Source organism: Gavia stellata, chromosome 4 (genome assembly GCF_030936135.1).
Source record: "Gavia stellata isolate bGavSte3 chromosome 4, bGavSte3.hap2, whole genome shotgun sequence".
NCBI classification, from domain to species: Eukaryota; Metazoa; Chordata; class Aves; order Gaviiformes; family Gaviidae; genus Gavia; species Gavia stellata.
In genome coordinates this window covers 55681034-55803309 of record NC_082597.1, presented here as the reverse complement: position 1 = coordinate 55803309, position 122276 = coordinate 55681034, and the positions used below count along the sequence as shown (strand labels likewise).

Below are 122276 nucleotides of genomic sequence, written 5' to 3'. Positions count from 1 at the left end.
CGGCTGTGCTCCCTGCTCGGGATTTCCCAGTGCTCTCTGCTTGCCCCGGCGTGACCCTGCCCGCTGAGGAGCATCCTGTCTGTGGCCAAGGCTGTCTCTGCAGTGCTGCCCAGCACCCCTGTTAGAAAATATTTCTCCCCATCCAGGAGAAATTACACTAAAGAGCATTCACTTCCTTTGGGATATTAAACAAAACAAACCATGGGAGAGGAAAAAGAAATAAACCAAGCATGCACCCTCTTCCCCTGCGGTGGGAGGGTGAGTGCTGGCAACTACGTGACAACTTTACGCCTAAACTGCAAATTTTTCACAGCAATACCATTTTAAGGCCAAAAAAAATAGGCTTCTGGAGCTTTATTGTTTCAATTTCTTGAGACCCCTGAGGTGTAGTACAGATGCGTATAACCCTATTAGATATGTCAAAACTTTGTGAGGTATTACTGTGTTCATCTTACAAGGACTCAGCAAATCACACAGGGGGAAAATAGACGATAGTTTTCAAAAACAGTAAAAGGTGAAAGGAAAAAACAGAAAAGCGTGTCACAGAGAGCACAGTGACATGCTTGAGGGCATCATTGTTCCTTTTGTCTATGCGGCAGGAGGTCAAGGACTGCCCTGTGCTGCTCACAGCCAGCCTGGCAACGGACAAAATTGACCCATTGCACCTCAAAACTGGACAAACTGGATGAGTTTACAGCGCTTCTGTGGAAACATGTTTAAGAAAGGGCAGTGAATGCTGAAAAAGGAGAGATGAGGCCAGGGCAGGAGGAGGCACAAGAGATGTGGCAGGGCAGGGGCAGGAGGGGCAGCAGAGCAGGAAGGGGATACGGAAGGAAAAGAGCTGCCTGAGCAGGGACAGAGGGAAGACACAGGTGCACCCGAAGGGACAGTGACCGGAGGAGTCAATACCGGAGCAGTTGAGTAGGACAGAAGGAGCAGTGAGAGCAGAGGGACCTCCACACGTGACCCCCAACTCCTGCACCACCCATGGTCTCACCAAAGGGCCTGGATGTAACCTGTGGCACAGGAGTGGGGGATCAGGGTGGGGGTAAGAGACGTGTCTAAGTGTTGGTTGGTTTGTTACTTGGCAATAAATTGATTGAAATTTCCCAACTCAAAATGGGTATTTTTTGGCTCATGACAGGATGTTTGAAAATATATTGAGAGAATGAGCGCCTTCGTAATACAATGTCTGAGACAAGATTGGGAATAGCAGAGGAGACATCCCCTACAGAAGCTGAGGTTTGCTTGTGAACTGCTGCAAACATTAACCAAAGGGGAGGGAAACAAAGAATGAACAAGGGAGATGAAAAGTAAAAGACTAAGAAAGCTAAGATGGAAGATGCATCCTTGAGCAATGTACATTGCTACCATAGCTCAGGCCAGAGCTCTGGGCTCACCACTGTGCTCCAGCTTATCCCACCGAGAAACGTCCACAGGAAGTCAGGGTGCACCGGGATCCACAAGGAGAACATGACACTTACAGAGAGGAGGAAAAGTTGCAAGCGAGTAATTGTACACATTCACATCCCAAAGAAAACACAGCTCTACCTCCATGCTCCAGACCTGCCTGAGCCCCTTTTCCCTTTAGCGGTTAAAATTGGTGCTGCTCTTTCTTCAGGAGCTCGCTCCCTCCCAGGCCACACATGACAAGCACCCACCACACGTTCTGCTCTCGGCCAAAAACTTGGTGCTTTCCCCACTGAGCTCCTCCCAGGCAGTTTTGGCTCCCAAGGCCTGGGAACCACCAACTCCTGCAGTGCTGTCCTCGCTCCTTCCTCTGCGTCCCTGTGCCGGCCACTGGGCTTGGCTGACTGGCATTTCCCTGGTTTATGTTTGCCTTCAAAGGGGCAGCGGTCCAGGCAGTACACTGTGTGTGCCCCCCTTGGGCCTCTCCTGAAATCTGGGACATTTTTCTGAGGATTTTGAGATGAGAAAGCAGAAGGCTGTGCCGCTTTCTATCAGAACACTCTGTTTGCTGTGGTGAAAAGGGAGAGGGAGGGAAGAGGGGGTTAGTTTTGATGAAGTCATTTGAGGCACCTCTTGGCAGTGGTGGGACACAACCCCACCAAGACTGATCGATCTCTGTGAGGTTGGAACCACCCCTTTCCTTCTGCCCCAGGGTATCGGGCTGGTTTTGGTCACTGGGCCACACATTTCTCCCTTGCACCTGTTCCTTCCCTCTTCTAAACCATCCCAAACAATACGAGGTTTTGTTTGTGCTCAGAGTCCAGCAGCAGCCGCAGTTCCTCAAGCCCCTTAGCCCTTTTTTTGTGTGTGTGTCCTGGACTTAACGAGAACATTCCTGCCAGAGGTTAAGCCCAGGCACTGCTTGCATAATCGAAGATTTTTTTTGCCTCCGGTTCCAAGTGACCGTGACAATAACAGGCCCGTACGCGCTGTCCGCAGCTCTGCACTGGCCCTTCTCCTGCCCCTTATCTCTTTCTCCCTCCCAGGCAGGTAGGGCTTAGGGATAGGACAGAAATCCCATCTGCAAGCCAGGAGGATTAGGGTAGCAAAATGCCTGTGCTTGCAGCCTGGATGTCCTGCACCCATTTATCTCCTGCGTTAAAAAGACACGGCTTGCCAGGGCACTGTGGCCATGGACGCTTTGCTCGTGCTGCCATCACTGTCCCCTCAATGGAGTCATTCTGGGCTCACAGGGCATGTGCAGGACAACCAAGGGATCAGGCCCAGCCAGCACGGGTTCATGAAGGGCAGGTCCTGCTTGACCAACCTGATCTCCTTCTATGACCAGGTGACCCGCCTAGTGGATGAGGGGAAGGCTGTCAGTGTTGTCTACCTGGACATTAGTAAAGCCTTCGACACCATTTCCCACAGTATTCTGCTGGAGAAACTGGAAGCTCGTGGCTTAGACAGGTGCACTCTTCACTGGGTAAAAAACTGCACAGAGAGTTGTGGTGAATGGAGCGAAATCCAGTTGGCGGCTGATCACAAGTGGAGTCCCCCAGGGCTCAGTTTTGGGGCTGGTCGTGTTTAATGTCTTTATCAGTGATCTGGATGAGGGGATTGAGCGCTCCCTCAGCAAGTTTGCAGATGACACCAAGTTGGGCGGGTGTGTTGATCTGCTCGAGGGTTGGAAGGCTCTGCAGAGGGATCTGGACAGGCTGCATCGATGGGCCCAGGCCAATTGTATGAGGTTCAACAAGGCCAAGTGCCGGGTCCTGGACTTGGGTCACAACAACCCCATGCAATGCTACAGGCTTGGGGACGAGTGGCTGGAAAGCTCCCCCGCAGAAAAGGACCTGGGGGTGTTGATTGACAGCCGGCGGAATATGAGCCAGCAGTGTGCCCAGGTGGCCAAGAAGGCCAATGGCATCCTGGCCTGTATCAGAAATAGTGTGGGCAGCAGGAGTAGGGAGGTGATGGTGCCCCTGTACTCGGCGCTGGTGAGGCCGCACCTCGAATCCTGTGTTCAGTTTTGGGCCCTTCACTACAAGAAGGACATTGAGGTGCTGGAGCGTGTCCAGAGAAGGGCAATGAAGCTGGTGAGGGGTCTGGAGCACAAGTCTTATGAGGAGCGGCTGAGGGAAGTGGGGTTGTTCAGTCTGGAGAAGGGGAGGCTGAGGAGAGACTTCATCGCTCTCCACAATTACGTGAAAGGAGGTTGCAGTGAGGTGGGTGTTGGTCTCTTCTCCCAAGTGACTAGCGACAGGACAAGAGGAAATGGCCTCAAGTTGTGCCAGGGGAGGTTTAGACTGGATATTAGGAAAAATTTCTTTACTGAGAGAGTGGTGAGACACTGGAACAAGCTACCCAGAGAGGTGGTGGAGTCACCATCCCTGGAGGTGTTCAAGGAACGTGTGGACGTGGCATTGCGGGACATGGTTTAATGGGCATGGTGGTATTGGGTTGATGGTTGGACTTGATGATCTTAGAGGTCTTTTCCAACCTTAATGATTCTGTGATTCTTTGGTGATGCCTCCCACCCACCTGCTACCGAGGCCAGGAGCAGTGCAGGGTGAGCCCCTGCTGAACCAGAGGGCTGTGCAGAAAGCAGTGACCGTGGCATGAAAGCAGGACTGCAGAGAGTTGCCAGAGCTGGAAACGGGATCTTTGGACTGAAGGAGCAAGAAGTGCTGGGAAGAGGGGATAGCCGGGCACCATGGTGCCCCCAGCACAGCAGCGCTCTTGGGAGCAAACCAGAAAAATTACTGCTTGGGCAGGGATCACTCTTGGGAAAGAGAAGCCAAGCACTGGCCTTGGCAGGGGTGAGAAGGGAGGAGAACTGATCTTTTTCTTCCCTACTGAAAACTCCCTTTTTTCCCTTCTCTCCTCGGACAGCAAGGTATTTGCTCTGGCATCTGATGCCATGGCAAGAGTGCTAGTCCTCCCTCCTCATGTGGTTGGTTTCTTTCCTGATTAAAAGTGATTAGGCAGCCCTAAAGCCTGCAGAAATGTGACTGAGGAGAACGGAGACAAAGAGTCCATTCAAGACCTTTTAAATCCCCAGGGCAGTATTTAGAGAGCCCCGAGGAGAGAACTGGAGCAGAACCACCCCTCCAGGACCTCCCTGTCCTTCTCCCTCCTGCTGTGCCCTTCGTTGCCAACGTCTCCTCCACCATGTCGTTCTCTGAAGCAGAGGTGCAAAGTGCCCGTGGTGCCTGGGAGAAGATATATGTGGATGCTGAGGACAACGGGACAACTGTACTGGTCAGGTAAGGAAAGATCCCATCCCACTGCTACCCCAGAGGCTTGAAGAAGGAATGGAAAGAAGGATGGAGTTACCACCTAGGAGCACGTCTTGATGTTTTTCATGCAGTTCTCGCTGGGAACATTTTGGTTTGCTGTGGTTTATCCCACCTCAGGGAAGATAGAGGGAAGAGGAAAGACCCAGACAAAGAAAAGTAAAAGGAGGAAGGGGGTAGGAAAGGAAGAAGAGATGAGAACAGTTTCTTCACTCCACCCATAGGTAAAGAAAAGAAGGTGTGGTATGAAAGAGAATGGGAACAAAACATGGGCCCTATTTCCCTCTTTCCCTTACCTCTAAACTCCTTCAATTATTATTTTTTTTAACTTACATGTCCTCAATATTTCTCTTCTGATACTTCTTCAGCCTTTCCAGTTCAGAGCCCCTCTGTTTCATTGTATTGTACCCTTCTTGTGGTCTTTCCTCTCTTAGTTTTCACTCTGTTTTCCTCTCTTCTTCCATAAGACAGAAGTTTCTGCTAGTCACCTTTCACCTCTCTCAGCTAGGACTTACGTCACCTCCATATGCACTGATCAGTCCAAATACTATTTCTGGTTTTCATACCTTTACCCCTCCCTCTGGCTTTCTCATGTATCACATCTTGTGCCTGGATCAGCCTCAAAAATTGTTATGTACTGCTCTTTCCTTCTGCAGTCTACACAACCTGAGTATAGTTAGGGTCAGAAATGCAGCTATAAAATGCTAGTAGCATCCAGTGGCTTGGCTCTAGAAAGTTTTGCTTTAGTGTCCTACAGCCTCAGCCCTGCCTTTAGAGAAGTTCTGGGCTCCCCAGTACAAAAGAAACATGGACATACTGGAAAGAGTACAACGAAGGGCCACAAAAATGATGAAGGGACTGGAGCATATCTCTTATGAGGAAAGGCTGAGAGAGCTGGGACTGTTCAGCCTGGAGAAGAGAAGGCTCAGGGGGATCTTATAAATGTATATAAAAACCTGAATGGAGAGTGCAAAGAAGGCAGAACCAGGCTCTTCTCAGTGGTGCCCAGGAACAGGACCAGAGGCAATGGGCACAAACTGAAAGACAGGAGGTTCCCTCTGAACATCAGGAAACACTTTTTCACTGTGAGGATGACTGAGCACTGGCACAAGTTGCCCAAAGAGCTGTAGAGTCTCCCATCCATGGAGATATTCAAAAGCCGTCTGGACATTGTCCTGGGCAACTGCCTTGACTAGGGGGGTTGGAAGAGATGACCTCCAGAGTTCCCTTCAAGCCCAACCATTCTGTGACTGTGAAATGCAATCTGGAATTTGCTATTGCTATTTCAGGTGGTTAACTGGTTTACCCAATGGAGTGAACTGCTTTTTTAAGAGCTGGACCAAGATGACTGTAATTGATGTATTATAAAAGGCAATTCCTTTACAAGTGGCATTGAATTGTGTTACTTTTGAATAAACAAAATGAACAGTACCCGGTACTCAAACAACAATCCATCACAGGCAGTAAGAAAGCTTTGGGATGGACTCTAGGAAGGGGTTCATTAACAAAACCAATAGTAGGGTTTCTCCATGAAAACACCCACTGAGAGCACAGTGGATGTATCTGCTGTACAGAACATCTTTGGGAATATCATGCTGACACGCTCACCCCGTGTGAACACACTCCCACTTCTCTGTGGATTTTATCTCCACCTAACACTGAGTCAACACTGAGGAAATGTTTACTTTAGAAGAAGTGGAATAAATGCGGGGTAGGTAGGTTTTAAGGTGGGGTGAGCAAAGGGAAGTGCCCTGGGGAGAGGCGAGGGAGGGGACAGGCTGCCCTGGGCACAGGGGGTGTGCACAGATGGGAAGGGCAAAGGAGAACCAAGAAATGCAGGGGAGAGAGGTGTCTGTTCTAATAAAGAGAAGGAAAAAGGGCAATAAACACATAAGGCAAGGCCTGGAACATGATGCCATATCTTCATCAATGCCTTGGTCTACAAATTAGGACGTCTCTCATTTCTCAACAGGATGTTTACCGAGCACCCAGACACCAAGTCCTACTTCGCACACTTCAAAGGCATGGGCTCTGCCGAAGAGATGAAACAGTCAGATCAGATCAGGGGCCATGGCAAGAAGGTTTTCACCGCCATCAACGACATGGTGCAACACCTGGACAACTCCGAGGCTTTTCTTGGGATAGTGAACCCACTTGGCAAGAAGCATGCCACCCAGCTGAAGATTGACCCCAAAAACTTTAGGGTGAGCCAGCAACTATCTTCCCAGGGGGTATAATTGTGATGGGAGGATATCTTCCACTTTGAGAGGTAGAACTGAGGGAAAACAGGCTTTATATATATAAATATATATGTGCTTCAGAGAGTGGAGACAGTGGAAGGTGAGACAGCTGATGGTGGAAGACAGCAGGAATGAGAGATCTGGCATCTGTTGGGAAGAAGGCTGTGCAGCAGATGTGATGCAGGCAGGTCTGCTCAGGTGGGAGCTGCAGAGCTGCCCACAGGTTGTAGTGGGTTTTCTCAGTGCAACAGGATTCCCACACTGGTCATTTAATAACAAGACACAGAAAAGCAGCTTAACACTGGACTTCAGCCTTTGTTTTCTATTTTTCTTTAGTAACAGGAACTGAGTTTTTCTAGGACAACTAAACCAGCTGTTATTGAGCAACAATGGCAACAGCATTGCTATCACTAAACAAACAGAGATAATAAATACAGGATCAAATGACTTGCCCAAGTCCACCTAAGGTCACTAGCAGAGTGCATTTATAACTGTTTTATCTGCCTTACACAGCACAAAATGCAAAAGGAGGCACCTTCTGGCAAAGGTCACTCAGGCACCAGGAAGGTGGTTTTCCAAAGCAGTGGGCCCAGTTTTCAGTAAGTGGGAGAATAAGTGAGAATTTCTGCCAGGAGAGATCCTGAAAAGATTTTTTCAGCGTAAAGATGGACACAAAATAATAAATGCTGCACAGAAAAGGAGTTGAGGCTTCAAAGTATAGCATTTACCTAGCAGCTCTAGGTCTAAAGACATGCAAACCCTCCTTGCTACAGAGTGCTAGATAGCTGAGCAAGAAAGATTAGGAAGAAACTTAACCCCCAAACCATGTATTCCATAGGTGTCCAACACGGGGCTCCTCATGGCCTCTAAACGTTTGGGACAGTCCACTGCCAGGAGAAGGACTGCAGTAGATGGACCAAGTGAACTGGTCCTGTACAGTAGTCTTTAAGTGACTGTGTATATGGATGCAGTCAACATTAACTAGATACAGGATAGTTAAAAAAGCCAGTAGTGACCGCATTTTTTGGTGAGTTGTATAATGTACCTAATTTTCCACAACCTATTTCCAGCTTCGCATGCTATATGCTACTGAATTGTTTTTGCACCCCCCTACCACTCTCCAAGAATCCCAACTAAAAATACATATTTTGTTCTTATGCTTCTAATGTGGAGGCAAGTTCACAGTAGTTGCTTCTTCCCTTCTCCTTGTTTAGATTATCTGTGACATTATCTTGCAACTGATGGAGGAGAAATTTGGTGGAGACTGCAAAGCTTCCTTTGAGAAGGTGACCAATGAAATCTGCACTCACCTGAACAACGTCTACAAAGAGGCAGGTTGGTGAGGATGTGCAACCTCCAGGCTCTTTGAACGTCTCACCAACACTGATTTGTTGCTTTTGGGCCTCCAGGCACAGTTGGAAGAATGAAAAAGTAAAAAAAAAAAGCAAGAAAAAGGCTTATATAATGTAGATATCAATGTCAATAATTTCCTTAGCAAACTGAGTTTCTACAGTTAAATAAAACCCGCAGATACATCAAAGCCAACCAACAAATCCTGATGTGCTTTGCAGCTTTAGTGCTCCAGATGGGTTCCTCTGGCCACCATCCTTGAAGACTACATTTTAAGATGATGACTTTAAGGTTGCTATTCCTTAGAGAAAGACTTGCTCCTTCCAGCAGCACCAGCCCAGACAGGCACCAGCAGCTCTTCATCTCAGCTGCCACCTCTCCATCCTCATGAATGTCAAGCAGGAAACCATTTTGAAGCATCTCCTGGGACTTTGTAGAGGTCATTATTTAAGAGGCACGGGTGTTGTTTCGTGTTTGGACTAAAACAATGTGGGGAGTGGTGTATGGGAAAGACAAACGTCTGAGAAAGACATGGGGAAAGTCCCGTCCTGCATGAGCCAGCGGAGTTCCCCAACCTGGGGAGAGGTTTCTCAGGGCAAGTTTCAGCCCAAGGGATGGCAGTGCTGAATGTGGTCACCAGTGGGTCCCTCTGGGCAGGGATGAACATCTCCAGCACGTGGATTTCACGGTGCTACTCCCAACAAATTGCTCTGGCCACGTACCTGGTAGTGGGCAATGGTACCAAGCTCACGAGCTCCTGTGCTACTCAAAATGCATCCGACAGGGAGGTTGCTGCCCTGCTGAGTGGGCTGCGTGGCGGGCTCAGCTCAGCGTGGGATTTCTACAGCACTGCCCTCATCCTGTCCTGTCACATGGCCTGAGCCTCCCTTCAATGGTAACCGAGTCCCGAACTCTAATTGCTTTTCCTTGTATTCCTTAGACACGGTGAAATCATCAGCTAGTAACTTCAAATAACTACATGCCGCTTTGCTTCAGTGTAATGCAATAAACACAGAGCAAGCAGACGCGTCCTCTCTTTTGCAGCACAGAAAAGGCACGTGTGGTGTGCAGGAGCAGCAGCTGGTTACAGTGCATGGTTACTGGTGGTACTGGGGGGTTTACCGAAACCAGCTCAAGCTCCCACCCAGGCGCCCATCACGCTTTCAGTAATCAGGCTCCTTGGGTGGTAGGAGGGCAAGCTCTTCACTTGACCATGAAACAATGGTTTTGTAAACAGCTAAAAATGCAGAATTTTCCTTCATTCAAGGTGTAGTTTCCTCACCCATGCCATTTGTTTGGCAAAGGATGCTGAAATCCCAAAGTCCCTAAGATGAACTCTTGCTGGAGAGGGAGGATGGGGCAGGCTGCTTTATTTGATTTGGTATTTTATTCAGCTTGGGGAGAAGGGGAAGCATATTGCACAGTCGTCAAGTATTGTAAGAATAGACCAAGACTTGTAAAAAAGTATTGATAATCTCAAATACCTTTGAGGGAGTACAAGTAATTAACACTCTGAAAAGCTTAAAACAATTTCCTCTTTTTATTTATTTGCTTTAATGCATGTTAAGAGCACTATTTGCCATGACGACGGTTAGCTGTAATGACATGCTCATCATTGCCATAGATACCCTGGGCTGATAGGGGCCTGAAAACACTGGCCAATGGTTTAAGGCTCTTGTGTTCCCTGCTCCTGTGATGAAGCACAGCAGAAGCAAAGCGTGAGAAACAAACCAAACTCAGGCTTAAGTAAAGAAGGAGTTATTTTTTAAATCCATTTACAAAGTGGGGACACATTAAATTTTAAAAATTTGTATGATGTGAGTGGTTTAGGAGTACATGGCATTTATTTTTTTGTTTATCTGAGATTTCAAAGGACAGCAGGAAGCTTTCCCAACAGAGACTAGATTGGACAGCGTCCTGAGATTGAGGATACCTGAGCTGAATTCCCAGTTTTCCAGTAGCTTCACTGCACAATCCTGTCTGACTTCCCTTGGACCTCACTGTGCCTCTGCAAAACAGCAACATTCATGTACTTGGAGGGAAACCAAACATGCTCATTACTTACTGAACCAGTAAATACGTGGTGCTATACATACTGTATGCATTCTTAGGGATAACTTTGATCCTGTGAAGAGAAACCTAAGGAAAACATCGTACCTAAAGGTAGCAGGAAGAGACTTCCCATGGAGCACCACCACTGAGTGGGGCCAAGGCCCTCACACTAAGCTTCATGGTTTTCTTAGAGCCCGTGGGAAATCAGGAAGGTCTGGGTGAGACGACAAATCTGTGATGTAGCACAGGTAGTATGACACGTGCCTGTGACAGGCTAAATCAGCTAAGTGCCGTGGAGTCATCCTTGTGTCTGACATAATCCAGAACAGTGCAAACACATGATAAATACTGAGAAAGGGGAAGAGGATTGAGAGGGAGCTCATGGAGGAAGTTTATCCCTTCAGCTAATAAAATTTAAGTGCTTTGCCAGTGATGTTGCTGGAGGAAAAAACATCCCCACAAGCAAAATTTGACCTTGCAGAGACAAGCGAACACTTTCCTGGTTCAAAGTATTACCCAAACACTATAAAAACACCTAGGTACTTAAATTCAGTTCATCGACTTCGTTGAGTGGACTTAGACCTTCCACTGGAGGCAGCTTTGGGAAAGAATAAAGAATAGAAAATAAATAAAGGATCACAGGCAAAGAGATGAGAGAAATTTAACTTGAAAAAACTTCGTTCACTGTGGTGACAAAGCATAAGCTTACCTGGAGGAAGGTGCATTTGCAAGGCATCCCTGTACAAATACAAATCAATGTTGGGATAAAATCCAAGAGTCCGGTGGTGGGCGACAGCATCATGAAATCACCGAGACAAGGACTACAAACACACGAAGGCAATTTGAAATGACAGGGAGTGTATTACAGAAGTAGTTAACTTAGCTGTCGAGGCATTTAAGCCTAATAATTTTCTTGCTAGAGAGTCTGAGCCAAGCAGCCTTCCTGCCCCTGCTTGGAGCATGGGTAGTAGGGAGGCTCAGTGAGGTGAGCAAGAGCTGGTAGGTCATCTCAGATATCCTGGGACTGCCCAGAGAGGGGACCAGAGAGCTTGCAGAGGATTTGGGGAAGCTTCTAGGAAATCCTTCTAGCAGGGTACAGAGGAAAACCTTCCCCTGCAACCACTCTTCCTGCTGGGAGGTTGTTTGCATTATTGATGATGGAAGTGAAGGGCTGCTTGATCTCCTTTGCTGTAGAGCTGTGGGCATAGGTACAACCCTCAGAGGTGTTGCTTTACACTGAAAGAGTAGGGGCTGCTTCTATTTGCCGTTTAAAACACCTAGTGATGGGTAGAAGGCAGTGAAGGTACCGCCCAGGCGGGAACAGGCTGGGAGCAGCAATGTTTCTACCCTGTGCTAGGTGCCAGGGTGGTCGCTTCTGTTGGAGCCAGAGAGGAGCAGGGGAGCCCTGTTAGACTTTCAAGTCACCTACCTGGTTAAACAGAAGGTACCACAAGGCTCATAATGGCACAATGTGTGATGAGAAAGGATTGCTGCCTAAGGAGGATCACACTGAGATAAGACAAGTGAGTTGTAATGTCTGAATTGGCACTAGGAGCCAGTGGTCCCTGGAAGAACGGAACAGCCACCGAATTCAAATGCCCGCCCATCAGGCATGGTGCTCAGGCATCTCGTAAAAGCACCGGTGTGACTCATGCTGCAAACCAAACCAAAAAAGCCCCCAGACCTATTCTAACCTTCTCAGTTTTCAACATTGTAAAATATCTCTTTTTTTTTCATTACATAATCCTGCTAGGGAAAGGCGATGTTAGAGAACATGCCTTTTTTTCTTTACCTTTGCTAAAGCTAATATAGAGTTAACGAATATCTGTAATTAAAATATCACTGAGGCTCAGTTAACTTTATATGCCATACCAGAGCGCTTCTGATTTATGCAGTGGGGTGGGTTTGGGCCACTTCAGTGCAGGGTTATACTGATCAGATTGCACATGGTCAGCATCAAACAAGCCTAAGACACACAGGAGTGATTTTTTTTTTCCTGGTGTGAGCCAGCAGCATCTTAGACTGAATTGTTTGCTTACTCAGTGGACAGTAAAAATAGCAGCCCTGTTGTACCACAAGAACATTTTGTATGCTTACTTAGAGAGCCCAGGCTTCTGCTTCTGATGTCGCTGGAAGCACTTCCTCAGGAGGAAGCACTGCTGTGGTGTCCCTCTCGCAGGCAGCAACACGGTGCTTCACCTCCCCCCTGCACAACCACATGGGAGCAGACGAATCAGGGACACAGTGCTGGTGATGACAGTGATGCTGATCTCCCTCCAGCCTCCCCAGGCTGTCTACCAAGGACACCTAGCAGCCGCTGACCACTGCCATCAGGCAGAGCAGGCTGATCCCGACATCACACCGGAACTTACCATTAGCATGGGCCACCAGCAGAGCTTTGCATGGGTGTACAAGCAGAGGCAGAATTCTAGGACAAGGAAGCCAATGGCTCTGAAACATCAGAGCTGACACCTGGATTACGGTCCCACCCTCCATCAAGTCAGCAGTTGCCCTTGCCTGTTGGAAATCAGCAGTTCTTTACTCCTGTTGCTTTGTTGCAAACCAGTTTGAGCTTAGGGAGATGGCAGCACTTTAACGGTACAGTAGTTCAACGCAAAGTCCCCAACCTAGTTATCAGCTTCTAGTGATGGATATGCAGAGGCTCGAGCAGGCCTTTGATGCTGGTGGTGCCTGAGAGCTGGTGCTATGAGAGTCTGCAGCCCCTCTGAGCCAGCACCAGGAACAATGTCTAACCTTTGTGCTCCTGAGTGTCACCATCAATACTTTGCTAGTCAGCATTCAACAGACCACTTCAGCCTGGGAAAGGGCTGTACAGCCACGGCAGTTCCTGCTATCCATCAGGCCCTTTTTGACCTTGCCAGTGGCCAGCCCTGCTTTAGTGCTAGCTAATCCCGACTCCCTGAAGGTGCCTTTCCTAGGACTCTGCTTGCCTGCGGTGCTCTGCGCAGCACTACCGAGAGCCTGGGGAAGCGGTTTGGGATTGCGGTTTCCCCAGCAACAGAAGGTGAAAAGCCAGAGCCCGGAGAGACAAGTCATGAGAGAATTTTCTAATTGCCCGCTAACTGTCCATTACGTGCCTGCAGAAGGGAAAGTGGGGATGAGGAGAGCCTGGGGTAGAAACAAACATTTCTTCCTCTCTTCCCCTGTATTTCCAGCTGCTGGAAACTCCTGCCCAGCAGTCCACTGCTTCCCAGTTTTGCAGGCTGCAGTGAAAGCCACATCTCTAGGTCTTACTGAAAAGAATTAAAGAATTGCATGAGCAGTAACAGTGCAAGAATTTATTAAGAAGCAAGTAGAAAAAAAATGACCAAAGCAAAAAACAAAGAGCAAGAACCATACAGGACTGAATGAGTATCGCATTAACACTTTTTATGAGCCACTGTATCAGGAGAAACTAACCTCTACTGTTCGCTGAACAAGGGACAACTATACTGAGCAGGGTGGGATGCAAAATGTGGAATGGAGAATAGTAAACCAGGGGGGGTTATCAGGTGCTGCAGACCTTTACACAACACACTGCACACTGCCATCACCTCTGGCACATAGCTTTTCCTGCATTTATACTTTAATGCTGACTGCAACTGCGATCTGCTTGAATCTGTAACAGACCTGGAGGAGACAGCACACATCTCAGAGTCTCTTCAGCACCACAGGAGCTTCTTGTTGTGATACCGTGTTCCTATAGCTAAACCCATTCATTCGGGTTTACCCACCCATGCCTTCAGTTGCCTTGCAACTGGTGTCTTAAGACAAGTTGCTATCATTCTCCCTTCAGCTAAATGGATAATCCCTGCCCCAAGGCTATTTAAGGTTTGCACAATCATCCATTTGCAGTGGCTTAGGGGGTTGGTTCACCTATTTTCTCCCGCTGCCCCTGGAGCAGGATGGAAGGTACCTGAAAGACGCGACCTGGTGCAAGATAGATCGGACAGACAGAGGGGCTCCAGGGCTAGGGTTTGCACTGTAGCAACAGGAGGATAAATCCCAGACCTGCTACCTGACAGAAGGCAAGAGGACAGCTTTGTTAGCAAGTCTAATGGTGGGTAATGCGATATAGCTGCACCAGGCCAAGCACCTCTTTGCGTGGCAATGTCACTGTTTTACTGTATGGTTCCTCCTGCTCCAGCGGGAAAAGCAACTCACATACACTCAGGAGGACCTAATTTCTGGTAATGTGCCATCCTCTAGCTGCTTACTACCTTAATATTCTTCTGTTTCGTGTTCCCCTGACTAATCCAGAGTGAGAGCTTTCTGAGATACAGGAATAATGCTTGCCAGCTCACCGCATTTTAAACACTTCAAATAAATTAAATAATCTACTATTTTCATTCAGTTTGTACACCTGCAGTCTGATAAAAATTGCTATGAAGCTACAACTGCATCAACAAAATTTCAAATATGAGACGCTTGGCTGCAGCACCCTTAGGTTCACTCAGGAGCTCCATTCCCTTTCCAGGCTGCAGTAAGCCTCCTTGCAGGAGAGGGAAGATATTTTCCTTTATCAGGAATGGCCTCAAAACACTCTCAGCACTCAGGGCCTCTCAAGGACCTGGAGACCTGCGAGATCTCCTAGCAAAGTCGCAGCAGTACAGATCACTACACAGATTACTGCACAGCAGCATCCCCCACGACCTCCTGTGGGTCTAGCACCCCGCCTCTGTCTCTCTCAATCTCGTAAGAATCAATAGTGGAACAAACAATTGAAGGGAGAAAAGCTGGGCAAACAGGCTTGGTGTGAGAAGTCCTAAGTACAGTGCAGACAGATGATACTTAGTGTGATGTGAACCTAGTACAATCCATGGCTGTAGGACATATTTGATCTGGGTTAGTGGGTTGAGTGGCTTGATCTTCTGAATGATCTCGTCATTGTATTTATGATCTGGTTCTAGACCAGAAGTCAGATTTAACAATTGCTGGTCCATTTACTGAAGACTGGGAAATTAAAGACAAGTAATGAAGCCCAAACTATTTGATTGGTGTCAAAGTTCTTTCCCTTATATGATGCAGCAGAGATGGACAGAGATTTATTTCCTCCAGATCCTTTTCATAATCATTTTGACCATGCAAACTAATGTCAGTCAGTACCACTCTTCAGCTGTCCAGCAGGAAATATACAGGTGATGAACACCTCAGTTTCACCCGCCTGGAAATTAAGGTAGCTTGGTTCTGATGGAAGGGTGGAAGATCCTTACTAACTCAGGCACAGCTAATAAAGCAGTCTCCCTTTCTGGTAGATGTTCCAGATCTCTTCCATCAAAAGAAGTGTGTTTCATCAATCACTTTAATTCAGTTCTCTTCCTAACTGCATTCCAGTCCTCATTTCGACATTAGGCATGTATTTCCACATGTAATTCAGATTATTTTATCAGGATAGCAGAGGCAAGACTTACCTTCTCTCTGTTTAACGTTAGTGTGGTACTTGGATACTATGAAGCTCAGCACCCCATGAAAACCTATGAATAAGGAAAGGCCCAAATCCAATCACTCTTTCATCATTAAATTCAAAAGTAGTTTGTAACATCAATGGCATATCCAGAATTTGCTAGTAAGGAGTTTAAGCAGTATTTTGTCACAGTATGCAAATCCCACCCCCCTGCCCCTTACAATACATTTCTATTTGCTGGCTGCAGGGGGAGACAGGTCCTCAGTATTTCTGGAATATTTTTATTCCAGAAAGGAATTACAAAAGAGTTAGCAATCCACTCACTGGCAGTTCTGCTACGCAAGATGCATCTAGAAATGACTGTTCACCTTTTGTCACACTACCAACTAGAATTCCATTAACAAAGGTGTGACACAGTATGCTCATGCTAGAGGGACAAACACTGGTAACTAATTGGGCCACGCAGGAAATCACAACATTCCCAGGAAGGAAACTCACACTCAGATTTCAAATAGATAAATAAAAAGTGTTAAGTAAATACCCATCATTATTACAGTATTTCTTCAGGAGTTTAAAGTGACGTGAATTCAAGGTGGAGGGTATGTGCTACGTTGGATACAAGTCCTTGCTGAGATGCTAAAGTCCTGTTCTAGCTTTCACTGCCAGCCAAAATACTGCTAAATCATCTGCCGTGTTAGAATTATCACCCATGTGTTCGGACCATACTGAAGGGGCTACAAAAGAGACATTGAGGAAAAATGCACACACTGAATTTATAGTGATATTATATACCCATGATCAGCTGGCCTACAGAGGCACCTGGACTAGTGAGGTACAGAGGAAAGTCTGCAGAACCTGCTGAAAATGCCAATAAATCATTACAAACACTGCTTTTAAGCATCACTGCTAAGTAACTCAGTGGTGCTATCTCAAGGAGGAGAGCTTGCCCATCTCTAAATTCTCCTGTGTGAGGGTAGGGCGTATCTTAATAATTTATATGCTCCAAAGTGCTTTCAATCTGACAGAATCGACAGCAACCCCTTTGTGTTAAGGCAGCTTGCACCTAAATGAAATACTGCTTTTCGAAATTGAAGTCATTAAGGTGTTAGTGGTTGTGCTATGATCATTATGATTCCACATATTTTTGCCTTTGAAGATCTTAGGACAGTCAGGATTGTAATCAGAAAGACTGCTTCTCCTAGAGCACATGTGGATGTTAAAAACTCTTAATAACCAAATGCTAGTTTTTAAACGACTGAACTGCTAAATAAGCACCTTAAGAGACCAGTATATCCTTGTTAACTTATTGGACAATGTGGTTTCCTTTTTTATTTTTTTTATTTTTTTGTTCTTATTTTTTGTTTGTCATTGCTGGTTTTTTGTTTGTATTTAATACAATTAAGGATGTGCCATTTACACCCCACAAGAAGAAGCAGAAAGAGTCCTTATGGAAAAAAAACAAATATATTGAACACATACCAATCAAATGGTACAGATATGGGACTGGCTTTGATTTCAAAATTTAAGTAGAAATAAAAAAGATGTAATGCAACAGCTGTTCAATTTCCAAGTCTAAATAGGCACTGTAAAAAGACATTTTCGCTTTCTCCAGCACACATTCCTGTCTAAATGCTCCCACTGTAATCAACTCCTAGGTTCCCAAACAAAAAAGTCACTGGGAACATAACCTCAGAGTAAAAGTTAATATCCATCCACCCACCCTCTTACAAAAAAAGCAAACAAAAAAATCCCCCAAAATACAACCTTTCAATGCTGCTGTTTTGACTGGAGCAGAATTGGAGAATTTATAAAGGTTCAAAAGCACCCAAGGCAAGTAGTACAATATAATTTGTTCACTAACTTGTATCGGAAAGGAGATTAAAAACATTGAGATCTGCATCTTGGTACATAAAACTGTTGTCCTGAATAAAGAGAAATCTTTCAGAGAAGTTTTACAACTTGGTGGAAGTCCAGGACCCAGCTTTAGGCATCATTAATTGATGGGGTTTAATTCTGACTTGGTTATAACCACTTTTATATACTGTACATCTACCCTAGTTGGATCAGTGTCAGGAACTGCTCACTGGTGTCCCTTTGAACAACTGTAAACTAAACCATAGTATGCAACTCCATAGGAAGCTAGAGATCAGGTGAATATACAGCCAATTATATCTCCCCTGCTTCACGCTCTTCTGAGCTCCTTGGGTCTTCCGATCGGCCATTAGCACTTTCATAAGAACGTTTCTTGTCTTTGAAATCTCGTGGTGACCTCTCTCTTGAGCTTCTATCTTTATCACGTGATGTTCTATCACGATCTCTTGAACGTTCTTTGTCTCTGGAAGATCTTTCTTTTGAGGATCTGCAAAGTTCAATAAATTTGAGAATTCAAGTTAGTCACAAATCTGTAGCTATCAAACAACATTTTGATTTTATATTTTTCTTCTTTTTCCAACCAACTGTAGATTTATATAAATAGAAGCATATGAGAAGACATCAGAAATTTTTCTACTTTTCTCCCTTTCCTACTTCTGAATTCAAAAGACAAATATTGACAGAGGCAGAATTTAATCTACATTTATTACAAAGCCCAGATTAAGGTCAATGGGCTTCACTCTTATTTTCAACCCCACCCTCAAGCTTGCATTAACAGAAGTTTAACTGAAATTTCTCATCTGTAGGCTAGACATTCTTTTCAAGCTAGAGACTCCCTCAGACGTATAAATTGCAAACTTAAAAAACGTGTTTAAAAATGGGAGTTTTAGTAACAGCATGGGGAAATTAACTTGTGTAATTCTAAAATAAGGCTGTTGCATGACAAATAAAAAACAAATCTGGAATCTGTGCTACAATCAGGTTTTGTTAGAAGTAGTATCTCTTGTGTGATTTTGCAATGTTGGGGTGGTGTTATTTTAAGATATTTTAGTCTGATAATAGGCATCTCCAAAACCTTTACAATGGAGCCAGAAAAGAGCTCTTCTGTTAAACAATCCACATAGTTTTAAATTAAATGAGCTGCCTGTATTGGAAAAAAAAATGGATTAGACATCCTCCTCTATACTCCCTCACAGAGTGCACCTAAGCCTGTTGTTGAAAAACATCACGTTCATTTTAAGATGTACCGCAATCGTAAAAGAATCTAATACATACTTTCACAGAAAAATCTTAACAGCATGCTATAAAGCTAGCCACTACCTTCTTAGTCAAAAAATCTGTCTGCTGGACAGTAAGACTGAACTTTCTGTAAGTGGAGAGAGTAATGTTATCACCTCAAAGCTTCAAAACTAAAGTCTGCAAAATGCTCCTGCACAGATTTCCTTTTATAAGCTCACAAATAAGTGACCTTTCATTTTAGTTCCTCAGCTGGAAAGATTACTTTTCCTAAAATGTGGTGTTTTGCAAGACTTAGTATTTGCAAACACTGAGATCCACAGGCATTACTCCTATTCCACAAACTACATGTCAAATAAGAAGAAAAGCTATGTGCCAAACAAGAAGTTAATACTGGAGTTAGTACAGCTGTTTCACAAGTATTTTGTGCTGCAAGTCCCCTGCAGAAGTAACCATGATGGTTGACTGAGGCTAAGTCTAGTAATTAATCCTAGAAGAGGCAGACAGATAGGACCTGATGCCATCCACAGCTTTGGCTTGTCATTCAATGCATTTTTGGGGGAATGCAAGATGCATTCCCCCAGCCATCCCATCTCTCTACAGGTGAGTCTCCAATCAGCTGACAAGAAGGAAGACTGGCTTTAATGAATCACAGCATAGTGATGTGGAAGTTTATACAATTGCTTTAGCAAGCAGTATTACTACCAGAAAACTTAGAACTAAAATACCATTCCTGCCTTTCTCAAGGGCAAGGTATAGCCTTTAGAATCAGAACCTCTACTAGACTTATATTATCTAGAGTGCTCCAAAAGCACTAACTGATCCTAACTTGATCCTAACTGATCAAGTGGAATCTTTCCGCAGAACCCACTCCATTCACCAGATATGTGGGCAGCACCCACACTGTCACGTTCACCAACTATGAATCGTGTTATAATATGTGATACTTGTTCCAAGACAGTATCTGTGGATGCCTGCATTGGGTCTGAGGACAAAAAAACCTAAGTAGCCTTGGACAAAAATCCTAGGGCAGCCTTGGCAATCTGGGAAAATCCCAGAGCAGCCAGTCAGATCTAGGAAAGCAGGGAAAGATGTAGCTACTGTTTCAAACCTTCCAAGGGGTAAGATGTTTGACTAAATGGGCCTGTGCTGCCCATGTCCCCACATCCCCCGCCCGCCCTGGATTTCTCATCAAAAAAGGGGGAGGGGTGTGGTGGTTTAAAAAAAAGAAAAAGAAAATGAAGTCTGTACTTCTCTACCACAGCAGAGAATATTCTGTTGTCAACCAGGATCTGAAAGATATTTAAAAAAATAAAATCGTCTAAACGCTAAGAGTAGGATCTCACCCAGCTTTAAATGTCTGCAGTTGAGACATCTAAGCTCATCAGCCAGATTTCCTTAACAGTCAGCAGAAGAAATAAGACACTTTAAGGCATGATTTGTCTCATCTTAAAATAGACACAAAATTACGTCAGATGAATCTGTCGTGAGGCTCACAAGATTTACATCTGACCTAGCCACTAAAGCCAGGTGAAATGAAGCCCCATCCTATGACTTCAGGTACTCTATTTGTCCATACAACGTCTGTATGAGAGTACATTAGCCCTTGTCACATGAATTCTTGCAAGGGGGCTCAAGCATACTGACACAATCGTCTCTCAATTTACCCACATTTATGTCTGCTGTCATGATTGATCTTATTGTTGAGTACGCATCTCAACATCTAACTTCAAATATTCACTTTCTCATTGCAAATCAAGAGGCACAAGTTACGTATTTTGTTTCTAATGAGATAAAAGATGATTCATTTTAGTTATTTGGAACTTACAGCTAACAGCGAGGAAAAGTAGGACTTTATTTACACCTGCTCTTGATAAGCCACTAATCAAAGCCTGGGTAGACCTAGGTTTCCTATTACCTTAGGAACGTTGCTGTTATTACCAGATGGGTGCTCTTTATCTTAGACGCCTTGCTACTATTGCCAGATACTTTGCGTACATTCAGTTGTGCCCACAGAGTGTGGAGGTCTCCTCCTTATAGTGATAAATTTGAAATGAGATCCCAACCATTAAGACATTTAAATCTATCCACCTGTTCATAGGGTGAACGATGATACAGATTAAAGATGACGCATTTATCAGACGAATTTATGTATTTGTAGAATTTTCTCAGATATAGCGCACAATAAACATCCCTTTACGTTCAGAATGAAGAAATACCTGAGAGGTGACAGCCTTTCATTTTGTGTGAAAGGTTCTTCGGAAAATACTTTCTGAAGAAGGGTGGACAGGAGAACCAGAAGGAACTGCATGGTCTGCTGCAAACAATAATACCCAGCACATGTTTGCCTGTAATAATGTTGTTATCCAGAACAAAATGGGAAAATGACTTCCAGGAGAAGCACATCAAGAGTTTCTCCAGTAAGGAGTCTAATTGTCTAGTATGCTCACATGTTGAAGCCATAATCGTTGTGATCAAAACTGAAAAAACCCCAGACACACAAATAGCTTTTACAGCAGGATTCAGCAGCCTACAGTAACTGTATTTCATGGTACTTTAATGAAGTCCAAAAAAAAAAAAAAATCACTGAAGGCTTTAGGTTAACATAAAATGGTGCAACTCTTCCCATGCAGCAACTCCACACTTCTCTTAAGGCCCTAGAAATAGTGGCACCACGGGCTGCCACTGCTGCAGCTTTCAGCCGTCTTTTTGTTGCTTTTGGTGTCACACTCTGCTCTTCTGCAAGAGTTTGGCAAAAGCACCATGTTCCCCAGATCTGAATTTATTTGCTTATTCAAAACCAAAAGGCTATGACTCCTTCATGAAGAAGTTAACTTGCTGGAGTGTGTCTTTTATTTTCCAGAGTATTCTTGGCCAGAATTCCTTGGACAAGTGAATGCTTTGAGCTTAAGGAAGACAGGCTTGAATAGAAGTATTTTGTATCAAGATTTTAAGAAATTTCTCAAAAAAATTTAAAAAAAACCCAGCATTTGGCAACAAATACTTCCCTGGACTAGAAAACGAGTTCTTAGGAGACAAGGAAGTATAATAAACCTGAACTTGCAGGCTCAAATGTATTTTGGATTCTGGCACCAACAGTGGTATGGTATTCAACAGAAAGACTTCTCCCACATTCATGTGAAAAGCAGCTCTAATGGTTAGAAGGGCATCTCTGAAAAGGAGGTATCCAGCCTGGCTGCAAGTTCAATAGCTATCCTGGTCCCAGAGCAGCAAGATCATAGCTCTAAGGATTCTTTAGTCTCCTGAAAACACAACATATATACTTTAAGACCAAAAGACTTTGCTTGACCTCAGAGAAATAAGAGGTATGAGCTGCTAATGACGGCACAGCAATTTTTTCCCCTCAAGTTAACAGTAAAGAAAAACTCTTATTTATACCAAGGATTCTTCCAACACAGGCGTGTCTCATTCCTTCAAGGCAGGAACTGACATCAGGAGAAATGTTTCCAGTACTGAATATTGTAAGGTTGAAATCTTGTGCCCTGAAGTATGTTGTATTTAACTCACTCACACAAAACAAAGCTGGAAGGGCTTATCCCTTGATAGCATCTTGCAAAAAGACACTGACTTCGTCTTCAAATCACCTCATGCTTTTTCAATTCACCTTTGGCAGCCGAGACCGACAGGTTTGCTGTTATATGGATAGCACCAATTATCCACACAGTTTCCTTGTTTGCACATATTTCTCTGCCAACATACAGAAGACAATGCATCATTTGCATTGTGCGTATCATATTGGAGAGTTTGAACAACTACGATGAGAATCCTGGAACAATCAATCAGTATAGTTTTCTTCAAAAGACTGAAATTGAGTCTTGCAAGGCTGGACTTCACAGTTGAAGAATTAAAGGCAATTTGAGCACATCATCTATAGATTGGTTCATCCAAGTTAACAATGTGTGGATTCAAAGGAAAATGTCTTTTTTAAAGACTGAAAAACTACAGGTTTGAAGATTTGTTAATCTGCCATTGTGAATGCCTTGAAGAGGCAGGCTCTTTAGGATAACTGTGACGACAGGCTACAATCAAGATGGAAATTGCCAAGTGTGAAATGGTGACTTGAGGACACTAAAGAACACCCTGAAGGATTCTAAATACCGGACACTACTTATTACATCAACTAGAGTGCTGGACATTTAAATTTTATCCATCTGCATCAAAAAGAAGGAAACAAAAGACTGGGACCAACCCTGTCTTCCACGCTCTCTTACAGAGCACAATGGGACTACAGTCACCTATCTACTCCAGGAAGAAAAAAAAAAATCTCATTTTTAGGGCAAAGAGCCCATGAGATACTTGAACACATTCAACAGATATTTCTCCATCCTTGGCGATTTAACTCCTAAAATAATTTGAATTATAAACCCTGCATGTGTGGCCACTTCAAAACCAGATCTTTTCTCTTCTTGCAAGTCATCAGTCTGTCAGGGTTTTAAGACTGGGCACGCCGTCCACTGTACTGCACTCAAATCTATGCCACAGTGGCTGACCTATACAGGAAAGGAATCCTGGTTATGAGCAGACCTCCCTACCAGATGCCTCGTTGTGCAATTCCAACACTCTTCTAAATTATGCTTACCTCACTCATCTAAAATAAGCCAGGAAATCCTCAGGAGCAGACAGCAATTGAGTCATTCAAAAGCAACAGTCCTAGACTGCTCTCTGCAGTAATCCTTCAATGAGGGGTTCAGCCACTTTCCTTGCAAAGCAACATCTTCAGATGCAATGCTTAGTTTATTTTCAGGCATATCTAAACTTGTTTTTATCTGGCGCAGTACACAACAGATAAGCTCCAGTGCTGGGAACAAAAGCCCAAGGGAAAAACCAAATGGATGACAGTAAGACGACTGCTGATATCCCTGGGTTCAAATGGAGATCAACTGTTTCACTTTCTACACTGCAGGAAGCTGGTAATATTACCATCTTGACACCAATACCTTATATCACCCCTCCAAAACAGAAATAATACATAGCCCTATTATTTTTATTAAAAAAAAAAAAAAAACCACTACTGCATGTCAAATTACAAATATGCTAAAGGTGTAACTGAAATCTGAGACAGTCTCAAAATGTGTTTAAATTATCAAGTGGTAAATGTAAACTTAATTTAGTGCAAAAATTCTCATCATGCATCTAGGAAAAACCATTTATTTCTAGGCCAACATTTACCTCTTTTTGGAGCTGCGTTCTCGGCTTCTCTCCCTGGAACTATGCCTGCTCCTATGATGGCTGCGACTCCGGCTGCGGCTGTTAGAGCGAGACCTGTGACGATGGCGTTTCTCACGCGATTTGGAGCGAGTTCTTCTCTTTCGTTCCCGGGAGGCTGAGCGAGACCGATGTCTGCGGCGATCTCGGGACCTAGATCTAGGAACAGAAAGGACTTAAACCAGACACTGTATTCACCTAGCTACTCTGTCAGTGTACTTCGAATATTATGCACTCTATGCATAAGCAAATCTGTATAGAGAATGGTCTGCAGTGTTCAGAGCTATTGCATTGTCCTATCACAGGCAAACAGAGAGGGGAATGCAACATTAGAAATCCTACAAACTTCTTTGTGACTAATGCAGACAATTTTACAGTTAATTCATGACTGTATGTACAGTTACAGCATAGCCAATTCAGGCTTCTGAAAGGAATTAAAAACATGGAAAAAAATCTACTTTTTGCAGCAATAGGAATCATCTGCCAGAATCTACGTATTACGATGTTCTGAGAAAACAGGACTATACCCTTCCCCATAGCTACTACAATAAAACTAGTCTGGAAGGTTCTAAACATCATACAAATTCATTGGGTTTTTTTTTCTCTTTTTCTTCTTCTTCCCCCCTTTTTTTTTTTCCCTTCAAAATCACTTTGCAATAACTCCTCAGTGGTGACCTTCAACTGTGTAGGTTAGGAAGAAAACTCATACTATTGATGGGTCGTCCATTGAGAGTTAACCTGGCGCTTACAATTTTAAAAACATGGGTTTTCACCAAAAGGTATTAACCACAAGCTTCTGTTTTGAAGAAAGAGCAATTCTCTGGGTTCTAAGCATTATTTGCAAACAAAAAGTTGCATTTTAGTAGCCACAAAATAGACACACACGTATAAACGATAAATACTGTATAAACACACAGAGAGGTGACTACGTAACAGAATGCTTTGTCTGTAAAGATGGACATCTTAAACTAATAGTGCTAGACAAACTTGTAATGTTCCAGCTTGTGAAAGGCTGGCTTCACCGATGGTATTCCTTGTCTGCAGATTTATATACCTTTTGGTATGCTTGCTGTGGGATCTGGACCTGAAACAAATAGAAAATTGTAAATAGATTTTTCTTATAGAATTGTATTATCAAATCAAGCACAATTTAGTAATAATAAACCAAACTAGTTGATCTGTTATTGTATTTCTTATTTTACTAGCAATTATTTAAAGGCCTTTTATTTGACGTTAACGTCTTTGTAACGCATTTACCAGGAAACACATCCCTCTAACAACTTTTTTGTGTTTGTTGTTTTTTTATTTATTTTTGAGACCACCATACTACCAACCCAAAAGCATATCTAATCTGCTTTTTTATTCCCACCCCTCCCAAAGAAAAAGCTTACAGTTCAAGTCAGTATTCCCTTATTTCTTGTCAGGCACGTATTATCAGACTGCAACAGATTTCAAAGTTTACATTGTTAACCTGTGAAGCTGACATGTCAAGAGAACTGCAGTTCAGATTCCATTCTACTCTAGCTCCACAAGGCCTGAAAGCAATTACTTCACAGAAGAACAGGGAATTACTTTCCTCAGTCATACATTCAACTACTTCCAAAAAGGAACATTCCTAACATCTATAAAGAAAATACCTAACATGTAACAGATGTTAGAAACTCACATGTGTGTAAGCTCTCATCTGTCAGGTCTCAAAACAAGGTACACACCTAAAAATTATCTCATTTAAAGGCCATTTGTTCAAATATTTAGAGAGACTCCTCTCTGTAGTTTTTAAAAAGGCCTTCTAGGAAAACAATTCAGGTTTTAATAGTTAGACATGAAATTCACTCTCAATCCTTGTAAGTTTCCAAGGAATGCAGACTACTGTCATTCTGCAGATTTAAAAATGTGTATGAACTACATCATAGTTTTCCCATTAAACTTAAATAGGTCATTTTGTTTATGCAATTAAAATAGATCCCTACCTCCTTAGTTTCTCCCTTTCTTCTCTTTCCCTCTCCTCTCTACGTTTCAGACGTTCCTGATTTCGTTTCTCCTGTTTATCAGCCACAATCCTCTAAAAACAAAGGAATACATTCATTAAGTTACATTTCAAAATTTTTCAGATGAAGGCGCTATAAAAATAATCTAGACAGTTAATATTTGGTTCTTTCCCTCATGTATATTCCCTTTCCCTTGTGTGTATTATTCCCTCTCTCTTCCTCAGTGTATACATATATATTTTTTTTTTCCAAGAAACAGAAGTTATTGCAGCAAATAGATGGGTGTTACACGAAGACCTGAAACATGTAGAGTTATATTACGTTTTCCACAAAGGGAAATTCAGAGCAGTAAGTCATGCCTTTAATGTGAGCGTTTCCATGCCAATCCTATAATATTTTGGCCACTGGGGAAAGGTAGAAAGGGATCAGAAGAACTGGTAGAGTTAGTTGTTTTATTAACTCCTTCAGCTATGCTGTGACAAAGAAATCCTTAATCTTAAAGGACTTGGTTGGGCTGATACCTAGTTTTGAGGCTATTTGTTTCTGTATTGTGAACATGAAACATATAATTAGAGAGGATGCTTCAGCTGATAGCCCCCAGGTTGAACTCACTACTACTGGGGACAAGGCACGCTCAGTAGAGGGCCCTCAGATGTGGAACTCACAACTGGAGATCTGGCCAAACCCAAGTCTCGCCACCTTCTGGACATGATGCAAGAAATTCAACTCTTTGTAAAGACCTTCTTCTGAGATGTGGAATTGCCCCAGCAGCATCTTGATTAGATCTCTGAGGAGAACTCTGAGGAAGGAGGGGATAGTTAATGTTTTCTTTTTTTGTTAGCGAAGTACTTAAAAAGATTATTTTATTGATGCTTTGGGAATGTGAAATAATTATCCATGCATTTTTTTCCAAATGGTGTAAATAATCAGTTATTTCAACCCTTTTTGTCAAATTATATCTATACTTCCTTGTACAATATCAGTAATTTAACTACAAGCAAGGCTTCTTGTTCAAGTGACTCTTTGCATAATTTCATGGAGGGATGAGAGGAAGCACACATGATCTATTCTAGGCATCTAAGGTTTAAGTTACAGCAGCTATATTTAGGAGCCTAAATTGCCAATATAGTCAACAGACAGAGCTGGGCTTTCCAAAGGGTTAGTTGCAGTATTCATGCAACACAGCTGGAATATTACGAAATATAAACCAAGTCAATTTACTCAAACTCAGTAGCAGCATTTTCTGCTTTTACGGATCAACTCATTTAGCTATTGTCTTTAGTGATTTCTATAGTTAAATGCTTAATTGAGCCTTGAACTCATAATTTGCATATTAAGATCATAAATGGCATCATCCTCTTGAATACCAAAAATCTAGAATATAATCCCCGTACGCCTTTCTTCCAGCACAATTTCTGGTCAAGATAGTGTTGTTTAGGATAATATTCCAACTGGATTTCAAATCTTCAAGCTATAGAGAACATGCAACCTCCCCATAAGAATTATTTTAATAGATATTCAAGATATACATCTTTTTGTATTCTGACTTTGGATAGCTACAGCCTTGAGTTGTTGGAACTCATTTATTTCATCTGTTGTCAGTTAAGCTTAAAAGCCTTCACAAATCAATTTAAAAAAGGAAATCTTCTTTAGTTGTTGGTACCTATAGAATGAAAGTCACCTCCTAATCTTTGTCCAGATAAAGTAAACAAATCTATTTTTAGTCTTTCACCATACAGCAGGCTGTTTGAGCTCCAAGCATTTCTGTAGATCTTTTTTGAAAACTTTGCCATGTGTTGTCATCCTCATTATGTATTGGTACCAAAACTGAGGATTTCAAAACCAGCCCTATTAATATTTTATCCTAATTAAATAAATAAAATATCACTCACTTAGGCCCACTACATGTTCTTGTATTTTCAAGAGTCTCATTATTACGTTTAGCCAATCAACTGCCTAAAAGTAAAGTTCATCTGGCTATCTCCTATGACTGCTAAATCTGTTTCAACATCATTGTTGTTCAGAATACAGTCCTCCATTTTACAAGTGGAATCGCACTCTTTGTTCCCAAGATGCATTACTTTGAACATGTGTTTTAAAATACTTCAGTGCAAAAGAGGTCATCTTATCAAATTATCCAGATAACTGATATTACATTAGAATGTTTAGTGTTTTGTAGACTAATGAAATCACAAATTTTAAAGTAATATGAAAAAGATTCACACACCCAGAAAGAAATATTCCATTAACGTTGCCTGGCAAATAATTAAGTAGAAGCACACACATATACACACACAAAAAAGAGAAGCATAATTTACCCTGAGTTCCTCAAGCTTCTCTCTTATTTCAATAAATCCTAAATGTAGTTTTCCTCCAAAGTGGTCAGCAAGTCGTCGGTCATTGTCATGAAGACCAAGATAAGCCGAGCACACTTCACAAACCCGTAGCTTCTGCTGCTGAAAGCTGGAGGCAGGCATAGAATTCCTGTATACTTCCTAGGAGAAAAAAAAAAAAATTATTAACTCTTACTTCTCAATGCACAAAAATATAAAGACAACACTTTAGCAAAGATATACTACAAATTGATAACTGAATTCCATGTACACCAGCACACCCTTTAGTTAATTCACACTATTCATAAATGAACCGCCTCATTAAGATACAAGGCAGGTTCCTTATTTTGAAGATTGGACACATTTAAAAGAAGGACATCAGCAACAGGTTTTGCAAATTAAACAAAGTGGGGTGACTATTATCTTTACTTAAGATCATACTACTTAGAATGATGAACAACGTTTTCATATGCAACAATGAATACACGTTAACGCTGCAATTACTATGTCAACACATTATGAAAATGTTACACCAGTTTTAATTCTGAACCCAGTTTAAAACAGTAGTAGTTTCCTGAGAAAGCTACCTGCATTTTAGACACTAATTAAACAAGTTATCTGAGCAAAGTTTATCTACACTCAGATGACAGACAAGCAAGACTGCCAGCAACCCCTCTGGTACCATTAAAACAACTGCAGGTGTTTGTTTCTATAAATTTAAGTATCTTGGTGAAATAGCATATGGAAAAGCTCTTGGTGAGTTCTGCCACCTGAACATTACAACGACGACCGTTTTGACTTGCCTGATACACAAGCCACTGACTAATTATCTTTCAATGAAGACAACGGTTCACTTCACTGAAGTTTTCGAGTACGAGCCGCATCAGCAGACCACAAGGCACAACAGGGTTGCCACCGCAAGAGCCATCAGACCCAATGAGATACGTAAGTCCAACAAACAGAGACACAGATGTAGTGTCCACAGATACAACTGGCCAATACTGCTCAACTAAGATAAATGCATCATCTGTGGAAGTGAGTGTAATTTTAATCGTATAGGAATGTATTTAAAGGTAGAAACTTTAACTGTACAGAATGCCGCAAAGCAAATTCTTTAGTTTTCTATGAAACAATTACTTATGGAAGTGACAGCAGATAAGACATCTTGCATTACACAGATGCCAACCAATTCAATATTGGACCCTGCCCTCTCCACTCCCCAAGCCTTAGAGTCAACTTACTTCTGCTTCTCTCTTCTTTACCCGAGCCTTCTCCACTTCATCCATTACTTTTTGAGATTCTTCCACATTCCCATCAGCTCCAAGCTGTTCTACTTTGGCCAGCAGTTTCCCAATTTCTTCATTCAATTCATGAACTCTTTCAGCCTTGAAAGACAAAGAAAGGCTTAACACAGGAAATGCTTTTAATTATGGAAAACAATCTGAATACTACTGAGTTAGTATATGCAAAATTGGTAAGACAGAATTAAAAGAAACATGTAGAGATAACTTCTCCAGGTAAATGTGAAACAGAAGTTGCCTCATGTAAAAACACACAGAGAAAGGCTGAGTTACCAAGTCTATGTACCAACTCCAGAGCAGGATTTTGTTTAGAAACTTCAAGTAATTCACACTGTTGTCTATACCACATAGTCTTCTAAAATTAATATTTGTACAACCATTCCTCCTAGCATGCGCGTATATGTGCAGACAAATGATAAAAGTTTTTTTCAGTTAGAAGATCTAGAGGAAAGCACATCAAATTTTGTTTACTTTATGGATAAAATTTTGATCGAAAAGTGTAAGAATTACTAAATTTATATGGCATGGTATCACAAAGAGTCAAGTTTCCTGAGCTCAAAAATATCAGAGGTCTCTTCCGTGTTCTCCCCTCTGTGCTTTAAAGGCAGTTTTGGGAAGGATAGAAAAAATGTTTTATTTTTTCCCCTCCTCGGTACAAGTTCTGAGATTGGATAGTTTGCCAAAGCCTTAAGTTGGCTCCTTAGAAAAACAAACCTTCAAGGAGACTAAGTAACTAGTTTTACATGCTTACTTTAGCTGCAACTTCAGCACTGATCTCTTCTTGGGTTTCTGCTAGTCTTTTCTTAGCCACTTCTGTTCTCCTGTCACAGTCTGCAATAAATGACTGCAGGTGGTCCATTGCCTAAAACATCAATAAGAACACTGACCAATGCTGTCAAGAACAATGATCTAGCGGTTTATGGTGACTAAACACATCTATTAATACACAACATTTTAAAAATTATAGTCTACATGTTGCCATAGTTATAAGTATTTGCAGAAATTTGGAAGTGAATCCGTCTGAAGTCTTCTCTAAGAAGAAGTGAGCATTTCTAACATGCATTAAAATTCTTCAAAGGATATTCAGGTTCACCTCACCCAGCCAATACATGCAATACTGTAACTTTTTTCACTAGGGTTTTAAGCTATTAAGCATACTAACACCATCCCTCTAAACAACAACAGAAAACCACCAAACCTTTTTGTCCTAGTGAAGACTAACTTCCTAGTTGTGAGTTCAAAACTGTATTACTCAAACTATGGTGTACTGAGACATAGTATATGATTTGTTACCCCAATACAAAATTACTTTCTTCAATAAGCATAGAATTCTAAGACTCTCTTCAAAGCATACACAGCCTTACTATCTGATAACACTCAGACAGCATCCAGGTTTATGATAATTTGTTCTGTGGAAGGCTGTTAACAGTTCTACCCAGAGATGACTACCAATACAAATTAAATACTTGCACATAATCATGAAGAGGCACATATCTTTATGTAACTATGCAAGTTTCTCTGCCTCTTTCTAGAAGATTACTTCCCAAAAGTTTTCCTTCTGTGTGTACCAAAGCTTAACTTCTGTTGCTCTGTTTATCCACCTAGGCACACAAATTATGCTTTCTCTCCACCATTAAGACAAAATACATACATCAAGCTCAAAGAAGAAATCTTGATCTTTGGATGCTATTTCATAGTCTGCCCTTAGTGCCAGGTCATGCACTTTCAGACATTCTCCAAGGTCCATTCTCTGAAAAAGAGACAGAGGGAAAGCAATATAACTTTTCAGAAGTGTTACAAGGAATGAAGTTAGCATAATTTTCTTTAAGAGTCAAATGTTCTGAAGCAAATCATCTCCCCTGCAGGAATGAAAGGACAGTTTAGTAAAGCTGTAAGACAATACCAGATCTTTAACAAACATGCACTAATCAGGAAATAATAAAAGCAGACAGAAGGAACAGCTTATTTTATCATGATGGCTGTTTGCATTACAGAGTATCATTGATGTCCTGCAAAAATGTTGTTTTACTGAAAGTTCAAAAAAGTGAAGTGGGACATCCTGTATTGAATTAAAACAGCTTAGAAGAACCAAGTTCCCTGCAAATAACTGGCAATTAAATAGTCAAATGCTTGATCTGAACTCTCCACACAGTCTATGATATATGTTCGAGTTACAGTCATCACCTGAAATAGCTACAACCACAGTGCCACTGTAAGTGCTGCTTAAAAACCATTCTTGGAAGTATTTCAAGTAAGATAGCCAAAAATCAAATCCCAGCAAAACATTTTGCAGATGAGTGAAGATGAGCTGAGTGTCGGACTATGTTCAAGAATCAAAGAAGAAAAAGTATAGATATTTTACTTGTAGTCTAAAACCATTGTAGAATGGGCAGGAAGGTAACATGAAGTAAGTAGAATGCATCACTTATCTTGCGTACAACGCCACTGAGAAGAGTGCCCAAAATCTTATTAGGTAACAAATACTGGTTTTTAAATTGAAATTTGCATACCACATAGCATAAGGAATTCTAATTCAATCTGTTCCCTGAAAGTTTGTTTGGTGATCAAGACAGAGCAATGTGCACACGACAAAAAACCAACCCCAAAACAAAGAACAAAACAAACAAACCCCCAAAGTCTATTTGTAATGGAAACAAAATTGAACAAAACCAAGGCACCCTCTCTGCAAAAGCACAGACTAATGTATATTAATTGAAAATGATTATTTTTTGCATCACTTAAAAACAGCACAGTTTCAGTTAAGTCTGCTCTTGGCACTGCTCACTTAATATTAAGAAAAATTAATCCTTTCTTAATACTGGTAGCACATAATGAAAGTTGAATTCTGATGGAAAAAGCTGTTATTGTTGTAGTTTAGTAACAGCTTTAGAACCAAAACTAAAATGATTAATAACTTGTGTTGTGAGTTTTGTAAATAAAAGACGTGCGTTAACTCAGAAACTGCTGCAAGTCATTTGGTATCTGAGCCAAATGAGTGCTTTTTTTCTTAAACAAACAGAATACTTGCATTAAAGTAGCAATTCAAGGCTCACAAGTATAGTAAAAAAACAAACATAAATTGCCTTCAACTTCTCAAATCATCAATTAGATGTTCCAACAAATCCATTAAAGTAATTTTTACAGAAGTTGTTGGTTTATTTCAAATGCTAGAGACAGAAAAATCATTGTTAAAATACAGAATTTTGAACTTGAAAGTTTTTGATAAACTGTAGTTATTTAAATACCCTTCAGCCACCATAAATCTGTTTTCCAGAAAACATTTGATTGCAATAGAGAACATCTGACTGCAATGCTGAAGATAAGCTTTTCCTTTTGCAACTACACAGGACCACAGCAATTTTGTTAACTGATGCAAATCCACAAAGACCTTGAAGCTGAGCAATGTATTACACATGTCTATTTCCAAGTCATTAGATGCTGCATTATTTAAACTGCAGCATTCTTTCAGGAAAGTACTTCAGTACTAGGAACGTGCATTTTAAAATTATCTGAAAATTAGACACTTAAAAATCCTCCTAAAATTGTGAAAAGCTTGTCTTTATGCTGATTCATCACTTGTACTGATTAAGGTATTTAAGGGTAAACTGTAAAACTCAAGGCCAATCCTGTTTTAAATGAAGCACTCCAGTTCTAAATGCATAGATAAGGCTAGTGACACACTTTAATAAATATGAATACAATGACAAAAAGCCTAAAACACATCCACCACAGCATCAGAAAAATGTTATTTTAATATGCAGCCTACATATACTTTGAATAAATGCATGAAATAAACTTCCATCACACTAAAAATCAGAATTCACATGATACTACCATAACACACTGTATACTTTACATGTCTTTCATGCTTGTTTTCCCTCTATTCGGGTTGGATTCGCCCTCCTCAAGACAGCACATTTTCCGATTTCTTTTCTTCTTACTGGGAATTGTAAGCCCATAGCCTGAAAGGTTGGTAATTAATCTGAGCCAGCATTACTACTGAAAAATTTTCTGTCCTCCCTTTATCACTGTGCTGTGCCACTCCATGCTGGCACATCTGCCTGTGCAGTTGAACACAATCTGGGTACTGACTGGGTAAAACGTATCTTAGCAAACCAGAAACAGAGGCAATTTTTCAGCAGCGTACCTTTGTCCAACTTGTCAGGCAGCCACACAAACATGTGTTGACAATATGTACGTACAAGAGAAAAGGATTCTTTTTCATTAGCTTTGCAGCTAAAGAAATTATATTGTCGTTGGAACTCCTGCATAACACAGCCTGTACTAGGCTTGGCTAATCCTTTGAAAGCACCTTTGCTGAAATATTACTACTAAATGTCTTTCTTAAAAGTTCTATTAGCAAATCCCAATGTAGAGATACATAAAAAAACATTTAAAACTCTTAAACCAGTTTGCATATTATATGCAAAATGAGACTAAAAAGCACTGCTGCTGGTGTAAGTTATGCAACATTAGGCAAAGACAATTCATCCTGGGGATGATTCGTTATCATCAGAAGTCTATGCTGGATCAGGATTGCCGAGGACCTTAATAAGCAAAGAGCAGCTCCTATTATAATTTGGCTTATATGGCTAACTGCAAAGTAGATGGACAGCAGCTGGCAATGGACAGAAGATACACTAAGACACATTATTTTCATTTTCCACATGTCCACCTTGAGATTTGGTGCCCAGACATGCCCTCCCCCAGAGGCAGAGAACAAGCATTGGTAGTCAGCCATTTAAAGATCAATCACATTTGAAACAGAAGATGGCTACGAGGGACACTAATGTTCAGACATTGAGCTACTAATGAAGGCTTAAAAAGAATGCACATAAACTGTTTTTCACTGTCGATACACTGACTTTCAGACAGAGTTACGCTATTCAAATTGATTTATAGAGCAGTCCTGATGAGTAAAGCAAATAAACAAAGGTAAGAACATTCCCAGGCTAGGCATAACTAAAGTTTATTGAATATCTGAAGCCATGTTTTGGGGCATTTTGCAGTTACTGTACTTTTACTGAATATTAAAACCAGGAAAAAACCCTACATATTTGGAGAATCTTTCTTAGAAGTGAAAGCTATAGCTGAAGATTAGGCTAGAAAATAGTCTAGGCAACCACATGCAAAGCAGGATATCACAAGTCCTTTTGCTATTGCTGAGCTCTGCTTACAAACTAGTGCCATCTACTAACAACTTGCTAATCATTTTCTGTAATACTTTCTCAGTGTTAGATGGGCAATTAAAGCTACTCGATTTCCCAGAGCTGAGGTTTAGACAACTGGCCTTTCATCCCAAACAACCTCATATTGAAATGATTTAGTAATCATTTTTGTCATTCCATCCACAAAATGGATAGAATGCCTTTGGTATTAATACAGAAATACGGATTACATACATTTAGTTTAACAATGATACATAGCTCTGCTTCAATCAAATCAGGTACAAAAAAACCCCAAAATCACATGAGTTAAGTATGAATAGACAAGAAGAGCTGGCCGAGGATTTACGCAATAGAGAATCTGAAGAGTTTATCTGTAAAATAAATGTGCGCTCAGAGTAGCTGACACTAATAACTTAAGTGGAGACTAAACTCTGATATGATGCTGCGTCTGGAAATTAAGAATGCTTTCTTTTCAGATATACCTACAGCAAAATTCCCATTTTGTCACTTTTACAACTACTACACACTCCTTTGACATCAGAGATTAGATTACTGAATGTACTCTATCTGGAGTACAAGAAGAGCACAGAAAAGCCACAGCTACTTAAAACTCAGAGGGCTGATGCTGAGCCAAGTGTGCCACAGTAGCACACATAGCTTCTAAAAACAGTATGCATCTTTGATAGGTTTTGAAAGAAGATACTCTGGGCAGTGTTTATGAAGATAATTCTTTCTAGCTATAAAGATATTCATACCAAAGCAGTTCACATTCAGCAAGAGAGGGGGTTTTTGTTTGTTTGTTTGCTTAGGAAGATCCGACATGACTGAAAAATTTATATTGGAGGAACCAGATCTCTCCCTTTATCAAATTGTCAGGGCAACTACTAGGGTCTGTATGAGAATACCCTTGATACTGATAAAAAGAAGCTGCAGACAGACTCTTTGCTGAGATCTTCCTTATTATGCAACTCACTTTTCATCTGCACTAACAATTTTGTTTCTGACAGATTTCTAGACTTTTGATAGAGCCCATCCTTTCTTGTAGGCAACACATGTTCCCAAGGGGAGCCTTTAGGATGTATAACAATGCGTGATTTAAGGGCTCTGACTCCACTAACGGTTAACTTTTGTAGGACTTCACTAGCAGGAAAGAAATGCTGAGCTAAAAAGAGGCAGAAATTAAGTTATTAAAGTCCTTAGCAACCACTGAAAATTCCAGGTATCTTCAGAAGTATAATATTTCTTTAAAGACTTTTCTCCTTTTAACCATACTCTCACTTCTGAAGACTTCAAGTCCTTAGAACAGATTTTCACTGAAAGGCAAAGCTAGCAGCAGTCTTTTGTTTTTAAATGAGATATTTCAGTGTTTACATAGTATTTGGTCTTACAGCCTGACTATATATTAACATTGAACTTAGATAACCATACAGAGAGAAACAAAAACACCCTTCACCTAGATAAATTAAACCCGTTAAAATGGAAGATGGCACAATCAGTTCACTTTCCTGGCACTGGTCAAAGAAATTAAGAATACATTTCAAGAGACTAACATGATCACTTGCTGGGACAACAGAGCACTTTACAATTCATCACCACTGGGCTGAACGCTACAAATTGAGGTAGCTTATGCAAGCTTAATTTAATTTGTTTTACAAAGCTGAAGCAGTTCACATGATCAAACCAGTCCTGAACTGAAAAGCTGATATCCTCAAAGAGAATGCCTGCTTTTTGTAACACTACACCAAATAATCACACTGGCACCCTCAAGTTTTAAGCATGGAAATAGTTCCACTGAGCCAATGGGACTACTGGCAAAGAAATCAACTCCAGATTAAAATACCTTGCTAACACCTATCTGCAGATGTGTGAACTATCCAAATTTCTCTTCGACAGTGAAAGGAGATCTGGAAAGGACAGTCAGTGAGCCTAAATCGATTCAGCCCACCTTGAGAGGGATACACAGTGGCAGGCGAACTGAATCTTTCTCTAGGCTCCAATGCCTAGATACGTTCTGACTCCAGTGCAAGCTTTGACATCTAGCTCCTCAGCTGAAACCTAAATTTAGATGTCTTAATCTGGAGCTGAATTCCACCCCTAATAAGCTTAAAGTTAATCACATATTAATGTATACTGCTAAACCAAGCTCTCAATCAATATGGTTTTAGTCAGCAAGAGTCCTGAAGAGCTGAGTGCAATAAATTCACGAGCACCTAAAAACATGCTCAACTGCAGGACTGAGCTGACAGAGTATACTTTGAGGTTTGTATAAATAAAATGCAAGAAGCAATGTTTCACAACAAACATACATAAATACAAATACAGACGAAGTTAATTCACTGAGCAGAAAGGAGTTTCTCAACCATGGTTTGCAAGACATCATACAGTATTTGTGACTTCTTTTCAACAGAGAGGCACAATCAAGCTATTAAGAAAGCCGGATTGCTGCAGAAGTGTTGAACTGCTTGGGCTCTTCTAAGATAGCTAGTGGTTTACTATAAATATTCAGGACATTACTACTTTTAACCTTATTAAAGGTATTTGTTTTAAATCTTCCCACTTCGTCATTTTCATTAGTACTCAGCTATTCATTCAGAAACATACCAAGATAGAGAAAACACATTCTTACACATCTTGTAAAACCTGCGGAAGACAGCACAGAGCTTACATACAGAGAATGTTGCTTAATAGGTTCATACCATTGCAGGGGAGTCATCAGACTCCAACATATGTAGCTTCAGTCCTAATCTCATAATACAGATAAATATAAATGAACATTTTTTTTAATGCTGATGAAAAATAACTAAAGAACCATGGTATGGGAAAAAAAAAAAAACCACAAACCCCAAGTCTGATCATCAGCAACTATTAAGGATAAAAAAAGCTAAAGTAATAGTGTTAACCCTTTAAGACAAAAAATTCTAAATAAAAATTGCTAACTTGAAGTGGTAAATTATTCAGTGTCCCAGTAGCTGGGGTTTACAAAGTCTTACTAATCTCTCAAAATTCTCAACTTGAAATGAATGAGCAAACTCTTAAACCACTGACTTATCCATGTGAACCATTGCCCAAGTGATCATTATGAAAAAGCAGAGCACCAAAACATGAAAAAAAAAAAGTCAGTTATAAATAAAAGAGCTTTTGTGAGAGGCATTGTCAAAAGCAGGTTCTGAACACACACTGTTCTACAACCTTAAATACAAATTCATTTCTGTGATCTTACCAATTAGTTTACTATGTGCCTCACACAAACTTCAACACACATTTCAAATAAAAAGATAATTACAGAGCACAACAGATTTGGAATTATAATTGAATAAACTGAAAGAGGATGCTATAATTTTATCTTTGTTTACATTTTTGCTGTTGGGACTCATTATTCTATCTATGTCTTCCATGTAGCCCATTATTCTCACCGCCCTTAAAAGCTGACCACAAAAACTCCAAACGCATTCTCTCCCTGTCTCTCCCTGAAGTGACACAAAAATCATCTCCTGCAGGCACCAAGACACCTCTGACTGCATGACTTTGAATTTTCAAGTATACAAAACCAGAAACCTAGTAGTACAAAACCATGTCCCTAAATAAAATAAAATAGGAACGTAACCAAAATCTCCTGATTTAAGTAAGTAACAATTGAAGCTCATTAACAGACAGCTAGACAAGCATATCTAGAAAAGTGGAAGAAGAGGGTAACTGATACAGAATGAACTGTTCCGTTGGCCACAGCAGCCAAAAGAAAGAATTAAATTTCAAAATACAGCTAATTCTTACGGCTTTACAGTCCTAAGTCAAATATTTATGATTCCTTTAAAGACTTTATTGTTCCTTTAAATACAAACTACTCTGAGGAAGCAAGACACAGAGAAATGCAAAAGAAAGCTCAAAAAAGTAGGAAGCTGGGCATTGTTGCCAATCTAGACAATGGAAGTTTCCTAGTAAAACTTAAAACTTTACTAATTTGTATGGATGCTTTTTTCCTGAAATGTTTCTAATACTAATCAAAAGATAAATCTGATCAAAGAAACTTGAGGAAAACACCTACTGCAAGTGTTGTGGAGAAGTCTAGAAATAACAAAAGACTTCATACAGTATTCTTATAAATAAGCACACCCTTCATCTAACAAGAGAAAATATATGCAGAAATCTGGACAACAAAGAGGAAGTCTCCAACCTTGTAAGAAAAGTATACACGTACTACTTTTACCAATACATACTGCAGCCTGGGGAACATGATTTTATTGTCAAGGGAAATCAATCCCCTTGGCAGAGTTTTGGGTATTTGGCCATTAAGGAAAAGAGCACACGAAATTAACAGAGCCTACTCATATGAGTCATTTCGTTTGTCTTGCGTTATCTCTGAATGTCCTCCTCGAGTGCTTTTGAAAGGGTGGGTAGATTGGAATAGCATAGAAGTCTGCATTTTGCAGACGGGAACAGTAATATGCAGTTCACAAGAAGGGCACAGATTATCCTGTGACAGGCAAAAAAAAGGCAATTCATGTCCAGTCTTTTACTGAAAAATCTAGTCAATTAAGAGAGTTAACCTCATAAAATGTCCACAGAGAACTTATTCTTTCAGAAGCGTAAGATTCTGGAAAGACAGACAGAAAGACAGAAGTCACTCAGTCTTTGTTACCTACAGATCTTGAACGTGAATATGCATCAAAATTTTCCTATCAGAACTCTGGAGAAAACTCCACAATCATTTTCCAAATCAGTGATAAACTGTTTAGTCACACTACATGCTTCCTGTCCTTTTAAAAACTGTGCTATTAAGACAGAAGGTCCATTTCTTCAGACCCATGACTACATAAACAGCAGAACGTCACATAGGTCAGATAAAGCCTGTCTCTTAAGAGTCCCTTTCTACTATTCACACTAAAAGGATTAAACTAGTCACTGTTTTTCTGGACCCAGAATTACATTGTGGAACACATTTTATGGTCTGATGACTAATTGCGTTATAAGGAAGAAAAAAAGAGATTGATATTCACTGAATAAGTAGTTTAGTTTAGTACTCCAAGAGCAGCAGCAGCAGAATCCAGTATGAGCCAGATGAGAACTTTCAGTGAGGACTAACAAGCTGGTTAAACAGGCCCAACCTACATGTTTGGTCTGCACCAATAAAAGGCATTGTTGTATGATACCTATGACTTTTATAGTTCTAAAGGTAAACATTTCTTACTTGCTAAAGACAGCCATTCTAGAAATCTTTGCTTATAGAAATCAGACCACAATGAAAAGCTGTCAAATTAATCTTTTAACAGTATCTTCTTGTGGATTTTAACCAGTGACTTTGTATGTTTTTATAGCATGCTGTTACATCCCGTATCTTCCCCAAACCATGAGCCATTTTGCTCATCACACAACCAAAACACTGGACAACATAACAGATGGGTGAAGAGGAACACATTCTTCTCCCTTCTCCCCTGCCATTTTGTTTGGGCAGTAATGCAAATAACAGTTTCAAAAACCTACATATGCATTGATACAAAGCATTGTTATCAACAAAAAAGAATGACTTGAAGGTACGGAAATACGTGCAGGATGCATTAACTTCAGTGTGAATAATCTTCAGTATATGCCAAACACACCACATTAACTTCAAGACACCTGATTTTTGTGATATGACAGAATTCTGCTATACAAAAGGAAAGAGTGCCTTTAAGAATAGGAAAAAAAAAATTGGAAGCCACAAGACTTATGAAGAAGCTCAACACGTGAGACTTCTCTGTTCCATTACCTTTTTTATTAAAAAAAATGCTAAGTTCTCTAGTTCAGTTCTACTACTTATTTTGCCTCTTCTTCCTGTGATTCTTAGCAATTACAGTTGTGCCTATTTTTGCAGGTACTCTTAAGAAGAGGGAAGGACAGACTGTAACTATTGATCTGTCAGTACAAGTGCCAAAATTAGTAAACCAAACAAAATTAGTGTATGCATGCATGTTTGAAGCCCTTTGATCAACCAAAAATATCATACTTAATTTAGAATCACAGCATATTAGCTGTGATCACAGCATATTAGAGGCCAGGTGACGGGTAAATTAGTTACCAAGCCTACGTATTTCAGTTTTTGATTTTGCAAATGAACTTCATTCTGTATTTCATTAAAGGCTCCAGTCAAGTTATCCATTTGGAATGATACGGCACAGAGAAGCAATAATGCTTCAAATAATTCTCAAGACAGGTTTTCCAGCACTTATTTTCCCCTCTGCCAGAGGGTAAGAAAATGTGCCAGCTGAATAAAGAAAGCTACCGAAGTGCAGCATTAAGCATGGTAGGCACACGAGACTCTGCGTATCATCGTACTACAACCCTCTACTGTTAATTCTTCTAACATTATGGAACATTACATTAAATAACCAATGCAACGTAACTGACTTGCCTTTCACAAAGAACAAGCTACCTTGATCAGGCACCACAAGGCAAAGCACGGGCACACTGACAAAGCTACCGCTATGTGTCAAAGCCCCTTCTTTGCTATGCTCAGGCAGAGGAACCTCTACTACAGAGCACACAAAAATCCAAGTCAAAGAAGTGAAATTGTTAAAATGTCGTAAGTGGAGATTTTCAAATTGCCTTAGAATTTGTGAAAATGGCACAGTAACTCGATGTTGTACACTGAGTTTCACTATTATGTTCAATATATCTCAGCTTCTACAAACTAAATTAGTTAACTTTTAACTGTTTTCACTAAAATATTTCTGAAGAAAGATCACCTCTCTTCCCTACACAAATATTTGTAGGATAATTTTCACTGCAACATAAAGTTTTAAGAAAGTAATTTCACAGTTTATGCATAAATTATATTTCCTTTTTTTCTACTAGCTGCAACAGTACCAGCTTATAACCACTTTGCTATAGCACAATTCATGTAGGTAATCCTACATATTTTAGATTCTTTTTATGTTATAGCAAACAATGATGAATTTCTAAGTAATAATTAGAATATAGAACAGGAAACGCCTAAAAATAACTTTATAACCCATAAATTAGTTGTTTATAGAAGTTGCTCTGAACTACCAGAAATCCCTAAATAGATACTTGCTGAAAACCGTGAAGTTACTAGACATATTACAAAGAACAAATATAATTCAATTTCTCCATTCTTATCTAAATAAAACACAAGATTTAGCTACATACAGTTCCAGAGAGCACATCATGAGGGCAGCAGTTGAGAAGGTGGCTCTTGCACACTCTGTCATCACTGAATTTGATTCGCTGACGGGTCGTGTCACCTGCAATATAGAAATCAACACATTCCAGGTTAGAAATCTGGGGAAGCCAGACATGTTCTGCAGGTTACATGCAAAGCATTAACACTGCCCTGTCACATAGTGAAGGCCTATGGAAACTAGAACTTAAAACACTCTGTGCTTCTTTGCCAAATAACACCAAAAACACAAATACATGTTTTAATAGTCTATAATGCTATTTTAAAAACCTCTCACACTCCCCCTTCAAAAATGCAGCGTGAAAAGTGCTTGAAACCAGAAAGACAGCATTAGCTTAAAAACACTTTGCTACAACAGCATTTGTTAAATGAGCTATATAATGTTCTGTTCAGATTTTGCATGTAATAGTGATGTATTTGTATGCAAGAATTAGCATATAAAAGCAGCCTCATAACACAAAATTATACACATTGAGTCTTCACCAAATCCCACCTGATACTCATTTTATGATTTTGCTCTTGGATGCAACGTACCCTCTTACTTCTGATGGGAGTAGCATAAAGAGTTGGCAGAAGAATGATTTTAAATGCTTACAAACCTGAAAAAACGTCAGTCAAACATATGGACATAGCCTATATGCAAAATTATTTTACAGATATTTGCATATCTCCATATCATAAGCCATATATTTTTTTCCTACATGCTATTTGTTGGGCTGGGAACATCTTAATTATATCTTCATCATAGCAGGTTGTAGTTCCTGCATCAGCAGAAGCATCAACCTCCCCATACACTGAGGTCCAATTGCAAGTTTAAATAACCCCATCTTGGAGCAAGACCTAAAGTCTTCAGAATAAAGTAACCAGCTGATATTTTGGAGATGAGGGCAGGAATATGTTTTTCTTCAAGCTGTAACATAATTGTCCCTATTTGAGATTCGGAAGAGAGACCACTGCTACGGCTCTCTTGTTCTTAAGACACAGGCATGATAAAACACCTTAATCTCTCTCAGGATGTATCTATTTATTAATTTTTTAAAACATAGCAACTTGTTAAAATCTCTAATCATTGAAAACCTACTGATGAATTACTGAAGCAAGGAGGGCTGCTGGGGGAAAAAAAAAGACATACAATGAGTTCAGATAGCAGCCTTTTCCATTTCATCAAATATTTTAAAGAGTAGATACATTTTGCAGTTATTGAAGTTTTTTATGGCTTCATGACCTGAAACACTGAGAATTTTTAATCCGTTAAACAAATCAAGAAGCCAGTTTCATTACTGAGGTAACTACAACAGAGGGGAATAAAAACCCCCTATCTTATTAGTCAAGCCTTTCTTACTATTATGTAATCAGATTTTTTAAATATCAGTTCTATGCATAGGATGCTAATATATAACATTTTCAGATGGGCCAAGTTTCAGATTATTAAGCAAACAAAAGTTTCCAAAAATACCACATGCTTAATTTCCCTGCAGGATACAACAGTTAAAACCTGTAATCCACAGGCTAAAGACAGCTTCAAAGCAGTTCAACAATAGGTTTTCTAGAGGGCGACCTTACTGCTTAATTATACTTACACCACTAAAAAATTTAGAGCAATCCCTTTATAATCATGCCTGCTACTGCAGTGAAGAGTTTTGCTTTTTTTTGTTTGTTTTTTTTTTTAAGAGGTGGATCCTTTTTTTTTTTTTTTAAACACATAACTGCGTTTGTTCCACATTCATTAACACATCTGAAAAGTTATTGATAACTCACGGCTCGGCGAATGCGGGGCCTTTCTGACACTCCCTTGCAGATTGATGTAGGCAGGCAAAGATACATTGAACCTTTATAAATAAAACAAGGGGCCAGATTGTTCAGTTTGTATAGAATAATAGATTCTGCCAGCAATTTTAACACAGCATCTAGAAATACATGTTGACTGTAAAGATTCTTCTATATAAAGACACATGAACAAAATAAAGAAAAGTATTTTTTAAAAAGACAGCTGATGGCCTAATAGCACTAACCTATCGGGGTCAAGGAGTTATCAAGACCAGAAAATTGCTGAAAGACTTGTGATTCCTTAGGTAAAGTTGGCAAGTAGTATTTTCACAGATGTTACCTCAGCACCTAGACATAGATTTTTTCACACCTCTACCACAACTAGGAACTTGCACTACAGCTGCAATACAGTCTTTTTTCATCTAAGTGGCTAGCATGATAATCACGATTACCAAACTGAGATAAGACAACAAAGGGAAAAAAAAAGGGGTAGCAGAAACTGATCAATGACAGCCTCAAGAAAAAATTCCACATTTACATTTTAAACATTTATTCTTTCTGCACTGTGCCTTTGGTCTAGTATTTAAGAGACTTTCAGAAAGGCTCCCATACACCAAACATTCAGATATTTACCTGTGAAAAGCAGTTTCATACATTTGCATTTCTTTTTAATCTATGCTGTTTCAGAAGAAAAGGTTTATCAAAAAGAAAAGGTGTCATATACTACGTCCTAACAATGACTGAATTTTTTGTCCCTCTGGCAGCTCATTCCCGAGTCTGATACCCTCAGAAGAAAATGCTTTTATTTCTTCATTAATTTTGCGAGCTCCAGTACCCCTAAACAGTGCGGACCTGTTGGCAAAGACAGAAGATGCATTCTGCTGCTGACCTACAGATCAATCACCTTGAGCAGGTGGGGCCTACATGCATTGCTGGGGGGGAGGGTGGAATAAAATCTAGAGATCCACTATACACCTGACATTCAGCCTACAGCAAAAGAGACTTCTGCAGATGCTTTCTAAGAATTAAAACAACATGAATAGATGTGTTCTTAAGCCAAGGACTTCAGCAGTACGTTAGATAACCAAGACACTTCTCTTTGTCAAACTGTACTTAGGTTGATACATTCTTTGTATGATCAAACAATCAAGTGAATGCTAAACAATGTTTATGAGTATTTAAAAAAAGGCTTTATATATTCTGCAAGAAGGAAATAATACATCTAGGTACCGAGTAGCTTCAGTCATCTAAATTTTAGAAGTATCCTTAAATGTTTATAAAGGGGACACTATCACTGATATTTCAGACCTTATTACAAGTTCCACTTTAATAGGCAAATAATTAAATTAGCTCAGAATAGCAACTTATTTAACCCTGCCTCTGAAGAATAGCACAGTGTTCAACTACTTGATCTTTAGGACTCATGCTCATTAAAGAAATCAAAGTAATTTACCAGAGCATTACAGCAGTCAACATCTATCACTATAAGCCATCCCTGTGTTTCCAGTTAGATTTTCTTCATTAAAAAAAAAAAAACCAACAGATTATTGATAAAATTTATATGGAGATACAGAAAAAATAAATTAAATTTTCCTCAAGAAGCAGCAGCTTTAGTTCTACTTAAAGTACCTGTCCCAAACTACATTTCTATAAGAGATTACTTTCCAGATGAATGGAGAACTTTGAAACAGAATTTAAACCATTCAAGAAAAAAAGCCAAACATCAAGGAAATTTCTACACTTGCACATCTCATATCCTTTACAAGCATAAGGAAACTGCACACTAGAGACACAAATAAAAGAGACGACGGCAGTAATGTAAACTTTCTCAATGAAGTTTTCTAGTTTGTATTAAACGTGCTGACTACAAAAGTAACATTAATTTTCAATTTTCAATGCATACTGGTGATTAAGGAACATCCAGAGGTTAAGATCACAATGTGCACTTGTACTATACAGTTCACTTTGAACTCCCAAGTCTAACCTGTTCACAAGCCTCCACAATGTCATTCCTGTTCGGTATATTTTAATTACAAACCAGCAGAACAAACACTTATGTATCAACAATGCTTAGCATTATAACATGCTTATAACAATGACTTATTTGACCCAGCATCTCCTACTGTTCTGATGTATCCTAATATACTAATAGCAACAGTCCCAGCGCATCGATGAGAATTACCCTTTATAATCCAACTGTAACCTCCAATTGCAAACTAATGGTGCAATCCATGTGAAGACAATAATGTGCATTGTCATTTTCATGCCGCTGACCTCCTGCATTAAGCTACATCAACCAAAACTGGTTCATTTTGCACTCAAATTTCTGAAGCATGAGTCCCAACATGTTGGCAAGGGACTCTGAACACTTTACTCACAACTGGGTGGAATATGAGGTTCATAATACAGTTCTAAGCAGGACTGCTTCTGGTTTACACTGTGACTGAATTAACACTTGTGAATGCAGAATATAATGAAACCATTTTTTAGCTAATGCATTACAAGTGCAACAAATACAGGAATGATTTTCTATCAGGTATGAATATGCCCATTTGCTTCTTCATAAATGCCATTTCATACAGTGTCCCAAATTCAGAGTTGAAAAATTCCTCAAGTCCTTCATTATTCCCCTCATTTTTAAGGGCTAAAGTACCAGAACTTTTTAACAAAGCCAGCAAATACACACAATTCACTAAACATGATCATTGCTCTTCAAGCCTTCTGATCACTCCCGATTAACAAATAAAGAATCTTTTCATGAAGTTTATGTGTTGCTACTACCTTCAGATTTCTGAGCTGATATCAATTCAACATTTTGGGTAGGTTTTGAAGAAATTTGTGTATACAGGATACTTTTTTCTGCCTTTACTTGGCTGCTGATCCATATTTGAAAGACAAGCTCTCAGAGGAGGCTCTTGGCTCCCTAACCTGGCTCTCGGCCTGAAGCGACCCAAATGGCTAGCAGTCCTCCAGTAATGGACAGCAACATACTGAAAACTGACTTCAAAAGCACATACTACCTTCCACCTACAGGTGTAAAGAGAAGTGGAAAACAAAATCTATGTTCCCTGAAAATACCAACCTCAACCCACCACCTATCCTTAAGTACACAGAGAACTCTTCAAAAATCCCGTATGGAAACAAATTAAAAAATGGGTTACAAGTTCTAGATTACACCTCTGTTACCATATAAAGGATGTCACCAAACACACGATGACTTTAAGGTAAGCACAGGGGTGTCACTTCAACTCCTCCCAAACAAGGAGAACAGAAAAGTCAAACATTAGTAACCACTACTAAGGATAACTGAAGTAGCTAGTGTAAAACAGAAAAACTGATTAAGATGCGAACAGATGCAAAAAGGATATTTTAAGTTTCAATGCCAGAAGATGATGACATAGAACAAGAAAAGTGCTTTGCTAGTAACAGCTGAAGAACTGAGTTAAAGACTTCAAACAACAGCAGTTCAGCTCAAAAAGCTAGCAGGTGAAACAAAAGAGGTGCTGATCAGCACTTCTTACATAAGGGTTCTGTATATTTAAAGGCTCCAAAGATTTTTCTGCTAGTCATATAGCATAGTATTTGTTACAATGCTTGGGAAAACATTTTCATGACCACATGTAAGTCTCAGAAGCACGCACAGATTTACCTGTCTCTTAAGAAGAATCTAATTCACTTTGCTAGTTTTTCATATTTCTAGACTATAACTTAATTTTGATGTAGTGGCAATTATTTTAAAAAAAACCCAAACCACCACAACATTTATCTGCAACAGTCAAGTCTTAGCAGTTTCAAGATGTTGTGTTGTTCCAGAGCCACTCGGATCTGCTCTCTGTCTGCACTATTGTCAGAAGTAATGATCCTGCTCCACCCTCTGCTTATAACCGATTCCTCACACTGACTCTAGCACTCATGCAGCAAGGCAGAGCAGGTAACTGACCTGACAGAAAATGAACCAGTCGAGCAAGACAAGCTGATTTAAGATAAAACGGGACCTTTACAATCAGGCCTTTTAAAGAAAACTTGGCAATCTTTGATCATTTCAGTTATATTCTGAAAAACAAAAACAAAACAAAACAAAAAATTCCTGGGGTACCAATATCAATTGTTAACATTTCACTCAATTTGTAAATTAGTCTCTTTATTTAAAACAGTTATGATCCTATTTGTAAGGATCACTCCTATTTTCTAGAGAATAGGGATGGCAAAAACAGGGTTTACCTAAAATTACTATTAAAAAAATGTTTAATAAATTTTACAGTTGAAAAACAGTATTCAAAAAAATAAAAATCACACTTTTCTATCAGCTTGTTCCTAACATTTCTGAGTCACAAGTTCCTGCAGATCTGGTCATCAAAAATAAATTCAACTTGAACTAACCGTTTAACATATGTAATAAAAAGTCCTTTAGTTTGACTGCTAACAGTAAAAAACCAATATGAAGAAAACATTCGTATGTAAGTACATAAGAGCAGCACTTGGTCCTCAGCACTCTTTATTTCTCAATATTTGGGAAACCCATGCTTTGTACTCAGTAGTTTATATCTAAGCTTCTCATTAAGTATGTCAGATTATCAGCACTTCAGAGAAGATTTTTTTTCAACCTGCAGTCATGACTATATTAAATTAGTCCAGCTTTTTACTAACGTCAAAATCTAAGCCACTTTTCTTTTTAAAAAAAGTTTTGGCATGGTCCACATCCAATCCAGTTTTCCACTTCTTGTCAGAGAAGCATGCAAGAGAAGTTTAAATTAGGTATATTTAAGGTATTTTAAAAAAACGTTTTTAAATAATGTGCTTTACCTGCCATTTATAGAATGATTTTATTGACATTAACAATACAACTGCTTTTTAGATATCCCAGATGAATCCTAAGAACTGCAACTCACTGGAAATACCTGAAGACCATCTGCCAAGTCCCTTCTGTTTCACTTCTCTGTCAGGTGTCTGTCACATGAGCAAAGGCAAGCACAGAGCAGCCGGGCGCTGGGCCAGGCAGCTGGCAAGAGGCTGCCTGAACATCACATCTTGGCAGGTACCAGCAAGCAATTCATCACACGCTGAGCAATGCCCTGTGACTACAAGTGCATCTATCCCACTGCCAAAATTCAGACAAGGGAGGAAGCAGGTTGCCAAAGCAAGTCACAAAGCTCTCACTTCTCCCTGCCCGCAAGCACAGGGCCCTCTGGGAAAGCATACAGCAAGGTGGCCCAGAGCCTCACACCTAGTTCTAGACAGCCACACATTGGGCAACTCTGTTTGAAATGGAAAGCCTCCTTAATAATAGAGCTTATTTTTCATAAATATCCCTACAGTAACATTACGGCTCAGTGGGTATTTTCTGAATCAATTTGACCAATACAGAACTGTGCTTTCTAGGCGTTCTCAGAGCTCAACAGCAAATCCATACAAACATTTCGTAACTACCTCCTTCAAGCTTCTCCATTCTGGCCCAAGGGACACCAGTTATAATGAGTGTGAACAAAATTCCACAAATTACAGCCTGCAGCTCACCTCCTAAAACCATGTTTGAGCATCTCATTGTGGAATTTTCAAACCCATTTCCAGAGCATGTTCCTGTTCTCTACTAAGGATACTGCAAGCTCAAAAAAGTAATATAGACTACATACTCAGGCAACAACATTGGTTTTTAATTTAATTCTGAGTTGCGATCTCTTCAGTGAGCACAGAACAATGTTTGAACTCTACCTTTTCTACCATAGGTAAGAATTTTAAACTTGCACATTCTAGGCTCCTCAAAAAAAATCCAAACAACCAATCCCCCCCCAAACAACCCTCAAACTATGTAAAGTATAAAATTCTGTTAATTGGGAAATTAAAAAACACTTTGGTAATTTTGAACAACATAAAACACAAACATCACCCAAGAAAGATTATTTTTTTAAGAACATTTTAAACCCTATTGAGTTGCCAGGCAGAGCAAAATCAAAGGCAATGGGGATAAGTGGTGAAACGAGAGCTACTATCTACCAAGAAATGAAAAAATTGCCACATTCTAATGAAAAGCTGCGATTTGCATATTACTAGAAATAGAATATTTGTCAAAGTTGATAGGAACATAAAAAACCAAATGACCCCAAAACCCACTACTCTCAAGGTTAGCAATATTTCAATGACCTTGAGCCTGGCCTTGAATTTAGTAAGTACCAGCTCTGCAGAAAAGGATGATTTTCAATCCCTGTGTGCACTGTGGTTTAAGTAATGCTCCATTGGATTTTTTACTTTTTAAAAAAACTAAAATGGTGTTACACTGATATCCTCAGTTCCCCACTTAATCCAATAATGGAAGCCAGTTTTGCAGTCTTTTCTCTTTACCCTTCCCCATCCTGCCGATTTTGTTTAAGTGCTTCCTCTCTAACCAGTTAGTAGTTTCTAAACAGTTCAGCACATGCAGTTTGGGAATTACAGGGTGTGTAGGAAGGGGGAATTGCAATTATCAATAAAATAACTGCTTTCTCACAAAGCTAAAGGAAATCTACCCTGGTTTTGATCTTAGTCACTTTGCATTTTTAAGCAGGTGTCACAGTTAAATCACACTCTTCTCCCACCACCCAACAGAAAATACATTCATAAATTGAAACAGCCCCCCCCTCCCGCCCCCCCCCCCCCCCCCAAACCTTCTGTGTAGTCTTAGGTAGCTCTGAAACAACGATCTAGGTGCCAACACTGGGAAGACTTGAGTTTCACCAGTGTTACTTTGCTAAGCACTTAGACAAGTGCAGCCACCACAGGAAGTATTCAAAAATCTTCTGGGGCAAGACAAAAACTCCCTAAATCAGATCATGCATGATGACTGCTCACTAATCCGCCTCGCTCTGGAAGGCAATCTCTGCAGAACATTAATTTTCCAATGAGATTATCACTCCCCTATTTAAAACAACTATAAGCACTTAGCAGAAAGCATTCATGCCATACTGGGTACCTGAAAACTAGTTACATTTATTGAAAATTCCAGATTATACAAAAAAAGCTGTCAGATCACATTACCCCAGTACCAACAGATGACCAGCACATACAAGGTACATCCCAGTTCATACATCCTACTCAGTGCATGGGAAAATAGGTAACCATTAATTCAGCACAAAGTGTCAACAAACATGTAACAGATCTGCAAGAGTGAGTAAAACATGCAGAACATTTAAATAATCTCTAATTGCTGCCTACCCTCGGGTGCAGTATTCTCTTGTTTATAAATAAAATACTACACAGCATAACAGGAACTGCTCTTTTCTAGCAGCCCCCAAACTATCTGGATTTATGGATGACTGCCAGTTCAAACTTTCACGTTGATCACCATGCACCCTGACAAAAATTCTGAGAAGCTTTACACAGTGATAATCTTCAGTTCACTATGTGACCGCAGAGTGATCTGAGACCTGACTGTACATCTAGCATCTCCCTCTCGGGATTACTGCCTCTAGATGTCAAGCTTTTAGTTAGCTGTTTGGGGCTTGTTTGTTTTTAAGAGTTCATCCACTTGGGTTAACTACACTCTCTGTTTCAGAAAGCAACAGCCATACCCACCTGCTGACTGAAATGATGGTTTGGGTCAGACTTTAGACAAAACTATAACACCACAAAAACCCCTGCTCTACTGAAGCGGCTGTTGGCTTGGGGGGATTTTTTTATTTGTTCCCCCCCCAGTCTGAACCTAGCAAACTGCTATTTCCCTCAGCGGTAAGCCGCGCGGGAAGGCTCCGCGGGCGCGCCTTTAGCGGCGCGGTTCCGCTGCGAGCCCCAGGCACCGCGGTGCGCGGATCTTAAACGGCAGCTGAAACGGCACGACGGCCTCCCGCTGCCCGGACAACGGCCGGCGCTGGCAGCTCCGCTGGGGGAGGCGGCGCCCGGCGCCCCCGAGCCCCAGGGGCAGCACCGCCGAAGGCCCCCACCCCGCCGCTGACCTACGGCCTCGGCAGGCCCCGCCCCGCGGAAGGGGGGGGGGGGGCAAGGAGCGGGCCTCGGGCCTGCCAATCACGGTGAACGGCCGGCCTGCCCGGTACCGCCGTGAGCTCAGGGGCTTCGGCGGCTCCGCCCCTCTCCCCTCCCCGGCCCCGGCCCCAGGGCACTTACCGTCCCGGGACGTGCCCATGAGCTGGTCCAGCATGGCGCGCATCTGGGCCTGCGCCGACATCTTGAGCGCGCGGGGGGCCGGCCCGGCCCGGCCGAGTCACGCCGACAGCGGCCTACAAGGCCCGAGGCCCGGCGCGGCGCTCAGCCCTCCCCCTCGCGTCACTGGTGGGCCCGGGCGGAGCTGCTCGCCCGACGCCGCGGGGAGGGAAAGCGGGCGCTGCCTCTGTCTCGCGCTCCCGGTGGAAGGCGGAGCGGGAAGCCTGCCTCCCGCCGGCCTCGGTGCCGCCGCCGCCTCGCCTCCCCTCCCCCCCTCCGCTCCTCCCGCTTCCTCTCACGCCTGCCACGCGCGCGCGCCAGCGGTAACGGAAACCCGCACGCACGCGCCGTGGGCCCCTCGTCCGCTCCGCGACGTCAGCGCGGACGGGCCTTGGCGCCCGCTGATTGGCCACGGCGTGCAGTGTTCGGCCGGTGACGCACGGCACGACGGGGGCTCTGATTGGGCCGATGATCCTTTCGCCGGGCTGGGCCCCTGGGGCGCGCTGATTGGCCGGGCGGCCCCGCGTAGCCGCTATGACGTCCCGGTCTCCGGGTCAGCAGCGGCGGCGCGGCCTGGCTCGCACCGCGTGCGCCTGCTGAGAGCGACACCAGGGTGCGGGCGGCGGTCTGCACCGGGAGGGGCCTCCCAGGGAGGCGTCACGCCCGCGCTCTGTCCTCGGGCTTTTGCCTCTCTGAGGGGAAACCCAACCGGAACAGTTTCACGCCGGTGGATTCTAACGTGCCAACGCACGTGGCTGAGCTGAAATTGATGCAAAGCAGGAGGGAAACCCGGGCTATGTAACGGATGGCTCTTACAGCCCAGCAGCCTGGTCCCGCTTACGCCTCCCCGGGACAGCCACGTCTTCCCTTTGCTGGGATGCTCACCAAGCAACAGGAGCAAGTTACGAAACGAGGGTGCACGTACGCATCTGGGCTAGGTAGGAGCAGGTGTGAATGGGTACGTACATCTGAGCTCGCGCAGACAGAATACCCTTCTTAAAGACAGTTCCCTTTATTTGACTGACCTTCAGCACCATTTTAATGGCTCCGTTCTTCTCTCAAGCTTTCAAGTGCAGTTGTGGTTGCATTGGTGAGAGAAGCTAATGTAATACCTGCTTTTTAGAGAACCTCCCTTAAAACTGAAGTTACTGTTATGTGTTGCAGCTAATTCAACTTACAGAGCACCAAGACCCAGTCTCAAAAAGAGTATTGTCACAATTTCTATCTTAACACCTGCATTTCATGACTATGCCTTTCTTAACCGTCGTGTTGCCATCTGGTGCCCAAAAGCTGTCAATGACTGTCACAAGGATCAATTCTAATCCCTCACAGCCAGGGTCCTGTTCAACTTTTAAGATTAGCTTAATACAAGAGACAAAAGGCAATGTAAAAACACCATTAAAAAACCCGCCCCAAATTATCTGGATTGCACAAGGACCTGCAGAGAAGATGCAATGCTCACACAGGAGTATTCTGTAACAAATTTAGGAAAAGATCACCTACCTGGTCCTGTCCTTAACTTATAAATCTTCTTTCATTAGTCATTACATTACTTCAGATTAAGGGGAAGTAACTGGAGGAGATACAGATACTGGTTAAAATTTTCTCTATTTAGTACCTTAGTATATTTAGGGGAAATGAAGAAATTTTAGCTAGTATTTGTACCCACACTGTACAAGCTTTAGCTTTAGGTACTCTCTGAAGAGCATCTATTTTTCCAAATTTCAGCTTTTCTTCCAGAAGTGGTTTCAGCGAGCCATTTATTTTTATTGTGGAGCAATATACTACACGCTTTGGATTAGTGAACCTTTAGTCCATCTGGAAAGTAAGTGCAGAATGTAGCAGCTGCATTAAATAACTCAGAACAACAAATACACCACAGCCATTCTCAGGGTATGGTGACTTCCTGTAACTTTCATCTGCTGAGCTGCAAATAGGTTGGTACTTTCCCACCTGTGATGTCATTTAAAAAAAAAAATAAAAAAAAAAAAAATCACTGTGGAACTAGTGAGATGCTGCAAGAATTGCAAACCGGATTTTTGATCTACAGAACTGTAAAACTAGTAGTTCACATCTCCTTACCTTATTTAACTAGCCCAAATTTCCCCAGTTTTAAGGATCTATTGTGCCTACCCACTATACTTTGGCGATTAAACTATCCTCAAGTTTTAAATACAGCGGAAGGGGAATATGTAGATTTAGATGAAGTAATTCTATTTGCAATGCTTTTCTGACAGAATACTTTGTTTTCCCTGGTAGTAAAAAACCACAAGCACTCTTTTGTTAGCCTTGCTTACAGCTCCTCCCCTAACTAAACAAGCCTCACATTTTTAGCCATTGTAAGTCATCCTTATTACAGATTTCTTACATGTCTTGCATATAACTCAACCAACCCTCTTCTGAGAAGGGAGCAGCAACAGTTCAAGCTGTATTTCTTTTCTTATACAAAGAAACTCACTGTTCCAGATTGCAAGACAAGCAAGAAAACAGCAACCTGATTTGTGTATCTATTGTAACTAGCAGTGATCAGTTCACTGCCTAATAAAGTTTTTCTGTGATTCACAGTGTACAAGAACAGCATAGGATGCCTGCAGTTGCAGACTCGACTGCTCAGAGACACTGAGAAACACATAATTCATTCTGTAGTATTCTTCTCTTTGAATTATTACTACTAGCTCACCACCATGGAAAAAAAAAAATCTTCAAGATGAAGGAGGTTTGTGCTACTGCAGTGCTCGCCAGAATCCACTGACGTTCCCAAGAAAGGGCCTTTGCTCTTGGGGGGGGCGGTGGGGGGAGTTGAAAATTCCTCACACACAGAACGTGGCTGGAAAACCCTGCAGTAAACAGGCAAATTCTCTTACCTACAGATTTTGAGGGGGGAGCCAACAACCCTTGCACCTCCTTACACAAAACAGTTTAGCAGCGAAGGCTGTCATGTTTTTCCACTACAAATAACCTTCCTCTCATTCCGTGGAGGCTGCCTGTCATACCACACCTTCAGATTGAAGGGGTGGATCGAGTATGCTTGATAAGCTGAGAGCGGGATTCCTAGTTACGGCTCTTTCACACCACCCCGGCAACCCAAAATCGACAGAAAACACAAGCTAGAAAACCCAGCCCGTTTCCATAGCCTAGGATATTTATTCAGGAATAAACAGGCAACACAGCAGAATCATCTTAACCCTTCCCTCCCGGCTGCTGAGGCAACCTGAAGCCCACCAGGCCGGCGACCTCCTCAGGCGAGCGCTCCCCCTTGCCGTGGTACTCCTGGTGAAGCGCCGCGTGCTCCCGGACGCTGCGGAGCAGGCAGAGGTAGGTGGCAGCCTGGAAGTGCAGCTCCTGCTGGGCCCGGCACAGCTTCTCGCTGGTGACCTGCCGAGAAGAGGGAACAAGCCCCAGAGACTTCACCTCCGCCCGAGGCCACGGGCTCCCGCGCTGGGCTGCGCGGCCGCGGGCAGGGGCGCCCCCGCCTCGCCTCGCCTCGCCAGGGAGGAGGCGGCAGGCGGGAGGGGCGGGGGAGGAGCGCCCGCGCGTACCCGGTGGGCGCGGAAGGCCGCGACGATGTGCTGGTAGGCGGGCGTGTCGCGGTAGGGGCGGCCCGCCCGGCCGCTGGCGTGGCGGAGCTCGCGCAGCAGCCCGCGCAAGGTCCGCAGCGGAGAGCCCAGCGCCGCCATCTCCCGCCGCCGCCTCGCTGCGGCAGCCAGTAAGGAAGCGGGCGGCGCGCGCGGGCTTCACCCTCGCGCCTTCGGCCGGGGGGCGCGGAGGAGGCGCGGCTATCGACCGCCGAGTCGAACGATCGCCGTTCCCCCCACCCCGCATTCAGCGGAGGTCACGTGCCGAAGGTCGAGAGGTCGAGCGTGGAGGCGAGGCCGTGCCGAGGCCCGTGCGCGCGCTCCGCCCCCCTTCGCTCTTGGCCGTTGGGTGGGGGAGGAGCGACCCGCCGCCGGCCCGTTCACGGCGCGCGTGGGCCGTTCGCGCCGGCCGAAGGTATCGGCGCGGGATCATTGGGAGGCACCCGACAGGCCCATCCCGCAGCGGGAAGCCGAGCTGGGCCGTGGCCCCTCCCCGAGCAGCCCACGCGTGTTTCGGCGGTCTCCGGTCTTAAAACGATCTCCATCCAGCGCGTTAGAACCCAGGGGGGACGCAGACCTGCGGCTCAAGACCGGCGCTGTGGAAAGCCGACGCAGTTTGAGCGTTGCGGAGCTGCTGCGGGTTGCGGCCCTCTCGCCTCAGCCCGACAGGGGAGAATAAAGAAAAATATACCCACCCCAGATGGGACTCGAACCCACAATCCCTGGCTTAGGAGGCCAATGCCTTATCCATTAGGCCACTGGGGCTGCCGCGAGGAAAGGTTTTCTATGTACGTACTTCTCCTCTGTTCCCGCCCTTCTTCCTTTTTTGGAAGATGTTGACAGCCGCTGACCGAGCAGCGCCTCCCCGCGGGCGGCTCGCGGACCGGAAGACATCTGTCGCGCAGCCCCCTGGGAACGCAGGGAGGGGGCCGTCTCTCGGCAGGAGGTGGCGGTGGCCCGGCCTGGGAGGGCAGGTTTTTTTCAGCTCGTACATCAGGCCGGGACGCCAGACGGCTTTGGACGATAGAAGGCCCTTCTATCCTAATCTTCTGATAGATTTGAAAAGCTGCTCCTTGCTCGCAGCATTTCCCTTGCCTGTGTGGTTGCCCTGACTGGAGAAAGCTATAGATTCCCCCCCACCCTCCAAACCCCACAACCTAAAACATTAAACCCCCCAAAGCAACAACACTGAGTGGAAACTTTTTACATCTTTATTTTTGTGAGAAATCACAGAGACAGGGCGAATATGTACATTCCTCTTAACACAGCACAGACACATGACACACAAAAAAAAAAGTACACTCATGAAAAAAGCCTGTCGCAGTCAGGGACAGGGAACAGCTACGCCGAACTGAGTAAGGCTCCTACCGCAGAACAGGGGTCTGCCGGCAAGGTTGGATCCCAGAGCAAAGTCTGCTGCCAAAAGAATCTTTGCACTCCTTTCATGAAAGCAGAAAATAAAAGGGCAAGTCCCTCTTGGAACAAGTGGAGGCAGCATTATCTGCAAGGTTCCCAGGATACAAACCCTATTACTGTGTTTGGACCAAAGCACTGATAAAATGAGAAATGCGCTCCAGCTTTTCTTGCAGAGGGCCAGTAGTCCCAACCTCTGAAAACATCAGACTTCTCAGGGATAGAAAACCTGAGTATCTGGAAGGAGTGAAAACATCAAGTAGTCACACAGAAGAGAGTTAAAATTAGTCTCCCTGATAGGGCTCTGCTAGCCACAACTGGGAATATGCAGGGGAACAAACCGGCTTCCCAACTAACAAAAGACTAACAGCCATTAAACTGACCAGAACAATATACACATTTGGAACTGATGCAGGCTTTTGTGGCAGCAGCTTCTTCCTTTTCCTGCTTCAGTTCAGGATGGAAGTTAAGCAGGCACCAGTTCCTCTGGCAAAGAGCCTTACACACTTTTAAAAAATTAAAATACAAAAAAGGGGAGACAGGTGTATTTACAAAATCCATGGCTGGTACAGTACATCATTTTTAAGACACACTAAATGCTACAATCTTTCAGGTCCTGAGATTATTACAAAAAAACCCCATCAACTCAAAACTTGCGTTCAGGTCCAGTTTTATAAAGGAGAGAGTAAAGAAATCACATTTAAAACACAGTATCCCTTGAAATTACTGGAACACACCTCCAATCCAAATGAAAGTGGTGCTAACCACCCAAATGTAGCTGCATTTGGTTGTTCAGGCTTGTCACAAAAGGGGAGCATTTCACAGGGGGGTTTCTCTGGAGAGCTCATCAGGTAAGCACATGGCTGTTAGGATCCTCTCTCCATCACTAAGCCCTATTGATCTGAAATATGCGAGTATTAAAAGAAGGAAGGTGAACTTGTACAAATTCATGCTGGACTGAGTAAAGCAGCACAGGAATCACCAACTCAAAAAGGTTTGCCATTTCATCGTAACTGCACATTCCTTTGTTTGAAGCCAAGGAATGCGAAGAATTCTAGCTGTTTGTTTATAAGAAAATACTTGGCCAGCTGTTTGTTCTGAGCTACCTAGGGAAAGGCAGGAAAACACTTTGTCCATCTGTTTCGCAGACTTTCATTGTCTTGGGGATCCTAAGCAAGTCAGGTAGAGTCAAGCTGGCTGTATCCAAACTTGCCAAAATACATACTAAAAGGGACACCACACAAAGGATATGAGGCCAAACCTCTGTCGAAGGGATGATCCCCACTACCATTAGCTGTGCAGGCAGGTATTCGGACACTGTATTCTTGACTGAACCTCTTTATCAAGCAGAACTAAAAGGGACTTGAACCCACACCTGTTTTGTTATTTTTTTTTTCAATGATATATTCTGAACATAGTGCTTTTGTATCATCAGAAATTATCACAGATGCCCTTTTATTATAAGCACCCAACTTTAAGCTAGAGAATGCCAACATTTTAACGATTACTCATTAAATGCTTTTAACCCTCAGTAAAAGATGACTACAAGAGACAAATCGCATAGCAAGGGTACTAGTTTAACTGCTAAAATATAACACTGCTCAGTAGACTTTTGGGGGTAAAAAGTTGCAGTTAATTTTGTAAATTTTTTAAACAGCAGTCCAAAAATAAAATTTCTCCATCTATTTCCAGTATAGATCTTGAGAACTATGCAAGAAAATGGTACTAATTACTACATGATGGAATCACTGGCAATAAAACACACACTACAGTTCTCACCTCTGAGCTAAATTGTTATTTGTAGTTACACACAAGACTAAAAGATCAGTGAGAAATACCTGGGGATCGCAATTTAGCTTTTATTTAAAGATCCAGCTACTGTGTAGCCCATAACTCCCCTTGTTTAGAAGCAACTTCATTTAAGTGAGAAATTGATGTAATTCACTTCTGATACTGGAGGGAAACCTGGGATGTCTCATTCGTTTCTCCCCAAATCCAATCTGTACATTAAAAAAACCCATTGCTGCAGCTTCTTAAACCAATTTTGAGAACTGAATATTCTAAAAAATTCAGACTAAAACCTGTCACAAGAGGTGATTTTAGCTTCCCTCTCGAAGCAACTTCATGACACTTGACACTAGGTGTTGCACCAGTGAAAGTTTCTTTTTTAAAATACAAATTTCTTTCTTCACGTTAGCAAAAAAGACTTCTGCAGTACAGACATTCAAAAATATTCCATTTTCTTTGGGTAAAACTTCAAAATGTGTTAAGAGGGGTAGCTGGGGGAAGGAATGCATGTAACACTGAAACACATAAATACTTATCTGCATAGTTGATATTAGTGACTACTAATCAAACTAAGGCCTTATCTGGAAAAAGCTGAGAACACAAGAAAGTTTCTTCCCCCACTCCCCACTCCTCTGGTGAAATCTGGTAAATCTCAAAGCAGCTCTGGCTGTCTCAGCAGCTACTTGGTTTGGCCTATGATGGTGGTATCTCCTGACTGGTTTTGGTCAATTCTCTCCCTCCCTTTTTCTCTCGGTACTAGACAGTAACAAACACAACTATCTGTTGTTAAAAATACATCTGTACACACTGCTGGGCAAAAAAAAACAACCCCAAAAAACAAAACCCCAAACCCCTTAGTATTGAGCATGATAGGAGTCAAACATAGTATACACTGCTTGCTTTGGATTACTTCACCATAAAGAAAAACTTACTAGTTAATGGTTATTAAAGCAGGAGATGATGGCAAGGGAAGAGGCTGAAATTCACTTCTAGATACAAAGCATGTTTGGTTTTTTTTTCCAGAGTTGCTCTGTAGAATTACAGCTGTCAAAAATGGCTACAAAATACAGACCTATATCCTTGACTACTGACAAGATTAGCAGTTTTATTTACGAGGAGTGTGCAAAAATAGCTGTAGGGAATATTTGTACTTCCCCAGTTTTGGGCCAGTTCCAGGCCATGCTGATCTCTCAGCATAACTCATAGCAGCAGCAGGGCCTTCTACGGCCCCAAAAGGCTATTACAGCAGCAAGGGATCACCAGGTCATAGAAAAAGATGATGAAGCCACACCAGAAGTTTCCACAAACAAAGCATTCCCCTACACAATAGTTGTCTTTCCAGTGGCCCAGTAAGCATACTTCTGGCTGCTTATTTTGGCAGTAATTCTTAAGCAGTAGACAGACACAGATTTTCACAACAGCTGCATTTGTTAAAAAAAGACTGCAGCAGTCAACCATCATCACCAGCTGTAGACTCCCCATCTCACAGATTAGCCTAGGATAAAGAGCATGCATGCCCAGAATGAATTAAACAGCAACAGAAGAGCCACGTTAGCTCAGTTTACTGCCACAGGTGGATGTGACAAACTCCACTGAAGTAACTTCACTGACACACCTAAGGCAGATTAAGAAGAACCCTCACTATCACTCAAACTGGCTGAGCTACCAGCAATGGTCCTATCTTTGACTGGTGCCATTATATTGGTAGAAGAAATCTGCCTATGGCTAGTTTACGTAAAAAGGTTAAAACAAGCCAAGAATTGAAATAGCAGTTAGGTTATTCTCTGCCACAGGAACATGTTGTATTTGATACCTTATTTTCCGCTCTGTAGATGGGTTCTCCACCTATGGAGGACTCTTCATTCCATTCCCATTCTGGAAAGTAAATGCTTCCTTTTCACACTGCAACTCAAAATCAGATCTTCCCCAGCGGAAGCACATCACAGAACTAGCAGTCTAGTGATGCCTACATATGTTAAGTTAAGTTTAGGACTTGGTCAACAAGTGAATTACTAATTTCAGGTATGCATGTTTGTAATAATAATAAGTTAGACAGATCCTCAGCACAGAATTGTTAAAATCACTAGATGATCTATTGCAGATTGCTAATTTTGTCAGAGAACAAGGAAACAAGCACAGACACTATTAATGAGGGTTCACTTGCAGCTAACAACACATGAACTTACTGTTCGTTATATTAAGAGAACAAACCATTAATGAAATTTCGAGAAATTGATAAAAAGTACAACTAGAAAAGTACTTCATGGTGAATGATTTAGGCAGCACGTGAAGCATAGCCAGGTTTAACTTCAGTTAGCAGCTGCACTCTTGCAGGTTTTACCAAATTCCTTCTTACATATGATGCATGCTAGAAAGTGACAACTTTGGTAAATGCAAGAATCCTTGCAATAACTGGTGTCAAGCAGATGTGAACTAGCCGCACACAAGATTCCTTGCAATTCATCTCAACTCAAACTTGTTGCAAGCTGCTATTTTAACCTTCTTTACCCCCCACCTCCTTGGGGTAGTCAGCCACACGTCTTTGCTTCAGACTCAGTAATTGTGTGAAGCGGTCCAGTATCTAATAAGGTTGCCAGACAGGCCCCATAATGCTTTACTCGTGACCTAATTAAGACCAAAATCTAAAACCTTCAGAGAAAAATGCAAGAAGTTTCATTCCCATTAGCCACTTCCTTTCTCTCATGCACATTTACGCACACTCACACACTCTTTTACTGTACTTCCATCTTTGCACAAACGTTTACCTTTAAGTGTTTAACAGAGCCAGCAGAATGTAGAAGGATGAACAGGTTTCTCAGGAATATTGCTCTGTGTGTGTGCGTATATGTGTCAGTGTGAGAAAGAACGCACAAGCACACAGAACCAATGCCACGGTACAGCAGCTATGAAGTTACACATTACACACTTTTTTCTTTACAAAAGGGAAAAAATAGTAGAACAGCATAAAGCCATCTTGGCAAGCTTAAGATTTTTCTCCAAAATGCCTTCCAGCACTTCAGGATCTCTGAGAACAGTTTAAAAAGGGTAGGGAAATAAAATTAAAAAAAGGCACTTAAACAAAAGGCCTGAATCAAGTAAGTCATGGAGGGTAACAACCATTTCACCAGAGCTAGGACCAATCAAAATCTACCAACCTTTTTTGAATTTCTATAAAATTAAAATTGCATAAAGTGTTAATTAATCAGTCATTTACCTACTGCTTTCACCTTCTGGTTCATTTTATATAAAAAAAACAAACAAAAAGCAAGTGTCCCTTCAATGATCCCCCCCCCCGCCCCGATTCAGCAAAAGATGAAAGTTAGGTGTGGGAGGAAGCCTTCCACAGCTTGGCTTGGCTGCAGGTTTTCCCTGCAATGCCATCTTCAAAGAAATCCAAAACAAAAGCAGAAGGGGGACCACTGTGCCTTCACCAATTCACTCAAAAAAACCAAACCAACCCAAACACCCCAATACTTCTAATCAATCTGTGGGCAAAAACTACTCAAAAGAAAACCAAACAAACTGTAAACTAGATTAAAATTTGCTAATAAATACAGCCAAAAGTTCATTTTACAAATGTAGCAGCAAATGTGATAAAGTTAGTTGGAGTCCAATATGACTCCCAGAGGGTTAATGGTTCACACAACTGATGGCAGCTTGGGAGAGTTGCAGGATTTCTGTTTTCATGTCCTCAAGGGTCTTGCACCAAGTGGAGAAGGAGTGTGGAGGAAGGGTCAGGTGATGGGACTGCAGGAAGGAAACAGGCTCTTGGCACCTGTCCCACCCCCAAATCTGTGCATCAGACAACTTTGATTGGATTCAAACAAGAAGCAGAACCCAACTAATTAAAAGTTACTTCTGATTAGCAGAAAACAGATGTGAAACCCACAGCATCCACACTTAAGACTTAGTTGATCGGTACTAGTCATGTATCTCAAATCAACAGAGAAGGCTGGACAAAGTGATTTAGGCCATTTGCATCTTGGAGTGGGAGAACACTGCAGTTATAGTCCAAGGTATCAGGAAACTTCGCAGCCTGTTTTTCATCTAGCCTGCCTTCTTTCTTTGCATGTGTGTCAAAAGGATTTAAAATAGCTACCATGACTTTTGGGACTTTGGATCATGTAGCAGAAAATATTACCCAGACAGTTTTAACATCTAAAACCTGTGTTTGAAATTATTGCTTGCATTTGTTTGGGGCTTTCAGTGAGCTTGACATGTTAGCTCATATACAGTCCCCAAACCAAGTTCAGCCCTGCTGCCTGGAAAAGACAGCTCTACTTGGCTTTCTTATTGCTTGTGAATACTGAGGGTTATTTAGTATGTACAACTACAGTTTATTTATTAACAAAGGCCCTTAAAAAGTAGTAGAAACTTGGGGGAAAATGTCTTTAGAAGAGCTGCTCTGCAGAAAATAGTAAAACATTAACCTAATTTTGCATTTGGACGTTGCAGAAAACTTTCACTTCCCCATCCTGTTTATGCTATCTGCAAAGGTCTCTGGGAACCACCCTATTATTTCCTTTGATTTGGCCTTGCTAGGTTTAACCAGGGGGAACAGGGAATAGTGAATGTAGACCCTTTCATTGCTATGTTGCTGATGCCAAAGAAGCTCAGGAGCGTAGTGACTGAGAACAGTTACCCTCTGGGGGGCTGTTTGAACTAGCTTCATGAACAATGTATGATTATCTTTATTTTCATCATCCTACTACCTATTTCCACAATAAGTATTAATTTACTTGTCTCCCAAAGACTGAGAAGCTCGATAGGCCACACAGACAGGACTACTCCTACCGTCCTTAAGATTTAGAGGGGATACTCCTCAACTGAAGATGAGGCATACTTCCAGCAAGAGAGGAATGTTGAAAGGAAATTTGTGCTGTAGTTATAAAGGGCTCCAAGTCTTCCAATCTAAAATTTTATTAAGCATGAAGACAAAAGATGGCCATTTCAATAAGATGCCTTGATGAGGAAAACATAGAAGAGGTAGAACTCTCTTAGGACAGGGTCTTTTAAATATATTGCTGCCTGATGGCTCACTGCTGCAACTCCCTTAGCTACATGTATTGTTAACAAGTATCAGGTTTGACACAGTTCAGAGAATTTGCATCCTGCCAGAATTGTTAGGCCTCAAAAAACAAAAGTTGTCTTCCTTCAACCCTTCCTGGAGAAAAGAGAAAAAAAAAATCAGATAAAGCTTGCATTCTAAATAGTTTATGGTATTTTGACAGAATTTGCACAGTATTAAGAATGCCAGAGTCTATACAGCTGTATGTTTCAACTCTAACCTTGACGATGGAGATGCAAGCTTATCTAATCAACACACCACATACAAAACATTATCACTAGCTCAAAGGCATTTAATTGGCAGATGCTGTGGAGTGAAATTAATGAACTAATGCATCTTATTTTAATTCAATCTGTCTTTCACAGAAGTGTTGTGCAAAAACATTTATTGCTGAGCTCAACCCAACATTTTTATACTAAATACACAATATATATTATTTTAAATTCACGTATATATATTTATATAAAATTAAAATGAGCTCTAAATAGAAAAGAAATTGTTGTCTGGTCTAAGAAAAATAAATCACACGTAAAAGAAACCTGAAAGCTATTAAGTTAATCTAGCAAAAATATGGAAGATTCATTATCCATGGGTCAAAGTCTCTCTGGAAGGTGTGAGATAACCAGTAGTCACTGGTTTAATCTCAAATCAAACTACTGAAAAGACTAGCTACTAGGAATTTCAGCATCTTTGATCAAAGGAATGTTTTGGGGTTGAAGAAGGGCATCATACTATTTTATTTGCTCCTTTCCCCTATGACTTATTTCAGTTTCTGCCATTCTCACCTTTTATCTGACAGCGCAAGGGACTCAACAGCAAAATTCTGTCCTAGTGTCGAAAGTGCAACATGTGCTGGATACTTCCTAACCTCACAAATGAACCAGTCCATGTATTGCTATCCAAAAAAAAAGCCAGCTTTGCAGTCTTGTGCTACCATGCAAGGAAGAGTTCAGGTCAGGAACTCCCCAGGCCAGCAGGGGCTGGAAATGCTGGAGACAACCCATTCAGCCCCCAGAAGAGAAGGCACCTCTGGTCGCTTTTGAACGACTCCTCTTTGGCTAATGCCTGAAGCAGTATTAAGCTGGCTCTGGAATACGTCACAATCAGCTTTCTTTAACTAGCAAATCAGTATAATGCATGGCTTTTGGGAGGAGTTAGATGGAAGATGAGGAAGATCTAGAACGAGTAAAGAACTGGTTGTGTTTTATAAAAGACATGAATAGAACATTACTTAATTTCAGTAGCAGATAAGCACAAGGCAAAGAAAGTTAACATATGCAAGGACTGAAAAATCAGTGTGCCTTTAAAAAAAAAAAGATGAGGTAAAGAAATGCTAGTCTGACCAATAAAATGTGGGTTTCCTCTTCATGTAAATGGAAAAATTTCCATTCCCTTCCTCCCCTAAATGAGAATCTTTATATTTTAAAAAAATATATAAACAAGGAGCAAGGGATTTCCCAGTAGTCTGTGTCTCACATCTCAATGTACCAGGAGATCTGTTTTTGAAGACAACTCTCTAATGAAAAACTGCATACATCTGTAGACTCCCTAAAGCCAAACAGCCTTGAAAGCTAGAAAAATGCCCATATCAGAAACTGCATTTGTGTAAGGGTTTAATTATAATGCAAAGTATCCCAGCACCACCTCTACATAACCTTTGGTCCACAACCATAGAGTACACTCTGGACCTACACATAATCTTACACCGGGCACTTTGGGCACTAATGAAGTGGATGATTCCACCTTACACAATGGATGGAGAAACCTGTTCTAACTCTTCTCACGCTTTCAGCTCTTCATTGGACATCACCCAGAAAAAAAAATGTTTGTGCTGCTGTGGGTTTGACGATCAATTTCTTTTAAAAGCCAATCAGAGCAGATAAAAAAGCTTATTTCTTTAGGCAAGATCAAACTGTGACCAGTCTGCATGACCAGGAGGACCAGTCCTCCTTTTCCTTCTCTCTTTGATCAAGTATTGTTTTCTTTTTCTTCTTCCTCTCACCACAGTGCTTGGGATCAGAATATGTAAACATCGACAGAAACAGCAGCCCTGTGACAATAAGCACTTTCCCAACTGGGCAGATTCTGTCAGCCAACCAGAACTGCTTCAGCTCCCTTGCTTGTCCAGAAGTCACTGGTTTTTCCGCTGTAACTTAGTGTCCCCTTTACTTTGGCCTCCATCTGTAGTTTAGAAACAGGAAAAGAAAGGGAAGAACAAAAGCATGAGTGAACTTTTATTTTTATAACTTAAGCAAAAGAGACAGGAATTTGGCACATTCAGCTTTAGTATCACCAAGAAGTACATTGTCTTTATAGGGTGGAAGACTGCATCTTCTCTATAGTTCGCTTATTAGAAATAGCACTGTTGAAACCTGGTATGTCAGGTTTAATACCAAAAGATACCATTTTTCTAAAGATTAAGTTGCAGCTTGGGATACTGAAAAAAAATTAAAAATCAAGCCTTCCTTTAGAAGCCTTTACATTGTAATAAAGCATTTTCAGTATTCAACTCATGGCATTCACTGTGACAAAAATTAAGGTTGTACCAAAAAGAGCCAATTGGTTTGTTTTCACAGCCTCTTAGAGCAACATTGCCCAGTTTTTTGGTGCTGAGGGCTCTGCAGAACAGGATGAAGAACCCCTACCAAGCAACTACCACCCTTCCTGTTCCTTCTCCTGGCAAAAAAACAAAAACAACCCACAGGTGGCAAAGAAAGGATTGCATTCTGAACTGCACCTTCTAAAACTCTGAAACCATCACACTGTTCACACATGTATACACTCTTACAAGAAACATGAAAAAGCTTCTAGCTGGAAGGTCAGTTTCTCCTCCAAAGGAGAAATTAAGATTGAGTGGAAAAAACACTCTCACCAATAGACTTTATGCAGCCTGTAAACAATCATTTTAGCATCCAGTAAGTATATTTCTTTTTTCCCCACTAGTTGTACACTTAGGTTTCTAGAACTGCTACAATAAAGTATTATTGAAATTTTTGAACTTCTTTAGTTCCTGATGTTGAAGACAAGTAGAAAAAAATTTTCATGTTCCAAAAGTACTGCTGTGATAGAATGTGCACTGTGTGCTGCTATCAAAGCTTGTCCCTGTGATGTGTCTTCTCTAAATCAGTTTCAATTCTGGTGTACATTTTATTTCAGTCTAGGGCAGAAATCTGACTTTTAAGTTAAAAATAAATAGTAAGGAAAAATATGATGTCTTTACCTGTGTAAGCTTGCTGCAAGTGAGCAGGCAGAGGTGAGTGAGACAGTGTTGCTGCATGCTGAGCACCTGGCTGTAAACCCTTCAGTAAGTCTGGGGAAAAAAGGAGAGCAACAAAGATGAAAAATAAATCTTAAGGACAGAGGCAGCCTTTATGAAATAGGAAGTTTTTATTTTTACAGTGTAGCTATAGTAGCATGCTAACTTGCACAGATTTCTGAAGATGTATCTCAACAACAAAAAATAAATACCTGATAGCATTCTGATGGCTGGTATAAGTCAACAGAAACAAACCTATTCAGATATGGTTAATCAAAAGTCAGAGCAAGGACCATGCCTCGCTATTGCGATGCGACTTTTCATACTATTTCCTTCGGCAGAAAGACCAAAAATTGGTATAGGTTAAAAACATAAGGAATTTATTTTTAAGCAATCGGAAAAAATAAATACCATCTTGGTTGATACTTCCTCATAACAGAACTGTTTGGTATCTGAAAGTCTAAGCCATTACTGAGCTAAGGATATTTTGAGGAATCACCATATTAAGTCTCTTATTTGTATTGTGACATTTGGATACTCTTAAGCTATATTCCTTTATAAAGATAAGGGATTAAAAGTTAACCCTGAAAAGCATGTTCAAAACTAAGTATATACTGTGAATGTAACAATGAAGTTAAGCTTATCAAAATGTGATTCATAACATTTGGGTAATTACATAAACAATGTTTTACCAGCAAAGAATCCACATTTACTCTCCTGTAGGGATTTTCAGGAACCAAATTTGAGTGTCTCGGAACTTTATTGCTTCCCTTCTTAATTTTTATTTTCAGCATACATCTTTCCTTATAGCACGGTGTGGCAACTAATTCCACTCACTCTGAGTTAGGCTGTGGTGGAAAGCCGCTGAGGTAGATCCCGAGGTGGTTGTCACTCCAGCTGTGTCCGTCCCAAAGCCAAGCAGCTCCAAGGGAAACTGGAAGGGCACGGTCACAGGAACAAGGCCACCCAGCATCCCAAAAGGAGTTAATGGTGCAGACGTCACGTTCTGACTGGTTACAGACAGGGGTGATGCCATGAGAGTCAGAGGTGAGGCGTTAGCCAGTAATGATGCTCCTGCTGTTGACTGCACAAAGAAAAGGAGTACTTCAAGATTTTAAAGCTTTGAGTTGTATCCTTCAAGGAGATAAGAATCAACTGTTTTCTGTTAAGTGTGGCCTTATTAAGAAGTGTATTAAACTATTAATAAATATCCACTTATCCACCTAGATGTCTTCCCACTGTTCATCTACTAAGCAAGCACAATTATATCTTAGATTCAGACAGGACAGTATGGTTCATCTCATGTTTTTCTTGTCACCCTTTCAGGTAATTTCCTCTATCTCCTTTCTAATTATGCACTGGGTCTACAGTCAGGATCTAACACAACATCTTCTATTAGATTGGTAATATGAAATTATCGGATTTAGATCTGAAGTTCTTTAGAAGCACAGTACTACTCTCCCCTCTTCAAATCTGGGTCATAACAGAATACTAACTTTAGAAATAAAGAGGTTGCCTAGAAGCAATGATTTTTGAAAATTAAGATTCATACGTAAAAACCCCCAGACTTCGAGAGAAGTCAGGTTACCAAGATGCAGACATACATATAGATGTATAGATGTGTATGCACATGTCAAAGCACAAGGCAAAGGAAAATAATCTCACCACTCTCATATGTCACAATGAAGTTAAATTAACTAAGTTTAAAAATGAAAATGCAAGGTTAGCCAGAACATTTTAGCTACAACAGTTCCCAAATCACATTAACTCCTCTAACACTAGAACAGCTCATTCCTGTTTAACAATCTTTCCTTCACTATGCACACAGTAATTTTATATGCTAATAATGTTCAATTCTCTAATGATCTACTACAAAACAGTCTGTATAAAAAACATTTTGAATCAGACTCAAGCTCAGATATTTCAGGTATTTGAGCTAAAAAGACTCAGGCTGAACAGGACTTCAAACCTGTGCATTTAGACAAGTAAGCCTTAACTAAAACAAAAAAACCCTTAAACTCGTTTAATGAATACGTGATCTTAAAATGAAAATGAAATCTTGAGGTCTGCAAACAGCAAAGTGATGAAAAGTAGCTAAAGAAAGGTTACTTGCTGTCTAAGAGAAAACACGAAATTTTAAAACAGTAACCCTGTAAGTGTAAACTACAGATGTTATGTTTGTAGCAAGTGTTTGTATTGGTCGTCTTAGGAGTGACAGCTTCTAAGACATACTCCATCCCACAAGTAGAAAAAACATAGATGAAAAACTTCAACATACATCATTATTCTCTTTTGCCTTTAAAAGTACTAATTTCACAATAAGCCTTTCACAATAAGCCTAGTGTGAAATTTCAGAATTTCACACTAATTTTACAATGTATGAAAACTGTTCACTGCCTATGTTATCTTTACTGTGCAACAAAATAAAAGCCATATAGTAATCTCTTGCAATTGTGGATTTGTGAAATGCCCGAAATGGAAAGAAGCTTTGTAATGTACTCTGCCAAGACTTTGCTTACTTTCTCAAAAAGGAGGAGAGAGAAGTTCAGTGATGGAAAGAGAATGCCCTAGAAGAGTTGCAGTTCAAATGTTTCTTTTGCACCTATGATAGCACTTCATAAAAGGGTTAATCTGATCATGTAAATACATGTCACTAAGATCCTTAAAAGTCTAAGCCAGATGCCGCTCAAAAGTACTAATGACAGCTAGAGCTTTTTTAGGAAATCACATGCGGTAATTGCTGAGTTTTAGATGACTTTGGCTTTGTGATCTTAAGATGTAACTTAATAGGAATATTCCAGAGTAAAATTTCTGTGGAGCTACAGCAGGGGTAAGCTTATATTCTAGTAAATAACTGTGTCAATTAACAGGAGAAAGGAGGGAAACACTTCTTGGGAACTCTTCCTAGTTAGGAACATCTTTATTATCACATGAAATTATACAGTCTGATCTTCAATGTAAGCTGACCAGGATATTCTAATGAGCAACTCGGGTACCATTCTCATCTTCTGACCAACTAATAGCATCTCAGATAGGAATTAAACCCCTAAACCCTTAATGGAAAGGAGATTCACTTTCAGTCTTATGCAAAGTTTTAAGAGGGGTAACTAACTCCTTAGTACACTGTACCTAACAACTAGCCTGAGTCAGTTCAGCAGCCAGCCATTAGATCTCTGAGGCTAAATAGAGCCCTCTGTTATCACAAATCTCTTCCCCTTCAGTGTACTTGGTCTGGGAGGTAATTTGATTCTAATCTTCTCTCGAATGTACCCCACTGACTAAGTCTCAGTCTGCAGAGTAGCAACAGCCTTATTCCATGGTTTATCTTCCTTGCATCATTCTTCTGAACCATTTCTAGGTTATCAAAGTAACTTCTGAAGTGTCAAAAAACCCACATGTAAAGTCACAATAATTATTTTAGTGATACCATATGCTGCTCAGTACTTCTAGCTGATTTCCCACCTTCTATATACCAACACACCTTATTTTGCTGCATTACAGTATGCACTCATGTTACTTGATTATCCACCACACCCCCTCCAGTCCCCTTCAACATCACCGTCTGCCAAAACGCATTTCACTCCCCAGGTGATCAGTGCTTCTAAAAAAAAATTACTTGCCTTTAACTACAGGAAGGTTTGCCAGAATTCATCTCATCATCCAACACAACACTACTTATTTCACTCATCTGTTATCTTTAAGCACTACCACACCCATATCACATTTTCTTCTACATCACAGCAGTTGTAGCCACTGGATTCCGTTGACTGCACCAGGAAGAAAGAACTGTTTCCAGTCCATTCACTGTAGCTTTTTTTGTCTCCTCCAGGCACCTTCCGGAGTACCCAAACTGCACTGTATCTGGCTCAGCTCTTCTCTAGGCCCTATGTGGTACCTCATTGGACCTTACAAAGCATATGGGTTATGGTTTTTTCATTCAAAGTACCCAAAATAATGAAAAGGCTGTGTCAGAGCCTGCCAGACATTTCTTGTTTACTGTAACAGACTTAATGTACAGTAGAATGAAAGACCATAGAAACATCTTGTCAAAAATCATCTTGTTATTCAGCTGCATTAAGAAAAATTTGATAGCAACCTAAAAGATAAGCCGTTTTTAAAAGCTGAGTATAAATCACTACCATGCAATAGCTACGTACACTGTTCAGAAAAATACAAAGCTTTTCCATTTGCTGTACACCAAGACTCTGATATACAGTGATATTGCTTTTCTTAACTTTAAGTAGGGAAGACTTCAGGATAGAGAAAGCAATAGGAAGAGAGAAAAACCTGAAATTATACCAGTAATTAAATAATTCCCAGTAAGAAGAACGCACACCTTGGGAAAGCAGGTTGTCTTCTGGGTAAATAATGGGTTTGCATGGGTTTTAGAACAAGAGTATTTTCAAAATATTTGTTTTGTGTAATTTGTTTTATCTCCAGTGATAAAGTTCTGCATAAGCTCTCTCAAACAATTTCTAGGATATTTATACATTAATGAGGTGTCTCATTCAGTTTGACTAGATCCTACAAAATAAAATACATATTTAATCACAAATACTAAAGAAAAGCCCTTGCAAGTGTTAATTTTAAAATACAAGTCTTGCATTATACTCAAACCACCAGCAACAGAACTCTAGTTTTGCAAGTTAATCATGAAGCTTGGCAACAAATGTACCAAGACACCTTTTCATATGACCACCATCATTACAAACAAGTAAATATGCAAGAATACACAAATCCAATAATGCAAGAAAATACCACATCCCCTGAAAATATGGCCACACAAAGCTTACCTTTTCTAGTACTCTTAAAAAAAAACCAAAACAAAAGTGAATTCTGTTCCACAGTATAAACCAACCAACGTTTTACAGTGAGGATTCGTTCCACACTGATCCTTACATTTCACATCAGCTGGAAATACCTATTCACTAGGGCGAAACAATTTCATCAGTACTAGCATTTATGCTTTAGTAAATATAAACATTAAAATTATGACACATTTTCAAATCAAGGTATTGCAAGAAAGAATGTTTACAAAATAAATGTGATAAACATTAATGCAAGGTTTACATTTAAACTCATTAGATGCATACCTGCACACTGGCTGCTACAACTGGAGACCCTGAGGCAGAAGATGGTCTGTGTGGAGTTGATAATTGTTTAGTAGCACCCTGTGTTCCACTTCCTGCTCCCCCAGACAGACTAGTCCTACTAGCTCCACTTGAGTTAAGGTTACTGCCTCTGCTGGCAGGTACATTCATTCCAACTCCACCCAAATTATTTTTACCAACAGTTCCAGAAGGAGAAGAGTTGGGCAATTTTGAAGAAGCCTGAGGGTTCTTTGCAGGCTGAAGGCCTGAGGTGCGATTAGAGGGCAGCAAATTCATTGTGGGAGACTGCCTGCTGATATTTACACCACTGGTCTGTTTATGAAGGGGGTTGTTGCTGGAGTGACTACTCTGGGAAACTAGTGCACTTGAACTGGAAGAACTGGGTGTTGTTGCAGGCCTGGGGGATGAGGTGGACTTGGATGAAAATTTAGGTGATGCATTGGGCTTGGGTGTCACAGAGGGCTTAGATGCAGTGGGCTTGGGAGAGGCAGCAGGTTTGGGAGAGGCAGCCATGGAGAAGGGAGGCTTGAAACCCTGGGAAGAAACTTGTGACACCATAGCCTTGGCTAAATAGTTACTAGAGGTAGAGGTGCTGGATGTTGTCCGAGAAACCAGTGGGTGAGACACTTGAGAGCCACTTCCAGATGAGGGATTAGACAAAGGCAGGCGATATACTACAGACTTATCTTGAGCCTTGATGACTGGTGATGAGCAAGACAGTTTGGGATTACTACTCAATTTCACCACTGGATTGGTCTGTGATTTACTAATAGTTGCTTGTAAAGGAGATACATATTTCTGCTGTACAGCTGAATGCTGGTGCACCTTTGTCACTTGTGATGTTGAGGAAGAACCACCTTGAGCCTCAGAAGATGATACCAAGATATTAGCATCCTTGCTTCTTTGAGAGGAGGTGGAAATAGCTGCTTGGGTCTTAGAGGAAGAAACATGAGTCTGCGAAGAGGAGGAAGCAGCTTGGATCTGGCTTGACCTCTGTAGTCCTTGCTGAAGTAGTTTGGCTGGCAAAGGCTCTAAGGAAACCTTAGGATTTTGAATAGAAGATCCAGCAATAAGGCCTGAAGAGATACCAGTGTGAACTAGGTCCTGGGGTTTCTTTGGTACTGGCCCTGTGTGACCAGCAATAAGACTTGATGAATGGGGTGTTTGAGTGGGCTCTACTTTCTTTGAAGTTGCCAGGGGCAACTTACTCATAATGCTTGCTAGTTTCTCTTCCCTCAGTCCAGGGCGAGGTCTGGATGTTGGTGTGTCTATGGTGGATCCAAGAGGTGATCCCTTGGCACCATTATTGATAACTGCCAGAGCATCAGAAATAGAGTCCAGTGAGGGTGGGTGGAAAGATAGGTCTTCATCCAGTGAGTCATCCAAGCAGATCGTCTCTGGAGCTGGTGTGCAGCTAGAGCTGGCTGGGGTACAGACAGGTGTGCTGGAACTCAGTACAGTAGCACAACTTGAATTGACTGAAGACATACAGGTTTTCTGTTCTTTCTTTGGACTGGAGTCCTGAGAATGAAGAGATAAAAGACAGGTTTAATAGCCTTTCTGGAGTAGATCTTTAGTGAGTCTCCTTTAGTGTAATACTATTCTGTAAATTCAGATGAACTGAAGATCTACTATTGAAATTTTCATATGAAGATACCTATGATATCTAGGTGTTGGGAGTCCTATGTGCTAATTCAATAGTGCCCCACACAGTTAAGCATAATCATTGCTGTGAATAACAGGGTAGCTAATCTGATCACTAGGTAAAACTACTACTGAACTAAGACAACCCTAGTTGTGTCTAATGAGAACCTCAATCAACCTAGTACGTTATCCTCCCAACCACACATTTTTCCAGTGTTGCTGAATTTAATACATGCTGAAAACAAACACAAAGCACACATTAAAAAACTTGAAACTTTACTGGAACTAGTACCTCTTCAGTCAATTTTCAAAAAAATAATATAGCTTGAAGTTACAAAGCTATACAGAAGTCTTTTGTATTACTTTCTTTAAAGTAATACAGCACCAAGTCAATAAGCTTATAGCATTTCCTGGCGGAACCCTTCTGCCAGAATTTTTCTGGATCAGAAGCAGGTAATAGGTTGTATCAAATGATCATATAAAATTCAGATATCTAAACAGGCATTTACCTTCACTTTGGGTTTAGGGGCCAGAATCACCTTCTTCTTTGCCCTAAAACAGAGGGGATACACGCGCATCAGAAAACAAAAGAAAGGAGAGTCATTTTAGTTTTAACTGTTACCCTGATTATATCCCAATAAACTAGAAGGATGACTACTGGGGTTCAGATTAAATAAAAAAAAATCCTTGAAATAGAAAATGGGTTAAAATATAGGGGGGGAAGAGAACAAGCAGACTTTTAATCCATTTTTTGTCATGAATCTCTAAGTACATTAGATGCAAAATTCACTATATATTGCTGACATAACCTGATATATATCAGGACAGCTATTTTTTACTTTTCTAATTTAAAGAAACTTCAAAATATCAAATAATTTCAGCCTCTTATAGAGTGTCTACTTACCAGAGCTTTGTCTAAACTGAAGCCACCTATAATAGTTATATAATTTCACTTTACACTGATGTTTTTCTCACTGAGAAGTATACTTGGTGTTCTCATTTACATTTCAAACAACATAAAAACAGTTGCTTCCCCCCCCAAAAAAAAGTGTTTTGTTGCTTATCAATTGTGAAACAGTTGTATCTAACTTCTGTTTGTTGCAAGAAGCCATTTAACAAACTTCCAGGTTCTTTTGCAGTATTGTGAACACCACAGCAACAACTGCAGTTATGCGAGCAAGGACAGCATTAAGGATTATTAGTCATCAGCTTCAATTTAGAAGTTAAGCATTTTACACCTTTTTTTCCTCATTTCTATTTCTTCAAGAGGATCACCAGATTTACATCTTACAGGTCATTTATTCTCCTTTCCTAAGCAACTAGGAATATGCCCGGTTAAAAAGAGACCTCACTGTAGGTGGACCATGACTCAGTTTTGCTGTTACTTTGAAAAGTATCCTATGTTAATCTTATTTATCACAGAGGTTGCAATTTGGCTGTTTTTCAAAGTCATAATTGTTTTATGTGAATTCTGGCTAAATGTGGGCAGCTCCCGAGAGGGACATAGCATTGTCTGAAAATAAAGAAGGTAAAATTCCACTAAGATACACGGCCTTCTGTGGTTACAGAGATACTTATGAGAAAAAGAAAAAAGCAGGAAGTACTGCAGTCTGAGTTCAATTTAATGTGCTGCACAGCAAAACACAGGTAGTGTATAGTGCTTTGAAATACTCTGAGTAAAAAACATTAATCCAAGAACGAATATCCACTTGAGTTATCTAGCCACATCACAACTGAATTTAAATATAATGCCGCAAGAACATTACAGCTATGTGTCTAAATTACAGCATTAAAAAAACCTAATATTGTAAGTCTCTTCAAACAAATCCCAAAATAGCTCTCCTTCCTCCCCTCTGTCCAAAAAAAGGCAGCATGAAGATGGGAAAAGATGCTATGAACAACCTAAAGATACTAGTAAATTGTCAATATTATACTCACGGAGCAGAAGTGAGGTGATTGTGAACACTTCGGCTTTCTTTAAAAAGCATCCTAAAAGAGTGGAGAGAAAAGAAACATTAAGGTGATTCTACAGGGACAATCAGCATATGACCACCAAATATGCAAGTATCCTTGAATTTTCAGAATAACCCTTGGATTAACTGTCCCCAAAGCAGCTGGTAGGTAGTTTATCTCTACTGCTATCATGATGTAGGTTCCAGGCAGCCATAAACAAAAGAATGCTAAAAAAAAGATTTCAGATTTACATTCAGAACGCCTCAGTAAATGGCCAAGCAGAAGTCAACATAACAGAATATTACCTCCTTCAGCTGGACAGGAAAAAAATACATTTTAAATTGTCTCTCCTCAAAGGCTAACGAAATATTTTAAATATCAAATTAAGGATTATTGTAAACTCTTCACACTACATGTCTACATATTGTTCATACTTTTGGGTTTTGTGGTTAGTCTGTTGTTTGGGGTTTTTTTTAAAAGCACAGAGGAAAAAAGTCAGAAACAAGCTTGGCTACTGTATTCTAATTTTCTTTATTTTATATAGGCCATTGTGTACCATTTCTGTGACTTCAATTACACTGGACTTACACACACATTTCACTACAGAGCCAATGAATGGCAAGAGTTGTTATGACAAATCTCAACACATCATATGCTTTTATTTCCATGTTATCAACTCTCGAGCTGACAAGTGGGATGTGAAAACGATTCCTGACCTGTACACCTATCCTACAGCTTGCTACCCAAATGCAGCTGTAAATAGACAATTAATGAAAATTTGGTCCCCTTCCCTGTTTCCAGGTAGGCAAACTGGAACAGACAAGATTTTCCTATACCGCTACCATCACAGTAACACTGGCCACATCATGAACAACTGTCTAAACAAGAGCTTTCAACCACTGATAACATATCCCATAGAGCTGCAATAGTTATGAAAAATCCAAGTATCCACAATCTCATGTAATCTGGTAAGAAAACAGACATTCTCTGACTACAGTTCCAATGCTTTACTTCTCAGATTCCACTTTCAGCTCCATTTTCACATTTTCTTCACCATACTAACCTCCAAATCTGTATTACATTGCTCCCCATCAGAGACGACTGAATGCCTAAGAACATCATGGAGCAAAAGGAACATTCCTCATTACAAGTTCAATGTGCCACTTTCTGACCTACCCACCTTCTCCAGAGTATTTCCCTCCCCCCCTCCTTCCTGCTGCTTTGTCTATTCCTTAATCTTTGTCATTTGGGAATGAAAATCCAAAATGAATCCCAGGCCCCAGTAATCTGTAGTATCAACCTTAAAGGTTCAAGACAAAAGTGTAACTACAACAGGAACAGAAGTCAAAGATGTGGTACAAAGAAAGGACAGTGCAGTATACGTTCCAAAGCAAGAACATGCTTGGAAAATAATCCCTCAATTGCACATATATATTTAGATGTAAAAGTTGATGAGAGAGATCAGTATGAGATTGTTTCTCTCTGATCACGATTTCAAGTCAAGCGTGCTGTTTGACCTGTGCAAAATAAGCGTCCTGCAAGCCTACTTGCATGACCGTCTCCAAAGATGAAGAAACTCTTGGAATGAAAGGAAATGGACTTCCTATTCCTTGCACTTCTTGTTTGAACATACACATATTTAGGTTGCAGGCTTTTTTCAGACACACATGGAATTAATATGCAACTCCATTACAAAAAAGTGGGTTACATTACTTGAAAAGGCTTTGGGATCCTTTAGGACAAAAGCTATTTCCCTAAATCCATGAATATTAATAAAATAATCTCCTGGGGCAGAGTATGAAAGTTACACACATAGAAAATTCATGTGACAAAGGTAGTTGTGATACACGTGGACAAATAAACAAGGTGCAATTTAAAGTTATGATTGATACCTTACCTCATGCTTCTATGCTAAGCTATGAGGAACATTAAATACTGTTAACTTTGAACGAGCAAGAATTTTTTCCTCTGGGCTGAACCCACGAAGTTCTGGTACCATAGACCTACTCTGATTAGTAAGAATTCCTTATGAAATACATCATAGTCAGTAGGCCATTTTCAACATTAAATGCCTAAATTTTTTTCCAGTTTGCACAGCTTTTCTCACTTGAGGCCACATATAAAGGTAAAAAATTATAAGCCTCCAGCATGATAATCCCTACCCTAACATCCCAACAAGATGAGCATACAGCATACAAATAACATGTGCTGTATTAGGAGTTACCTCTGTCAGACTACAGGAAATACTTGCTTTTCCTCTTTCCACGCATAACTGTTTGCCTACAAATCACAATACATCACTTCCTAAACAGAAAGCAGGGAAGCGCCTCCCCATAAATACAGCATGATTTGTAAGTCATTGTGGTACCAAGACTGCCCAGTTGGTAAATGAAGTCTTGCTGGTCACCAGGAAGTTATTATCAGGCAGCTCTTGGGGTTTGTTTGGTTTGGTGGCGATTTTTGTTTGGTTGGGTATTTTTGGGGGGTGGGGATGGAAGTATGGTGTGTTTTGGGTTTTTTTGTTTGTTTTTTGTCTTTTTTGTTGAAACCACTTTTCTAGATAGTTTAAAAGCTTATGGAAATTTTCAGCACACTTTTTGTATAGAAAAGAGAGAACCATGTATGTTACATGGCTTTCAAATACAAAGTTTTAATACACTTCACTTCTATGTATTCTTGGATGACATCACACTATCACTTGACTATTTCGCCACTATCATCAGTGATCTCCGTATCTGATCTTAAGCTAAACTGGGATTCCTTATCCCATCTACTTCAATAAAATCTTCCTAAGAGATAACATCTTACTCATCAGCATACTTAGTACACAAAACTAAATCCTTGAACAGAAATAAGTCAGCTATATGTCAAGAAGTGTAAAACTTCATTTGTTCCTTTCATTAGTATTTTACAAGCAGCTTATTACACCCTCATTTTCTATACTGACTATTCTAGGAAATATCTCAGTACAGTTATTTTTAGAGCTTGACACAGATTTGACTAATCTACAATCAAGGTATTCTTGAGCAAATTGATTAGTATCATTGTATCATTTAGCTTTTACAGTTAGGTCAAGATTTGATGGGAAATTGTCTTTGGCAATGGGTGCTAGAGAAGGGAAGAACTCACATCATCTGTATTTGCTTCTCTTCCACTTTAAAGTGTTTGACAACTTTGTCAAATTTGCATTTCACAATGATTACTATTGCTCTCATTTTATTTTTTTCCCCTTTGTGTGGTCATTACCTCTTAATAAGTCAGTAGGAAGCAAGCGTAAGTTTTCATTAAGAAACTGGTGTATTTTTAACTGCAGCATCACAGAGCATCCCAGTTGCATACAGGAAATAAAGAGCACAAACCTTAGTGTTTTGTGAACGCTGGTGTTGAAATTCCAGCTTATAATTTTAAAGTCTATGTCACACTGCATTATCAGACTGCTTACAATATATAGGCAAAACTGCTTTCCATATCACTATAGTTTTCTATGTCACAGAAAGAACTTCCCAAGCAGTTTACCCCTGCATCATACTTCCCCCTCAAATGAAGCATCATACTTCACGAACTTTAGTAAATTCAGTCTCCAGCAGACGACAAAAGCAAATAGTTCTCCAAGGTAAACAGTGGTTTTTTAGCTCTCAGGTTTGCAAATAAGACAGAAAATTAACTTCTGAAAAACATTAATTCTTTTAAAATATTTAAGTTCCACTGACATATTTTGAAGTTTTAACCAATATTAATAGTACATGATTGAGTCAAATGTATGACAATAAATAAGATCCAAGAAATAGTTAACATCAAAATGAATAGATATATAAAGCAGGTATGTTACCTTGCCTGCATCCAGCCTTTAGGCCAAAGTGGTTTCACTTCTGTTTCCATAAAGGTTTTGAGGTAATCTTCAGCAGACTGGCTTCTATTTGGCTCTAGCTCATAGCATCCCAGCTTGATCTTGACAAGATTACACAACAGAGACCTGCAGAAAGAAACACAATACCTATATTGAAAGGAACAATCCTTTCATAAGCTCAGCAGAAAAAGGCTAAGAAATGGAAGCACTGATGCAATACAGCTGCTGTCCATTGTCAGTTGTAGCAAGAGCTCAGTTTCAGTCGTGTTCTTTGGAAGTTTGCCACTGCACAAGTTTGCTACTACAACTGGTATGATCTGCCACTGTCACTTCTCCTCTATTTCCGACAGACCACATGGCTGATTTTTTTTCATGTTTACTATCATTTTGTAATTGAGTTTACATTTTCTTTGTGGTTTCCTCATAGCTGAAACATCTCCTCTCACTTTGCTCATAGTGACCTCCATCTCCTTTAAGACAGAGAATGTCTGAAAACAAGGGAAATCCATTCTACACTGAGTATTTCAACAGAAGATTCTTTCTGACAGGGATGCTGTCTTTTACTGTCCTTGAAAATATAAAGGGCATGCAGTTAAGTAACATTGGCCCTTCAGAGCCTCTTGAATGAAAAAACCAACAGATTTCAATATCTCCTCTTTAAGTATGGCTCCCTCCAGGTCACAAAATCACAGAATCACTAAGGTTGGAAAAGACCTGTAAGATCATCAAGTCCAACCATGAACCAAAAAACACCATCATGCCCACTAAACCATGTCCCACAATGCCTTGCCCACACATTCCTTGAATACCTCCAGGGAGGGTGACTCCACCACCTCTCTGGGCAGTCTATTCCAGTGTATCACCACTCTCTCAGTAAAGAAATTTTTCCTAATATCCAGTCTAAACCTCCCCTGGAGCAACCTGAGGCCATTTCCTCTTGTCCTGTCGCTAGTCACCTGGGAGAAGAGACCAACACCCACCTCTCTGCAACCCCCTTTCAGGTAGTTGTAGAGAGCGATGAGGTCTCCCCTCAGCCTCCTCTTCTCCAGACTGAACAACCCCAGTTCCCTCAGCCGCTCCTCATAAGACTTGTGCTCCAGACCCCTCACCAGCTTCGTCGCCCTTCTCTGGACACGCTCTAGCACCTCCTCAATGTCCTTCTTGTAGTGAGGGGCCCAAAACTGAACACTGTATTCGAGGTGCGGCCTCACCAGCGCTGAGTACAGGGGCACGATCACCTCCCTACTCCTGCTGGCCACACTATTTCTGATACAGGCCAGGATGCTATTGGCCTTCTTGGCCACTTGGGCACACTGCTGGCTCATATTCAGCCGGCTGTTGACCAACACCCCCAGGTCCTTTTCTGCAGGGGAGCTTTCCAGCCACTCGTCCCCAAGCCCCAAACCTGTAGTGTTGCCTGGGGTTGTTGTGGCCAAAGTGCAGGACCCGGCACTTGGCCTTGTTGAACCGCATACAACTGGCCTTGGCCCATCCGGTTTGGTCAGTCCAAGCTATACCGGTTGTATATATTCCATGAAGCTTGCTTCCCTGTTGTCTTAACATACTAAAAAGACTCATTGCGAGAAGTCCACCAGCCCCTTTTCATATGTATACTAGCACTAAAACTAGTTTAGATCTTGCATGGCAAATTACTAATTTAGAAGGATCCGCTTGCTTAAAAGCCTATCTAGATTATTTAAATAATAGTAATCTCTGTTTTCAGTAAAATCTAATCTAGGAAACAGAACAGTGAGAATTTATCACTTCAGACAAGAATCTGTGTTGCTCTTGAGAGATACCATAGAATTTGTGTTCAGAGAGAATCAGAGAGGTTAAGATTCATGCATTCTGGATGCTGGCTTGCCCAAGGACTCAGAGGCTTGCCAAAATCGCCAATTTTGGTGGTCTGCCCTATTGTGGCAGAGATCTTTACCGCTCACTGGATGACAGTGTTTTGTGACCTATTCCTAGAATGGTGGGAAGCAGGTGTAACTCTGCTTACGCCTCTGGTCTTTGCTTAAAGAAGCTCAAAGTCCTAGGATCAGGAAAATTCTCATTTAGTTGGATAAAGCAGATAAACAAGCAGCAAAAAAAAAAAAGGGTTGGACATAGGATGATCTTGCCTTTCAAGTTAAAGAAAAGGATGTTTTACTATAGCAGCGTTCTAGCTTGCCTATTTAGCCCCACTCTCCAAAACTTCTGAGGTGTACTTCTGAGAACAATTATTTATTAAACAATTATCATGTAATAACATCCCCTTGGAGATCCCTTTATGAAGTCAGTAAAATTCTTGGTGGAAAAGGTAGTTTTGTCTCACCTCACTGTATCATCCCAATGAAACTTCTTTCTGGGTCCCACAACCCTCTTTCCAGGTTTCTCATCATCATCTTCCTCCGATCCATTTTTCTCTCTTTCATCTTCCGCTTGCAACCTACAGTTAGAAAAATTGTTTTCTTTATAGGTATAAAACATAGACAAAATGTTTCCTTGAGAAATGAGTGTCATTTTAGGTGTTAGGGGAAAAAAAAAGAAGGACCTGTCTTCAGATTCTGGTTATACCCTTCCTGAAAGGGTAAGCAGTTCATCTTCCTCTCCCAAACATTTCATGGTCCTCAGAGACAAGTGAAAAGGACACACTGTACGGATATTATCAAGGGTGCTGGCTATAAGCTTCATGTAGCACCTCTACTGGGAAATGGAAGGATGCTTATCAATCTATTAATGCTTTTCCAAGTCTAAAATTAGTTAACTATGAGGGAAACAATTACAATGAACAAGGACAAAATACATCAAGAACCTGAACATACCATCCTCCATTCATCCAGTATTTTGAGAATCTCCAGTATCCTTCTCACAGTTTACAATTTCTTTTTCTCAAGACCTATTTCATTCAGTTAATGTAATTTCTTCCTAGAATCAGGTGATAAGATCACTTACACAAAACTAAGTACTCGGTACAACTTGAAACTTGCAGACACCTGTAAACTGAAGCTGAATACTTAGCTGAGCTCAGGGAATGAACAACACGGAGACAGACTTCCAGCTGGACTCTAGAATGGGCATGCACAGACTCCAGAAATACCTACTTGGCATTCTTGGCTTGATTGCGGGCCTGACAGTCCTCTTGATACTTGCATAACTGTTCAGGCATGACATTACTGACAGCCAGTTTCAGCTTCTGCAGTGGTTCTCTCAAGCGGTCATCCTGTGAGAAGATAAACACTAAAGCTGTCCTACTATATGCAATCTAAAGTGTGTTTCAGATAGTTTCACAAAAATTATTTCCCACTCACTCCTAAGGCAATATTCCCAGTATGAACTACTGACTGCAACAGCCATTTCCTACATGGCACCTGAATCCTGTTAGGTGCAACAGCATTATAGAAACACACATTGTGTTACAAGTTGAAATTTCTCATACAACTCATAAGTCTTGAGACCAGAAACAATGTAAAATAGTCACAATAAAACATATCATGAATATACCAAAACATTATGGCATGATCTCATTAAATAATACTTTTTGATCAAAATAGGGAAGGGAAGAAAACCTGAGGGAAAAAGCAAGATGACTTGACCTATAAGTATCTCAACACTTGCAAATAAGTACCCAATTAATCAAGTCTCCAAAACCCCTGTGGTATAAAAAAATCCTAGGTAACAAACAAAATACATGTATTAGATTATCTGAGTATTAGATTATTATTATACATAATTTATGTACCTCAAAGGTAAGGATTATGTATTTAGAATTGTCTCCAAATATTAAGAACTTCAAACATTAAAGTAATATAGTATATACTTCCCTACATGCTTTAAGTTCTCTTCCTACATCTTCTGACTTCACTTTCTTAATCATAACTGCTTACTGAGAAGAACTAGAATACTATGTGCTATTATGTCTTACTGCTTAGAAATAGCAGATGAATCTGTTTGCCTTCTTAGCAAGTTCTAAGATCTCTGCATTTTAAGATCTCTGTATTCATGATCCTCAGATCCTCTGCAAGATTTAGTCCTGATTTCATCTAAAGAATTGGGTCAGGATACTTCAGATCAGACAACTTTTTATTCAATAGAAAAACATAATCTTTAAGAGAAAAGCAATTGCAAATGACAAAGTATTTGTAAGATCTAGCCACAAAGGCAAATTTCCTCTAACAGTACAGGCTGGGTCACCTATTATCCATCTAGCCTTGCTTTTTTTCTTGACACAAAAGTGAATGCAATAATAAATATTTTTAGCCTGTCATAACCATAATTATTGTGACTTTCTAGTTCTGCTACTTTGATATGTACCCAGCTTTCAAGATGAAAGCACTTCATTCTCAAATAAAGGGTCCAATACACTTAAAATATTTGTTCTTAAAGTATTGACAATAGCAGGTATACAGAAAAAAGCTTTTAAGCTGATCTAGCAACTGATCCAAAACCTTTTGCTTTATTGGAGACTGTGTGGCTGTTGCTCTACTCTCCTGCATTCTGTCCTCATCATTATCACGTAATTGACTCAAGCTGGAGCTAATCTCCCCATCATTACCTGGACATTGAGGTGTAACTTCTTCAGACGCTTTATCAGTGTGTCCTTATTGCATGGCACAAAAGCCTCAAGGTGAGAGTACACTCCATTGCGGATGGCAGGATTTATCTCCTGTAACTGTAGCTCAATACTGACAAACAAACAAGAGACAGTCAACCAGTGAGGCACTCTGAGATGAAGATGACAACTGAACAAAAACCTAAGGAAGCTTTGTATGCACAACATTCTTTCTATGCATACTAAAAATAGCGGCTTGGGACAAAAGTTAGAACTTCTTTACAAAATGAGGAAGTCAATCAATGGTAAGAAACCATTCATTCATTACTTCTCCAGCAATGTTGAACGCTGTCATTCAAATTTCATTTACTCCCATCATTTCACATCAATCTTGATATAATTTTGACTGGTATAGTCTTCTAGAGATTACTTTTTGTTTCTTAGAATACGAAGCTTCTATATTAAACAGTTAGCTGAAGGATTACAGAGTAAAAAGAGCTGGCATTTTCCTTGATGAAAGCTGAAGGTGTTTTGAATTATGAAAGTGGGGACAGGAAGAAATAATGTCAGTTTTGTTGAATTTTACACATGAAGTCAAGGACACAGGGCACTACAAAACACTTTACACTGGATAAAGACGGACAGATAGTCATGACAAGAATTGTACTCATATATAAATCTCTTCAGCTAATAACTAGCTTAGACTGATCTACCTTCATTGACTTTTAAGGGCTTTGTTGGAACAACCTCAATAATATTTCCTCTTCTGTACTGTTCTTTTCACCCCCTTTCCAAAAAAGGGAAGGTTGTACAGATAAGCACTTACTCCAGAAGAATATTATTCATGTCTTGCGTGAAAAACTTCTTCCTGCCTTCTTCATCAAACATCTTGGCGGCCTGAAAATACAGCAATAAAGAGTATCCAAAAGTTCATAGAGCATTTTACCCCAACAACCTTTGTATCTTTACTTTTACAGCTGTATCACATTCTTATTTTCCAGAGAAGAGCATTACTTGGAAAAAGACAAACAAAACCAAACTATACTCAACTGTTCAGAAAAGAGGTGAGGATTATTATTATTATTATACTCAGATAAAACCTCCTTGCTCTAGGACAAACAATCATTCTATTTAGAATCTGCCTGGATCACTGATGTTAACATACTCATCTTTTCAGTAACCATGAAGAAAGAAAATGGTAGACATGTTTTATCTCGCCACCAGCAACATTCCACTACCACTGTTTGCTTTAAAAAGAGGAGCACTGCTTGACAAGTCAAGCAGGCAAGAGCATCAATACATTTCTACTCTCAATCTATAAAAGGTTCCTTTTCTATCTGTGTTATGTGCCTCAGCCAGTTACAACTTCCTAGCTTTCTTAGATTCATCTCAATCCTTCACTGCAATTTCTACAAAAGGATTATGTATGCTAGAGGAATACCTCATCCCGGTTTTCTGGTGCTGTCCAGCATTCCCACCATCTTTAGACTACACCTCAAGTATTTTCATCTGATCTCTTCCTGAGTCTGTTTGCGGCGGGGTGGGGGGAGTGGGGTGGGGGGAGACAGCCTTATTCCTATATATACTTCCTTTAATTACAAGTTTTTATTGATCTCTCAGGAATTCCCATGCGGTATCCCTTTATCTTTGTTCTTACCACCTGGATTCTTATTTTCACAAACAATGACAGCTTGTAGGAGAACGCCAATTCCCTGCACCTTTCTACAAAAAATCATTAAGATCTCCTCTCTAGTGTTCGTCCACTCTGCAGATTTATAGAAGTCAAGAGAAAAAAACCCGACACTTTTAGAGCCTTATTGTCATCTTATATTCTGTCACTGGGACCAAACAGTGAATATCTAAAGGAACTGGAAAAGGATATGCATGCAGAAAAGAGTGGTATCATTATAATGACTGACAAACATTAAAGGCAGCCGACGTGCTATGAGGCTGAATATTCAAATAAATCAAAAATCTCTAATGCTGCCTTTAAAAAAAATAAATCAGTAATTTGTGACATTATAGCTAAAAACTACAAATAAATACAAGTGTTAACTTGATAACGTTCTTTTATTACTATGAATTACTTACTGTCCTTGCTCTTTTACTGACCCATTTAAGTTTGAAAGAAAAATAATTTCTGAAATTGTGAACTCTACACTGCACAGGAAAACAGGAGTCTGATACTCTATCAGAAACCATAAGGTAGCCCATTGTCTGACTGCTTTACTGCTTCAGTCATGAACACTGATACCGGAATTTAAGTTCCTGTAAGGACTGCATTCTGCTCACTACTTTCTACCGTAAATTCAGCTGCTGAGGGGATGGTACTATCCATTTAAGAATACTGAAACATTTGTCATGCTAAAAAATTAGAAAGGTTATAGGTGTTTAGAAGTGACAGGATACCAAAAAGACAAGTTTGAAAATCTTAAATCCAGTGTCTTTAAGCATAATTAATACAAGGATTATCCTCTTCTGGTTTATCATCTTCTGGTTTATCTAAAGTGGAGGGAAAGATACGCTTTGACATTTTGGTCCTAGGTAGACCTTGAAAGCCAATTTCAGCATTATACTATCATACTGGACACTGTTGCTGGCTTTTGAAAAGAACAACATTGGCAGATTGAAAAACTGCATCGCTATCACCCAACCGTTTTTTTTTTTTGTTCCACAGACAGATTATCTTTACAGTTACCTTCACAATAGAAAAAGGCATTTTATTACTTTCCTGCTTCTGTACAATACTTGTCTTCTGTCATGGTAGTTCATAATTGCCTATTTAGGAACTAGAAGACATTAATCTACAAAAGGAAGTCAGGAAGTTTTTATTGTATTCAGTCAGGGGCTTTCTAGAATAGTTTTTTTTATTAGATATATCATACTCCATTCATGGAACATAGGCTTTTTCCTACAGCTTTATAAACTTCTTAGCTTTCTTTGCACTGAAGAGCATGAAAGCTGTGAGCCTGTTAAGTATCTGACAAGACTTATTTCTTTTTTCCTGCTTTTTAGATGATGTTTTCCCCCACTGATAATGTGTCAGTTGATTGCAATTTTCAGTAGATAAGGAAGTTGCAATCTTTAAATCAACACACAGTCTAGTTTTTCCCCCAAGTGTAGACTTGCTCTGCTCAGCCAGCACCAAACTTCCAGAAGACATGATCAACAGCAGAAGATAGAAGAGTTAGGTTTTCCAAGAGCCACTGAATTAAAGCTTTCTTCCAACTGGGTGGGGCTTGTTACACAGTGAAGCAGCATGAATTTGGGGCAGGCCACTAATACTTCCTAACTTTTGGCCTAATCCAGTTCTTCTGCAGTTTTGCTAGAAGCTTATTGTTGATTCATAGCAGAATTAACCTGAATATTCAAAGGTAAACAGAATAATCTCTCTCACTTTAGTAAATACTAACCCCTCGGCTGTATTTAGCTTGGTACATTTTAAAATAACTAAGAACACTATAAGCCATTTACATACAGGTAAGAAACATTATGTTTTATCATTACTCTAACCTGTAGCAAAGCAAGCTCTGCTACAATTTAAATTATTTTTTCCCAAAAAGGTAGCAACTTGAGCTGCTTTTTCAAAACTTTTTATTCTGAGTAAGGAAAAGCTGCACTTTATTCTGAGTAAGGAAAAGCTTTAATATCAGAATCTGGACAATCAAACAACAAATTTATTCTCAACTTAAGATAACATCCACAACTGAAACAAGGAGCGTATAATACCTTAATAGCTCTGATCCCTTTCAATACGCTATTGGGATGTTTGTAACCTGCAGATTTAATACTTTTCATTAATATTGATGAGTTTGGATTCCATTCTAACCTTCCAAAAGAAATATTCCGTTTTGTGGTGGGTGTTTTTTTTTGTGTGGCTGGGTGGTGTTTCTTTTTTTTATTGTTGCTGTGTTGTGGTTTTTTTTGAAACTGGTAAGTTAGCATTTATGTGACAAAGCCAAAAATTCAAGACATTGCTTTGTAAGCTGCAGTCGTATTTCAGGTTTCCTCCTCCAAGGTAAGAAAACACCCACCCATTTCAAAAACTAATAATTCAAGTTAAAGTAACACCAACATTTCCATTATGGAAAAAAGCCAAGCAAACATAAGTTATTGTACACAGAAGATTTAGAAAACATTGTCTCCACTGTGAAACAAACACTGCTTTAACAATTGAGCTGTACCATCTCTGTGCCCATTTACATCTGAGTATAAATACAGCCATTAAGATTGACAATAAGATCAATTCTACATTTTTTAGATTTTCAGCCAGCAATTCAAGGAGGACAACTTAGACCCTAGTTATTCTTCCTCATTCTCTCAGATTCTTGAATGCAATCCCTTACCAGTGAATTCATACTTACTGTTCGAAGGTCTCCAATGCGCTTTTCAAGTAGCATAGGCAGACCCTCTGGGAGGGCAGGCACCTGCTTGGGTGTCATGACCTGAGAGGTGTAGGTTGAATGAGTGACATTTCCATTTTCTCCTGACAGCTCAGATACTGGGCTGCCATCAGAAGTGCCATCAAGCAACTTGTCAAAGTCAATGTCTCCCAGCATCTCCAGGGCACTTTCAGCTTCTTGCAGGAGCTCACGTTCATTTGTGCTACCAAAAATGGAGAGGACAGGATCATTGATCCTAAGATTCAAGTCAGAGATATCGTTTCCTGCACTGAGAGAGGAGGAAGGAATTTTACTAGGGGTAGAGGTTGCAACAGTCACTGGAGGTTTTGGACTAGATTCCTTCTTCCTCATGGCTTCCTTCTCCTTTTGAAATTTACGGATCATGGCAGCCAGAGAGAGTGAGTCTTTATATAATTTCTTTTTCTTCTTTTCAGACTTGTGTGAATTTAAGGCCATTACTCTGTAGAGGAAAGAAATCTTTCATTAGAATACATGTCCTCAGTAACCTGTAACAAAAATCTGGGAGTTTAGTACAATTAAAAAATCACCAGGGGGAAAAAGCAAGTACTTTGTGCTTCCATCTTCAGACTATTCTATCAACTACCATAAACCTCTGCTAGTCATGCAATTTCATGCTCTCCAACTGATTTGTTAAGTTTCGTACATAATAAGGCAAAGGTTATTTACTTTTGACTCCTCAATTTAATTATGGAGAAGTTGGCACAGTTAAAACTCATGGCTGATCTACGCTACTAAAATACTTGAACTTGCCTTTCAGACTCCCGAATGGTGGCAGGTTGCTTTAAGTTTAGGCACTGCATACGTTAAAAATTATCTTCACTGCTAAGAATTTTGACATACAGGCCCAACTTCTATATGCTACTTAAACTGAACATTTTCCGCCAGTTCATCACCTTGATAAAAAATGCTATCAAATTTTCAATACCAACTTGAATATTCATAAGACGACAAAGTCCACTCAATGACAGTTTTCTAGAAGCCAATTAAAAAAACCACAACCTTAATCCCTCCATGCTAGCCTCAGAACTCAGGAAAGCACACACAAAGTTAGTAAGAAACATGTAGAACAATTAAGCAATGTTCATACGTTTTCCAGTTTAGAAACCAAGGGACAAGAAGAAAATTATTTTTCTTTGGAAGATGTAATTCTTAGCGCTACATAAGACTTTGGGTAGAACCATGATGGATAATGCTATTCATAGACTCAAAATTTCTTTTCTGTAACTTGTCTTTCCTTGTTTTATTATTCCTTGTTCAAAATTTTGGGGGCACAAAAAATTAGCTTGTAGGATTTATTTATGCAAAAACACCACAGAAATTCCAAACCCAAAATCTATTACCTATTAATTATAGTTTAAAAATACAATATTCTAAATAGCTATGATAATCTTGCTATGGCATGCAATCTTGAAACTAAACCTCACATACAATTCAAGGGTTCATCTAAAGAAAGAAACCTACCCCAACTGCTTAGGAACTTTCATCTTCCGAGGCTTCTTCTCCTTTTCTGTCCCTTCATCTTTACGCTTGCGCTTCTTCATTCCACGATCTTCACTTTCTTTTAACTTTGCTATCTAGAAAAGAGATTGAATAAAAGAACAATGATTCTTCCACCCTAAAGGACTTTTACAGCAAGAAACATTTAGTTTTCCTTACACTTTCCAATTCAGAGCCAGGAAAAATACCTCAATGTGCATAAAGGCAAACAAAACAGTACCACTGGATTCCTAGTACCAATTGCAGTTACTGACAAGCCTCAATCATTAATCATTTTTAAGCAGTTACTGAATTCAGAGTTTTCTGTAAGAAAAACACATTAAGGCACAAGCAGACTGATGCCCAGCCAGGCTGAGCACTGGCCACCTTGGAAGACTGAATCCCCCCCCTTCTTCTGCTACCACAGTTTCATTGCTGAGCATGAAGTTACATAGTATGGAGTATCTTTTTGGCCAATTCAGATCAGCTGTCTCCCCTTCCAAGTTCTTGCTGATCCCTAGCTTACCTGCTAGTGCAGGGTAGGGAAAAAGAAAGCCTTCACACTGTGCAAATATTATTCAGCAACAGACAAAATTCTGGTGTGTTATCAACGCTTTTTTAGTCACAAATCCAAATCACAGCACCGTAAGAGCTGCTGTGAAGAAAGGTAACTCCATCCCAGTCAAATCCAATACAAGAATCCTAAAATTATGTTACATTTAAAGAATTATAGAGCAGGAAAGGACATCAGAAAGCACGAAGTTCTTGGAACGGCATGGAACCTGTGAATGTCATATGCAAGCAATTACATTTGCATTGGTCATAATTTGTCAAAGTACATAGAACAGCACACTGTTTGGGAAAGACTGTATATATACTTTTTAATATAGATATTCTTATGTGCTGAGTTTATTTTAACAGATATTTTGTTTTAAGTGTTATTCTGAATATTAGGAACAATTTCAAAGCTTTGTGCAAAATCATAAAAGCAGTGTTGGAGCATTTAAGTTCTCATATGATAAAATTCCTATAAAATTCCTATAAAATTATAAAATCATCTGTCATTTCAAGATGGATGGACACAACTTGTTAGCTTGCCTAAACATATGGTTAGTCTTACAAGACTGGACAGCCTGTGGACATCCCAAGTTATTGCCCAAATGCTAGTACATAAGCCACAAAACACAATATGCAATGAAACTGTACTGTACATCATTCTGCTTTCAGCCTCTTCACCTGAGCCATTTTAAGTGTATCAAGTATTCCCCAATGTCCACCTAGCTATAAGTTCTGTATAAAAAGCATAATTAATATCACTCACTTTAGGTGGCCTATGCTTTTTGTCTTCTGCAAAGTCTTCATCCTCTGAGTCAGATGCCTGGCGGAACTGCAGTGTACCAGTGTTGATGTAAAACCCTCCATATTTGGTTGTCAGGGATGCAGGAACCAATTCGTCATACTGGGCAGGAAAAAGAACATGAGCTTATCAGCATTTCTTAATAAAATGAGTATATAGTTCATTTATCAGTCCCTAAACACAAAAAATTATATACAAGTACACAGCACAGCTTGCTAGAATAGAAACAGCATAGTAATGCTATTGAAAACTTATTGGCCAAGGCACAGGACATGAATATCACTGGATAACCTTTCTACTTTCAAAACAATGCCCTTTTTTTGGAATAAAAGGCAGGACTTCACAGCATTAAAAGTAGTGCTTTCTGAAGGAAATGACGGTTGGCAGAGAGGCATTTCCCCCTCCATCCCCGAAGGAAGAAAAACCCCCAAAACTTTTAAACTACCACAGTTTTCACTAATACCAGTCTCTGCAGTGCACTTGACATGTTAAGACATTCTGACACACACTACATTTAGTACCAGCTCTAACCACAATGCCCTGCTCAAAAACCTACTTCTCTTACAAAGTTCTCTGACGTTTTCTTTTGTTAAAAATGCTATCCCAGACATGACAAACTTAGCCACAGTATCTGTTAGCATATTTCTAATTTTAGGTGTTGAATAAGACATTACCTCTTATACAAATACCACAATGCCAGGACTTGTTTTGTTTCTCACTCTGTTTAGACAGTTTTAAAACCATGAAAGGTTTCAAACTCTTATATACACTTACACATACAATCCAAGCGGAAAAGGTTAGCAACCTGCTACACCACTTAAGACACACACAAGACTATGGGACCAGATGGGATCCACCCAAGGGCACTGAGGGAGCTGGCGGAAGTGCTCACCAAGCCACTTTCCATCATCTACCAGAATCTACTGGCTAACCAGGGAGGTCCCAGTTGACTGAAGGTTAGCAAATGTGACATCCATCTTCAAGAAGGGCCGGAAGGAGCATCCAGGAAACTACAGGCCTGTCAGCCTGACCTCAGTGCTGGGGAAGATTATGGAGCAGAACATCTTGAGTGCCATCATGCAGCACATACAGGACAACCAGGTGATCAGGCCCAGTCAGCATGGGTTTATGAAAGGCAGGTCCTGCCTGACTAACCTGATCTCCTTCTATGACAAAGTTGACCCGCCTAGTGGATGAGGGAAAGGCTGTCAATGTTGTCTACCTGGACTTTAGTAAAGCCTTCGACACCATTTCCCCCAGCATTCTCCTGAAAAAACTGGCTGCTCACAGCTTGGACAGGTATACTCTTTGCTGGGTAAAAAACTGGCTGGATGGCCAGGCCCAAAGGGTTGTGATGAATGGAGTTAAATGCAGTTGGCAGCAGGTCACAAGCATTATTCCCCAGGGGTCAGTATTGGGGCCAGTTGTGTTAATGTCTTTATCAACAATCTGGATGAGGGGATTGAGTGCTCCCTCAGCAAGTTTGCAAACGACACCAAGTTGGGTGGGAGTGTTGATCTGCTGGAGGGTTGGAAGGCTCTGCAGAGGGATCTGGACAGGCTGGATCGATGGGCCCAGGCCAATTGTATGAGGTTCAACAAGGCCAAGTGCCGGGTCCTGCACTTTGGCCACAACAACCCCAGGCAACACTACAGGTTTGGGGACGAGTGGCTGGAAAGCTCCCCTGCAGAAAAGGACCTGGGGGTGTTGGTTGACAGCCGGCTGAATATGAGCCAGCAGTGTGCCCAGGTGGCCAAGAAGGCCAACGGCATCCTGGCCTGTATCAGAAATAGTGTGGCCAGCAGGAGTAGGGAGGTGATCGTGCCCCTGTAGTCAGCACTGGTGAGGCCGCACCTCGGATACTGTGTTCAGTTTTGGGCCCCTCACTACAAGAAGGACATTGAGGTGCCAGAGCGCATCCAACGAAGGGCAGTGAAGCTGGTTAAGGGTCTGGAGCACAAGTCTTATGAGGAGCAGTTGAAAGAACTGGGATTGTTTAGCCTGGAGAAGAGGAGGCTGAAGGGAGACCTTATCACTCTCTACAACTACCTGAAAGGAGTTTGTAGAGAGGTGGGTGTTGGTCTTTTCTCCCAAGTGACTAGCGACAGGACAAGAGGAAATCACAGAATCACTAAGGTTGGAAAGGACCTGTAAGATCATCAAGTCCAACCATCAACTAACACCATCATGCCCATTAAACTATGTCCCACAATGCCTCGTCCACACGTTCCTTGAACACCTCCAGTGATGACGACTCCACCTCTTCCCTAGGCAGCTTATTCCAGTGTCTCACCACTCTCTCAGTAAAGAATTTTTTCCTAATATCCAGCCTGAACCTCCCCTGGAGCAACTTGAGGCCATTTCCTTTTGTCCTGTTGCTAGTTACATGGGAGAAGAGACCAACACCCACCTCTCTGCAACCCCCTTTCAGGTAATTGTAGAGAGTGATAAGCTCTCCCCTCAGCCTCCTCTTCTCCAGACTGAACAACCCCAGTTCCCTCAGCCGCTCCTCATAAGACTTGTGCTCCAGACCCCTCACCAGCTTCACTGCCCTTCTCTGGACACGCTCTAGCACCTCCTCAATGTCCTTCTTGTAGTGAGGGGCCCAAAACTGAACACTGTATTCGAGGTGCGGCCTCACTAGCACCGAGTACAGGGGCACGATCACCTCCCTACTCCTCCTGGCCTCAAGTTGCACCAGGGGAGGTTTAGATTGTATATTAGGACAAATTTCTTCACTGAAAGGGTTGTCAGACATTGGAACAGGCTGCCCAGGGAGGTGGTGGAATCACCATCCCTGGAGGTATTTAAAAGATGTATGGATGAGGCGCTTAGGGACATGGTTTAGTGGTGAACTTAGCAGTGTTAGGTTAACGGTTGAACTTGATGATCTTACAGGTCTTTTCCAACCTAAACAATTTTATGATTCTATTTTGAAAGGCACTTCATATTTACAAAGGAATTTCCAAGTCAGAATTACAAAGCTGTGTCTCAAAAATCTAAAAGACTTAAGAAAAGCGGTCAATATTAAGTATAATGGAAGATAATTCTATTATTTCATGACCAGCAGCCTCTTCGGAGTGACATTCTCCCTCAAGTATTACCAGAAAACTGTTAATCTGTAGGAAATATCTTGTTAACAGCAAGCTCTCAAAAATGCTTAGAGGATGAATAGATGCATTCTAGCTCTATGCATAAGTATCAAAGCAGCAAGCCATGTTAGTTATTTGCAAGAGAACTGAAGGAGGGTTGCCTTGACAATGCAGTTATCACTACGTAGAAGGACAATGTTGTCCTGAACTACTCCAAATTCGAACTACCGGTCTTAGTTTTCGAACACTGAAAATGGTAAGATGGTGAACTTAAGGAACAAATAAAATTCTGGAAGCTACAGTCTGTCTGGAAGCATAAAAACAGAATGCCTGAGACACATACCTGCCAACAAAAGATAAGGAAGAAGCATTTACAGTACCTAGAAAGTGTTAAAGAAGTACCAGAAAAACACAATAACAGTGCAATGACTAAGAATCAATTTCTGCCCTTCTTCTGAAAGAAAGGGTGGGATTTTGACATACCTCAGAGGTATGCACTCTGGCAGAGGAGAAAGTCGATTTTGAGTTACAGCTGCAAGCAGTAAGTGTTTGGTAGCACAGACAAATGATTAAGAATTAAGTAAGATACTTGAGAAGGAAACAATGTGTTTGTTATTTCAAAGTTTGAACCAGTAGACCTTCCACTGCATGTCTGTTAAGACAAAATTAAACAGGCTGAATAAATTAGTAGGCAGTTTTAACTGCCATAACATTAACTGAAGACTTGAGATCACCTGCATGAAGGGAACACACACAGTGCCACTTCGCTTGGAGTGTCAGCTACCAGCTTATTTCCTTTCTCCCTGCATGCCATGCAAAATATACTGAAGATAAAATGGTTTAAGAACCAAAAAGTCTAGGCTACCAAAAGCATTAAGACAGGAAGAAGAGTTATCTTGAAGAGGAAAACAGTGAACGTGTTCTTCAACAAGGAAGCTGGTGAAAGACCCTGAACTGGAGACCTATGTGGATTTGATCTGAATAAGTAGTTCGAGATTTCCATGAGTCATCACCTTTTATGTTCCTGGAATGGAAGGCTTAACAAGCAGTACAGAAAGACAGAAAGGGAAAGGAAAAGTGGTGACAGGATCTATGAAATACCCTAAGATAATACGAAAGACTAGTGCAAGAAAGCAAGATAAAATTGGACAAAATGAAAGCCAAGTGGCTTAGTTGTGGACTTGTCATTCATCTTAAGAGACCACGACGATCATGCAAAGAAGGAGGTGCAAATGAAACTTGAGAGTGGAGGCTGGGTGAGAATTTCAGATAAATCTGATTGTTTTCTGCAGCCCTCAGAACCAGCTTCATTACATACAAGGAAGATGAAAGGGAAAGAAAAGAAATTATTATCCACAGTGCTTAATAGATAGAGCAGGCATTTCCCTTTTGAGCTGAAAGGGTGTGAACCGTATTGGTGAGGTTAGGGCAGTACGAGATGCAAACAGAATAATATCGTTCTTTCAACTATTGTCCTTGAGCTACATTACTGTGCTTCTAGTGCCATTAATCTAATTAAATGTTTAGGCATGAGAGATTTGCTGCAAACATGTTCAAGTGTTTTAAGAAAAGTAGCCTGTACATTATTTGTTGTGAAACTAGTATTATTTAGATAAAAGATAAGCAGGGATCATTTTTGTTCCTTGTTCAGTTTATTTTTGAGATGGCTCTAACCAGCTTGGGGAGGGGAGCTGTGTATTTTTGATCATCATTAACCCACTGAATAAAGTCAAACTACTAAAGTTATGTTGAATATGGTTGCTTCAGTCAAATGGACTGAATATCCATACAGTTCACTACATACTTCAAGGTACTTCAAACAAACATAGTTAATTGATCTCTATGCTTCTTAAAGACACAAAGAACTGAAATGCACTCTTTGGTTTTGCCATCCTTTAACAATAAGTTTTCAAATGAAAAAACAGAACTATCTCTCTGAAAAATAGCATGATAGAATACACAATGAAATCCTGAACAAGGTTAAGGGGGAACAATACATTGCTTTTCTAATACAAGATGACATCAAAAAGCAAGCAGAAGGAGCTTTCCCATGGTAAAGAAGGTTCCTCTTCCAAAATGCATAGGCAAGTTGGTTTGTTTTTTTTTAAATCCTGGGGCAAAGGACAGCTGGCAAAGCACAACAGACTATTACATAAAGACATAATACCTGGCTCAGGATAGTCTAGACTAGGATAGTCTCCTAGGAGAATCCTAGTTTAGTAGTCAGTATATTGCAAGTCTGTCAGCCTACCAGAGCACCTTGAGAGAAGTACGTATGTGCGTGTGTGTGTATATATATAATCTCCCTGTTTTGTTCTCACCTTCCATGCAACACGATGACATTCTTATCGGCTTGAAAATATTTCAGCCTAAGTTATAAAATGTATGACCACTCATGTGACTACCTTTATCTGTTCCAACTCAATTCTTTCAGAGATTGAGCTCTGACCCACACTGAAAATACAGTTCAGTGTTTTTATTACAAATAAATATGCAGTGTATTACTTAACCTCCCCAGGTTTCATGTTACAGAATTAGTAGAAGATTCTGTAGAACAAAGTTACGCTTCCCTTTTCCATTCATTTAACATGAAGAGACTTACCATATATGACACTTAAAGAAAAATGCTCTTAAAGATTTGTTATTTTGGCATGTTATAAACCCCCCTTTATTAGTAATCATACTGTTGGTATATTTTTTGGAAAGCACTTAAATTGCTTGTGCTGCTTAAATAAATTCATCTACTCATGAAGAATAGTTGATCCTAGGCCATGATCAACCCCTCTAGTAGCTCGTATTACTTTGAAAAGTGATTTTGTGCTCTTCACAAAAAGCAAGAAGTTGCTACACCTATTATCATTACTATTTCTTAATTATTTCTTACTCCTACGTTCTTATGTACACAAATTTAAACAATGGTACTACAAAGGCCAGATATAAGTCTCAGGTTTTTTCAAGTACCTATGCAGATGCTGAGTTTTCAGTTTCCCAGTTGTCCCACTGAGGTCATTAAATACATGACCAGTCCTAAACTACCTGGTTGAAACCTAGGCCAGAACACAGGATTAAAAAATTATTTAAGAAATTACTTATTCCTTCCTAAAAAGGATAGATTTTGCAGAGAGAACATTACTATTGCTTTAACAAACATTAGACTTGTTCTGCAAATTCAACTACCTTTGTCCCTCTAGCTATAATGGTTCTTGTACTAGAGGACTGCTGGGTATATAGTTTAAACATCTCTGTTCTTCATTAAGCAGAATAGTATCTGCTTTATTTGTTTGGTACTCCACTTTATACCTTTATTTATCTTGGGGTGAGGAGGGATAAAAAGCAAAGAAAGAATCTCCTAATTGAAATTTGCCCTTGTATTCACTCAAATGCATATGACATGTCAGGTAGCAACTGGCAGATCTACCCTGAAGACACCTGGGAATCATGGAAGACCTCTTTTATTAAAGGTGACATGGTGAACTCAGCTAAGTGAGAACTATTCTCCAACCACAGAATTTCCAAGACTGGGCAAAGTGACAATGAACAAGACAGACAGACCAGTAATATAAAGACACAAATCTGTACCCAATGAAACAGTTAGTAGCGAGTGTCTTTCAAAAAGCTTTAATGTACCCTCACATATTCAGTGTGGATGAGGTTTCTGATAGAGGTCTACAAAGGCAGCTTTTTCCATGTGAAAAAATGCAGCAATGTTAAATTTATCCCTCAAATCCAACATGAAAGTATGTTTAATAACAGATCCTATTGAGCATTTTTCTCTATATGCCTCTAACATTCTCAAGCAACAACACTGCTCTGCTCTCCATAGCTATGCATAAAGCAAGCTTCTTTGAGTATGAAGGATGAGAGAACAACATCAAATTGGCCTAAAACAACATCTGTCCCTGAACCCCACAAAAAAGGTAAAAATTACCATCAGCACATTGAGCTCTGCCATACCCCAAGTAGATACCATTCATGACTGTTGGCACACTGAGCTCTGCCATTCCCTAAACAGATACCATTCTCACTGGGAAAAAGCATCTCAGATATTCAAGAGTCTTGAGCAAGATGCTGTTACTGGCAATCCATCAGCTTCAAGTTTTAGATCACAACAGCAGGAACTCTTGAGGGGAAGCCAGGGTGGGAGAGAAAAGGCTATTAAATCTATCACACTTAATAAGCCTGGAGATTACAAGACGAAGTAAACCAATTTTAACCTGAAAACACATGAAAATGCATCTGTATCATGACACAGAACTTTTGCAAAAACTAAGTCCTTAAATTATGGAAAAGTATTCTAGGGAACCCGGACAGAAAAAGAGCAACTCTTTTTCCAGTGTGTTTGGAATTACTAAGATCAACACACAATCCTTGAAAGGCTGTCTTTTAAGAGGGTCTGAGCTCCTGAGGCAAGATGTAACTAAAGAAAACAAGGTTTTCCTTTAAGTTGAAGTACCTGTTTTGGAGAAACTTTCCATGTATGAGAAGCCATTGGTAGGCTAGTTTTCTCTACCCAGCAGCACAGGACTCTTACATCAGTGTTTAGAAGGCTGCTGTGGAATATAGTAGACTAGGTTAAATACTGACATACGGCCTGGGTGTCCAAAATACTGAACTGCACACTTCGCATTGCTCTTGGCATTCTGTTTTGCTTCAGTTCCTGTCAGTGTGGCTACCTGGTAACACTGCTTCAAAAGACAGCTACAGATTTCTACGTGGATGGTTCTTCCTTTGTGTTCATCTACCCAACACAGGGGAAGGTGCTAGCTGGTCTTTGTTTTGGATGTACGAGTCTTATTACCTCTGAGGAAGAGAAAATTGCATACTTTTTACTAAGCACCATGTATTACTTCCGATCCCTGTTCTATATTATACAGCAGAAAGCTCAGAGAGCACTGTACTCCCCTGGAATCTCTATCTATATAAAGCTTACATTGTCAGGAAGGTATTCAACCAAATATTCAGAGGTCATCACAAGAGCAAGTAGTCCAGCCAAACCAGGCTAATATGCACCTGTATGCATATGTGTGCATGCAGGAAGAACAGGGGGGAAGCAGAAGTCTACAGGAATACCATTCCACAAAGAATGTAGTTCTGGGCCGGTTTACACTATAGGAAAACCTATTTTCAACATGAAAGTAGTGGAAACACTGACGAAGGACAGCTTTCTTTGCAGGTTATGAACATTTTGTTTATTACTACCACAGAGGTCCATTAAGATAAGCAAAGATTAGGACTTGCCATCAGACTAACCACTATATAGTGGTTAGAAACAATAGTAAGATGGTCTTGATCTACATTTTTCTTCTGGAATGAAGAGTTCACGACCCACTGACTACAGTCAAAATGCTCAACCCAAAAATATCCACTGTATAGACTGAAGCATGGATTTCCCACTTGCCTGTAATGGCATTCAGAGTGGAAAAGCCACTTCTTCCAAACAGGACCAGGTGAAAATTTTCCAAAGAGGACAGCAAGGTAAAAGACTGAACAGCATATGTACCAGATACATCCAACACAAACAGCAACCTGTTACTATGTACTTATTCCTGTAAGAGGAGACAAGTCTGAAGGAAGATGGGAGGTAGGAATTGACTCTGTCACTTAGGTTCTTGGGTACGTATTACCCTTTCTCCAATACTTTCCTTTAGTTGGCTTCATATCTGAGTCCACTAAATTGCTCTTCAGGAGCCCTTACTTTTCTGTGTTCAGTAGCGACAAGGACTTTGATGGTCTTAATGCAGCCATGCTGCTAAAGTCTTTACTACGCTGTAGGAAAGTACTGATTCTTTCCAGAGGAAACAATGAAAGCAAATCTGTAAGAATCTTATGCATTGTTTTCATTTTCATAGAAGGTAAACAATGGCAATCTAGCCTACCAAGCAGCCCAAAATTTACCCTACTTCATAAGGGCAGGTACCAGTGCCCTTTGAGGTGTCTGAGAGGAAAAAATAAAATCTCTTTGCTGAGGAGAACCTCCCGTCTATCAGCATTTTCCAAGAATCTTCCTCCAGAAAAGCATGTCCTGTACCTGTCCGTACTCCAGCCCCATTAAAATCCATTACCCGAGAATCATGTCATTAGCAGATTCCCTGCACTTGACCCAGATCCCTGCCCTCAAAGAAACAAGCAGAACAACTGCCTTCCTGGATCCCTGGAGGACCCAAATGCTCTGTTACATATGCTATTTGTTATATATGCATCTATGTTACATGTACAAAATTGCTTAATTGGAAATGAATCCAAAGGAAGCAGAATTCTTTAACTCAATTACAATGCCTGCTAAAAACAGGCTTAGAGTTTTATTGGTTTGATTTCTTGAATAATATTTGATGGCATTACCTCAAAATCTGTTTTTAGAAGGAAAATATCTCTAAAGCTATGGAATAAACCTGTTTCAGTGCCAAAAAGCTCAGTATTTCTTTCACACCTGTGACAAGAAAAAGGACTAAAATTCTAAGGAAGCTTTCAATTATTTTTTTCTGGGATAGAGAGACACAACAGGACGCCAATCCTGGAGCAATTCAAGAGGCACTCATACTCATTTTTCAAGTGTTTGTGCCCAGGATATTATAGCTTTTTATGTGTAAAGAAAGTGTATCTTCCAAAAGGAAGTCCAGGCTAGGCCTGGCTCTGACATTTCTCAGGGTACACAGTGATTTAATAGCTGGTTACAAAGAAGATGAGCAAGCCAGACACGTAGATTTTTCTTTCTGAACACTTCCCATTTGCAGCTGAGATAGAATGAGAGATTTTGTTGAACTTAACTCCTACATTACAGGACCCTTAAGCTCTGCAACAGAAACTTAGACTGCAGCTGGCACATAGTACTTTTTTTTTCTTTTCTATGCAGAAATGGAGATAAAAGCAAAACAGAGATGGCCTCTCACTAGTCTGTATTTGTAATGCAGACACAAGGCATAATGATTTGTTCAAGAGAGCAATCTTTAAAGAATACACCATTCTCCCCAGTAGCTTGCACAGCTACCACATGATACAACCATCTGGTCCTCTAACAACTGCCTTTTGTATGCTCTTGCAAGGAGTCTGGCAAGAGATATCAGAAATAAATGGTCCTGCAAATCTAACGGATCTGCTGCTGGTAACAAGAACAGCACTGGAAGGAGGCACTATGAGAAGCACTAATACACCAGTGAGTGTTCAACCCTGCTAGACTCACATACATCTTTGATAGAGACCTCTACTAAGAGTACTGAAAGTTATCCAAATCACGCATCAGATCTGTGATCGGTCACAATAAATCCAGAAAAACAAAGATACAACTTGGGTCCTGTATCATAAAGTTTCTAAACTGAGGATGGTTAACTTAAGCAACAGTGAGAAGAAACCAGTTAGGCCTATAGGTTCAAGTGGTTTCTCAGCAGAAGTGAAGCACATCTGTTGTTACTGAGCTGAAGATCAGAATCTCACTTTTGGAAAGAACATACCAAGGCTTAGGCCCCAATATTGTTCCAGCAGCACAAAAGTTGAGGGATACTGATAGGACAATTTAATATTGGCAAGTTCAACTAAAATTTTTATCTAGACCACGAAAAAGGACAAATTAATACAAGCTACAATAAGCATCTACAACAAACTCATTTTCCATGCAACTTGTTGACGTGCGATCAGACCTACTTCAAAACTAACAGACACAGATGAGCTCAGCCTGCTATCCACTGTAGTTAACAGCTAAACTTCTTTTTCTCAAGGTATCAGTTCTGCAGCATGCCTTCTGTGCACCTCACACAGTTCTTAAGAGCAATATCCATATGCTAGAAACCTCACAGCTCAGTGTTCACAGAAGCTCTTTACAATGTTTTGTAATTTCCCAAATCTACTACCACATTCAAATGAAGACTCAACATGATGCATGCTAAGCAATGCACTTCACTTCTGTGCTTTTCTTACTCTTTTCTCGCAACTCCTTTTCGTTATCTTTCCTCTCTCACTCAGACTTTTAGCTCCCTCCTCTTCAGAGCAGCAGATCATTGCTGCTTTGTCCAGTGTCACTCAGCAGTGGAGGAAACTGAAAGCTAGCTAATGTGTCAGGTGGTTTTTGTTGGGTTTTTTGTTTTTACTTGACTAAACAGCACACTTACTTCCTTCTGACGTCTAATAAAGGAGAATTATAGGAGGTCTCCAAGCTTTATATCATCCACTCTCTTCCAAGCTTCTTCCTCATTTTCATAACTTCATGGATCTCCTCTAAGATATCTTCAAATGCCCTCTTATAAACCTCCTGATATCACCTGCACCTAACTAGTACCTTTTTCTTTTACCTCGAGATGTGTTTTAATTTCTCAAAAATATTAATACAAAATAAGCTGTAATATCCTGCTGTTTAACCAAGCTGTTTTATCTCAATTTTTTCAGATGTATTTGCTGAATGCTTACAATAACCATCCTATTCTTACTGTTTTTTAAGAGCAGAATTGCATCCTGATCCAATGCAGGAAATCTAACACCAGTAATCTATTAATAATCCAGATAGCTAGTACAAGAAACTAAACAGACAGTGTAATTTCAGTCCACGGTAAATGAAGGGCACAAATAAAAATAATCAATTTTTAAAGCTGGAAAATTATGTGATATAGCAATAGCTTAATTCTTGCAGTGCATAATGATACCTGAATGAGACTACAAATACAATGATTTGTTGGATTCCCAGAGTAGCATGCCCTTTAGATCCATACCAGTTATACAGAGGCACAAAGTATCTTCCCTTACCTTTCTTCTTTATCAAAAAAATAAAGCATTATCTTATTTATTGTTGCTGCTTTGATGAGGCTTACTTACCGCTTCAGAATTATCAATGAAAGGGTCTGTTTCGTCATAACCATAACCTATATCAATTAGATCCTGCAGGCGATCCTTCCGATGTTTGTGGGGCTTTCCACCCTGAAAACAAAGCAAGCATTATATCATTTGGGAAATGGGGAAGCAATGTACTAAAGTCTACAAAACATAAGGCATTGAAGGGATGGTCATTCAGGGAATCTGCAGGTTTGCCTTCTTGGATGCTTCCTTGAAGATGGTCTAGATGACTAATACAAACTTTCACACAGAAATGAGTTCTGGCAAACATGCTTTACTATAGCCTCACCAGAGTTGTCCTTGAAAGATATTCACTAGCCACCTGGTTTCTGCATGACTGAGATCTTCCTAACATTTCCTATTTAGAGATGTTTCACTGTCCTATGTTTCTGAAACAGCGACAGGACTGTTAGTGATAGAAGGACTGGGATAATTTAGAAAGTGCTAAGTTTTTCAGTATATTACAGAGTTGTTACAAAGGAAAATACTGATAGTGTAGCATTCAATAAAGTGTTTCCCCACACAAGACGGATTGCTTATCTACGGAAAAGTGAAGCCTAAGTCAAAAGAGAAAAATACTGATCTGGTACTTGCAGATACGGTGTCTATGAGTTTTCAAGATGTTACAGCATTCATATAACATACTGAAGAAAAACATATTAAGATAAAATCCTTTGAAATGCAAAAGCCGTCACCTCAGTTGATAGGACTGGACATGAAATGGTTACTTGAGTAACTTAAAGCCAGAAGCTGCATCACAGACTGTGGGCTCACTTACCTCCAGGAGACAGTAAACTTCATTTTAACCTATGCTTTTCTCATGTGAAAGTTTTTACTTGACCTAACAATAAAACTCACACCCAATACAAACACTGAAGGAATCTAAACTTAGTTATACAAATGGGAATCTGCTTAAGATACAAGGCCTAGTTTTCTGACTCCCATATATTGTCAATATAAAAGTCTTAAGAGAAAATTATCCAAAAGACATTACCTTCATTAAAGTGGTAACCAGTGTTCTTCCATGAATTCAAGAAGACTTGCTCCTGAAGCTTCTCTGCCTGTACTCCACAGTTCTAAGCATGTTTAGACTGAGTCTTTTCAGTTGTGACATCCAAACATCACAACCCACTTGTTACTATGAGTACACACTGTTCAAAAGAGGTTTCATCCTTGCTCTTTTATGAGCAGCGTAAGTATCTGAACACCTCCATTTTAACAATATTTTGCAAGAATTCAAGCTTGTAATTAAGTAAAGCACGTGCTCTTGCAAGCGAACAGTAATCTCTCAGGTGTAATTAAACAAATAAATGCAATATTCCTAGGAGGAAAACCTCAAAAGTGAGTTCCGTTTTTAATTCAGGTTTCCAAGCTAAGTATTCTTAACTTTTCCTATCAGTCCTATCATCCCCCTACAAACACTCATCTGGTAAAACATCTGAATGACTGCGCATTCCCAAAACATGCAGTACTTTTTTTTTTCTTTTTTAAAAAAGCTTGGATGAGAGAAGGAAAAAAAAATCTTAGAAAGATAAAGGTAGTACTTAAGAATTCTGTTTAAAATCCAGTGCAAAAGCTTATGTAATTCACATGATTCTAACTGAGGCGCCAGCAGGCTGTCTGAAGAATGCTACATAAACTATACTTTACCTCTACTGATCTCACTAATGTGTAATGCAATCCACCTCTGTACCACATCTCTTGCTAAGCCCAAGTAACCATCACCATCCTTGTTTGTGAGTCCAAAATCCTTTTGCAGCACTGGCTAATCTATGATTCTATGATTTCAGTGTATGGGGATTGAAAAAATTTTCAAAATTCTCAATACATTCTGACTGCCTGTTATTCATAAAAATATAGTGCAGATATGGAACAGAGTTAATAACAAAAAAGAAGTCTCATAATAGCCAAATGATTAAAAGCAGCATTAAAGTAATAACCTGTATTCAGACATATGAAAATATCTGAACCACTGTATGTATAGTTAGAGAATTTCCTTCAGGCCTGGTTCTACCCAGTTATGTTTAAGGAAATACGTTGCAAATCCATATGACCAAGATGTTAAGGATGCAAGACAGTAGAAGGACTGAAGGGATTATCTGCATCAGTGTTTACTGTGCAGCAGTTCAGGGAGGTTTTACCAGTGAAGTTTTTCACCTTTCCCAAAAGAGTTCCTCCAACCTTTCTGTCCCAAAACATAAGCAGTCATGATACTAGATCAAATTAAGATGTCTAGTTCCTGAGGCTGTAAATAGTACTCATGCAAGTATTCGGAAAATAGAGCTCAGAGGGTTGTGATTAGTGGCACAGGGTCTAGTTGGAGGTCTGTAATAAGTGGTGTTCCCCAGGGGTCAGTACTGGGTCCAGTCCTGTTCAGTATATTCACCAATGACCTGGATGAAGGGATAGAGTGTGCCCTCAGCAAGTTTGCTGATGACACAAAACTGCAAGGAGTGGCGGACACACCGGAAGGCTATGTCGCCATTCAGCGTGACTTGGACAGGCTGGAGAGTTGGGCAAATAGGAACCTTATGAAATTCAACAAAGGCAAGCGTAGGGTACTGCACCTGGGGTGGAATAACCCCATGCATCAGTACAGGTCAGGGGCTGACCTGCTGGAGAGCAGCTCTGTGGAAAGGGACCTGGGAGTCCTGGTGGACAACAGGATGACCACGAGCCAGCAATGTGCCCTTGCGGCCAAGAAGGCCAACGGCATCCTGGGGTGCATCAAGAAGAGTGTGGCTAGTGGGCTGAGGGAGGTTGTCCTCCCCCTCTACTCTGCCCTGGTGAGGCCGCATCTGGAGTACTGTGTCTAGTTCTGGGCTCCCCAGTTCAAGAAGGACAGGGAACTGCTGGAGAGGGTACAGCAAAGGGCTATGAAGATGATTAGGGGACTAGAACACCTTTCTTATGAGGAAAGGCTGAGGGACTTGGCTCTTTTTAGTCTGGAGAAGAGAAGACTGAGGGGGGAATCTTATTAATGCTTATAAATACTTAAGGGGTTGGGTGCCAGGAGGATGGGGCCAGTCTTTTTTCAGTGGTGCCCAGTGACAGGACAAGAGGTAACAGGCACAAACTTCATCATAGAAAGTTCCATCTAAACATGACAAGGAACTTCTTTGCTTTGAGGGTGGTAGAGCACTGGAACAAGTTGGACTTGTGTTGGACTAAATCTCCAGAGGTCCCTTCCAACCCCTATCATTCTGTGATTCTGTGAAAACTCATATTTGAGTTCAAATTAACTGTGGCATATAACCTAAGGTTTAAACAACCTTTGCCCAACAGGACTAGAAGGTGGCAAATACAATGCCAATTTTTGAAGAATCTTCCAAGGGCCACAGCAGAGTCTATAAACCAGTAAACCTGATCTCTATATTGGGCAATAAAGATTGGGTTATAAAGAACAGAACCAGCAGGCTCAAGAATATATATTCCAGAGCAGAGAGAACCAGCAGGCGCAAGAATATATATTCCAGAGCAGGAAAGAATTTTGGTAGAAGGAAGCAGTACTTCAAATGGTTTAAAGAAGGCCCAAAGATCTTTAAAGACAAGAAACTATCATGGGATAAGAGGGAAGGTCCACTCAAATGAATGTCTTATTTAAGAGGCTAGGAAAGAAAAGGTAGGAATAAATATTTCATTTTGGCAAAGAAAGTAATCAGTGAAATGACCGAGGAATGTGCATTCATTTATCTTTAAAAGCAACAGAGAGGGCTAACAGTTGGGGGGAGGGGGGGTGCGTGTGTGTGTGAGATGACAGAAATTACTGAGGATGGTAAATAAAAAAAGACAACTGAAGAAACACTGAAAGACCTCACAGTTGCTCTGAACTTAGTATGATAAATCATCAGTTGAATTCAGTATCAATAAAAGCAAGCTAATCCACAGAAAGGAAGTACAACCCAGACAGGAAAAAATACACTGTGCTCCCAATTTGTTATGCTGCTCAGGAACAACTGGAGTTGTTACATGCAGTTCTATGGTATTTGCTCAACAATCAAGAATGGTCAAAAAAAGAATTGGGACTTAAGAAAAAAGGAACAGAGAACAAAACCAGAAGTCATCATTATATCACTGATAAATCAGGGCATCCTACCATTATCCTCCTTTCATTTAAAAAAAGAAATTAGAACAAAAAAAGGGACCAGTAATCCAACCAAGATGTTTAAAGGTAAAATCAACTGCTTTCGTACAATAACAGAATGCTAAGACACTGTAGCTGGGGAAGGGGCTGAATTTAGATGATAGCATCAGAATCACATGCAGCATGCGGAAGAACACGAAACGTTTCACTATCAAGCACCAAGTGAATTCATCAGGTTTAAACACAAAGTATGTTTTCATACGACAATCATCATGGTACTCAGTGCTACGGAACACAGTATGAAATTCAGTGAACTCAAAATGATCTGGCAAATTTATGGCGGAAAGCTATAGGAAGGGTAGTTAAACAGGCAGCCTTCAGCTTTGAGAGAAATTAAGCCACAGATTACTAGACAGGCACAGTGAAGTACTATCAATGCACATTTACTCTGTTATACTTTCAATTATGAGATTCCACTAGTGGCAGAGGACTATGCTACCATCCATTACATAGATGGACCTTTGTTTTGATCCAGTAAAAATTCTTACATTATGTACAATATCACCTGAGACTCAATATCACGTGTTTGATTTTGTCTAGAGAGTAACAGTAATCAAAAGAATGAAAATGGGAACCACTCGGAACAGATTTTTATGCTGGTGTTTAATAAAACATGCAGCAATCGCAAAACAGTTCTGAATAATCAAGTAAACAAATGGTAGAGTAACTTCATCTATCTTGTTTTACAAAAATGTATTTACACATAGGCTTTGTCTTAGTATCTGCAAGATATATCCAATACTGTACTGATATGATTATGAGTACAGGAATTTATCTGAAAATAAGTAAAAAGTCTTCAAGGAAGACTGTTCTTCACGCATAAAATTTTTCAGAAGTACTGCCACATGTGCTACGACTAAAAAGATTGTTTAACTCCATTTTAAATGGATATAGATAAGTAATACCTATTTGGTTTAAGGGGGATATAGCACTTCCTGCAAATCTGAAAAAACTTACTTTCCCATACAACCAGTGATTACTTTTACACTAGAGTGCTGTGAAAGAGAAGAGAATGGGTATCTACCTCACGGGACCCCTGTTCTAGTTTAAACTAAGGCATGAACCTTTCACCACAAGATTCAGGAGATGGCTGGATGTTGTCAGAACATTAGCAATTGTACTGGGTCGGTGTACAGAGATGCAATTCCTCTGAGGATGGAGGGTAAGTAAAGACTGATGGTTCTTGTACTGGAAGAGAGAAAGGACATGGCGTATCTAACACAAGAACTATTAAACCCTCACCACCCTCCATGCTTAGTGGCCCTAACCTAGTAAGTTGCTCTTTACATAGAAGACATTCCCCTTCCAGGAATTTTGTGGGGCTGAGGAGCATAAGGTACAGCAGAGAATGACCGGAAGGCAAGAAATCAGAAGTGCAAATAATAATCAAGATACAAGTACACCATGAATTTAAACTGTTGTATAATAACAGCTTCTGTTACCTACTGCTGTCTAATAGTTAGAAGTATCTATTTGCCCCTTTTTATGACTACTGAGCATTGAACTCAAGTTTTCCTAAGTCTAATAACACCACCATGTTTTGTTCATAAATGTACATGTTTAGCTTTGATGTATGCATAAATTTATATGTAAAATTAGATTGCTTTCACTACCACTCCCGCCTACATATATTTCTTTACATGCTCTATAGCGACTTTCATCTGCTGTAGTTAAGCAACTTGTCTCAGGACATTATAAAATCCTTAACTTGTATTATGGAAATGAGTTTTCTAGAAAAGTACAGTTGAAACATTTTTCTCTCACATTCAAAAAACAATTTATCATTCAAATGAAAAGCAAAGAGTATTCTGGAACTGCCTTCTCAGTTCCCTAGGTATACTGGGTTCTGTCAATCCCTCCAAAAGATTAAAATTGTTCTTTTCAGTTTGAGGATTTCTTTTGTTATATATCACAGCTAACATGTCCGGAAATAGTAATTACTTCTACAGAATGTATAGACTGGGCACTCAGAGAAATCTGCCTTTGCCAGAAAAAAATCCAAATAAATCAGACAAGAAAGATTTTAATATGTATATTAATAGCAAAAGATATTAATGACTGCTCGTGTTTCCCTTCTTTATTATTGAGGTGCGCTATTAGTAATCCAGAATATCAACATGCCTAAGCACGACGATGAATTTTGATTGCCAGCTCAGAATTAATCACCCAACCCTACCCATATGAATTCTTAAAGACCTGTTTGGGTGTGGTTTTAGTCAACATTTTCTGATTTCTACCTTCATTTATTAGCGATAGTCTCTAGTGTTGTTGAAGTAATTCGTGCTACACTTTCAGGAGTCAGTAGAGTATCTTTACGCAGCTACAGCTTACACAGCTACAAGATAAACTCATCAAGCAACGACTTCTTATTCAACAATAACTTCCTATGGAAGCATTCCCAACTAGTCAGAAATTCATGAAGATTCATCAGTATTTAGCCCAAACAGAAGAGCTGTTCAATAGTGCACAACAGCATTACATAAAAATTGTTTCCTCCGGCACACTATTTATCATGAGTATTGACCTGCATCTATTACTCAGTTGTATTCGTATAGGAAGCTGTTCCAAGAATAGCTTCACAAGCTATAACATCCTACAGACAAATCTATTTAGCAGACTTGTCTAATAAGCTTGTAGCAGCTTCAAGCTGCTTAAATGAAATATAATGAGACAGTCAGCTCTGAAATGTACAGAATTCATTTGACACTACATTAGCAACCCTATTCAGGAAAAAACCCCTGATGTTAACATCTCTACAGCATCACGGTTATCACTATTAAACATTTATATATTTTATTACAGGTACATTAACTCACATATTTTGCCTCGAACTTCTTGGCTAGCATTTCTACTTCATGCCGCTCCCGTTGTTCATCATTAAATGGATCTTCCAAGTGAACCGATTTCTTCTGAAAAATGCAGAAGTTAAATACTCATTCCACAAGAGACACACAAAGTGCATCTAAAAAAACCCCGTTAAATGTCAGTAAACAATGCTCTGATGACTAACTAAGTAGTCAGAATTTACACTAAGAGAGTCCAAATACTTACTTTATTCTATAAAAATTAGTTTCACTTGTTCAAGTATCATTCAGTTACTTTTCTTCTAATGAGAACACAAACAGAAAAGTTAAGAAAGAGACTTGATTTATATTTGCCCAAGCATTCCACTACAACCTCAACTGAAAGTGTAAGCGTAAGAGAGAACTATTGCCATTTGAGGTTCAAAGAGAAAAGAAAGAGACTTGATTTATATTTGCCCAAGCATTCCACTACAACCTCAACTGAAAGTGTAAGCGTAAGAGAGAACTATTGCCATTTGAGGTTCAAAGAGAAAAGAACTATCTCTAAATACAACTTTTCACTTCTGTTTCCGCTGGTGCCTCTTATTGGTGCTGTGATCCTTGTAGATACAATACACAAGACGTACCTGGTACACTAATCAGCAGGGAAGCAACCAGAGACTAAAAAGCTCAGTAAGTTACAACTACACCTAGTAATGTAACTCCTTTAACTCTTGTACTGTTACTTTTTTCTTCAGATAATTTCAGTAATCATAGCATGAATTCTACAAGGTTGCCACTATGGCAGCCACAAGGACAATAGAGATTTAATATTCCAGCTGCACAAATAAGCTGGAACCATGCCCCCCCCCTTTTTTTTTTTTTTGAGGAAAAGGTTTTCACTGACACAAAGTCAATCAAGGGTATACACAAGGCTTTTTTTTTTTGAGATAAGGTATGGCAGAAAAACAGGGCTGCCTTCTTCAAATTAGAGTTCACATAAAATACAGTAACTGTTCGGGGGGTACTAGGATGCTAAAATACAGTGGAACAGAGTTTAATTTTACGGAACTTTATGGATGGCAACTAACTTTACTGCACATGGACCACTCACCAATGAATAAACGAAGATTTCTGGTAGACTAAGACAGAAAAAAAAGCAACACTAAGTTCAGAAAAGCAAGATCTTTCCTCCACAGTATGAAAAGTCAATATAGCGACTAAATGGTGACGAAATAAAAACAAACTAGCTCAAAAGTATCAAGACCAATGTGATGAGGAAGGTAAGCTGAGCAAAACTGCAAACACCACAATTATCTTACATTTTCTGAACTGAGTAGCTAGAGAAAAAATTAATAGATGTTATAGCTAATCCTGAAACATCTAGTAAGTTACACACACATTTCCTGCAGGTATAACTAAATATAAAATACTGCTCAACTCATGCAACACTGTTTTTCTTACTTTTAGCTGGGAAAACCTATTTCACACCTTCTGCTAGGCAAATGTGTTTTTAAATTGTGAAATGAGACAAGGTTGAGGCCGGAGTTCAAGTAAAATTCAGTACTTAAGTGTAACTTGTCTCTTTCCACCAAACTCTCAAAGCTGCAGCTGACTATCACTTTGATTTGTTATGCACTATGGGAATCTCAAATTCAAGCAAATTTTCATTTTCACAGCTTCTAAGAGCTCTGATGGACAGCTGTATTGGACTTTGCTGTAATTTTAAGAGATTACTACTTCAGCACCTTTACAGCCTGCTTGACAGAAGCCAACTTGGCCTTCTGGCTCACCCATCTGAGTTAAGTTTTATGCACCATGCTTCAATTGCGCCACCAGAAAAGTGAGCACACTTTCACTTCTGCCAGTTTTTAAGAGTCAAATAAACTCTTCAACCGCACTAACTTATTACTCACATCCAAAAACCTTACATAAATAATTCCTACCAAAAATGATTTCTATCAACAACCCTATCAAAGGATGTTCTCTTTATCAAGGCAAAAAAGCAGGACAAGGGCAGCACAGGTTTTTAACATAAACATTTCCACTAGCTTCTGATTCAGGCTAGGAACCCAAATTTGGAATAAAAAAACCCAGAAATGGCACTCATCCTGTCCAGTAAGTTTTGGGATTTTCTGCTGTTTCATGGAGAGATCTATTAAAGCAATGTTTGAAGTTATTCCTGCGAACCAGTCCTTCCCTTTCCAGAACAGCCTGCCTCTGGAGAACCTTCTTGGTTGCTCCAGTTCCAAGCAACACTACAAGATAGAAAGAGAAGCTCCTAATTTTGTCATGTGGAACTTTAATGGGAATAGTTATAAGGAAGTTGAGCAATTTCTTGGAAGGGATATGGAGTCAACAACAGCTTTCAGAAAAACCATTCAATCATCACTTTGCAAGAACAGTTTGCATAACTAAGTTTATGTTAACTGTTCATTTTAAACTGATTCATTACTAAAACAACAAATTCAGAAATCTAAAACTCCACTTTAAACCACAGCATTAACTGCCACCTAGTTACTATCTACTTGGAAAGAGCAAAACTCACAGATTCTGCAGAAAAGTGGTAGTGGGCAGGCATTTCTTGGTCAAGTTTCATTTTAACAAGGTAGCTTTCTCTGCTGCATTAAGCAGTATAGATCAGAGCTATTCTACTACCCAAGCAAGATCAGTTTTCCTTTCACAATTTTTTTTTTTATTTTAGGACTTTGAACAAACTACATAATTTGTTGGTCTGAGAACAACCAGGGTAAAATAATTCTGTCATCCTAAGTCTCCAGCACTGTGCAGAGCAAGTTCTCCTTTTGTATTTGCTTTAACTATGAAGGAACCAGGATGCACTGATTTTATTGCTGGATAAAATGCATTTCCCCTCTCTTTTCATGCTGATTGATGCAAGGTTTTAAGTCCATATCAGAGTAGCTTTTCTAGCTTCTACCATATACCAAGTAAGAAGTTCAATTGACAGGCCAAGTACATATCAGTTTTTAAACAAGAATAAAAGTCCAGAATCACTTCAAAAGGATCACAATTTATGACGCTATTTTACATAATCAGTTGCTTGTTCCACATGGTCCAGCAATAGACAGGACATTACGATCCATTCATTTCAATTTGGACTCTAGAGAGAGCTCAAAAAAATACATGAATTCTTAAAAAGCATTTCTATCACTATTTCTACCTTAAAAGCAGTGTCTGATCCCAATTGTACCAAAAAATCCACTAAATCAATGCTCCCCTCCCAAAGACATGGAATTTGCATCAAAACTACATAAAGTCTTTTTTCGCCGATTATAAAATTAACATATTACCAACCTACACAAAAAGGCAGTTATGGAACTGGGAACTGCCAAGGGGAAAGTCAACCTCCACATACTGAACCACTTCTAAACAGTAACACAATACTCACCTTCATACAGGAACTGCTCAAAAAGATGGCACTTCTGAGAGCAGCAGACTACTGCTACAACAATTCAGAGGATTCATAACTGACACTGTTTGCCCACAACAGTTGTAGGACAAGATGAACAGAAAGAACCTTTTAACTTTTATCAGAAGATCTCAGAGGGATTAAAGTCAGGGTCATTGATTTTTTTTTCTTCCACATTTGAACACAATCTAGTTCTACACCCCTCCTACTAAAGAACAGGAAAGGGAGCAGGCTGGCAAGTATAGTTATGGCATCAGCAGCAGCTAGAAACACTTCGGCTCATAAAACAGAGGTTTTACTCGTTCTTGAGTTTGTGTTGGATGTAAAAATCCAATGGTGATATCAGTACTGGTATTTGAGGTTTGCTTTTATCACCAGAGCTATCACAACCTTCTTAGTACTAGTTACTTCCTTACCCTTTGCCCTTTCCAAGAAGATGTAAACTTTCTCTAAAATTGTCTGTATATTAGAATTAAGAGGAGCCACAACTATTTAAATCAAGTGCAACTTCACCGGTATCCTCAACTCACTGAGTGGCTTAAGTGTAACCAGCTTAAGAACATGCATCTCTCCTTCCTACTTGAACACTGGATCCTGTTGATTGATTAATGCTGTTTACTGCTTAAAGTTGTCTGCACAAGCTTTTCTCCTTAAAAACCAAAGTAGTTCGAGTGCCAAATATTTTCTGGTTAGGAGGAACAGAAAAAGTGAAAAGTACTTTTTTTTTTTTTTGAAAGTTCTTAACAGTTACAGGTGAGGTTCTAGTTTCAACGACATTAACTCTACTTCATCCCCCCCCGCCCCAAGACTGCAGAAACTTATCTCCAAGTCTGCTAATGCTCACCTCAAGGCTTGCAGCAGAGCCGGGCTAATAACGCTTCATTTACCTGCACACAGCCTACAGTCAATCCGGAAAACAGACCGGCATGACAACACTCTCGTTCAGCTGCCGGAAAAAGCTCCCGGGAAAGGAGGATGCAACACTACCGCTCCCCGGGCATGCAAGGTGAGGGGAGGAGAGCCGGGGTAAGCGGGGCACAAGACACTGCCGCTCCCCTGCCCCCGCTCGCAGCAAACGCTAGGAGCTCCCCCAGAAAAACCACCCGGGAGCCCTCAGCCAGCTCAGGGGCGACAAGTGCGAAGCCTCCCCTTCCCCCCCATGGGCACAGGCGCAGCCTCAGCGCCAGGAGGCGCCCGGAGCGACGGCGAGGCCGCCGGACTTCCCTCCAGGGCACCGCCCCGCCGGGCCGGGACCACCCCCGCGCAGGACGGGGCGACCGATAACGCTATCGGCAAGGCCGGGGACGCAGACAGCTGCCCGCCGGGCCCTGGGCGGCGAGGAGGCAGCGCGGCGGAGCCCGGCCCGGCGGGAGGGGAGGGGGAAGGGGAAGGGGAAGAGGAGGTCCCGTACCCCTGAGTCCCCGCACAGCAGCAGCTCCGGGTAGCTGAACTCCACGCAGCCCTCCTCCGTGGGGTCCTTCAGCACCACCTCCAGGCGGACCGTCTGGCGAAGCGGGAGCGCCTCCTGCGGCGGCGACGGCTCCTGCCGGCTGCTCTGGCGCGGCGGCGGCGGTAGCTGCGGCGGCGGCAGCGGCGGCGGCTCGGGCCGGGGGGGGTCCCGCTGCGGCTGCTGCTCGGGCCGGCCGGTCTCGCGGGGCGGCTCCAGGCGGGCGGCGCTCTCGCGGGACGGTGGCGGCGGCTCCGGCCGAGAGAGCTCGTGCGGCGGCTCCGGCGGCGCCAACAGCGGCGCCTCGCGGCCCGCCGGCGGCGGCTCCGGCTCGCGGCCCCCCGGCTCCCGCTCCAGCGCCGGGCTCTCGCCCTCGCGGCGCCTCACGGGTGACAGGCTAATGAACGGCACCCGGCGCGGCTCCGCCATCCTCCGCCGCCCCCCCCCGCCCCCCGCCCGCCGTTCGCCGGCCCCCGCCTCACGCGTCCGGTGACACCACTCTCCGCGCTCCCTCCCACCGGCGGCGGCGGCGGCTCCTCCTCCTCCCTCTCTTTTCCCCTCCCCCCTCCGCCGCCCGGTCGGAGCTGCCCCCTACGTTCTCCTCGCCGCCTCCACCCCCGCCATCTTGGCGCCCCCCCACATAAATAGAAGCAGGCCCGCAGGCCGCGCAGGCGCACCGCGGACGCCGACGCCGGCGCGCCGCCCCGCGTCGCTGTTGTTATTGCTCAGCTTCCCCCCGACGTCAGCGCGGCCGCCGGCGCCTACACGCCACGGACGCCGGCGCCCGCCCCCAGTTGCCTTGGCGATGTGCACGCTGCCTGCCGCCGGCGCCTTAAAGGGCCCGCGGCCCGCCGGGCCGCTCGCCACCCTCCCGGCCGCCCCGATCCGCGCGGGGCGCCCCCGCCCGCCGGCACACCGTCGCGGGGCAATGGCGGCCGCGCCGCCGGCGCCTTCCCTCCCCCCTCCACCTCGCGGCTGTCCAAGGGCGGCCGTTGGCGCCAGGGGAGCCGTCTCGGCGGGGAACCCCGCCCCCGAGGCGCGGGACGGGGGCTGCCCCCGCCGCCGGCACCGGGCGTTGACGGGGCTGTGCAACGCTCGTCCTTTCGAGGCAGCGTGGGACGGCTGCTGGGGCCGCGGGCCTGCTTAGAGGAAGGTGCTCTGAGGCCTCTTGAATTCAGCAGCTGTAGGTCAGTCACCAGAAAAAAACGCCCCTAAATCCTAAACGTGATCGAGAGTTCCGTTGCAGGGGAGACCGACCGTTTCCAGGCTGCAAGGGCGACGGTGTGAACGCCTCTTGTCTCGGTGGCATCAACACACACCGTATTAAGCGCTGCTGGATCAGCTGAGGAGATCAGGGTTTGACAAAAGTGCTCCGTAAAGGGTTGAGCCCAGCCCACTCCTGCAGAGCAGCAGGCACTGCTCTGGTAGCCAGGCTGTCCTCTGAGGAAAGGTAGCTTGTTTTGCGGCCATGCCTGGGCTGTAGGGTGCCAGTTCTGGTTGCAGGGAGCAGTTGCGGATTGGTGAGGAAGCGTCGTCTAGGCAGGGGACAATGGAAGGAAGGCAGGGCATGAGCAGCAGCGAGACTTCCTTCGTCAGCAAGAGCTGCCTGCAAACAGTGCAAGTGTTTCAGTCTGTCACCACCTACTTTGACAGACTGATGGCTGGTATTTCCACACGGAGGTGTGCCACCAAGGCACTGCTAAGTTTCAGGAAGCTATGAACATCTTCATGTGCGTTGTATTCTCCAGCTTCACTGGAGCAGAGAGAAGGGTGTTACCATTTTTTGCTCTTTTTTTAACCGCAGAAATACTAGGTAGGAGGGGTTTTGTTCTCTGTTTAAAAATGTACTCATCTTATGCAAAGCAAACAATTTACATATGTATATTATTTTGGATAATGGTAGCAGACCATTCTGTGCAGGACATTACTCCACTTTCCAAACTGCATTCCTCACAGTGCTTGATGTTTTCCTCTCATTGCACATGAAGTCTTTTGACTTGACTGCTTACTTTCATTTAGACTCCAGAGAAGATCCGTGACACTCGAATGGTGCTGTTGAAAGTTATGATTCCACTAATGGAGGACATTCCGGAATACTGCTTGCAGCAGGAAGTGGAATGACTGACCTAATCTGAGAAACATAGGCTGCCTCCTTTTGAAGCTTGAAAGGCTTTGGTAAGCTTTATAGTCAAAGGGACTTGTTTTATCTTAAAAGCTTGCATGTTCTAGTATGACTAGCAAGCTCGGTAGAGGTATTCCTCAAATAAGTTTTTACTTTCAGTGTCATAATAAAATTATTTGGAAATCTCACTTGTTCTTCTGTTGAGAATTTCATACAGCTATCTGATCATGAACATAATACGGAATGTATTTCTGGATTCAAACTGAGTTTCTACGTAGTCTATGTCATTAAACCTTGTGATGGTAGAGAGGGGCCTTTCCTCAGCAAAAGAGCAATTTATTGCTCAGCAAACAAAAGTCTTACGTGGAAATCTCTCTTCTGCAGCTCTGCTGAATGCTTGTTTTCAATTACCAAATGGGAGACTAGACATTGAAATAAGTACAACAGGAATACAACAGTTTTTGTTTGCAGGTAATACTTGGACATATCCATGGAAAGGGGTGAAGATAAGTGGTGCATTTTAAGTATCCAACATAAAACTCAGTTCTGTTTTTCAGTCCTGTAAGATATGTATTCAGAAGTAATGAATGTAGGACAGGTACTCCAAGAAAATGAGTTTTGCAAGTATCTGAATTCAGTACTTTAAATTCTAATCTTGGTTGTAGTGTATATAGACCTGGAAGCACATCCTGGTCAGATTTTTAACATGCTTTTTAAGTAGGAGAAAAAGAAGCTGGATATGAATAACTCATCTGACCCATGACAGGGTTACAGAGAAAAACAGAAGTAGTTCTTGGAAATAGTTTCAGGTAGCCATTTGTTCTAAGTTACGAGATTGCAGACTTTGACAGTAGAAGCCGCCTTTCACATCTAAGGTTTTCATAGATATTTATTGGTTTGTTTATATACCCCTTCTTCCTTTCTCTCTTCTGGGAGTTCAGTTAGAGAAACCCTCATATTTATATGTTATCTAACCTCTGAGCATCTTGGAGCACACATCTTGTTTTCATGAGGCTCAACATTTGTTTATGAAACTAGATGAACAGTAGTTCTGGATCTTTGAATTTCAAGTGAAGTTACCAAAGGCAGCTTGCTCTGGATCTGAGCATCTGAACTAAATCAGAAAGAAACTTGGCAGCAGATGCAAGCATAGCAGTTACTGGAATATGTTATCATTACATTTGGTCTAAGGTACTGGAAGCACTCAGGAAAGACTCCCAAGAAACAAACCAAATCCACTAGATCTAAAGTTCTCCAGGAATTTCGTTTTGACTACACCAGAAGAGTTGCAGGCTTGTACCATATCAAACAGTTTCAAGAGGAGTTAGATTTGTGTTTTTTTCATCATTGTTTTTCTGTTCTGCTACCTGTTTTGTTCTTTGGCATTAAGCTCTGTCTCGGGTATTCCTTGTACATAGGCACTTGTCAATGGAGCACAAAATAAAAAAATAAAATTGGAAGAAGTAATTAGATATGTTTTGCCAATTATTATGTTTTCTCTCAGGATATGACCATGCTAAAATAGTCCAACATAGAATACAGATTCCTTCCTTTTGTATATTATCTGAAGGACACTTAACAATGAAAGTGACTCTTGAATGAGGCACATTAAGAGTTTAAAAAAAAGGTAACAACTGCAGAAAGAGAGTATTTTTGAGGTGAACTTGAAGCTGCTTTTTATTTCATTGGTGAAAGCCAGTATGAGCAGATCATACAAAGTGGATGCTCAGAACTACAGATGCTACAGCCATATCAGTCAGTGGAAGTTTCTTGACCTGACTTTGTTTCAAATACAGAAAGCAACGGAGACAGCCCAGTAAGCCACAAGAGGCCTCTGCCCTGGTGCAGGTGGGATCCTCCTGCTCTGCCTTGGGATGGCTTCTCTGTCTGGGAGACAAACTTTTAGAATTCTCTCTTCCTTTTGGGCTGTTAGTGTTCGTTGTGTTAGAGACAGAGCTGTACTCTGTTTCATTACAGAGCAGTGCTAACTGCTTTCCTGGACCTAATGGAAGTTGCTGTTCTGCCTGTACTGCTTCCTCTGGGCTGGACACCCCACAGCAGCAGGCCCAGGGTCCCATCAGAAGGCAGAGCTTTCCTTACGATCAGTTGTGTCTATCTCCGGGGAGCTTGCTTTCAGTTTCAAAGGCTCAATATTTTACTTCCATGAACTGTGAGGCTGTTGCCCTAGGATGGGAATGTGGGGGAAGACGTGTGCTGCTTATATCAATAATGAGTTTCCACACTCAAGCTTAGGTGGCACGGGATGGCAGTTTGTCTTTTGCTTTGCTTAAGGTGAGCACTGGGACTTGCATTGAGGTAGGAGCTATATTGGGAGCCAGCTCTTGCCTGTGCCAGTCAGATCTCAGCCACTCAAAAGTCTCCAAAAGATACTTCTACCAGGTTTGGCCTTTGCTTTACTGTGAGAATATCCTCATTTTCCATGGATTGCTTCCTCACTGTATCTTCCTGGTATCTTGGTTTCTTATGGTCCAACCAGGCATCTTGTTAATCCTCATGGTCCTTTCACTGAAACTGCTGCCACAGCAGCTGCAACTTTCATTGCTGTATCAGGAGATGATACACCTGCAGGTAGGATGGTGTTTGTGTAGCTTTTACTAGAACTGCTGCTGCATCACAAGAATCCACTGCACCAACAATGTAGCTGGCATTGCTGGTTTTCTATTTAATGAGGTTCTCTGAATTCAAGTGTGCTTTTTTTTGAACTTGTCTTCCCTCCTACAGTTTTACTAAGCTGCTTCCTGCCAGATCCAGCATCAAGGAATAAAAAAACCCCTCTCTTTCCAAAACCAAGCACCGATGCCCTGCAAACCATTTGGAAAACTAATTTCTTTTTTCTATGGGATCCTTCCCCCTCATCTTTTTTTTTTTTTTATTATTATTATTCTAATTAAAAATACTGCTTCTTGCAGAGCATACCTCTAGCTTTCTCTGCTCAGGCACATGTGCTTAGAGTTGTTACCGTCTGCTCTGACACATCCTTAAAAAGTCCAAAGTACTCTATCCAGTGAAGTAAACAGTAGTTTAGAAGGACTGTAGGCAGGTAGAGAAATTCCAGATGTTGGGACTAGAAGGAGTGCATTAGCTTCAGGTGATTAGGATATATTTTACTAGGCCAGCAATACTCATTTATCATGGTTTCAAGGCAGAGGAACCCTCACTGTGAACTTTATCCCATGCGTTGGTATATTGCTCCTGGGGAACTGGTCAAACCTTACTTCTTGGAGAATGAGAGTTTGAGCCTATGAGACGCTGGACTCCTTTCAAGAACTTCAAGAAAAGCTTTTAACAAACCTGATCAAAAGTTTAAGGTTTCAATGACAATAGGAAGTTTTAATAGTAGCAACAATTTTTTATGCAAAAGGTAGTTACTGCTCCTGTAACTGGAAACACTTTACCTTTAGAAGTGGATGGAGGTGCATCTTTTGTTCACTTCCTGAAATGAGGAATGGTCTTCCAATACTGTGTTGTGTGCCAGGACAGCATAAATGGCAGTAGTAAGTATCTAGGAGGCAGCTGACGAAAACAAAATGTTGGCTTTTATCTCATGTTAAAAATAAGCTAGAAACCAGGACAAGTCTTCATGTTAGAAAAGTAAAGGGATTTACAGGACTGGATGTGTCATGGCAGTGTGAGTTCCTCAACGAAAGGTGGGGGTGTTATCTATGATCTGTCCTGTTCACGTGTAATTTCTCAATGAGAACTTCAAAACTGACACAACTTCTGTATGACTAGTGATTTTTATGATCTAAAGAATATCGTAACATTCTTTAAGCTAATAAATAGAATAAGATCGTTAACTTAAATGAACCTCAGAGAAAATGGAAAGCTTCAAATACTGCGTTTACATGGAACAGCGGATTTGGAAGAAAAAGGGATGAGAGAAAATGGAAAGAAAAACTGCATCTTGGCCAAGGAAGAGCAAGCTGCTTGAAGAAGTTGCTGTTGGGAACAGCTTTCGATTCTGGAGAGGAAGTGAGATATTAAGACATTAAACATCAGCTCTTAAATGGGTACATTTACCAAGCAGAACGCGGGTAATTTGTTCCGTCAGATAATGGTAGCAAAGTCAATTGTAACTAAAAAGATAAGAACACTTTTCTAGTTACATGTTATTTTTTACTTAATTGTTATTATTCCAGTGTCAAGATTTCTTGATGGAGCAAGCATGCAACTTTCGTCTTTAAGCTTTCCTAATGTTAAGGGTGAACTCAGCTGAGGCTGACAAATAACCTGTGAACTTCACCAGTAGTAATGATTCTAGGTGAAGTGGTGTGTGGACTCCGTGTCTTAACTGAAATTAATTTGGGAATGTCAGCATCTGAGAGGTTTTCTCTGCCAAGCAGTGAAGATTAGTTTGAGGTCTAAAATCACTAGGAAACTCCTCCTTGCAGGTTTACCCTTTGCTTTTCTAAGGAGGAAGAAACAGAGGTGAAAAAATTAGATACCTTCTAAGTGGTCACAAGAAAATTAAAACCACTGCATTACCAAAGATAAAATAACCTTTTAGCTAAAATCCTGGAATTTTCTTGTAGATATAAAGAATAGCAAGAAGGGGTACATCAGAAATAAACACAGAAGATATTTTGTAGAGGAGTACTTGGTAACGGGAAAAAAAAAAGAAGGCTTTTTTCACTGAAAATACAAATGTATAGAAAGGAAGCAGAATTCAATGAACTGGTGGAGAAACTTAAACTGAGGAGCATCTGCCTGTCACGTGTTGATTGTGACTAACAATGTCACTTAAACCGTACTTAAGCTGAGTTTAAAATTGAAGAGGAGCTGCCTTTGGAAGGAATAGATTTCCTTAATGGTAGCTCTTTTATGATTCACACCTGCTCATTTGACAGTGTAAAAACACCTAGATATTTACAGAGATTGAGAGGGATTATGTGCTCTGGGGAGTCGTCCCTCACTTTTTTCCTCATTTGCACCATTTCTTTAAAGATCCTTGCGGCATGAGATGCTTATCTCCGATGAAAAGCCTGTTCCATCAGGTCAGCACCCCTGGAGGAAGCCGAAGATTACCAGCC

The 122276-nt window shown here is 40.9% G+C and overlaps 4 protein-coding genes and 1 non-coding gene across 7 annotated transcripts; 1 reads left to right on the top strand and 4 right to left on the bottom strand.

Moving 5' to 3' along the window:
- The first annotated feature begins 4584 nt into the window (after positions 1–4584).
- LOC104263179 (cytoglobin-1) lies at positions 4585–8292 on the top strand. The gene is made up of 3 exons (XM_009819789.2): positions 4585–4679; positions 6682–6913; positions 8164–8292. The coding sequence occupies exons 1-3, from the start codon at positions 4585–4587 to the stop codon at positions 8290–8292; spliced, it is 456 nt and encodes a 151-aa protein (XP_009818091.1).
- Positions 8293–13649: 5357 nt separating this feature from the next.
- On the bottom strand, positions 13650–51977 carry LUC7L2 (LUC7 like 2, pre-mRNA splicing factor). Of its 3 annotated transcripts, XM_059816390.1 has the most exons (11): positions 51912–51977; positions 42023–42117; positions 31363–31461; positions 30463–30573; positions 29652–29795; positions 28396–28572; positions 26060–26151; positions 25144–25173; positions 24054–24248; positions 18053–18114; positions 13650–18004 (listed from the first exon to the last, which is right to left on the bottom strand). In XM_059816390.1, exons 1-11 carry the CDS (start codon positions 51970–51972, stop codon positions 17922–17924), a joined length of 1149 nt encoding a protein of 382 aa, XP_059672373.1. In that variant the 5' UTR covers positions 51973–51977; the 3' UTR covers positions 13650–17921. The 3 variants fall into 3 exon arrangements, with proteins under 3 accessions (XP_059672373.1, XP_059672372.1, XP_059672374.1); XM_059816389.1 differs by having other exon boundaries at positions 13650–18114; XM_059816391.1 differs by lacking the exon at positions 51912–51977 and adding an exon at positions 43812–43831 and having other exon boundaries at positions 13650–18114.
- A 3091-nt stretch (positions 51978–55068) lies between these two features.
- FMC1 (formation of mitochondrial complex V assembly factor 1 homolog) lies at positions 55069–55624 on the bottom strand. Its single transcript, XM_059816392.1, has 2 exons — positions 55487–55624; positions 55069–55322 (listed from the first exon to the last, which is right to left on the bottom strand). Exons 1-2 carry the CDS (start codon positions 55622–55624, stop codon positions 55128–55130), a joined length of 333 nt encoding a protein of 110 aa, XP_059672375.1. The 3' UTR covers positions 55069–55127.
- Positions 55625–56214: 590 nt separating this feature from the next.
- On the bottom strand, positions 56215–56287 carry TRNAR-CCU (transfer RNA arginine (anticodon CCU)). The gene has a single exon. It is a non-coding gene; the product is annotated as a tRNA-Arg (tRNA).
- Positions 56288–65248: 8961 nt separating this feature from the next.
- UBN2 (ubinuclein 2) lies at positions 65249–115532 on the bottom strand. Its single transcript, XM_059815971.1, is given in 17 exon segments — positions 65249–65972; positions 67012–67101; positions 67885–68131; positions 72141–73718; positions 74312–74354; positions 75741–75791; positions 79585–79728; positions 81920–82033; positions 82689–82807; positions 84140–84269; positions 84963–85033; positions 88501–88999; positions 90022–90130; positions 91354–91495; positions 103282–103383; positions 110260–110352; positions 115068–115532. Coding segments are annotated over 17 exon segments (4047 nt in total). The 3' UTR covers positions 65249–65922.
- Between the last annotated feature and the right edge of the window lie 6744 nt (positions 115533–122276).

Bases quoted from the DNA above. Each gene is read 5' to 3' on its own strand.
- LOC104263179 (XM_009819789.2), top strand. From the start codon at position 4,585: ATGTCGTTCTCTGAAGCAGAGGTGCAAAGTGCCCGTGGTGCCTGGGAG. The intron at 4,680-6,681 runs GTAAGGAAAGAT...ATTTCTCAACAG, and splicing joins GGGACAACTGTACTGGTCAG to GATGTTTACCGAGCACCCAG. The intron at 6,914-8,163 runs GTGAGCCAGCAA...CTCCTTGTTTAG, and splicing joins TTGACCCCAAAAACTTTAGG to ATTATCTGTGACATTATCTT.
- LUC7L2 (XM_059816389.1), bottom strand. From the start codon at position 51,972: ATGTCGGCGCAGGCCCAGATGCGCGCCATGCTGGACCAGCTCATGGGC. The intron at 30,574-31,362 runs GTATGTATTTTG...TTGATGTTTTAG, and splicing joins ATTTCTTCTTTGAGCTTGAT to GCAATGGACCACCTGCAGTC. The intron at 29,796-30,462 runs GTAAGCATGTAA...TTGTCTTTCAAG, and splicing joins GTGCTGAAGTTGCAGCTAAA to GCTGAAAGAGTTCATGAATT.
- FMC1 (XM_059816392.1), bottom strand. From the start codon at position 55,624: ATGGCGGCGCTGGGCTCTCCGCTGCGGACCTTGCGCGGGCTGCTGCGC. The intron at 55,323-55,486 runs GTACGCGCGGGC...TCTTCTCGGCAG, and splicing joins CGGCCTTCCGCGCCCACCGG to GTCACCAGCGAGAAGCTGTG.